Raw genomic sequence first — 116,488 nt, 5'->3', positions numbered from 1 at the left:
TTGAAATTATTGCACACACGATAGTGAAATAAGCAGTAATGTAAAATATTTATTTAAATCACAAGATTGAACCAGGACAATATAGATATACATATATATATAATCTGGAAAACATAAATAAAGACTAGATCGAAATATTATATTCGTAGGTAGGCAGGAAAAATGAACTGGTAGTTGAGGCCTGTTTCACAGTTTCTTTAAGATAGATTCGGTCGCTCCGTTTCTGTTGGAGAAATGTTGGTCGACTATCTCCCAAGATGCAACAAGGAGATGAGCACGATAGTAGCACGGCTGCAGTGATCAACGAACTGTAACCTTGCCTTCATCTATCACCAAAAATGGTTTGAAAAATATGCAGGGAAAATATCTCTCGAAATTTTGGAAAATTCTATGTATATCTTTTCCTACAAATTATTTGGTTTTAAATAAAATTCAAATAAAGAACTTTTGGAAATTTTGACTAAATGAGCTAATAACGTCCGTGAATTAAAGAGCCATTAAACCCAAATTAACGTTTGAATTAAAGGAGCCATTAACTCCTTTTAATACTCCTTTAATTCCAAACAGATAAGCTAGAAAAATAAAATTACGTATTGGGCCAAAATATCTATAAGCCTAGGTGTGGGTGCGCCCTTAACCCAACAGGTTTGGATTTGCACCCCAAGGCGCGAGGGAGAGTATTAGTTTAGTCATTCAATAATCACCAAGTTGGTTCATATATATAAGCATATTCCACACTTGATATCTAACCAATGTGGGACTAGGCTTTCCATTTTCCTCAACATAATTCACAAGTGGCTTATTTTAAGCATCAATTTCTCATTCATCACTCAACTATTTTGAGCATAGGATATATCGTTGTAAAGGTCTCATAGGGTAGAAAATAAAATCATAATTTTATGATTCAAATCTCCATCTTTACTAATCTTGAATATGCCTCAAAGTTTCCTCAAAGTTTCTAAAAAATCTATTTTTTTCCAACAATCCCCCACATAAATGAAAATTGATAGCTTTAATGAAAAACACTGACTAGTTGTGGTGATATAATCTACGATCGATAGTTGCATAGGATAGGTAGGCATTAACCCTTGAACTTTCCCTTGTGAAAGTATATTTACTTTACTAGCCAACCAGTAGACTCGATGTCCTTGAACTATTCTGTCGTTTGTATAAACAATGTTATACCTTACACAACTACCTCCCTGCCAAGATGCAACCAATTGACGAAAGGACCAACTATATACATTATTGAAAGCTATGAGACCCGTCATCTACAGAATTAGTTGCTAAGAACATGCCACACCAAGTAACTGTGACCTAAATCTTATTAAGTTTAGAATTTACCTGTACTCTAGCAGAAAATCCTCCCCTAAGGTTCTTCGGTGTTAACTCAACAAGATATATTGGCAATTGTTCTGGGTTGAATTATTTATACCATTAGCCATCTTCATATGATTATATGTATCAAATGGGAAATGGAATAATTATAACATATACCAAATAAGCAGCAATTCCATTTCTGAATCCCATCAATAATCTTCCTACATCAAGCAACCAAGGAATCTTTCCAGCACATAAAAATACAACATTAAAGACGTAAGATCATGTCCATAAAGGAGAAGTCAGTATAGTGAGTGAAAAAACAGAAGAGCCCTTTGCAAATGCTATTGCAAGTCATCTCACGATGTAGAATATGTTCAAAACCCATATAGTCTAGTTCAAGACATTGATGAATTAGACATGATTTTCTGACCACTGTTCAATAAATGGCTAGAAACAGTTTGGTCATTTAGTAGTCATATAAAAGCTTACATCTTTGTTGGGGATTAACATGATTAAGCAACAAACAAGTAAAAAATAGCGGAAGAAATTGAAAAATTAAACACACAAATTTAATGTGTAAAAACCTCTCCAAAGTTGATAAAAAATCACGGGTAAAGATAATTTTACTATAATGGAAAAAGAACGAAGAGTACAAAAGATGGAGATAAAAACTAAACCTCAAAACCCAAAAATAAAGAACCCTCAAAACGTATACACAAAATTCTCCAAAAGTATTATGAGTTCTAATCTTTTAATGGGTATATTTTCTAAGGTTGTAAAAGAGCTTAAATAGGCTAAATTCGTAGGTCAAATAAATTATGCTAATAAATGCTAAATATATTATACTAATAAATACTAAATCTTTTAAAAATAAAATATATTTTGTTTAACTTGACTTTCAAGCAATCTCTTATTTTATTTAACCGGAATTTGGGTCATACAACTTTAACAATCTCCATATTGACACTAATTCTCACAATGCCATCCTTTCCAAAGCCCGCCACGAGTCTATCTTAAACTTTGCAAGGAATTAACTAAGTTGAATCTGTGCTCAAAAGTTGGAAGACTTCTAGCCTTTGACTTGTGCATTGCTAAATCAAAACTAACTTGGGTTTGATTTTCACGAACGCAGTGCCCTAACATTTCAAAACATACATTCAAAAGAGAATCTCTCTTCAACGAAACAGTCATATATTTTTCCCTCCTATGACCAAATTGTCTCTACTCCAAACAAGTTGACTTTTTAACGGACAAAGGATGTCCGACTTCACCGGTCAATATAAAACCTTCTAGAATATAAAAACCGTCGGTTCTTTTACCTTTTAACAAAACGAGAGCCCCATAAGACACCTTAATATCGCTCGGCTTGATGTTAATTATGTAACCTTTCGAGTTTAAAATACTCAAGGAGATGAGATTTTTTTTGTAAATCAAGTATATTCTTGACATCTGATAGTGTCCTAATCATCTCATCGTGTATCCTAATTTTAATAGTACTAATACTGATTACCTTACTGGATGAATCATTTCCTATGCACACAACTCCACTTTCAACCGAACTGTATGTGGAGAACCATTCTTTGTTAGGACACATGTGAAAAGAACATTCTGAATCTACGATCCACTCGAACATAAGCTCGGAGTTATTGCTCGTTGACACTAACAAGAAATCATCACCATTTTTGTCGACCAAATTAACACCAACTACATCTTCCTCGTTACTCTCATAGCCCTTTTATTTCGCAGTTTATAACAATCTGCTTTGACGTGACCTGACTTCTTACAATAGTGACACCTTTTGTCTCGCTTCTTTGATGCTACCAAATGGAAACTTGCCTATCTGCCTTGCTATCTGAACCAAATTCATTGTCGAGCTTGTCTTTACTCAATAAATGACCCTCCACATCCTCGAATGAAAGTTTGTCTCTGTCATAATTAGAGTCTCCCTAAAAGACTTGTATAAAGAGGGTAAAGAGCACAATAATAACATAACCTGATCTTTATTGTCAATCTTAACCTCAATATTCTTTAAATCATTTAAAAGAGTAATAAATTGACTAATGTGATCTCTAAGAAGCTCACCTTCATTCATGCGAAATGTAAATAGACGTTGTTTCAACACTAAATGGTTAGCTAGATACTTAATCGCACAAAGAATTTCTAACCTTTTCTACAAGGCGGATGATGTTTTCTCCATCAACACCTTCTGCAGTATCCTATTCGCAAGGCACAACTGGATTGTAGACATGGCCTTTTCATCAAGTTTTTCCCTATTCAGTCTGATCTATATTCTCACACTTTTCTTCGACAACGACAATTTTCAGGCCAGTCTGAGCTAGAATTGCCATCATTCGAACTTGCCACAGATTGAAATTTGTGACACCATCGAACTTCTCAATGTCAAGCTTTTTTGCCGCCATCTTTGAATGGGTTAATCTACGACAAATTGAACCTGACTTTGATATCATTTGTTGGGGATTGACCCGATTAAGCAACAAACAAGTAAACAATAGCGAAAGAAATTGAGAAATTGAACACACAAATTTAACGTGGAAAAACCTCTTCAAAGAGGATAAAAATCACGGGTAATGATAATTTTACTAGAATAGCAAAAAAAAAAAAAAGAGTACAAAATATGGAGATAAAAATTAAACCTCAAAACTCAAAAACAAAGAACCCTAAAACGTAAATATAAAATTCTCTAAAAGTGTTATGAATTCTAATATTTTAATGGAAGTGTTTTCTAATATTGTAAAAGAGCCTATTTATAGACTAAATTCTTAGGTCAAATAAATTATGTTAATAAATGCTAAATATATTATACTAATAAATACTAAATTTTTAGAAAAATATATATTTTGTTTAACTTAACTTGCAAGAAATATCTTGTCTTATTTAACAGGAATAGCTTTTACGACGAAGGAATGGAAGATTTAATAGTGAACCAAAAAGTGAAAACTGCACAGCACATAGAGTTGTTTGAATTTTCAAGTTGGCTTCTCTTTATACCCACACAAGTAAGAAAAATGATCGTCCCGGAGTCTTTTAGTAAGCATTGTGCGTTACCTCTGCAAGAGAAAGACCCAGGTCCTCCATGATTACAGATTGAGTAGGTGATGAATATCCCATTTTTGAAAAAAAGCCGTGAACATGGAAAAGGAATAAAAGCCTCAACCAGTAATTTCCATTTCCACGGTACTAGCAGATAATCAAAGTAAGCTATGGTTTGACATATGCAAAATGCGGTGGTGAGTCTACTTACAATATATACATCCAAAACCAAAGGAAATGCAAGCTGCCACAAAGGTGCTAAGAACAAGTGTAGTTGTTATTTTTGAACTATTCTGCTGCTCACCACCATGTCCTTCTCTAACAAGCAAAAACTAGGACTGTAACTCTGTAGCTCTTTCTTCCCCCATTCTATTTTGGTCCTGGAAACGCAAAAACACTAATAATGAATCAACGATGAGAATGTTAGTGGCACATAAAAAGTGCTTGGGAATCTTACACTAAATTTCGCTTTCCTTTTACATCTTTGATATTTCTGCTACCAACCCTTGAGAGAAATGACATCCACGTGTAAAAATATCACATAACAAAAAGTTAAAGGCTTAATGTACTTTTTAGTCCCTTAAGTATACCGCTTCCACTTTATTCTCTAAAGTTTTTTTTTTCTAACTTCGTCCCTAACTCTCAATTTAATCCCTAATATTATGAGACATTTTTTATTCAATCTTTTGGCTTTAAAAAAGGCTAGTCAATTATATGCTACTAAATGTCATACAATTACATCACTATGACATCATCATCATCTGAATTTTTTTTAAAATTAAAAATATTTAAATAATTAGAAATTTTATTAAATTTATTAAAAATAGAAAAATGATAAAATTGTAAAAAAATATTTAAAAATTATTAAAATTACTAAAATAGAAATTTTTTAATATTACTAAAAATAGAAAAAAATTTATAAATTTACAAAAAAATTTAAAATATAAAAAGTACTAAATATTAGTAAATATTTTTCAAAAATATATTAGAAATTTTAATATTATTAAAATATTATAAATCACATTCACTAGAGCTTGAACATGAGATATTTGTCTCTTGGAAGGATACCACCTACAGTAATTATTGACAGTGCAGGAGGACGTGAGTTCAAATGCGTTGATGTTCATTATCCACTTATTTAAGAGTTGGAGAAGGACTATGGATAGTTATAGGCATTGTATAGAAAAACCATCAATTATAAATTTCGATTGATTGAATTATAAAACAGTTATCATAAGTGATATCCTTTCAAGGAGTGAAGATATCATGTTTAAGTTTTAGTAAATGTGATTTATAAAATTTTAAAAATATTAAAATTTCTATTTTTTAATTTTTTTGTAAATCTAAGTATTTTTATATATATTTATATTTTTTGTAATTATATATATTTTTCTATTTTTAATAAATTTCTATTTTATTTTTTACATCAATTTGTAATTTTTACAATTTTTTGATAATTTTAAATATTTTCTAAGATTTTTTATGATGATGTCATAATGATGTCATTGTATGACACAATGTAACATATGATTGGCTGGCTGATTATTTAACGTCCAAATGATTGAATTGAGAACTTTTAATAATATTAAGGACTAAATTGAGAATGTCTTATAATATTAGGGACTGGAATGAACAAAAATCTTTAAAAATTAAAGCGAGAAAAGTGATATATTTTAGGGAGTAAAGAGTGCATTATGAGCAAAATAAAATAGAAATATACGTTTCGGTCATGAGAGCTGACATCCACATTGTATTATACCCAAATTGCACTTTAGTTCCTTAGCAAATGACCTAGTCCTTGTACATTATAGAAAGTAACAACTTAGTCATCTGTTATATTTTCTGTCCGCTTTTGCCATTCATTAACTACTAATGATATAGAATTTTAAAGGGTAAATTGCATCCTAGGTACTAAACTATTAATAAGCTTAAATTTTATTATTTAACTTCAAAAAATTATAAAATAATTCCTACAGGAAAATAACTCATTACACTTTGTTCTCACTACGGAGAAGTAGTAAGTGATGCTTGTATTTCTTCGAGTGTACGACCCTTCGCCTCCGGTACCATCTTTGCAATAAATATGACACAAACACCACAAATTGCTGAATATATGAAGAATGTCCCTATAATAGTTCCACAACACAAGTCATTCTTCTTTGATCCAAAGCTAAAACAATGTTAAAACGCCTCAGACACTACTTACCTGCTGAGCTCCATTGGAATAAGAAGTTAAAGCTGTATGAAACAGTCCAAGAACAAATATTCCCAGTCAAACCGGCTAAGCTCCCAGCTGCACCTTTTACGTTTATGGGAAAAATCTGAAACATATTCCCTTCACTGTTAAATATGTGCAGTAAAACATATTTATGATTGACTTGCTGAATGGTGTGTGTTTTGGTTACGTGTATGAATAAGTTTTTAACAAGTATTTGGAAGATCTTTGGATGAGCATATCAACGTACCCTTGTCCAGAGCCAGGAATATTCCTAGAAAATTAAGTCGGAACAACATAGGATTGGTATGTAAATGGAGAGGATGTTAGAAAACAAAGTAAATTAACCTCTGCCACTATAAGCCATGGAATTCCTTCCATCCCTGCTTGGTATGAGCCCATATACACCTGACATACAAGCCAAATAATGAACTCTCTCTCTTAATCTCTTACATCTGTAGCTTACATATAAATATACACTCAAATAAGTAAAAAGAATAAAGAAATTACATTCTCGTATGCTATGCCAGAAGAGAATGCAACTTACCCAAATGCTAATCAGTGCCAAAATTCGAGTTTCTCCCCTCCACAAGTGATGACCCTGCTTGTGGTCATTTAAGTTTTAAGTCACTACACCAAAACAGACTTTTAGCGGCGTTTTAAACGAAAACGCCAGAAAAAATCGAATAGATCGAGCTTTAGCGGCGTTTTTGAAAAAGCGCCGTTATAGGTCGACCTTTAGCGGCGTTTTACCAAAACGCCGCTAAAAGGTTAAGCAAAACAACGCCGTTTTACATGGGCTTCATTGGTAAAACGCCGCTAAAATGTTAAGCAAAACGACGTCGTTTTTTATGAGCTTCAATGACATTAGCGGCGCTGTCCTAAAAACGCCGCAATAGCTCACACTTTAGCGGCATTTTTGTAAAAAAAGTCGCTATAGGTCTCTCCATTAGCGGCGTTTTTGGAAAACGCCGCTAATAGGTTAATCAAAATGAAATTAGCTTCAATGGCATTAGCGGCGCTTTACTAAAAACGCCGCAATACATCAATATTTAACGGCGTTTTTTTAAAAACGCCGCTAAAACATTAAGCAAATCCACACCTTCAATGGCATTAGCGGCGTTTCTCGCAAAACATTTTCTTTCTTTAAACAAAGTAAAAGACAACAAAATCATTACATTTTTGAGTTCTTTATTACTTAATATTAGGTGTTTATGGGTGCTAAATATAATATCATATATTTTATATTTGTTTGAATTTATTTTAGTAGGGTTTAAAATATAGGTTTAACATTTTGTTAAAGCCCACTAATACTTGCAAATGATTAACCTAAGTCTATTTTAAGTCCAATCATATTATATTTTTAATTTTGTAATAATTATGTCATTTTAATTTAATATTTTTATTTATTTAATTTTTTATATAGTTATCTTAATATTATTTTAATGTTTATATTAGACTTCTATTATACATTTAGTATAAATTTATTTTTTATAAATTATAAAATTACATAGTATATATATAAAATATTATGAAGTTGAAAACGGATTAGACCAAACTCGGTATTAATTGTTTTAGTCTAACTTTTTTTAATGAATTTAAAATTTTCTTTTTAAACTGATTTTAAATTTAATATTTTTATAGGTTTAGGGGTTATGGGTTTAAGGGTTATGATTTAGGGTTGATAATTTATGTTTTATGATTTAGGGTTTGAGGTTTATAATTTAGGAGGTTAGGGGTTAGGGTTTAAGGGTTAGTGGTTAGTGGTTAGGATTAAGGGATATATATGGGTTTAAGGTTTATGGGTTAGGTGTTAGGAGTTTATATGGGGTAAGAGGATAGAGGATATGGGTTTAGTGTTTTAAAGTTTATTATTTGGGGTTTAGTGTTTAGGGTCTAAGATCTTAGTGTTTAGCGATATTAAGGTTTAAGGGTTATTTGGATAGGGGTTAGAAGTTTAAGGGTTAAGGGTCAATGGTTTATGAATTATGTTTTGTGGTTTAGGGTTTAAGGGATAGAGGTTGGGGTTAGGGGTTATGGTTTATGATTTATACTTTAGGGGTTAATTAGGGTTTAGGGTCTAGTGTTTGGGGTTTATGGTTTAGGGTTTATGGTATAGGGTCAGGGTCTTAGCATTGTTCAAGGATTTAGGGATTATGCTATCATGGTTTAAGGTTAGGGTTTAAGCTGGTAAGCAATAAGATTTTATTTTTAGTGTTTTAGGGTGTTAGGGTTAGGGTTTAGAGTTTAGGATTATTTTTAGTGTTTAAGGGTTTAGGGTTTAAGAGTATACATGTTTAATATTTAAGGGTTATACTGGGTTAGGGAGATTTAGGGTTTTAAGGTTTAGAGTTTGTGGATTGAGTTTTGTGGTTTATGGTTTATGGTTTATGGCTTAGGGTTTGGTGTTTGGAATTTGAGGTTTGGGGTTTAGAGTTTGTAATTTAGGGTTTAGGGTTTAATTTTGGAATTAAAAACTTAAAAACTTAAAATTTAATATTTTAGTTACAAAGTTAAATAAAAAAATTTAAAAAAATGATAATCTCAGCAGGAAAATTTGAAATAAAAAAGCATAGAAAATATATGTTAAAAATGAAAAAAATATTAAAATTGTGCATTAGTGGTGTTTTTGAAAAAAAGCCACAAAAATGAGCTATAGTGGCGTTTGTAATAAAAAACGCCACTAAAAGTTGACCTATACCGGCGTTTTAAATAAAAACGCCGCAAATATTTGAGTTTTAATAGGTTAAACGGCGTCGTTTTTTTTTCATACTCTTTATCCCCAAGGTAAGCCCCGATACTTAGTATTTTTTCCCAAAACAAAGTTTCCCCTATACCCTCAGTTTCCCCAAATCAAACCCTAAGTTGCTTTCCTCCATATTTCACCGATTCAAGGCCTGAGCTTGGTGTTTCTTCTCAATCAATCTTCCTTTCTTTTTTTAACTCTCTTTCTCTCTCAAATCCTCGATTCCACTTCACTCTCCAGATCTCCCCAAGTATTATTCAAACCTTTCTTACGTTTTTTTTTTCTATTATTCTTTAAATTTATCATCTTTTCAGTTTGCACTTCTTTCTCGTTTGTATTTCATCTTAAAATTTGAAATTGTTGTAGAAATTCATTATCAATAATATGTCAAAATTTATGACTATTTTAACACAGACTAATCTGATGAGCCTTCATTGTTTATTCCCAAAAAGGGAATAATGAACTTTTAAAATTGTTTCTCCTTATAATGAACTTTTAAAATTGGAAATAGTATTTGACTTAATCTGCTAAAATAATGAACTTTTAAAATTGTTTCTCCTTATAAGTACATTACAACCACTTCCTCCTCAACCTTTGCATGATCATTTTGCAAGTTGTCATTCTAATGTCATGCTTGGCTTCTCTTTAAGTGGAAAAGACAACATTGTGAAACTTTGGGATGCTAAGACAGGAGAGAGCTTTGCTCGCTGTGAGTAAATATCTTGGTGAAACTAATAGAAATGCTAACGATTTTAATTATTTTGAGAAGTAATGCAAGTCTTTTGCAGTCATGACCATAAAAATACAGTACTTTGTGTCAGTTGGAACTAGAATGGGAATTGGGTGTTGACTGCTGCAAAGGATCAAACCATTAAGGTCACTATCCTTTTTCTCCCTGCATTATTTAATTGATGGGAGTCTATATATATATATGGATTATTAAGTTGGTGTGTGACAATGCTAATTATCAGAGGCATTCAAATGTTTGAAACATTCAGTCTATAGACCTTGATAGGGTTAAACTCGAAGTTATAATCATTACGGTGATAATATTATAAATGAACAAGACTTTTACCCAAGAAAAATTATTATTTTATTGTATATTAATTTTTTTCATATTGAAATTCTTTTATGATGTTCATCTATGAACATGGTCATCCGCTTTTAATATATATAATACATGTGCAAGGTTCATTACGCCTTCCATATCCAAAGCTAATTTATTTCTCTTTTATTTCAAATATTAGTTTTATATTTATTGTTGTTCTTTGGAAGACTAAAGTAACAAAAAGAGTCTTGAACTTTATCACTTTTTTTACTTTAGCCCTTACACATTTATTTGGGTACTATAAAGCATAGAGTCTTGCTTAGAAAAAGTGATGGATTCCATATAAGGTTTGTGTTTCATTTAATTTCTTCTCTCTTTCCCTTTTTAATTTCTTTTTTCTCTGAATTACTTTTTGGGTATTTTAACACACATTTATTTGGGTACTATAAGGTTTTTGGAATTATGGAATGTTTATTCCTTTGTAGTAGTTATGCTGAATTTATGCCTAATTTAATCTGGATTTCATGTTTTTGCCCAATTATTTTCTCTTTGAGTTGTTATATGCGAGGAGATATTTTTTGCTAGTTTGAATTTGGGAAAAGCAGCAGAAGCTACCATACCTGAATTATTAGTATTTTAAATGATCGCCAGCAATTGTTTTATTTGATAAATGTAATTTTGATCCGAATAGGCATTGCTGGTACCTTGCATTTATACATGCAAAGAACGACTCCTGTCATGTTTGATCTCAAATGCGTATAATCGCGTGTCAGATACTAGTTTGTGTTCGATATTTTCGAAGCTTTTCCGTATGTTTGAAGGATTTTATCTCAATCCTCTGAATATGTGCAGGGCATATGTGCCAGTTTTCAGAAAACGAGAACAGTCCATGTAACATAGCATTAAGTAGGATTGAAGTACATATTTGGTTGAACTTACAAACATGTAGGAAGTTAGTTTTAAACAAGTAGCATTAAACGTTAATCTTACAAGAATAATTCAAATGAATAATTCATGTGTCTGCAACTATTGGTTCAACTGAAGTTGCCATTTAATCTTCGAAGTAATATTTGGTATTGATATTATCAAGTTTTTATATTTGCTTAAACTGAAATATATTTGGTGCTACTCTTATTATCTTACATCTTTTGTAGGTACTATCGAGCACCTAAATTAATATCTGGTGCAACTAAATACACCACAGCCATTAACATCTGTTCTAGGTACATGTTTTGTTGCTAAAGTACTTAACTTATTTCTATGCATTTTTGCTTTAACTTACTTAAGAAATACAACTTTTTTTACTCCAGCCTCTGTTTGCTGGTGAGAGTGGAGTAGACCAGGTTGTTGAAAAACTACTTTGTCAGGTGAAAGGGGAACCAAACATATCTTACATTAGTTCTAGGTACTATCGAGCACGTCTTTCATTGCATACTTTTTTTGCTTATTTATATGCATTTTCACTTTCAATTACTTAACAAATACTATTTTTCTGACTCCAGCCTCTGTTTCCTGGTGAGAGTGGAGTAGACCAGCTTGTTGAAATTATTAAAGTACGTTTTAGTTCAAAATTCGCATAAAAAATAGTTTCATCATGATGATTTTGAAAAAAATCATTTTACTTAGATATATGATTTGGTATGAAGTAATGATAAGTATGGTTTATAATTAGCTCATCTTGGTAAGATTGTTAATTGGTATGATATGCATTTGTGGTTGTTATAATTCGGCTCAAGTGAATTAAGTATGGTTGTTGGATGTGTTTTGGGTATGGTTTATTATTGAATTACATTTTGACTGTAATTTGTTTATTTATTAGTTTGGGAAATGGCAGTGATGAGATGTTATATTTGGTTGATGATAGATAAATGAATACATATGTACTTATGTCACGAATTTTGGTGATTTGGGATGTAAAGGTCAAATTGTTATATATATATATATGTTATTGTATGTTCGGCTATGATATTTGACTATTTAAGTTTGGTTTACGATGGCAAGAATGAATATGTTTTAACTGTTATATTGAAGTCATATTAAATGACCGAATATATATAAATTCATTTACTTGTGTATATGAAATTTCAGCATGATTTATAGCATATGAAATTGACATGTTTTGATTTGGCTAAATGACATGAAAAATGATTAATGTTAATCAAGTGAGCAATGTATGAATTGGTTATGTTGCAAGTGAAATTTGGTTATTTAGATATGCTTGTATGTGTTTGTACAATTTTGCTTACTTAACCATGAGGTATAGTACAACTTACAGTAATATGCGCATGTGGGATATCCTTTATGGGATAGAAAAACAAGCACACCCTTTATTTCATAACATTAATCAAATGTATGAATTGCAGCCCTTTAAATGTATGAATTGCAGCCCTTTAAATAAACTTGAACCAGACCTGATTCTTGTAGCTTAATTATTATTTAAAGTATGAATAAGTATGAATAAGTTTTTATATTTGGTTCAACTTAATTATTATTTGATTCAACTTAAGTACGAATAAGTATGAATTAATTTTATTATCATGTAGCTTGCTTGTCCATTAAAATTACAACAATAGCTGACCTTCTCTCCAACCTTATTTTAAATATTTTAAAGATTCAAAGTATATAGGCTGGAAACCTAACGGGTTGCCTTATATCGAGCTGTAAGATATAATGGATCCTCCATAGGTGTAACAACGTCACGTATGATGAATCTTAAAAAATTCAAAAAGACTTGAAAAAAGTTCTATCGAGCTCATTTACTATTGAATATTTATTACCATGTAGCTTGCTTGTCCATTAAAATTACAACAATAGCTGACCTTCTCTCCAACCTTATTTTAAATATTTTAAAGATTCAAAGTATATAGGCTGGAAACCTGACGGGTTGCCTTATATCGAGCTGTAAGATATAATGGATCCTTCCTAGGTGTAACAATGCCACGTATGATGAATTTTAAAAAATTCAAAAAGACTTGAAAAATGTTCTATCGAGCTCATTTACTATTGAATATTTATATAACCTTAATTTATTTCCAATTTACTTATAAAAATTAAACTACGATTCTTTTTGATATTATTATATTCAAATTACTATTTTCTTATATTAATAATGTTTGATTTTAATATTTAATATTTTTAAAGGTATTTTTATAAAAAAGATTTCAAAAAAGTTCTATGGAGCTTATAAATAATTCTATCGACCTTAAAAAGATTTAAAAATTCAACGATGAAGGGCCACTTATAAATAATTTTATTAATATAATAATATTGATCATTGTTTAAATATATTATAATATAAAAATTAAAATACGATTCTTTTTATATTATTATATTCAAATTACAATTGTTTTATATAAATAATGTTTGATTTTAATATTTAATAATTTTAAATGTCTTTAAAAGTTATAACTAATTTTTATCAAAATAGTATTAATATTGATCATTACTTAAATAAATTACACAACTTACATAACTTATATAACTTACATAATTTACATAACAACTTACATAACTCACATAACTTACATAATTTACATAACTCACATAACGTACATAACAACTTACATAACTTAACTAATACATGTAGTTTAATCTAATAATTTCCTTAAAAGCATATAGTTTAAAGTTCAAATTTCATAACTTACATAATCTACATAACTTACATAAAACATAAATATATATCATATCAAGACTTACATAATAAACAACTTACCCGTGTAACTTATTGCCAACTTTAGACTTCAACAACTACGAAATGGATAGGACTTGGATGAATTTCTCAAGGGCAAGCAACGAGTATCAAAATGGAGTTCAATCTTTTTTAGATTTTGCATTTCACAATTCAAGCCAAGAGAATATGATTCTTTGCCTGTGTAAGAAGTGTGGCAATATCTATTGGCATTATCGTGAAGTTGTCTACGAACATCTAATTGTTGATGGCTTCATTCGAGGGTATAAAAAATAGATTTTCCATGGAGAGTGTACACCTAGTGGAGCCTCTTCGACGATTAATCCGGGTTATCCTTATAGTGGTTACCGTCAGTATGTTAGAGAAGATGACATGGAAGGTATGATGCGGGATACATTTAATATGCGGAGTGAAGGTTTCCAATCATTTCCACCAAACTATGTTGCATACGATGATTATAATATCGGTGGGAATACTTTTATAGAAACGAGAAGAAATGTACCGGATGAACAACCGAATGAAGAAGCGGCGAAATTCTACACGTTACTTGGTGAAATGAATGAAGAACTTTATGAGGGACCAAAATTTTCGAAAATGTCATTCTCTATTCGCCTTTTCCACTTAAAATGTTTGGGAGGGTGGACTGGAAACTCTTTGACAATGCTGTTAGAGCTTTTGAGAGAAATGTTCCCGTTTGCAAAAATCCCTCAATCATGTAAAGACATGAAGAAAGTGATAAAAGATTTGGGCCTTGAGTACAACAAAATTCATAGTTGCCCAAATGATTTCATGTTGTATTGGGGTGATCAGAGAAATCAACAGTCTTGTCATGTTTGCGGTAAATCTCGTTGGATGAATAGAGATGCAGAAGATGTTAATGAGGATGAATATGGGCCACAGTCAATAAGGAAGCCGAACAAGATTTTGTGATATTTCCCGCTAATCCCAAGGCTTCAAAGGCTATTCATGTCGTCAAAGCCAGCCGAGTTTATGACGTGGCATCATGATCAACGAATGGATGATGGATTATTAAGGCATCCTGCAGATTCTTTAGCATGGAAATCATTTGACAATAAATTTCCAAGCTTTGCAAGTGATCCTCGGAGTGTAAGGCTCGGGTTAGCATCTGACAGATTTAATCCTTTTAAAATCATGAGCACTTCGTACAGTACTTGGCCTGTGGTCCTTGTTCCTTATAATTTGCTTCCATGGCTCTGCATGAAGCAATCTTCTTTGATATTATCTATGATTATCCCCGGAGAGAAAGACCCCGAAAATGATATTGACATATATCTGCAGCCACTTATTGAAGAGTTAAAACAATTATGGGCGGGTGTTGAGACGTATGATGTATTGAGAAAGGAGAACTTTTACCTACGTCTTTGCTTTTTGTGGACAATTAATGATTTCCCGGCATATGCGAATTTATCTGGTCGGAGTACCAGAGGACGTTATGCTTGTCCTTGTTGTGCTGCTCAAACGTGTTCACAATGGTTATATAATGGGAAGAAGTTCTGCTATATGGGGCATCGTCGGTGGTTAGTTGAAAATCATAGCTATAGATTTCAGAGGGCTTTATTTGACAGTACTGAAGAGTTGAAAAAGCTCCTGAGCAGACCATTAGATCTGAAATCTTATTCATGTTAAAAGATATGGATTTCAGTTACGGGAAGCTGAATCAACCATCTAACAGACAAATAAATAGACGATCGAGGGATGAATCTGATGATGAATCTGACGAGGACGATGACCCTAATGAGGCGGACTTGTGGAAGAAAAGAAATATTTTTTTTGAGTTGACTTATTGGGAGCATCACATATTATGCCACAATCTTGATGTGATGCATATTGAGAAGAATGTCTGCGAGAACATCATCCAGACAATTTTGAACGTCGATGGTAAATCAAAAGATAATTTTCAGAGTCAATTTGATTTAGTTCACATGGGAATTAGGCGTGATCTTCATCCCTAAGTACTTCCTAATGGAAAATATTGGTTGCCGCCTACAATTTTTGCAATGTCAAAGGAAGAGAAAGAAATGTTCTGCACGGTGTTGAAGGATATAAAGAAGAAATGTTCTGCACGGTGTTGAAGGATATAAAGGTTCCGGATGCGTATGCATCAAATATATCTTGATGTGTAAGTCTTAAAGATCGAAGACTATATTCATTAAAATCACATGACTATCACATCTTGATGCAAGATCTACTTCCAGTTGCTTTACGGTGCTGTATGTAAAAGAATGTAATGTCCTGTATAATTGAACTGTCCAATATAATGAAAGCAATTTGTGGCAAAGTTCTGAATGTTGAAGAACTTGAAAAAGTACAAGATCGAGCCGCTTTGACATTATGCAATTTGGAGAAGATCTTTCCACCTTTCTTCTTCATTATTATGGTGCACCTTGTCATTCATCTCCCTCGTGAAGCAATAATTGGTGGCCAATTTTCTATCGTTGGATGTATCCAATTGAAAGGTGCTAATTTATTTCAAAGGCATTCACCTTTATACCTATAGTTACCTGTTTTGATAATGTTGTATATGGTGTTTAGGTTCCTAAGCAAATTGAAGTCTTATTGCCGTAATAAGCGTTATTCGGAAGGATCAATTGCTGAAGGCTACTTGGCAGTGGAGTGTATGACATTCTGTTCTAGATATTTAGAAGATGTTGAAACAAGATTGAATAGACCAAGTAGAAATGCCGGACTCAATGATCCTACTTGGCCGAAACTTATTTATTTCAAAGTTATGGAGAACCAATCGGCAAAGTTGAAATTGCAGAATTAGATGACCGATCTTGGATACAAGCACATAGATATGTTCTTTTCCACCACGATGCACTTGAACAATTACGCAAGTAAGTTCTAGAATATGATAAATATTCATCTTTTTTTATTTGTTTATTTTTTAACGAATTAAACATGTTTTTAACATAGTGAGTACAAACAAATCTTAAGATCTCGTTCACGCTCACGAAGATTACAACATCGCGAGATTAATAAGTTATTCACAGAATCTTTTCATGAAGGGTTAAGCCAAACGGTATGCAACTCAACATTTTATTAACAAATAATAATGTTTTCTCATAACATTTACAATTACTCAATTTACTTTTGATTCAATAGGTTTGGAGTGGGAATGTCGTTAATGACGAAGTTAAATGGCTTTTCCAAGGTCCGAATCGAGTAGTAAAAAGATATGGTGGCTTCATCATGAATGGATTCAGATTTCATACCAAATATCGCGAGAGATTGAGGAGAACTCAAAATTGTGGAGTAGTTGTTAATTCTTTAATTACAAGTTACGCTAGTGCTAGGGATGATAATCTGCCGAGGAAATGTAGAGTATTACTGATTTCTAACCGACATTATTGAGTTGGATTACTATGGAAAATGGAAAGTTTTCTTATTTCGATGTGATTGGTGATGCTAATATGCTCATGAATTAAAATGATCAGTTTGGTTTTACAATGGTGAATTTCTCTCGATTAATTCACACTAGAGAACATTTGATAAACGAGCCGTATGTATTTTCTTCTCAAGTTAAACAAGTTTTTTACTCGAAAGATCCAATTGATGAGGGTTGGTACGTTGTACTCCGAAACACCCCTAGACTTGTTTGACATGGGGAATGGAAGTAGAGATGACATCGTTGAAAGATCAAAAACTTTGCCTTTTCCAGAACAAAACTTAAATGAAAATATCCCTAGTACTAGTACACAATTTCAATGGGTTCGTCAGGATGTGAACGAAGATATTTACGATTTATGATGTAGTAAGATTTTATTATTTTTATTTATATGTAATGTTATAATTTTAACATTGGTCATGTTATATAATTTAACTATTTTACATTTACTATTGTTGTTATTTCTTACTAAAATTTTAACTATTTTATGTGTTGCGGGAAAAATGCCTAGAAGAAGATTAAGAGATCTTAGTATTGTATGAATACTACAAATTCGAAGAAGTAAGTCTTGAGCAATGACAGGTTGTTGGATCTTCAAGCGTCGTTTAGGAGACACTTGACGAGTCTGTGGAATTTCAAAGTAATGTTAAGTTTATTTTACAAATTGTATTAAATTTTATTACCGATTTATTTTTAAATTTCAATATAGTAATAATATATTATTTTTCAGCTGAAAATGGTGGGACGCGCAGAGGTCGAGGACGTACGCTCCTAACAGATTTATATAACTTAAATTCTGTCGAGCGTGTCAAAGTAACTAGAAACAGTCATGGTCAGCCTGTTGGACAAGAAGCTCGACTTTTAGCAGACTATTTGGGCATTATAACACGAAATGAAAATATGTTGCCCATCAACTACGAATCATGGCATAACATGCATGATAGCAATAAAAATCAAGCTCTCTCTAATATTAAGGTAACAAAACGTTAATGTAATTTATAATACTTTGGTTTAAGTTTCATTTATATTTACTTCCTAAACTTGTGTTTTTTAGGAGAGGTTTGCTTTAGAGGTCTCTGATGCCTATATCAAGAAGGCATTGGGTAAAAAATGGAGAGACCATAAAAGCATTTTGAAAAAAGAATATTTTAAAAACCCATAAGCCTCAAGAAAAATTGCAAAATGTCCCACCGGAATGCCGAGGTACCAATGGGAAGATGCGGTTTGATTTTGGAATTCGAAGAAAGGAGAGGTATTATGTACTTGCAAACTCTTATAAATTTTTTGGTTTATAGTATTTACTATATACATAATAATAATTTCATTATGTAGGACCGTGAGCGAGTTGGAACAAGCAGCAGGTAAAAACAAAATTTACGCTTACCAGCAGGTCGAGAAGTTTTGCTTGTGTAGCTCAGGCCGCAGTACTATGGATTTATTAATTCTATCAAGTATTAATGACTTTTTACTATTAAATAATATTTTTACTACTATATTGTAGGAAGCCTCATCTGGTCAAAAAGTTGGACGCCTTCAGCTTTTTGACATTACGCACAGGAAAAAAGATGAAACTCCGATGACATCTAAGGCTGCAGAAATTATGGTATATTTACTTAATAAAATTTGATTCATTATAAATATTTATAATATTTAATTATAATGTTTTAATTAAATGCGTTTTTATGTTGTATTCCTTTTATTGTATATTTCGTTTCTAACTCTTTGGTGATTTATTAGGAGAAACTAAAAGATAAGAAGGCGAGTATGAAGCGATCGCTTGATCGATAGTTCTGTTAATTTTGAGGATATTGATAATGAATTATTAATGAAGTTTTGGGTCTTGAAAGGTATGGTCGGGTTAGATTTCAAGGATCCGTGTTAACTTGACCAATATTTTGGATCACCTCGCACCAATACATGCCTTCCGGAGTCAAAGTCAAGTGAAGTTCGAGGCTAAAAGATCGATAGTTCAGATACAAGCTAGCACAGATGAGCAAATTTCTCAACTTAGAGCGGAGGCGGCATGCAGGAGGCGGAGGCAAGAATGAGGAGGCGGAGCGAGCAGAAAATACAATGAACTCCAACTCTGACTTGATCTATGATGACTATGTTCCAACAATTTCAAAATCACCATCTTAGACATTTGTTTTCTTGTAACTTTTAACATTATTGTAAGAATATTTTGAATATTCATTTACAATTTATATAATATATTTTTCAGTATAATTTTGTATTATTTAAATTTGCGGGTTTTGGTTGGATTTCATGGTATATTTGCTGTTTTTGATTGAATTTCTTGTAGGAGGGTTGGATATAGGTGCAAAAATACATATTGCAAAACTGGGCAAATTAGCGGCGTTTTTAAAAAAGCGCCGCTAAAAGTCTTGGTCTTTAGCATCGTTTTTTAAAATAATGCCGCTAAAAATCCTGATCTTTAGCGGCGTTTTTTTCAAACAAACACCGCTAATTTTAGTGGTGTTACATATAGCGACGTAAAAAAAAAGCCGCCGAAAGTCTGTTTTCCTGTACATTGTTATGCACAAAGAACAGTCAAAATATAAAAGAATGTAGTTTTGTTTTTTCAAAAGAAACCTGTAAAAGGAATGATATCCCAGTAAGGAAGCTGCCAAAGCATAATCCAGCTGAAGATACCTGAAAAATATTGCAATATCAGCCAACTATTTAGCCAGAAAACACCTTTCAATTCAGAAAATTTCTCAGTTTTCTGACCAGAAGAAGTGCTCGTCTTCCGAACTTATCGATTAAACTTGCACCAACAATGGTCGTTATCATCTATAAACATGAATATAGGAATATTCAGTTTCTCATATATGCAGTTCATAATTTTAAAACAGCATAGGAGCATAGGACCTGGATAACAGCCAACGTACTAAGCCCGACGTATTTCGATAAGCCTACAGAAAATAAAAAGAATCTCATCTTGTAAAATGGTTGAGATTTTTTTTGTTCATTTTAATAATGTGATGTAGATATTATTAGGGTTTAGGACACATCATTTACCTGCAGAGGTAAAAATAACTCCCGAGTAATATGTATATGCATTGCTCCCTCCTCAGTGTTGAAGTACCTTCAGCCCAATTCCAATCTGTGAGCAATTTGAGAAGTTTATAGATAAAAGACACTTACAAAGAGAAACTAGAAGTTGTGAAATCATGATTCCGTTCTTACAATTAGGGAATGAAAATATTTTGGCTTAAACAAATCCAACATTCCTCCCCCTGACAATCGTTTGAGTGAATCCGTATAGTCCTGAAAAGGATCTGATCTTATTTCTTTTCTTCAAGCAACATTGTACCTGTTTTCTTACAGAAGTTATGCATATGAAGTTGAAATGTTACTTTTATAGAAGCTGCTTCCTCAAAAACATTGGCTTTCTTTCCCCTGAGGGACCGCAGCACGGTTTCAAACTCCTCTTCTCGACCAACATTTACCTACAGAGAAATCAAAAGTTAAAGCAAAACTACATTATTTCAGGCATTGTTTTGCAACACAAAGCAATCAAATCTTAAAATCTGTCTCACCAGCCATCTAGGAGACTCTGGAATGTAGAATAGAAGAGGGAGTTGTACAAGACTTGGAATTATACCTATGCATAAAATAACCCCCCAAAAAAAAAAAAAAAAAGTTAAGTTTAGATTGCAGTTCTAATACAGTTCACATGGCAAGAAAGTTTGGTACCGATTAGAGCCAAGATGCGCCAATTGATGAAAGGACCAACTATATACATCGTTGAAAGGCCTAAGATAGCCATCGTCTGCAGAATCAGCTGTTAAGAACATGATGCACCTACTAACAGTAACCCGAATCTGATTAAGTTCAGAATTTGCCTGTACTCCAGCAGTAAATCTTCCCCTAAGGTTTTTCGGTGTTAGCAAGATATACTGGCAACTGTTTGGGGTTGAAATGTTTATACCATTAGCCATCGTTATATGATTAAATGTATCAAATGGGAAATGGAATGTTTACAACATATACCAAATAACCAGCAATTCCATTGCTGAATCCTAGCAATAATCTTCCTACATCAAGCAACCAAGGAACCTTTCCAACACACGAAAATACAACATTAAAGACGTAAGAGCATATCCATAAAAGAAAAGTCAGTAGAGTGAATGAAAAAATAGAAGAAACCTTTGCAAATGCTATTGCAAGCCATCCCACCATGTAGAATAAGTACAAAACCCACATGGTCTGGTTCAAGACATTAAGGAATTAAACAATAAATGGCTAGAGATAGTATGGTCAGTTCAGTAGTCATATCGAAACTTACGCCTTTACGACCAAGGAGATCTATAGTCTTCCCACTTACTAATGCCCCTAGAATTGATCCAAGGTTTAACAGTGAACCAAAAAGTGAAAACTGCAGAGAACAGAGAGTACTTATTTAAAAGTTCAAACTGGCTTCTCTTTACACCCACATAACAAAAATGAGGAATATCCAGCATTTTGTGTTACCTCTGCAATAGAAAGACCCAGGTCCTCCATGATTACAGACTGATTAGGTGATGTATATCCAGCCTGTCGAAAACAAAAATCATGAAAAAGGCTCTAGCAGTCAATCAAACTTCAACGACAAGTAAACAACAATTCAAAAAATACAAGCTAACAAAAATTGGGTCAGAAGTAGAAGAGGTTGTCAAGTAGATGGAACATGGTGAATGAGAAGTAACTTATGCTTTGGCATATGCAAAATGTGGTTATTGATCTACTTACAATATATCCAACTCCAAAGGAAATGCTAGCTGCCACAAAGGTGCTAAGAACGAGTGTAGTGGTGACACTTGAACTATTCTCACCAGCTCCTTCTCTAACAAGCAAAGATTCCTACTGTAGCACCGTAGCCCTTTCTTCCCCCATCTTTTTTATTTTTTATTTTGTCCTGAAAACTCGAAATTTTTTTTGAAAATGGTGAATAACTAGGAATTATGAGAATGTTAAAAAGGAAAATAAAAATGCTTGGCGATCTTGCATTCAATCTGGGTTTCCTTTTTAACGTGTTTTTGGCTTCCTACGTAGTACTTGCGCCATGCGATTCTGAAAAAAGAAAAGGACAGATGCATTACAACCACTCAATTAGTCAATTTTTGCTCGTGGGGTTAAGTCACACAGTATCTTTCAGCTTTGATCTAATAAGTGATGTGTCAGTGGGGATCCTTTTGCAATAATTTAGCCCCGACAAAAATTCTAATTATTATGTAATTATTATTTATTTGAAGTTTGAACGAGTACCACTAAAAATAGTATTGGAAAAAAAAAGGTTAATTTCCCTTAAAATGGAGGTAAAGCTCAAGGCTAATTTTTCATTAAATGCCTAAAAAGTAAAATATCAAGCCGATTCGAAGAAAAATGACGGGAGTGGGCTAATTTTTGAAAAATGCTTTTAGTTAAATGGTTTTTCAGTTTTTGAAAAATGCTTCTAATTAAAAGATTTATCAGTTGACACGTAAAAATATGTTTTTAGCTGGAAACTCTTTTTGTCATTTTTAGCAAAAGCGCTTCTAACAGGAAGCTCTTTTCCTTGATTTTTAGTACCATTTTAATAGGGTTAGGGTTTTATTTATTAAAATTAGGATTTAAGGTTAGGGTTTTGTTTATTTAAAATAGGGTTTAAGGTTTTTATATTTTTAATTAATTATTTTGTAATAATTTTTGAGATGTTAAATAATAATTTAATTCAAAATTAAAAAATCCTATTTTTACACCAATCATTTATCGAATCCCATAAAATTGAATTGGATTCATAATCGATTGAAAAAGAATATAAAAATTAGACAACATTAAAATATAATAAGAAATATTCTTACTATTTGCAAATTGCAATATATTGATGGAAATATGGTTCTTATCATGACGGATTGAGAACTTGCCATTGATAATTTCAAAAAAAAATGAATACTTTATATTAGACAAAATATTTTAAGGAAATGTTTAAAATATTTTAAGAAAATGTTAAGCATTTAAAATATTAAATTACCTATATAAAACATTTTAATAAATGGAAAATTCATATAAAACTAATAAATATTAAATTAGAAGTAACATAAATACCTTTTAAAAATCTAAAAAGATAATTTGAGTAGGCTTAAAATAAGATTAAGTTAACACATTACAAATATGGATGAATTTAAGCAAAATTTTAAATCAATAATTTTGGTTGGACTAAGCCGAATTTGGGTAAACCTAAAATATGTTAGTATAATACTTATGTCCAACCCAGTCCTCGAAGACTTCTACTTTAAATTTCAATTTTTTTAAAAAAATTCGTACAGGGTTGGGTGAACCAATTTTGTTTTTTTCAACCATAACGTGGGAATCAAAATGTTATGAATCTGCGAATCAAAATCCGAACAGCTTTCTTCTCCAATCTCTAATACTAGCTTCAGATCAACTTAGATATATGATATGCTCTACTCGTCGATGGATACTAATTTACAATACCGATCGCTGAATCGTTGCTTGAGACTCGTTACCAAAATTTTTAAATAAAAAAAAACTTAACAGCCTAATGACTTGCATAAAAACTTTTGAATAGTTTAATAAATTAAATAAAAAACTTCTGAATATTTAACAATAATTTTATAACTTTTTGAAGTTGAATGATTAAAATATAAATGTACTAACACTTCATGAGATTGAGTTGAATTTACCTAATTTTAGAATATTAAGATTATTTTATATATATTTACCTACTAAACCTAGTTAACATATTTACCTATCTATCTTCCTATCTCTTTTAACATTTCCACTAATTTCCTAAAATTTTCTCAAGCTGAATAACACCCAACACTTGATTTTTTCTTATTGTTATTTTGATTCCAAAATATTTATTTCTTCCAGCCTAAAAAATCACATTAATTCTCGAATATTACCCATTTTGCTCAGGGATAAGACTTTTTTTTTTTTTGGGGGGGTTTAAAGATTACTAGTAGTTGATGATCGAATGAAGAAAGAGTTACTGTTATTATTTTCAGTATAGATATTCATGTTTGCTAATTAATGATTTTCGTTTTGTTTTGACAGATAGAATAGGAAGGAATTTCAACTTGCTTTCTCACACAATCTTGTTCTTATCTTAATTATTAATTTTGTCATTCAATGCGTCTTTATACTCAATTTCTCTTTATCTATTTAAAATTTCCGAAATCTTCTTGTCGAAAATGTAAATGTAAGAAATTTCCGGGGTTTTTTTTTTCTCGAAGTTGGGATTCAGATTAAGGGGGTAAGAAGTGGGATTTTCAAAGTTTTGATTCAAAACTTTATATTATCAAAGGTGGGTTTGGGCGAAGGTGGACGAAGGCAAACGCTGGTAATAGTTTCAGGTGGATGTTGCATGAAGGCCGATAGTGGGGTTTGCTTCGACTGCAGCAATTTGGTTTGAAGTGTCAAGTATAGGTTCTTCCTTCAGAGGACTTCATCCACAACAAGTTTATGATTTGCATTTGGTGAAATTTGAATTGATTTATAGAACCTTAGGAGTCGATAGGCAACTTTGTTATGGATAGAGTTTATGCGACAATGAAGCTTAACCTATATACAAATATCTAATGGTTAAATTTTTTTATCAGTCCTTGTACTTTTCCAAAGTTATGGATTTAGTCTTGATATTTTAATTTAATTAGTTTTAGGCTTTGTACATTTTAGTTTGGATAAATTTCAAAATTATACACGAACGGATCTGGTGTCTTAAGTGTTGTATGTTTGTTTATATACACTTGTCTTTTTGAACAAATTAGTTTAATAATAATATTCATTAATTACATTAATATCATTGTATATTACCCTTAATTATTTTTGTACGAAAAATAAAATGAAAGTAAATATTGGCTCAGTGTCTATCTAACATTTGACTAAAACTAAGTAATATTACGTGGTTGATTTGTAATATGGAAAGACAACTTATATCAATAGGTGAACTTAAACATTTCATTAGTTTAATTGGAAATGAACAAACCGATTAAAAGACTAATATGACATCTATCAAGTCCAATTAGGAAAATGTTTTGTCTTAAGCATTAGAGTGAATGACTCCTAAAACATAAAGACATATATAGATGTTACTGACTAGACTAATAGTATATTGGATAGGATCTAAGTAGAATAAATTCTAGATTCGCTTATGGTTTTATTCACTCGTGACGTTCACTGTGGCATACCTTAATCCTAAGTGGATGATGGACTATGTATGTGTGACTCGTTTACTTTGATGTAAGTAAAAGGTTGAGTTCAAATAGATAAGGAATTGAAAGTTGGTGCGTCAGGTGACTTCTGCAATATGTAGTATCATTCACACAAGTGGAATTCATAGCCCAATTAATAAGTAAATGATATCCTCTCATCGACATTACATAATAGATGAAAAGTAAACAAGGTCACAGATCCTTTGTCTTTGTAATCAATACTATTTGATATTAATTCATTTTTCATGAAAGATGTAATGGTTAACATAATAAAAAATAGGATCACATAAGGAGAATTAATTTATCCCAAAGAGATTAAATATAGCTTATGAGGGTAACACACTTATGACAAAGTCATTGGACAAGCACTGGTTAAGTATTTTTTGTAATGGTATGTAATTAGGTAGAGCTAAATCACGATATTATAGTGAAATGACTTCTTAACTAAATAAGTTTATAATTAATAGGTGAAAAGTTAGAATTTAATTATAAATTATTTGAGCCCTAATTACATATGTTCAATCGGTCCCTTCACTAGATTGTTTAAACTAGAAATGAATTGCATGTAAAATCAAATGAACAAAAATGGATAGAAATGATAAAGTTGGAGAAATAGGTCACATTCGCAAATAAATATGTTTTCTCATTGAGTATAGAAATGACTTGAGAACTAATTTAAGTTTTTGAATTATTATTTTATTAAATAATTGAAGTTCAATAATAGAATTAAATTAATTAATAATTGTAAATCCGTTGAATATGGAAATTAAATATATTTTCTCATAGATTCTTTTACGATAAAGTTGTCATAACTTTAACAAAATTGAATTAAGTTGAAAAAATTATTTAAATTGGAAAAATTAAATTATCTAATTACATTAATAAATAAATAATATTTATTTTAAGAAATAGAAAAACATGTATTAAGTTTATTTAAATTATAAGGTGTTGGGTTAAAAGTTTAGATAACACAATTAATTAGACCCAATACAAGAGAAACTCAAATTCCCATCATATTACATATGAGGGTAACAACCCTAGTGCATTTAACTAGAGAGTGTCACCCCACCTTCTAGTTTAACTAGAATGCTAGTTTTTCTATTGACTAAATATTATTTGTTTTACTGATTCAACTAGAATTTTCCTCTCTCCTTATAAATATATGACATTGGTAGAGTTATTTATAACACAAATTCAATACAAATTTAAGATATTGTTATTCTCCCAAAAGGTAGAGAGAATTTATTTTCTAAGTATAAATTCTATTTTCTGAGAATAATAATTCTAACGGTTTCTATTGAGAGAGAGAATTAATATCTTATTAAAAGTAATAAATCATTTTTGGTTCTATGTTTGGTTCACGATTGTTTGAGCTTACACTTGAAACAATTTATGGTATGAGAATAGCGGAGAAGGTCACTCGGTTGAAAGCCGAGAATGTCTATGATCAGTCTTGCTCAAAGCACATGTACTTTTCGAGAAAAGTTTATTATTGTAAATATCACAAACCGACTTGATTTTCAAAATTTTAATTTTCCGCTATGACAAAAAAATATTTTTTAAACCAGATTTGTCCAACACTTAGATTCGATGGGCAATTCTATACATGAACTTTGATTTTGTGCAATTTTATACATGAATTTTTTATTTGATCCATTTCTCACAAATTATTAACACAATTATAGATATAGCCTCATTTTATATTATATATTACATAAAAATAATTATATTTATCTAATATAAAAATAATTGGATGTATTTATTTCTTTAAATGTGTATAACTGAATCAAAATGAAAGTTTCATGAATATATTTGAACCACAATCAAAGTTTCATGTGTATAATTATACCAAATAAAAGTTCATGTATCAAATTACATATTAAATCAAAGTTCATGTATAATTTTAAGGTTTGTCCCATTTTAGTTCCTATACTTTTTAAATTTTAAAATTTTAGTCCTGATTCAAAAAGTAGCAATTAATTTTATTTGATTAAATTCAATTACTAATATTATACTATGCGTATAATCGTAGATTTTGTCCATATTTTTTAATTGTTTATTTTAAGTTTTATACTTTTCAAATTTTGAAATTTTGATCTTAACGTAAATAACCCTCATTAATCCATTAATTAGAACAATAAATTGACATGACATTACACATACAATAATAAGTTTACTACACCAAATTTAGAAAGTAGCAAAATAAATTTAATAGTTATCATTGGTAAGGGTTGAAATTTTAAATTTTGAAAAATATAAAAACTAAAAATGATCAAATTAAATTAAATGAATTAAATCCATAATATTTATATGTTTTAATTATATATTTATTTATATAGTTACTTATATAAAATTATTTTTTATTGTCAATTAAAAAAAGAAGCTAATCCAGTTGTATAAAAAAGGAAAGAGCATTGATTAAAAGAAAAGGAAAGGACGAGAATGAAAATTGAATTGTTAAAAGCCTTAAAGCGGCAGTGGGAAAAATGAATTGTGGTGTGGTGAGATTTTCCGGCCTTTGCTATTTATTTATGGGTTGGGTTAAATAAAAAATTTGGGTTAAAGTTAAATAGAAATTGAAGTCTGTTTTTAGATTTGAGTTTGACTTAACTTAAAAAATAGACTTAAAATTTTATTTAAAGTTGATCTGAATAAAAATATTAAAATTTGAATTCAATTTAATCGGCATTCAATATTTTCATATAAAAATAAATTTTAAAAATATAATATATCATATATAGTAAAATTATTAAAATAAAAATTTCTTAATAAATAGAAAAAAATTAAAAATATATATACTTAAATAACATTAAGTCAATAGTAACTTAGCAAGTAAATATATCTAAAATAATAACAAAATCAATAATAAAATAAGAATTATATAATATTAAAATAATAATAATAAAATAGTAGTAATATATAATAGAAAATGATAGAAAATAATAAAAAAGTAAAAAAAAACAACTACTTTGTTTTTTTTTAATTCGAACTGAACTAAAAAAGTTTATCCTAGAAACTGTTTTACTTTTCGAATAGACCTTTAGTATGAGTGGGGGTGTACAAATCTATTGTTATCCAAACGATGGATAGAGCTGCGATTGCACCATTAACCATGCAAATCTCACCGAAACGCAGGTTAAAAGGCTGAATTATAAGTTGATTTGTAAAAGTGGGTAAAATTTTGAATTATTTTGAATCATTATCTTTTTTTTAAGATTATTATTTCTCTCTTTATATAATATATCTAATATATATTATTTATAACTAAATTTTGAATAAGCAGAAATTTCTATATATTTTCACTAAATATTTATAAATACTTTATTGCTTAAAATTTTATTTTATAAACCCCATTTAAATTCCAATAAATTATACTTTATACAAAATAACAATTAATTAATCTAAACAACTTCTAATGTAAAATTGAAAAAAAATTATTTCTAAAATTTTAATACATTCTAGCAATTTTAGATAATATCTAAAATGGATGCTACAATGACCCCAAATACACGAGATGTGTATACAAGGGAATATTGCAGGAAAGTATATCAAATAGTTACTCAATACACTTGGTTCTCACTATGGAGTAGTAGTAAGGGGTGCTTGTATTTCTTCAAGTGTACGCCCCTTGGTCTCCGGTATCATCTTTGCAATAAATATGACACAAACACCACAAATTGCTGAAAATATGAAGAATGTCCCTACAAAAATTCCACAAAACAAGTCATTTTTTTCTTAGATCAAAAGCTAAAACAAGGTTAAAACACCAACCGACACTACTCACCTGTTGAGCTCCACTGGAATAAGAAGTTAAAGTTGTATGAAACAGTCCAAGAACAAATATTCCCAGTCAAACCAGCTAAGCTCCCAGCTGCACCTTTTATGTTTATGGGGAAAGTCTGAAACATAATCCTTTCACTGTTAAACATGTGCAGTAAAACATATACTTGGAAGATCTTTGGATGAACATATCAACGTACCCTTGTCCGGAGACAGGGATGTTCCTAGAAAAATTAAGAGTTGGAGCAACATAGGATGGATTTGTAAATGGAGAGAAAGTTAGCAAACTAAGTAAATTAATCTCTGCCACTATAATCCAAGGAATTCCTTCCATCCCTACTGACCCCATATGCACCTGAAATACATGCAACGTAATTATCTTTTAATCTCTAACATGTGTAGCTTCTAGCTTGCATATAATTTAAAAAAAAAACAAAACAAAACAAAGAAACTACATTCCCTAATTCAATGCTATAAGAGAAAGTAACTTACCCAAATGCTAATCAGTGCCAAAATTGGAGTTCCTTCACTCCACAAGGGATGATCCTGCTTGTGGTAACCTAAGTTTTAATGCATTGTTATATGCACAAAGAAGAGCCAAAAGTAAAAGAATGTAGGTTTTTTCAAAAGAAACCTGTAAAAGGAATGACATCCCAGTAAGGAAGCTGCCAACACATAATCCAGCTGAAGATACCTGCAAAATGTTGGAATATCAGCCAACTGTTTAGCCAGAAAATTCCTTTCAATTCTGAGAGTTTTTCATTTTTCGGACCAGGAGAAGCAACACCGAAGCGAAAAGTCCTTTCCGACCATGAAAGTTTTTCATTTTTCGGACCAGAAAATTCCTTTCAATGCTGAAAATCCAGTTTTTCATTTTCCAACACACGATAATACAACACCTAAGCGAATGAAAGCAACGGAGCATATCCATAAAGGAAAAGTTGGTACAGAGAATGGAAAACAGAAGAGACCTTTGCAAATGCTATTGCAAGCCATCCCACAATGTAGAATATGTTCAAAACCCACATGGTCTAGTTCAAGACATTGAGGAATTAGACACGATTTTCAGACCACCGTTGGCATTCAATAAATGGCTAGAAATAGTATGGTCATCAGTTCAGTAGTCATATAGAAACTTACGCCTTTACGACCAAGCAGATCTGCAGTCTTCCCACTTACAAATGCCCCTAGAATTGATCCAAGATTTTAACAGTGAACCAAAAAGTGAAAACTGAACAGCTAGAAAGTTGTTTGAAATCTCAAATTGGCTTCTCATTATACCCACTAACCCACATAAGAAAAATGATATGCATATCCAGCATTTTGTATTGCCTCTGCAATAGAAAGACTCAGGTCCTCCATGATTTCAGACTGAGTAGGTGATGTATAACCAATCTGTTGAAACAAAAATCATGAAAAGGTTCAAGCAATCATTTACATTTCCTCAAGACTAGTAGACAAGTAAACTTCAACAACGATACAAAAAATACAAGCTAACTAAAATTGGGTCAGAAGTAGAAGAGGTTGTCAAGTAGAAGGAACATGGTGAATGAGAAGTAACTTATGCTTCGGTATATGCAAAATGTGGTTATTGATCTACTTACAACACATCCAACGCCAAAGGAAATGCAAGCTGCCACAATAGTGCTAAGAACAAGCGTAGCGGTGACAGTGGAACTATACTCACAAGCTCCTTCTCTAACAAGCAAAGGCTCCGACTGTAACATTGTAGCTCTTTCTTCCCCCATCTATTTTTTTGTCTTGAAACTCTAAAAAAACTGAAAATAGTGAATAACTAGGAATTATTTAGAATGTTAAAGTGGAACATAAAAGTGCTTGGGAATCTAACATTCAATCTAGGTTTCCTTTAACATGTTTTCCGCTACCTACCTACCCTCATGGGCCATGAGATTCCAAAAGAAATGAGCGTGTTTGAATCCTGTCTGACAAGTATCCCAAAATTATTTGGATATTGAAAGATTCAGGTAAATTCAACATGTTTAGCTCCTGGGGTAAGTGTTTCACAGGATCTTTCAGCTAATAATAAATGATGTGCCAGTGCGGCCTCCTTCTGCATTAATTTAGCCCCGACAAAAGGTGTCATCATTGTTTATTACTTTTAGGAAAAGGATGGAAATGCCTTTTAATTTGACATATGAAGATTTGTTCGAGGGGCAAATAGATTTTGACGGAAAAAAAATTAAAATGTGGTCAAATTCAAGCCTCAATCCGATTTGATCCGAATATTATAGATTAAATCACATTAATAGTTACTCAATTTAGGTAGTTGACAAAATATTCATTTAGGTTTTAATTTAGTTACTCAATTTTTAAAAAATAACAAAACAGTCACTAACGTTATTGAAAAGTGATAAATTAGTTACTCATTAACATTTTCCGTTACAGGCTTAACGGGATAGCTGACATGACTAGTTAACTAACTGATGTGACCAGTTAACTTATCATATTGGACAAGTAGTCAAAAGTTCAAAAAGAAAAGAAAAGATTATTGGTTTAGGTAAAAAGAAGAATAGGAGAAGAAGAATAAAAGAAGAAGAGGAGAAGAAGAAGAGAAAATGTAGGAGCTTCGTACCAGCGATTCCCAAGGGTCAAAATTCGGGAACTCAAAGACGACTACGCTTCCACAACACTGACACCTTCATGGCCAATGCCCTCTGCCGCATCATGATTGTTGAGGTTCCCACCATAGCCATTGGCCTTGTTGAAATCGAAGTAAACTCTTCCATCCTCAACGACAAGTTCATTGCCCATCAACTGACTAGAGGAGTAATCACCGGAGACAAATAAACTTGACTTTGTATCATAGTTGCACCAATCTTAAACCTTGGAACCACTGTGAAATTGACCCTAGCGTCAACATTGCCATCATTGATTTCGCCTGATAAAAGGGAGTCTTCAGTCACATTTTCCATATAAATCTCCAAGAAGCTACAGTCTTGCTTTACCTGAAAGATTTGAAATTTGTTCATGCATTGAAAATCCCAAGCAATGAAAGAGCTAAAACCACCTAGACATCTTTGCAAAAGCTGTGAAAAAAGCTATATCCGGGAACCCATCGGAGGTAACTAGCTTCCTTTGGTTCAAATTCCCAAAAGAGGAACACTCCATTTTAGCCTAGACAAGGTTGAGGTACTTGGTTCTAGTGAATCTAGCTAAAAAAAAGCTTGGCCTTTGAGCTAAAAATGATTTAGGGTGTGCAGATTTCAGGGTCTTGAATGTGTTGCAATGTTGCTCAATGTCAAGTCTTTTTGAGTCAAAATCTTTTGCGACCCCAAAGTTAGGGAAGTCGAAGCCTTCCAACATTGTTTTAAACACAAAGGATTCAAATGTAAAGCACTTATGGCTTTCTCTTGCAAAAATAGCTCTAGGTTCAATGGTTTTAGTAGTTGCATCAAGATATGGCTATGGTGGGAACCTTGGCGATCATGATGTAGCAGAGGGCATTTGCCATAGAGGGATTGGTGTCGTGGAAGCGTAGTTGTCTTTGAGTTCCCAGATTTTGACCTTTGGGAATTGCTGGTAGAAAGCTCCTTCCATTTTCTCTTCTTCTCCATTTCTTCTCTTATTCTTCTTTTTCCTTGGTTCTTCTGCTACCCGAACTTCTTAAATGGGGCTGTTTAAATGATAGCTAGCCCACCCTTAAATGACATGTACCGAAAAATGGTTAGAAGGACTATTTTATTATTTTTTAAAAGTTGAGTAACTGAATTGAAACTTGAGTTACTGTTTTCTCAGCTACCCCAAAGTTGAGTGATTGTTGGTATAATTTACCCTATATTATATTATGTAATTTATAACATATAAAAAATAAATTTATAATAATATATAATATTGTAAGGTAAATATTAAAAAATATTAAATTGTTTAAGTATAATATTTTAATAAATAAAAAATATAAATTTATTAAATATTAAATAAAAAATAAAATAATTTTAAAAAATAAACAAACTTAATATATGTTAATATGATACTTAAGTCGACCTAGCTCAAGATCTTTAAAATTCAAATTTTTTTTAAAATTTGGTTAGATCAACTATTTGTTTCTTTATCAAATTAAATAAAAATTAAAATAAGATTTTGTTCATCTTTTACCTTAAAAAATCAAATATTTATAAGACATGTTCTATGTATTTATCATATTTATTACTATATTAAAGTGTTTTACTGTCATAGTAATGAATTTACTAAAAGTTCCTCATTTTAAGAAATTAAAAATTTTATTATTTCAACCAAAATTATTTCTTTATTGTTATATCATTTTTTTTAATTGCTGCATATATTTTTTACTCATAAATGTGACAAAATTTAGTTTTATATTACACTTTTAATTAAGTTGGTATCATGAGTCAACTACATATCAATTCAGTTGGAAAATTATTAAAATACTTTTACCCTTTTTTTTACTAAATAACAAATATTAATAGAAATGTATTTTTATCTTTTTCAAGTTTTTAGTAAATTAATATTATGATAGGATAGGAACTTGAGACTTATGAATTTTAAACTTTTAATTTAACCATTTCAACCAAAACTTCATTTAGTTTTAATATAATTTTTTATAAATATATTTTTACATAGATTTGTCATAGATAATGTATTGGGTAAATTGTAGAATTAATTACCCAATTATTAGTGCGTTTCTGTTTTGGTCATCCAACTGAGAAAATTTTTAATTCCACTTTGGCTACTCATATTTTAGATTGTTTCTATTTTGGTCGCTCTTTGTTAAATGGTTAATGGAAGTGATGATGTGGCTTTTTTTCTAATTATTATAATAACATATTTAGTCCTCAATACTTACACATTCTATCAGTTTGATCTTAATTCTAAATAATTCAATAAATTTAACCATCCCCATTTACAAATTTTATCAATTTGATCCTTAAACACATATAATTAAATATAAATATAATTATATTGAAACACATTTAATTAAATCTTGATAAACTTATATGTAAACTTGTGATTTTGATAAACCCAAAAACTAAAAATCACCCAAAACTCATAAATTTGTGATTTTATAAACTTCTTTTATTATCGTGTTAATAGTGTCCTCAATAGAATAACTTGATTTTTCCTATGAAACCTAACAAATAATTAACAAATAAAAGAAAAACTTCCTATAATCCTTTTTCAAATCATTATCTTTTGCATTCTTGTCAACTTAAAGAACCATGAAATAATATCCACCCATCTCTAAACATAAAATTTATTGTAAAATTTATGGTCATCTAATTTGTTTTCAATTTATTTAGAAAAAGATGTAAATTTTTGGGTTTTGATTTTTCTAACTTGAACTTTTTTTGGTAATTTAATTTTTAGATACATATATTTTTATAATTTATATTTATATTTTAAAAGATGTACATAATTTTTAAATATTTTCATTTAAAAAATAGCTTATGGCATCATTAGTGTCACGTGTCCTAACCTAAGAGTGTCATACGTCCTATATTTAACACCATTATAAAAAAAAGTACCAAAATCCTTGACGGAATAAAAATTTAGGTACCAACTTAGGATAAAAAAAATTGTAAGTACCAAGTTGAGAGGTGTCAAGTTCCGGAGGCTAAATACATATTTGAGCACTATATAATTAAATATAAACTTGTATAATATTATTTATATAACAATAATTTGTTCTTTTTATAATATAGAATTTATATTTAATTATGTGTTTGAGCTTCAAATTGATAAAACTTGTAAATCTGGAGGGTTAAATTTATTGAATTATTTAGAATTAGAATCAAATTGATAGAATGCGTGAGTATTGATGACTAAATGTAGGGACAAAGCCAAAAAAAAATTTGGGGGGGGGCGAAATTAAATTGTAATTTTTTACGATAGTTAAAATACAATTTCACCATTTTAATAGCCTCTATCTTTATAATTTTTAAAGGACTAAATCAAATTTTTATTATTTTTAGGGGGCCAAAGTGCAATTTTACCTTTACTAATTTAAAATTTTAAAAATTTCAAAGGGCCTAAATGGAAAATTTTCTATTTTAGGGGGGCTGGCAGGGTTTCGCCCCTGACTAAATGTGTTATAAAATCAGTTAGAAAAATGTCACATTATCACTTTCGTCAATCATTTAATGGAGAGTGACCAAAATAGAAATGATCTAAAACTTTAGTGGCTAAATTGAAAATTTTCATAGTTGGTGACCAAAATAGAAACACACTAATAATTAGGTGACTAATTCTGTAATTTATCTTAATGTATTTAATTGGAAAATCCAACAAAGGAAGGGTTAGTTAGATCAACTTCAAGGCGAATACTGTTGGAAAAAGTCCAATTTAAAAACAAGTTTTTATTATAGCGGAAAATTAAAAATTTGAAAATTGAGTCGATTTTTTTATATTTATAGCAATAAATTTTTCCTAAAAAGTACTTGTGCATTATGCGAGACGGATCCTTGACGTTCCTAACTTTCAACTGAACAATCTTCTTCGATATTCTTGTACCATGAATCGTTTCGAATGTGGGCTCAAACAATTATGAATCAAACACAAATCCAGAAATAATTTTCTTACTTTCGGTAGGAAAGTAAATATCTTTCTTTATAAAAACCAATAGAATTGTTATACCTAGAAAATGAAATTTATACTTCGAAAATAAATTCTCACTATCTTTGGACAAAATAAAAAATATCTCAAAATTGTGTATAATTTATTATTATGTTTTTAGCCTTACCAGTATCATCTATTTATAGAGAGAGATAGGAAAGTCCTGGTTAAATTAGTAGATCATAAATAATACTTATTTGATAAAATAAAAAAAACTAGTTGTCACATCCCGAATTTCTTATTTAGAAAATTGTAAGTTTCTAGTAAGAATGTAAATAATATCTTCTCATTGGCATTACATGATTGATAAAAAGAAATATGACAACAGGTCATTTGTCATAAGAAAATGATTTAATTACTATGCATTAGTAATTTCATTTTGGAAGATATAATGAAACTATGAGATAAATAGGATCATATTAGGAGAACGAATCTTATCTCAAAGAGATTAAAGATATCCTATTAGGGTAATACACTTATATAAAGTCATTAGACAAGCATTGAATAAAGTAACTTTCGTAATTGATATATAATAAGGGAGAGTGTATCATGATACTATAGTGAAATGACTCCATGTTTAAATAAGTTGTAATTAATAGGAAAAGAGTCGAAACCTTGATTATATATGTCCAATTGGTTCATCCGCTAGCTTAAGAAAACCTAAAATGAATTTCATATAGAATCGATAATATGTGGAATGAATGAAAATGATAAGTAAGAGAAAAGGATCGCATGTGTCACTATCTGTAATATGTTTTCTTGCTAAGTACAAAAGATAACTTAAAATTTTATTTAATTTCTTGAATTATTATTTAACTAATTGTAATTAAATAGTTGAAGTTAGAAATGAGAACTAAATTAATTAGTCATCATAAAATTATTGGATAAGACAATTAAATTAATTTCATCATGGATTATTTCATTTTAACATGGTAAAATTGTTATGATTTTAACGAAATTAGAATTGGGTTGAGAAAATAAATTAATTAAGAAATTAAATTAGTTAAATTAATTAATTAATATTTTGGGAAATAGAAAATAATTATTGGGTTTGATAAACTATATTTATAAGTGTTGGATAAAAGTTTGAATAACACATATAATTATATCCAAAACATGAAAGACCCAAATAGGCCTAGTTTTAATTGTGAAGGGTGGCAAACCCTAGATACCCTGGGGATGTCGTTGCCTCCCTCCCCCCGCCGGATTCTACTTAGAGTAGAATTTGTATTTTCTATTAAAATATTATTTTTTAATTAGACTTTATTCGATCAGAACTCTTGTACTATTTTTCTATACATAATAACTATGAGTTAACCTATTTATAGAACTTTAAGAACACTAATATTCTGCTGAAAAATAATGATGATTTATTTTGAAGAATAAATTCTATTTTTCGGGAAAGTACTTATAGTTTCCAATTTATAAACTAAATTAACTTTTTCACTGAAAGTTAAAGAAAAAATTTCATTATGTGCACTTGGTTTGATTTATTTGAACCCACACTCAAAGAAATTTAAGGTTCGAGAATAGCAGAGAAGATCGATCGGTTGAAAGCCAAGAAACGACCTAGACCACCTTTGTATAAAGTATAAATATAATTTTAGTTAAAAATTTATTACTATAAATATCAAAAGGCTTGATTTAAAAATATATATATTTTAAACATCCGCTATGCCTAAAAGTATTGTTTTGTAAATCAATTTTTTCAACCATTAGTATCAAACTCAAGTTGTGCTATGTTTATAGTATAAATTGATACCAAATTTTCTCTCTTGCTCTCATTGTTTGATTAAATAAGATAAGAAGTGACATTTTTAAATTGTATGCATGTTTTGGATTATTATGTATGTGGGTGAATGTATGGATTATTTTATAATTGTTATGAAGTAATTTTGTCAAATGTTTGTGGTTCCTAAAAATTAGATCGAGCTTAATTTATGTTTTTTAATTTATTGGGTTTGTAATTAGATCGTGAACTAATATCTCTAAGTAGAAATTTTAAATTTTTATTTTTGTAAAATTATAAAAATTCATGTGAGCGGGAAATGGATTAAGTAATCTTTGTAACATAAAAAGTTTTGACAGAACCCAAAGAAGTGAGGCAACCAATGATACAATCAAAACCGACCGAGGCAATGCAAACCTGATAGGAACATATTGTGGTGGCCAATCGATGGTGAGCTGATCGATAGTGGTCGATGGTTGACAGTGGAGCGGTCGAGAAAATCGATAGTGGGCAGCAACGACGATGGTAGATGGTGGTGGCTGGCGACAATGGTCGACGGTGGAGGCCTGGTTGAAAATGGGAATGACTTTCGGTTAATTATTCCAATTTTTGAGTTTTGGGATTAACATTGGCAAACAAGTTAATTTTGGGTTTTGGGATATTTTGATGGGACTCACATTATACTTTACTTTTACCTAGAAGATCCAAAGAATGTTTTGAAAAAAAGATATTGTAATTTTTATTATTTTCCCATAAGATGGAACTATGAAAATCTTTGACTGGTTAAAGTCGATTTAATTTTTACAACTTTATAGCATGATATATGAGATTATAAAATAGAATTGATGAGCATGTTCATGCATATATAATAAGCATGCCATATAGTTTAGGAAAAAAATGTTACTTGTCATTGCATATTTAATCATTTATGATTGAAACCGAAATAAAAATCTTGCATAGTTTTTAAAATATTGAGTGAGAAAGTCCTTAAACAAAACCTATGACCTCCATCCATGGTCTTTATGTGATGACATGATAATACTTCGAGTCGGTTTTACCTGGGTGGCAGCTCCACTATGACCCATTGAGATTATATGATAGTACTTGTTATATTTATTATATAATTTGTATATACAAAAATAAACACAAAACTTAATCATTAAAAATTAGTTGTTTAGTTTAATATTTCAATTTCAATTTTTATGTTGAATAAATTTAAAATATTACACTGAAAAATAACAAATTATTTTAAGTTATTATCAGAATTTTTATTTTAATTTTTAATTTTAAAATTAATATAATATCTAAAAATGAGTTAGAAATAATTTCTTTTATTACTATTAGAAAAACAAGTGATGTTATTAAATTAAAGAGGCACCAAAGGGTACATTAAGACAGGCAGGTGATATTGATTCAATTTATAGTATCTGCAATGTGATAACTAAATCTAATAAATACAATTTTGAAATTCTTAATTAACACAGACAAAATACAATTAAGTTTAAAAATAAATAAATCAACATAAGCAAAAATTCATCAATCTTGATTCATTTACGCCCTCTGTTTACTGCCTAAATGCACCAACAAGAAAGAAAGAGAAGGCAGAGCTTTTGTAGTTAAGAGAGAAATCCTGTGACTATAAGTTTTCTTTCCTAAAAGGACTGTTATTATCTCATTGAATTTGTTATGTTTAATTATAAATTGAAATGAAAATGCTGTGCCACGAAGAAGCTGTTCAAGGTTCTTGGTATTTTACTTCAGAAAGGGGAATAACATACCAGATATTATCACCGAAACAATTCATTTTACAATTTCCCAAGTACCAGTTGGCCTGGCAACACTCAACAATAAGTTCCACAAAACTTATTGGAGCACCTTTTACTGCAGCCTTGGAAGAACAGACATCTTATGAAAGTGCAACTCATTCAACAAATAAAACCCACAGGCTTTTGCAAATTACATTGTCAAACACCCAAACTTCTCCTTAACTGTACAGCACCATTGTCAAATCATATCCCAACAAAGTCAGTTAGGTTCTGGAATCTGGACCATTTGCTGCAGCAAGTTCAACTGTCACGATGAAAGTTGACCTGCCTGCTTCCCTCAAGTACTGGATATCTCCATTCATGAGTTTTACCAACTTCTGGCTGATGAGCAAGCTGATAGCCTCCTCTGAAGCGTCTTCCTCATTTCCAAACATTTGGTTCAGCATTGCTTCAGGTACTCCGCCACCTGCATGTGTTATCCTGAACCAAAATATACGTACAAAATGCCTTTTACTTTCAGTGAATTCATATACAGGTGGAGCTCATTTGTGCATAAAACTAGAGTGCATACTATACCAGTTCCATATATACATACTACCGATGAATCAATCTAAATAAAAAAGGAAACAAGATGCTTAAATTGGTGTGCAGGGAACATTCTCGTCTTTGAGGTATATTTAGGACATAAGTCAACTATTAGTATGAAACCATGAATGCAAATGAAAGAACAAAGCAGTACCTGAGCTCCAAATGTGCAAGGTGAACAGACTGTCCTAATTGATCTTTGGTCAAGTTAGCTACAACTAGTAGTTGGCCTCCATTTGGTGTAAAATTAACTGATATCAACAAGAAATCAGCTAAGACCTGTTGAAGTCTAACACTATCTCCATATAAGGTCTCGCTCAGGACATCTTCTGCTGTATCATTGACTATTCGGATACGTTTTCCATTGCTCGTCACCATCACTTGACTAATAGAAGCAGTCAATACCTCATGCAGGGTGAATTCAATCATTTCAAGATCCACATAGCTGTTAAGAATTTAGAGAAACGAAAAAGAGAAAAGAAGTTAAGCACTGAAATAAAAGATATCACAAACCAAAAGTGCTGGGAGGTACTGAGGTATGCAGCCATATTCCGTCATAGTTAAATTCCAATTCTGGCTGGGTGCAAGGTAAGGGAAACCATAGCTCAGGGATTAAAGAAAAGTGATGGCATTATGCTAGAAGGAATCATTGGTTCTCTGGGGGCACAAGGGAAAGGATATACGCAAATTCTGATTAACAAGGACCAAATCTAGGATATAAGAAAAGTTGTCTGGCTGGTGAATGAAGCTCGGGTTATGAAACTCCTACTGGTTGGACACCCGGTAAGTATGAGATAACTATAAGCATGGGCATAGAACCCTCAAAGAAGACAAAGCTGTAGAAAATCCAGAAGTAACAAAATCCAGGCCAATAAAATCATGGTTTATGTTAATATTTTCTTATGAATCTTTTTTTATGCAGGATCTTATGTCTGGCATGGCATCTATGTTTCAAAAGTGTATGCTGCAAAAGTTTATTGCTGATCAAAAAACAAAATGAAAAGTAAGTTCATCGTTTTGCAGGACGTTTTCATACCCATCAATGATGGTGTGCAGGTCTGAATCATCAAGTATCTTCCTAAGCTGGTGTTGGCACAGGGTACTAGTCTGCAGAAGGCGTTTTTGTTCAGGTCCCAACTCTGTGCCTTCCATCATTTGAGTAGAAAAAATAATACCAGAGAGAGGATTATGGATCTGCCTTTTCAAATAAGCTAATGCTTTCAATCTCTTCATGGCAGTTTGCTCTGTTAATCGCTGGACATGAAGTGCTTGCTGCAGCTCATGGCTTGCAAGCTGCAAGAAACAAAAGACACCAGTGACAGCACCCTCTCTGTCCAATTTCTTATTCACACATAACAAGCATTCCACATACTTTCCACTACGACCAAAGAAACCAAAAGGAACCTTTTCAGGCTCATTACCAGCCACAGCATTATTAAGTACAACACCAAGATTGACATAAGATTCTTGATTCTTGAGACTACAGCATGCGTTGTGGGTCCCAAAAATCTCCCCCAACAACATTTTATCTACCACTTCATCTCGGTTCCACCCAGTTATCTTTGTCATTGCTGGATTCCACTCAGAGCACCAGCCAAATTCATCTGTTCCAAATATTGGTGGAATCAGCGGGTTTGGATTTTGTACAATTGCTTTGTAATCACCTTCGATCCGGGTAAATTTGTCCATGACAATTTTCTGACCAGTTATATCTTGAGCCACAAAACAAACCCCCACAACATTTTCATGGAGATCCCGGTTCGCACAAGCATTGACAACTAAACTGACGGGGCCAACCTCAGACCTCAACCCATGAGTTTTGATCTCAAAGTGGATGTTCTTTTCTTCCTTGCCTGATCAGGAAGAATTTAAGTGACAAAATTGTTGATGACTTAAAAGAAGACTAAACGGTAACAGGAAAAGGGGAAAGAGAAAAGAAATAGGAAGAAAAGATACCAAGAAAGGGAAAATTACATACCCTGCAATGCCAAGGACAACATTTTCTTGACTGTTTCAACTGAAGAATCTTCAAGAAGTGTGAGTAAATGCCTTCCAATTGCCTTATCGACTGGAAGACCAGTCAACTCAGCAATTTTCATATTCCACCCATTAACCAGGCCATCAACATCCACCGCCAAAATTGGCACAGTAGCTGTTTCAATCAAACGAACCATCTCACTTGTCACTGCCTCCAGCTCTTGCATCCCCTCTATTTTGAGGTCAGTGAGCTTCGAGTATATGACATTGGTGTTTGTATCTGCGGTCACAACATCTTTGAAAGCATTCCGTAGAATAAGCTGCAAAGAATGGATTGCATCCATTTCATAGTCCTTCCACGGCAAACTCCTTGTCTTGACAACTTCAAGGAAAGCCTTGAATGATGACCTTGGGTGCATTTTCCTATCATCATCTTTCTTGCCAAGTTCCTGCTTTGCACCACCCCATCTAATTTCAGAAGCAGTATGTGACCGGAACCAGAAAAGCATGTCCTTGGGGGTTATCCTCACAGCTGCCATCCCACAAACTACATCACCAAGTCCCAAAGCCCCCGGGAACCCAGCATCATGCAAGCTATCAGTACTCAGACCGGTGGAATCCATATGATACTCAGAAAGCCACGCTGCTATCTCATGTAGTTGGAAATCGCTTGGAGTTACTCCTAGTTTCCATAATTTGTCCTTGTATAATAAGGCAGCCCCATCACATTTCACCAAATCCATTATATTTGGGCTCTGTGATACAATACCGACGGGTGCATCACGCATAAGCATATCACATAAAAGGGTCTGGGTACGAAGGATGTTCTTCTCAATCATTTGGCTTTCCAACTCTAACTCCTTATTGACATGGATGGCAAATACTTGAGCAAGGAACTCACAAGCATACCGGAGTGGGAATGGAACAAACCTAGGAGTGGTGTTATGGCATACTACCAAACCCCACAATCTCTTTCTCTTTTGTTGTGGCTGAGAAGAATTAGTATTATCATCTTCCTCATCTCCATCATTGACAATAACAGCCATAACCAGAGAAGCGATGGAATTCATGTTCTCCATATACTGTAAATGGCAGCTGTGTGGAGCCCTTAGGGTTGAACCACAAAATGTTAGGTCAAAAGGAAGCTTATCATCTTGATATACTTTTACATGTTTTGCTCGACAATCAACAATCATACGGACTTTATTCTTCATAAACAAAAATCGAGCAGCTTGAGGGATATCAGTTGCTGGATAGTGCAAACCTAAATAAGGCTCTAGGCCTGGCTTTGTTATCTCAGAAACCACTTCCCCATGGTCATCATCATGGAACTTATAGGCCATCACCCTGTCATAACCAGTGAGCTCAAAAACCTCCTGCACCATTGTATCACAGAGCCTTTCCATGCTCCCACTAGGTAGAGACTGCAAGCGAGTAATTGCCTTTGCTGCCAGCTTGTACGACTGCAAGGCTCCAGCAGCAGTCATGGGAACTTCATAGGGCTTCACAGGTTCAAAATCAATGATCAAGCTCCCTGTTACCCGATGGATTATTGCATAAAAGGGCTTCCCAGAAGTCTTGCAATGGACCAAGATTGGATTCAAAAGAGAAACCTCCCCAATTCCTAGGGCCTTTAGCAATGCAGAGGAACTGGGGGCAGTAAAAATAGTTTTTATGTCAGTACCAATGCCAAGAACTGGGTAGTCCCCAACACTCGGGACTGCATGACTAACCATGGTCAACATTTCAGGGGCATTCTCACTGTATGCTACGACCTTGTAAGTTTTCTCATCTAAGGCCAGCAAGCACCCAAAGGGTTGGATAAACTTGCCTTTCTGTATGTTATGGAGATATGCTGTGGTAACCTTGTTTGACCTAGGTTGCTGATCTCCACTTACACGCACCGAACTTGAATAGTCAAAGGAGCTACTGGACTCCTCAAATTCTGCATGGAGTTTAGCATCTACAGTGGTTTGAGCAATAACTCGTGCACTGTGCCTTGATCTACCAGAGTTGTTAGACGAGTGGCTTTGCCTTGATGAAGACATTTTCTCCTGATAATAAAAAGAAAAAAAGGACATCTCTATGAATAACAACCACCAGGAAAGAATTCCATACATTGGAAATCGAAACAAGTATTGACAAAGTTGCAATTATTAGTGATTGTGATCATGAACATTACAATAACAATTTTATCATATAGAAATTGTGGCAGAGAAAAATTCTAACTTCTTCTATAACCAGTTTGAGATAAGAAAACTCACTCTGTATTTGGTTGATGCTTTTGCTAGTTTCTCTTTATTTTCTGTTCATTTTTACTTTTTGTATTTTGCAAAAGCAGCATCAAGCAAGCTGAACCATAAAAGCCAAGAATACTGAAGTCTAAACCTAAATATTCCTGATTTTCCCATAGCATTGAAGAAGAAATTTGGAGGGTCAATGATTCCTTTTTCCATTTTTGTGAGACAAAGGTAGGAGGATTAAATTTCAGAGAGACACAAAAGCACGCAATGAAGGATTTGGCTTTCTAATCATAGAAAGTATGACTTTTCCATCAATTAACTACAGTTTATGGGAAGACCAATTACTCAAGTTCCAAACTTGCAGTTCCATGATCCATAGCTCAAAACTCAATCATACAAGATTCATGAACCTTAATCATGATCACCTTCCCCACCCAACAACCCAAATTGGCTCAGTTAAAACAAACCCATCCTTTCCAAACTCATAAGACATGGTAGAAAAAACAGCAAAAAGAACAAACTAGCTATTACAAAACAACAATCCCCATAGTTATTAAGCTGAAAGCTAAAAAAAAAAAAAGTAGCATTTGATTTTAGCTAAAGGGGACTAACCTTGGGTTGATAAAGAATAGAGGAAATGGAAAAGGGCAGCTGTTATCTGTGACTGTGATGATGAGTTGCAGAGGCAGTTCGAAGTAGAACTTGGAAACATGAATCCCAAGCTCGGCCAGCAAACCCAGAATCCATCTCCAATCAAATTATAGAAGAAACCCAACAAAACCCAAAAGAAATAAATTATAATAAAAAAGATTAAAAAAATACCTCGACAACCGCCTTGAAAGACTAGCAACACTTTACCATTACCAATCTCTCAGGGGACCACCATGATAACATAAAATAATACTATAATAATAACAAAAAAGTATTTCATGGTGGCATGGGACCAATCCGACATGAAGAATTGCCTATAATTAAAAAAAAAAAAGAAAGAATGGGTTTCCTAAACAAGGATAACAGTGGCAGTTTAGTTATCATTGGCTTTCTATTTTTGTTTCTATATTTTGTTTGTTAAAGTAAAAAAAATTCCTCTGCATTATGGGCTGTGTCTTTTGTTCCATAAAAGAAATTCTACTTTTATATTGGATTTGGATCATTTGGTTCTTCCCAATTAAATACTTCAATAAACTCATGTTAATTAATTACATGATTCTGAATTACAATATCAGTGTAGTACAAACCTTAACTGATTGTAACACCTCAATATCATATTCAATGAAACAAAATGGTGAGACACATAAATTATAAAACCAACAGGAACAGCTGAGCAGCAAATAGTGGGAAATGCAGAGGCAGCCCATTGCCAATTGCACGTTTTGGTTTTGGGTAAAACCCATTTCTGTTTGCCTTGTGCAAATTCAAGACAAATACCAACAAAAACATGCGTTATGGTGAGAGTCAGCAGTCACATGTAAATAGACAGATTTTGGGCCATACCAGAATCCAAAGAACAAATACAAATGGTAGACTTGGTTGGCTAAATCAGTAGGATCTATGCTAAGTTCCACCTTTTCCCTCCCAACCCTATCTCTTTATCCATTTCTAAAAGGATATATAGAGTACAGATGTGTATGATAGATACCCTTTGCGGTTGTCATCTTCAAACCATCATTTATGGGGGCCTCTATGTGGGCTCCCTTTACCCTTTCTTTCCTCCGAAGAAAGCTCCAGCCTCATGATCATCCATGTATATCATCATCTAGTACCTATTTTTCAAAGAACAATTGGGTTCATCTTCAATCTTTACAACATTTGATTTTTTACCTCTAATTTTAGACATTTTTTCTTAATTGCCCAAATAGAAAATTAAGGTTGTGTTTAATGGAAATTTTCAATATTTAATATTTTAAATGTATATGATAATTATTTATTTATTTTACTTAATTTAAAATTTTCAATAAAAATGTTGAATAAGATAAGTAGGTGGTACAACTTATACTAAAATATTAAGTTGACTTTATTTTATTAAAAAGTGAATATTATCCTTTTTTTAATGAAATATTCAAATTATTCTATATACTGTCAATGGAATAAAAAACTCTACAAGTGGGTCTAGTTTGAAGCCATTTATTTTTAAAGTATAATAAAATAATAATTAAATAATAAAAAAGATACTTGACGTCATCTTAGACCGGCTTGTGGAGTTTTTTTTACTCGACTTATAATGGAGATAATAATTACCCTTTTACCTTTCATCCAAAACTATCTAAAATAATATAAAATATTATATTAATAAGATTAAAATTAAAAAATTAAATAATCTTTTAAAAATTACTTTTATTAAAAACATAATTATATTTATTACTTATATTTAGTAATCTACATAAACCTTAACACACATAAATGTCACAATGTGTATTTTATAGGTGGTGCGTATTCATCAATTAAGTCACATTATTAGCATTTTTATGTAAAAGACGTTAGACTTTTTAATTTGTATATTGTTGTTTTCTTCAAAACTGTGTTTTTTTTTTTTAACATTAAACGATTTTAACATTTGTGTGTGTTAAGGTTTACGTGGATTGAAACTCAACACCTATTTATATCAAAGTCAAGCTTATTTTTTTTTGTAGAAATTTCTAATGGAAAGTTACTCTCTATTACAACTTAATTCAGAATCAATTATTATAAACATCAAACATTAAATTAAATAATTAACGTAACAATTAATTAAATTTAAATTAATTGTGTAAGGGAAGGAATCAAACTTGAGACCTAAGGGTAACTTCACTAACTATTTACTATTAGACCAATTACTCATTTTTATCTCTAAAACTTAAGGATAAATTTAAAAATCTAGCTGTAACTCCTGACTCGGTTCGCAAACCTCGATTCTACTAATCTCATTTTCGAGATGTGATAAGGACTATGGAAGCCACTACAATGTATGCTTTTCTTTAATTAACTCTTCCCATCTTTATAATCCATCTTTATTAACTATGAGTACCAATTTCAAATGAACAGTATTATCTGGAGAAGAACCTTGAGGCAAGGGAAAAGGAGCTCGAGCGTGAGGCGGATCTCGAAGGAAAAGCTCCCAAATTGAAAGCCAAATCAAAGACGTGTAAGCAATTAGCAAAATCATTGGGATTCCAAGCTTTCTAAAACTAGAGAGGTTATTGTCAAAAGGTGTGTATAAACATCAACCTTTATGTATCCCTTGCTTTGTGTTTGAGATCGATCAAAATAGTAAAGAAGAAGAGAGGAGAGGAGAGGAGAGAAAATAGTCTAATTGTTTTATTATTTAAGTTCTAATAATCCAAAAGGATCGATCCATCTTATTAATACAAGATTGGTTAATTAATTAGCTAAAGAATTGAGTACTAACAATCAATCCTAACTGAACCTTAGCTGATTCACTAACTGAAATGAACATGGTTACCAAACTAACAAATTGACTTAAAATAACTAACTAACAACTAACTTCTAACAGGCTGAAGCAACTATACAACTTCAGCAGCTTAACCATCTCTACACCTTAATATCCGCCCAATTGGTTGCTCTTCTGCAACTTTTCATATCTACTAACAATTCGAAGTTTGGTCCAGAACTTAATGAAAAACTAGCTGACAGATGCTTGGTGAGCACATTTGCTACAGGATCCTATTTTGGGACATGACCAACAGTTAATTTGCCAACTGCCACTTTCTCTCGAACAAAAAACGAATCAAGTTCCACATGCTTAAATTTTGAATGCATAACCGGATTTGCTAAATCTGCCACAGCTCCCGAGTTATCACACCATACAACTGTTGGAAAATTTGGACATCACATATATAATAAAGATAATTACATGTTATTATTTACTATCATGATAGGTCAGGCCAAATTAAAAGTGATCTAATTTAGTTAGAATTTTACTGGGTTTTTAATTATTAAATAAAGTATGGGTCAAACATGTGTAGATACTCTTCTAATCAAATTCTAATTAATGATGGGCTAATTAGAATTTGATTAGAACTAATATGCTAAGGTTATAAATATTAAGGTTATGGTCCCCAAATTATACACAAGATATATTTTATAATATCCCATCATTAGGAAAGAGAGAGCAGATATTCTCTGAATTTCTTGTGTACTAATTTAAAAGATCAAATCCCCAAAGTTCCAAAAAGTCTCAAGGAATCCATGGATTCAGGTACGCTTCCGCATCTAGTTTTGTTCTTAATTTATTCTTGATGATTTGACATGACAGATCCTGGTTTATTAAGTTATATTGTAGATTTATTTTAATAAAATCTAACAAGTGGTATCAGAGCCTTATCATATTGAATCATTAAGAATGAATTGATTCTTTATTAATTTTGGATTGATTTGTTTTTCTTTTTTTAATTTTATAGATTTGATATTTTAATTATATATTATGTTGAATCTTTGAGATTCTTGATAAATTTTTGGGTTTTGATTCTTTAAATAAGGTTTTAAGGTTTTATAAATATAATCTAGTTTAATATTTGCATATGCTATTGAAAGATGAAGATTTATTTATTTATTTATGTATAATCAATTGATAAAAATTGATTTGTGAGATTTCTTTATCTTCTTTTCATACAATTATTTTATAAATTTTAGTTAAAGTCATTATTAAATTAAAATTCTTGACTTACAATTTTTATTGCAATTGAAGAATTCCAATTGGGTTGTATAATTGATTTTGAAAGTTAATTCACTTGATAATCGAATAAATGAATATTGGTAAGATATTTTTTTTTGCAATATTTGTTTTAAATTTTCTGTTTGTAGTTAAATATTTATGTAACCATCATTTTTATCTTTATTTATGATGAATTATATTCACAATTGAATTTATAATAAATTATATTCACAATTGAATTTAATTCATATATACGAATGATTACTTTTGGTTTCTTTTATAATTATTTTATGTAAGTTTTAGTCTTTATGGAATCGACTAAAATTAAAATATTTGGGATTATTTTTTTAATATGGTGGCTATGAATTTTCATAGTTAGTTTGCATATAAAGACTTTTATATAATTTGGGATTCTTTTTATATTTTGTGGTTATGGATTTTTTTAAGTATTTGTGCGTATAAAGAAGTTTTATGATAATGTCTTTAGTCATGAATATAAATTTGAGTTTACATGAAATATGTAAGGCAAGCCAGTATTATTTTTATATTTGTGTGCGTATATATATTATATGCATATCAATGATTTTAAGGATTAATGCATGATTATAGTTTGTGTGAAGCAGTGTTTATAATCATTATTCAATAAGATATCTTTTATAGTTTAATTAGTGAAATTAAGTTTTAATGGATATCATTGAAGTTATGGTTATATATTCAATTTTATGGGTGCTTTGGTGCAAATTCATGTCAACTATATACATATTTAAATATTTTGGTTTTAAATTTGGTTATATAATTTTAGGTTTTGGCATCTTATGGTTCCAAATATTTTGTTAAATTATGATTATATGGTTTATTGTATGAATTGTGGGATATGCCAACTATTATGATTTTGTTTTTTGAGATTTATTGGCTTGAAAATATTTTTCAAGTATTTATGTGAATATCTGTTTAATCATAAATACAACTTTGGATTTACATGGTAAGTTTTTCTATTTGATTATGAATACATGTATATGCATGAATTGTTTTGGTGTTTTTATCCATGCCAAAATTATGAATACATATGCTTGTTAATTATTTGGCTTTGAACCACTACATTATTTCTGTTTGGTTTTGATATATGATTCTGGAACAAAAGAAAAAAAGAAAAGAAAAGAAGGAAATAGTCAAAAAATTAAGGTTTTCGGTTTTTTTTATTGCATTATTAAGACAAACTTATTTTGGGTTATTTCAGAGTCTATAAAGCAAAAAAAAAAAATTAGTTTTGACATTTGACTATTGGGGAAATTTAAATTTGAATATTGGTATGTTTATATATTTTTTAAAATAACTTAATTGAAGCAAAAAGTCACCAAAGTGATATTTTTTTGTATAAATTATTTTGTTCTAAAATATAAAAGTTTGTGTGCATGTAACTTAAGTAATATTAATATTGATTGGCCCAAGTGAAGGTTAATAATATTACATGTGCAACTATGGTGATAAACATGTGACGGTTATTCGATTATATATGTGAGTAATAAATTGGCCCAAAGAAAGATTTATTATTCGACATGCTCTTATTGTCAATGTTTGATTACTACACCAAGATATCACTTACAAATTAATATTTTGTCCAAAGATGAAATATTAATGGAGTGTCCGATATCTTAAAATGAGGTTTACCTTTATTCAAATTATTTTAGTTTAAATTTGAAGTCTTATGTGAAGTCATTTATGGTTTATGATTTATTCAACTATTATTATATTTGTCAACATCATTGTATGTTGTTTTGGGATATATATATATTATCTTTTAATTTGATTGAAAGATGAAATTAAGGTAAATATTTTGAAACAAATAAATTCAGATTTTGGCTTTTAATTAAGGATGTGTAATATTTTAAATAAATTAGTTGAAACAAAATGCCGCCAAAGTGACCTTTTTTGTGTAGATTAGTATATTTGAAATATTAAGATGGTTATATGTTTTTGTGATTCATGCGTTTATTAATTTACCAAAAGGTAAGTTAATATTTGCCAGAATTACAACGATATCTGTGGTGATAAATGTGTGACAATTATAAAGTATTTTATGTGAGCAATAAGTTAGTCCAAAGATTAATTCATTGTTTGACATAGTTTATTGTCAATGTTTGATTGCTACAACAAGAGTACCGCTTATTACTGTCCAAAGACTTGATATTAATGTTGTGTTTGGTATCTTGAGATGGGATTAGCCATTATCCTGAATTTATTTTTTACTATGAATATTGATGTGAGCTTATTTTTATTTATTTTTTGTTCTATATTCAACTAATTCATATTCTACTGCCATAATATCTGCTAATATAAATTCCATACCCATACTTAATGGGGCTAATTTCAATGAATGGAAAAGGCACTTACTTATAGTGCTTGGCTATATGAACATAGACCTTGCACTAAAGGAAGAACTACTCACACCTCTCACTGCGGAAAGTACCCCCTATGTTAAAAGGGATTTTGAGAGGTGGAATCGTTCAAATTGTATGAGTCTGATGATCATGAAGCACAGCATTTTAGAAGCCTTTAACGGCATAGAATCTGAAAAGATTACTCAGGCCAAGGTTTCCTTGATGAAATTGAGCAACGTTTTGCTAAAAAAACGATAAGGTTAAAATGACATCACTTATGACTTCTTTGATGTCTGTAAAGTTAAGGGTTAAGGAAGTTCTGAGCAATCTAAGGGCTATGAATTTTATGATCACGCAATTAGGAATATTTTTTAGACAAGAATTATAACATTCTTTGAGGATGTTGAGTTTGGGGGAAGAAATAAGGTTAGAAACATTGCTTTTGAGGAGGAATTGGATTCTAACTCAGTTCCTACTATCACTTTTGATGATGTTTAGACTCTCATACCTATTATTGATTAAGAAGTGAATCTAGAACCTCAATAAGACAATGTTTAACAACTCCCTATTCAAGATGAAGTAATTGTTCCAGAAGAACAAACTCAACAACCTTAAGAATGAATGTCATTAGAAAGGTCCACTAGAGAAAAGGTTAAAATGGCTTTAGTGGAGTATTTTGACTTTAAGCTACATCAGATGAATATTAAGTTAATGGTTTCTCAATGGTAACATTGATCATACATTTATATGGTGCAATTAGAAAACTTTGTGTCTGATGATACAAAAGTAATGATTTGCAAATTAAAGAACTTTATCTATGGGCTTAAGTAGACTTCTCGTCAATAATATTACAAAATTTACCAAATAATTATCTCATTCGGTTTAAAGATGAATTTTGTTGATAATCGTTTATACCATAAGTTTAGTGGGAGTAAAGTTTTATATTTGGTTTTATATGTTAAAGTTTTATATTTGGTTTTATATGTTAATGACATACTGCTTGTTAATAATAAGTATAGCCTCAATTAATGCCCTAAGAATGATATTAAGATTACAAAAATGCATTAGATTTTTTACATTTTAGCAGTGGAAAGTTTAATGTATGTTCAGGTTTGTATACATTGGAATCTTGTATACACTATTGGGATGTTAGGCAGATATTTTAAGCAACCCTGGTTTGGACCATTAGATAGCATCCAAGAGGGTTATAAGGTATTTTCAGAGAACAAAAGATTACATGCTCACATATTGGAGGTCTAATCAGTTAGAGATCATCAGGTATATAGACTTCGATTTTGATGGAATATGGATACAAGATTTTGTCACTAAGGTACAAATTGTGAAAACAAATTGCAGTCTTTTATTCCAATAGCAACAGGAGCACATTAAAGTCAAAACACATAGACTTTAAGTTCCTGGTTGTTAAAGTAAAAGTTCAGAGTGGTTAATTGCGGATCTACTTACTAAGGAACTACACCTAAGGTTTTATAAGAGCACATTGCTCATATGGGTGTAATGTCATTTAAAGGATATTTGGTTTTAGTGGGAGTTTGTATTTTTAAATGCTTTTATGTTATAGACACATTTTCAGTTATTTCAGTTTAAAGATAATAAGTTTATTTTCTACAGAAATAAAGTTTATTTGTTTTATTCACACTCTGATTTTGGTAAGTTTTGATCTCACTAAGGAGGACCAGTTGGAAATAGACATGTTTAGATCATATTGCATGTAATTTCCATGCTACACATCCATACTTGATCTATGTCATTTGGTTGTGTTAATATACGTGATCATGGATGGATTTAGTTATGATATTTGTAACGAAAGTCGCCTTGGTTCTATGTTAACATAATTAATGGACGAGATTGTATGGAATGCCTTTTGGATATGATAGTAAAATTTTGAGCTCATAAGGTTATATAATGACATGTAATTATAAAGTAATTAGTATATATATATGGTCCAAGTGGGAGATTGTTGGAAAATTTGGACATCACATATATAATAAGGATAATTACATGTTATTATTTACTATCATGATAGGTTAGCCCAAATTAAAAGTGATCTAATTTGGTTAGAATTTTATTGGGCTTTTAATTATTAAATAAAGTATGGGTCAAACATGTGTAGATACTCTTCTAATCAAATTCTAATTAATGATGGGCTAATTAGAATTTGATTAGAACTAATATGCTAAGGTTATAAATATTAGGGTTATGGTCCCCAAATTATACACAAGATATATTTTCTAATATCCTATCATTAGGAAAGAGAGAGCAGATATTCTCTGAATTTCTTATATACTAATTTGGAAGCTCAAATCCCTAAAGTTCCAGAAAGTCTCAAGGAATCCATGGATTCAGGTACGCTTCCGCATCTAGTTTTGTTCTTAACTTATTCTTGATGATTTGACATGACAGATCCTGGTTTATTAATTTATATTGTAGATTTATTTTAATAAAATCTAACAACAACAGCTTTCTATGCAACCTTGACCTGTAATTTAGACATCAAAGACTCTAGCCAAATAACTTCTATAGTGGCATGAGCTAAGCTCTTATATTCAGCTTCTGTAGTTGAATGAGAGACCACTTCTTGTTCCCTAGAGCCCCAAGACACAGGATTTCCTCCTAGAAAAACACAAAACCCAGTGGTGGAATGCTTGTCATCTAGATCAGTTCCCCAATTTGCTTCAGAGTATCCAACTAGAGACAACCTATATACTACTTTGAAGGATATACTATAATCCACAGTGGCTTGTAGATATCTTAGTATACGCTTGGCTGCTTTAAAATGCTGATCAAGAGGTTTTTGCATGAATTGACACACCCTATTGACAGTAAAGGCAATCTCCGGCCTAGTAATGACAATGTACTGCGGTGCTCCTATATTACGAGTCATTTTCAGCTATACTGCCAATATGAGCAAAGTACATGAGCTGATTTTGAGAGTAGGAGTGCCATTTGATTGATCCCTATGAAATATTGTCAACAAGTTTAAAATGTATTGCCTTCGACTTAGGAACAATCCATCAGATGTGTAACACGCCTCAATACCTAAGAAAATATTCAGTTGCCCCAAGCTTTTTAGGAAAAAATTCAAGTCCAAAGACTTAACAAAGTCATCCACACATGCAGCCTGATTCCCTGTTACAACCCACTCTAGTTTGAGCTAAATTAGCATCATTGTTGTTGACTAAAAATTAGGGTTATCCCTAGTTTAAAGAAAAAAAAGTTTGTGTTTGAAAAACACATTAATTTGCTTTGAGTATCGACTGGTTGTGCAATATCGTGTTCAGTCCCAAAATTGTTCAAACAGTAAAACAGAAACAAAAATAGTGAAAGTAGAGAGAAATTTGCACACAATCGTTTGTTAACGCAGTTTAAAAACAATCATACTCTACGGAACCTCGCTAAGTGAATGGTCTCTTATTCTTCAATTGATCTAATCACCTATTGGTGAAAGACCAAACTATACCCTTCTACAAGATGTATTTGCAGCCCCAATAACTAGTCTCAATTAGTTACAATCACTCACTCAAACCACACTTACACAAGTTCAATTCACTCAGAAATAATGCCTAAAATTGAGTGCGAAACCAGGCAAAGAGAATACTTAGACAGTAACAATTCAGAACTTTCTACCCAACAAAAATGAGCACTTTGATTGTGCAGTATACTACCTATTTATAAGCTTTCTTGGCAACAAGGATAAGCACCAATAATTGAGATAAACCTGACTTCTATTACTTCAAAAATTTAATTAATGAAGTCCCAAGTTAATCAGAAAAGATCTCTTTGAAAATAGCCACCCATCACGTCTTCGGGAATGAAAAAAAATCCCACCTTAAACCAATTCAAATTCAACTCCTCTAAAAAAATCCAATCTCTTCACAAATACACCTCTTGATACTTTCTATTTTGAGAACAACAGATGTGGATTTTCATGAGGCCCATTTCCTTAAAAAGGAACATCAAATAAAGCTCATGTAGAAAAGACCAACAATCAAGTATGCCCGAGTTGTCTCTTATCTTAATCGATCGAGTTCATGATTAATTAAGTCATTGAACAAACATTGCAGGACAACCTCGGTTCTAATAGTGTTTCTATCGAATTTATTTTTCACGTATTTAATGTATTGTATATTTATTATTATAAATTTATGTGAATTCTTTTACACTCTAATAACTCATTTTGTATAAATTTAATATATTTGTTCGTTTGTAGTATTTTCATTTAGAAAAATATTCGGTACACTATTAGTGAAGTTTTTAGACTCAATAAGTAGATCATGGGGTTGACAAGTATCGTATAGAAGTATTATAAAATATTTAAAAAAAAAGACATATTTACAAAAAAAGATAAGTGACAATTTTTTAGGGCAGCTTGTTGAATTAAAAAAAAAACACTAGAAATTCTATCATACGTGCATGCGTGTGAGAACTACGTATTTAGAATGTAGAAGTGTGTTTGAAGATCCCATCATATGTATATTTTTATTGTTGTTTTTTAAATGAAAATGTAACACCCTAAACTCAACCTAGATATTATGGCTGAATTCAAGAGCGTTATGAAGAAGGAACTGATGATACTTCATTAAACATTGTATAGTTATTAGATAAAAACATCCAAGTTTTACTAGACATATTCATTTATATATTCATTACTAAAACCATTATATGTTGTCCTTCAAAGTTAACCAAATCTCTCGCAGTGGAAGTTTGAAAAATCGCTTAAATCAAAACCACGCTTGTGTTTTCAAAAACATTTGTTCGCGTATAATTGGAAATTTATCAATTATCATAGTTTAAAAAATCATAGACGCAACCAAACCAAAAATCCAAAATGAACAATCCCAAAAGTTTGTAAAGTCCAAAAATTACAAAACTCTCTCAAAAATCAGAAATTAAGTAAAACTTGTAAATAAGGATAAGAAAAATAACAGTTTTCCGACAAGTAGTCTCCGCTGAGCCTCCGTCGCACTAACTCGCCTATGTCTGAGGATTACCTGAACAAAATAGACAAACAGATGTGAGTTTTCGTAAACTCAGTGTTAACTCAACAGAAATAGGCATGCAACATACACAGAATCTCATATGCAGACAGATATAGATTTGGATCTAAGTCCTTAACAGATACAGATATCAGAATCAAATAAGCAAAATAGATATAAAGAATCCTACCACCATCCTCTACACACCATCTCCGACCATCCTATCATACTATGTAAGGTTAAAAACACTCACCCATTCCTACACATCTTATAGTGTCGATGCGACACATAACAGAATAATGTGCAGTCAAGATGCCAGAAATTAGGCGAAAGGTCATCGTACAGATTACTTCTTCCACATATACAAATCCCACCCCAAATACAGATATAACATACAGATAACAGATACAGAATCACATGATTAACTTGCTTGTATACAAATATTTTACTTACTTATGCAGAACAGTCAGACATGCATATCAGTTTCCTACTCAGATCAGACTATCAGATTAGCAGATCACATACAATGAGCTCAGTTTGCCCTTACTGAACTTAGGTAGGCCTACAGTAGATTGAAATGACCCGTTCAACCCTAGGGAAAATTTTAGAATTTTGAGGCCACATGCCCATGTGGGCCCATACGCCCAACCTAGCCTAGCCGTATGGCCCACACGGCCACACATTCACTATCACATGGCTGTGTCTCGCACACGGCCACAACCTCAACAGTCACACAACCGTGTGTCGTACACAGCCAGCCACACAGTCGGCCATATGCACGTGTTGCGTCGAAAAACCTAATTTTCAGCTTTTGTCGAACCTCGTTTTCTCGTGTTTTAGGTACACATTTGGTACAGTTTTTACGCGAACACTCCCACGAGACAACCATAACCTAAAATTCAATTAAGAACACTAGTCAATAACTGAAACAATTTATAGAACTAAAAATCCCCAATCCACCAAAATGCTCACCTTTGACAAACAACGCGTCTCAAATCTAATTTGCCGAAGAATCGAACGTTTCCAGCCCCTCTCCTAAACAATCAACCAAATCCAAGCATTTAAACTGAATATTCATGAAAATTGCAAACTAACTCCCCTAACAGAAAATCCCTAACATGCAACGAAAATGGTAAAAAACTACTTACGAAATACTTCAACTGTAGAACAGACAACAAGCACCCGAACGATTAAAAAAAATCGAAGAACTCACCACACCGCCGTTTGACCAAACGAAAGGGAGAGAAGGAAAAGGAAGAAAAAAAAAAACACAAGATGGAAGATGGGAAAAATGAACGTGAATTTGGGGAAGAGAAAAATTTTAGAAAAAGGAAAAAAAATAGAATTACAAAAAATAGAATTTGAACCGAAGACCTCAAATACACAATTAAAGCACTTAGCCATTGAAACAAATATATAGTTATGTCAAAATTTATAAAAATAGAAATAAATTATTCAGTGTGTTACGAAAATATTAAAATACCCTCGAATACTATAATTTATTTTATTTATGAAAAGGTATTTTATAATTTCTCTAATCTAGTTCTTTATCGATTGACTTGTGACATCAACTCAATTAAGAACTTAAATAATAGTAAGTATAAATTATTTAAAGATTTATAACTAATCCTATATTTATTTCAATTCATTTTATCTTTTTATGTAATGTGGTATTTAAATTTTCTTAAATCATATTTTTATGTGTAATATTAAATTTATTAAGGTAAAACATAAAAACACTTAAATAATAATTATATAATATTATTATTATTATTAAATCTTCATTTACTTACCATTAATTCTTTAAATTTCAGGACAAAATCTAGTTAATTAATAATAATCAACGTTATTAGATGATGTTGGAGATGTTACAAACTGGTAGAGCCTGAGAGTTATCTTGATTCATGTAAATAATAGTTGTAACCCAAATTTGTTTCCTCCAACATATACCTCTTTTTTATTTTATATCCCACACAGCTTGACCGAATTTCTAGCTGATAATAAAAATCTATTATTTTAATTATAAAATAGGTAAATATTAATATTTTTAAGTAGTAAAAGGAAGTATATGACTAGTTCAATTCGGTAAAGTATTAATGTTTTTATAATAGTAAATATATTCAGTAGTTGGAATCATGTTAATTATTGTGTACGTTTCTTCATAATAATTATGATGATGGAAAATACTAATTCAATTTTACTTTATTCATAAAAATGTTATCGTATCGATCGAAATTATAAATTCTTCCACTAAATATTAACTCTTTGAAAATTTTGTTTTAAATTGTTAAGTTCCAAATATTTAGTTATCGAGGTTTAATTGTGAGTTATTAAAGCGTAAAATGATAAATAAAAATTCGCAATTTTAATTGGGATTATTCCTAAAGGACCTAATAACTTCTTAATTAGAATTAGAGGATCCATTTAATTAGATGATGAAAAAATTATTAAAGATTGAGATTCCTTACTTTTATTTAAGAGTGGATGAATAGTTTCGTGATTTTGACTAAATGATTGTTGAATCCTTGCGTTGGAATAAATAAAATATAACGAATTTTTATTGGTATGATCTAACCTATTATAAAAAATAAATCATGAACCTGATGGGTTATTTCGTTTTCTAATATGAAAAATATGAGATTTCATTAAATTAACTATTAGGAAATTTCGAATCAGGCCATTAGACCTTACTACAACAAAGGAAGCATAGACCTCTTCGACGGAAAAACTTTTGTTGTCTTGGTCCCAACTCAACATTAAACAAGTTCAACTGTTGCTAAACAGTTTTTGGATATTAAACGGATATCCCCAGAAGGTAAATTTAATGTGAACGGTCAAGCTATTAGTTTATTGGTTTGTTCAATTCAACTGATTTAATCAAAAAATCATTAAAAAAATTTATTTTGTATCCGACTTAGCTTGACCAAATTTCTAGCTGGTAATAGAAACTAGTATTTCTTTTATTTATATTTAATTATAAAATATGTAAATACTAAAATTTTTTAAATAGTAAAATCAACTATCCGACTGGTTCAATTCCTACTGTATTTGATAAAGTATTTTTGTTTTTAATAGTAAATATATTCAGTAGTTTGATTTTATGTATATATCTTTCTTGTTACCACAAAACTGAACAATAAGGAACAGTGAAAAAGAATCCATAAAATACAAAGAAAAAAAATATAGGCCTTTATAAATATAGGCACAGTGAATATGCGGGCGTTTTAGCTCAGCCGGTAGAGTGCTTATGTTTTCTAATTTTTACTACTGTCCGTTATTTCTGCAGTTTTTGCCCTAATCATTTTTATCCCCCTTTTTTTTATATCTATAAAAATGGAAAACACAACTAAAACTCTATGATGTTCGATTAAATAAAACTCTATCATGTTTGGAGGGTAGAAATAAAATTTTAATTTTAATAATTTATATCTTTATAACTTTTAAAAGATTAAATTAAATTTTTATAATTTTAGGGAGGATAAAATATAATTTTACCTTTACTAATTTTAAATTTTAAAATTTTTAAAGGGTAAAACAATAATTTTTCAGTTTAGCGCCCTGCCACCGATTCGCCTCTGGTTTCGACAATTTTAATTAAAATAAAAGAAAAACCGAACTAAAACTTAAAGAAAAACCAACTAATCTTGGGAGAATTTTAATTAAAATAAAAGACAAACCCAACTAAAACCTTGCGATGTTAGGATAATTTTAATTAAAAGGATCAGACGTAAATTGAATGCATGCATAAATTATCAAAATACTTTCATCTTATTATTTATTGTTTTCAGATAAAGTGTTATAATACAAATAAATTTTTATTTGTTTTAATTTAATCATAGCTTTAACCCATCTGGGTTCACTTTCAAGTGTATTATTGATCTATAAATATTCATTCATTTTTTATCAAATCAATTTATTCAAGTTTTGCCCTTTTTTTTTCTTTTTTCCAATGATCAATTTATTCATTTTGTTCCATGTCTTTTCATCTAAAGGCTGAAAAAAGTTGAAGTTGTGGTTGAAGGAACAAATTCCATTGCTCAAACCAATGAAGATTTTATTTGTGTTACCTTTGATTGGTGGCCTGCAAACAAGTGTGATTATGATCAATTTTCGGAGGTCAAGTGGGACTTGTAATTATGATCAATGTCCGTGGGTTAAGTTGGACTTTTTAATTTGGTAATTTTATTTTATATTTTGAGTATATATTGATTAAAGACTATTTATTTACTTAGATGTTTATTAATATGTATTTTATATATATATTCGATTTGTAGGATTTGAAGAACAAGATTCTTGAAAAGGTAGTAAAATGTGAGTATTGGAGTTATTCTAATACATGTGCCTTGTTGTTTTGTTTACTATTTTTTTTTTATATTGATATGAGTAACTTCTAATATGCTAATTAATGTTGGTGAATAAATTATGGTTTCAGCATTTAATCCCTTGAGAATTAGAGTTGTAGGTTTGTTGTAAGATTAACTAGTGTACGATATTCGAAATAATGTTAGAGAATTGCCAATCATTCTAAAAACAAGACAAAGACTTCTTATTTGGTTTTTTTCATTGGATGTCTTGACATGAAGAGATGGGATGAGCTCAATGAACTTTTCAATTAAACATGATATAAATTTATGACATTTTTGAATTTAATTTAATTTTAAAATAATAACTGTGATCTGAGCTATCAATGTTATATTACGTTGCTGAGCCAAAGTTACATTTAGTTTAAATGCTCTTATCAAAAGAAAAGAATCTGAAACTGAAAAGACTTTGGATTGGTGATTGGTATTCACATATTGCTCGAGATTTCATGAGTTATAAAATTTCCAAAGGATATAAAATTGACTATTATGAATTAGGTATTTAATTAATATTAATTTTTTTATGTTTTCAAATTAGATTATATAGGATTGACTTTCACCAAATGTAATTTTCTTTTTCTTTTTAGTGAATGAATTGTGTGGATTTGGAGTTAGTGCTAAGATTGAAGCTAAACAAAATGCAAAAGATATGGCAACACTTACAAATCTTGTAAAAGAGATGTATCCAAATCTTAAAACTCAACCTAAGGTTTTGGGCTCGGGAGGTTTTTATGACAAGAAATGGTTTGATAATTTTTTTGATGCTTCAGGACAAGATGTTGTTGATGGAGTTACACATCATATTTATAATCTTGGTCCCGGTATCTATCTATCTATCAATTAAAATATTTTTTATTAATTTATTATTTTTCCATGATTTCTTTAATTTTATTGATGATTAATGCAGGTAATAACCTAGATGTGGTTCATTTTGCCCAAGATCCATTTTTCTAGACTCAAATTGCTCAAACATTTAAAGATGTCTCAAATGCTATTGAAAAATTTGCACCATGGTCTGGTGCATGGATTAGTGAATTGGGTGGAGCTTGTAATAGTGGTGGCCAATTAGTGCCGTATACATTTGCATTTGGCTTTTGGTAAGTGTTTTTTTAAATAATTTATTAGTTGGTTATTTTTGAGGCCCTATTAAAAATGATTAACTTATGACTCCAACAGGTACTTGGACCAATTGGGAATGACATCGGTTTATAACCAGAAAGTTTATTGCAGACAAGCTTTGATTGGGGGCAATTACGCTCTTCTTAATACTACCACATTCGTTCCTAATCCAGATTATTACGGGTAGCTTTCATATATTTTTCATCGTATTTTTTGTTAATTTCATTTGTTTTAATTTTATTTGTTAAAATATCTTTTATAGTGCGCTTTTGTGGCATAAAGTTATAGGGATTAAAGCTCTTTCCGTCACACATAAGGGTTCTCCATATTTGCGTATATACTCTTATTGTGCTAAAAAGGAGGTAATTTTTATTATTTTGATTGACTCAATTAATTTTAATTTAATTTTTTATTTATTAAATTTTTGTTTGGTTACAGCCCGAGGTTTCTTTCGTTTTCATCAACTTATCGAAAAATACCTCTTTTGAAATTGATCTTTTTCATGATCTAAATCTAAATGGTGGGAGTCTAAATTTTGAATTTAAAGGACATAAAGAGCGAGAAGAATCATTTGACTCCAAAAGATGGAAACATTTTAAGCAGTGTCATATTATTGAACGGAACACCATTGGAACTTTCAGACTCGTTGGAGATACCAAAGTTGAAGCCGAAGCTTGTGAATGGATATGGTACGGTGTTATTCATTGTTACTTAATCTCAATCCAATCTAATATATGAGCCCTAAATTTTGTGTAAGCTCGATTACTTTTTGTAAATAGTTAACCCAAATCGTTTAAAGCTTTGATAACATATTTATATGTAAAAGTTTTAGATTCTCATATATTATTATTTATTTTAAAATTTATTTTAGTTATTTATATGCTTTTTGTTAAAAATTTTAATCTTGGATAACATATTTTTAATGCTTACATTGTTATATCATATTATAATTGATATAACTTTGTGTGATATAAATTGCATAATATATAATATAAAATAATTAATACAAAATTTAAAATGGACCAACTTTGAATATTGAAGGTGAAGACATACCAATATTTTAATCTCGATAAATTTTTTACCAAAGACAATTTTTGAACATAATATTTTTAACGCAATTAGAAATTTGAGAAAGTCTTGACATATGTTTTTTATTGTTTTAATAATAAATTTAGCGCTTTAATGTTTACAAATTCTCTTAATCTAATCCTAAATATAAAAATTTAATAAATTTAGCTCTCAATATTTACAAAACTTATCATTTTAGCTCAAATTCTAAAAAGTTACAATTAGAAGATAGTGGCATTGTCTTTACTGTTTCATTCGGCAAATAGTGAATAGTGTAGTTAAAGTAAAAGGTGGCGGTTTGTAAGACTATGCAGGCGAATACAATGTATACTTTTCTTCAATTAACTCTTCTCATCTTTATAATCCATCTTTATTAACTGTGAGTACCAATTTCAAATGAACAATATTATTTCGAGAAGAACCTTAAGGCAAGGGCAAAGGAGCTCGAGCGTGAGGCGGATCTCGAAGGAAAAGTCCCAAATTGAAAACCAAATCAAAGACGTGTAAGCAATTAGAAAAAAATCATTGGGATTCCAAGCTTTCTAAAACTAGAGAGGTTATTGTCACAAGATGTATATAAACATCAGTTTGAGATAGATCAAAATAGTAAAGAAGAAGAGAGGAGAGGAGAGGAGAGAAAACTAACTACTTGTTTTATTATTTAAGTTCTAATAATCCAAAAGGATCAATCCATTTTATTTATACAAGATTAGTTAATGAATTAGTTAAAGAATTTAGAACTAACAATCAATCCTAACTGAACCTTAGCTAATTCACTAACTAAAATGAACACGATTACAAAACTAACAATGTAACATCCTGAAATAGGGCTTAGACAAAATAGTGATTTCGAGACCACAAATCTGATGTTAAAATATTTTTTTATGATTATTATAAGTTCTAGGATATGAAAATAAGCATCTATTAGTGTTTCATTAAGAAATTCTAAGTATAAGGTGTCCAATTGGAAATTAGGGACCAAATTGAATAAATTACAAAATTGGGGTTCTAGAAGTAATTTGCATGAAATTGCTTTAAATTATAAATTAGAAGGTCTTAAATAGAAATTTTCCCAATTTCTAAGTTTTTGGATGTAACACCCCATACCCGTACTCGAGACCGGTATAGGATACAAGGCATTACCGAAATTTTCAAAATAATTTCAATTAATTTATATCATTTAACATTCATTTTCATGTTTCATGTAACATCCTTTTTATATTATAATTCTCGTATCATATCAAGTATTCTATATGTTAAATCATTGGAGTTTCGATGGATTTTTCAACAGTACACTCAAAGCGTACATTTTCATATTCCATCAATTCATATTCAAAAATAACCCTTAGGACGTTTAATCATCAAGCACTCTCTCGAGTCACATCTCATGTAACTGTAGTGAATCAAGATTACCTTTTCAGGTCAAATCCTACCCACCTTATGTTATCATAAGGAATCATATATCATGTAACCGTAGCGAATCAGGATTACCCTTTTAAGGTCAAATCCTATCCACCTTTGGTTACCATAATGAATCATATATCATATAATTGTAGCAAATCAGGATTACCTTTTTAGGTCAAATCCTATCCGCCTTGAGTTACCATAATGAATCAAGAATAAATCCTATTCACTTTAAATTACCATAGTGAATCAAGAACAAATCCTATCCACTTTGAGGTATTATAGTGAATCAGGAACGAATCCTATCCACTTTATATTCTTGAGAAGGCTTTTGTCAGATTAACTGTCCGGGTTATCTATTTTTGTAACACATTCAGGAACTCTTTCATTTGGGAAATCACCTATATCCATCCAGAACCCAATATTCAAACAGATTTTATCCCTTTCAAGTAGTTTCAAAACATGTATTATTTCTTTCATTTCAACATCCATACATTTCATATATTCAATTCAAACATCATATAAAATACAATATAATATTTAAATTGACATATTTATATGCTCATTCAAGTTATACGAACCTACCTGACTAAATTGTAGAAATACCAAGATTTAGGGGCATTTTGGTAATTTATCATTTTCCCAATTTTCACCCAATCTTAAATTAATAATTTCATTCAATTTATTAATTTAGATAATAAAACAATTCATTCCCTTTCATTTTTGACATTTTTACAAAATTGCCCCCTAAAGTTTTACTTTTATTCAATTTAGTCCTTGAGCCTAAAACATGCAAATTAACCATACTAGCTGAATATTCATATATATTTTCCTTCCCCTCCTCTCCATTCCACATCCTTAATGTATAAAACATGCTTATAAGTAACATTATCTATAATTTCACTATTTACTTATATGTATATTCAAAGCTTGTCAAAGTCACTAAATTATTTTTATCTTAAGATACAGAACTCCAAATTAAGATCCATTAATTTTCCCTGAAACTAGACTCACATATATTCTTACCATAAAATTTTTATAATTTTTGGTTTAGCTAATAAGTACAGTTTATTCTTTAAAGTTACCTCTGTTCTGCTGTCTGACAGTTCCGGCCCTTCTTCACTAAAAATTAATTATATCCTTGTACGAGATTTTAATAATGTTATCATTTGTTTCTATTGAAAATATACTCATTCAGGATTCTAAAAATATAAATTTAAGCCCCTAATTATTTTTCTCCAATTTTTTATGATTTTCCAAAGTCAGAACAGGGGAACCCAAAATCATTCTGACCTTGTCTCATAAAATTTATTATATCTCATAATTTAAAATTTCATTTCTTACATGACTTATTTTATAAGAAAATATACTGAATAAGATTTAATTTCATATTTTTTTCATCCTCTAATTCAATTTTCACAATTTATGGTGATTTTTCAAAGTTAGCCTACTGCTACTGTCCAAAACTGTTTTAGTGCAAGATGTTTATTTACCATGTTTATAACACCCTTATTTTCTTTCTCTACACTATTTCTCATTACTTTCTCTTATTCTCCCTTCACTAACATGTCAAGAACATAGGTCTATATATAAGAAAACTCTACATTAACATCAATTCCATACTTTTACAATAATATCAAACTTAAAAATATATTGAAATCATGATGTTCTTATCTTGTTCTATTGATTTCAATCTTCATCTTGATTTTCTCTCTCCTTCAGCTTCAATTTCTTGAATCTAACTTGATATTCTAACTTCCCATAGTCTCCTTAACATTTTTCTCTCTTGGTAGCTATGGAAATTCTTTTAATTTTTGGGTGAAAATGGTGAATTTTTTATAGAAGGACCAAATTATAAAGAAAGCAAAACTTTCTTTCTTTCTCTCACGTTAGTGCATGGGAAAAATGTCCATCCTCCTCTTTCTTTCATTACATATATATATTAAATAAAATAATAATAAAATAATAAAATATCATTTAAAAATTAATTTAAAGTATTAATAAACTAATATTTATTTAATTTATCTAAAATATCTCCAACATCATCATTGTCTCTAGATTTCTCTCTCCTTCTAATTGACCATATTACCCTTGATTATCTTTTAAAATTCCATCCTTGATTCATAATTTAATTTGGTAAAATTGCAATTTAGTCCCTCATAATTCTTCACTTATTCAATTTGGTCCTAATTCATCCATTTTCCTTAGTTTCTAGATCATTCCACCCTTAAAATATTTGCACTATTGGTCCTTAAAATTTTTATATTTACACTTTAACCCCTCAAGTCTTGAGTATTTACTCTTGTACAAGAAAACTTTTCACACTTTTACAATTTAGTCCTTTTCTGAGTCAAGATATCATAATTTACTTCCCAATGTTGTCATAACTCAAAACTTCCCTTTTTATCACTTATTTCCTTATTTTTCTATATCAAGGATAATAACTTACAATAGAAATTTTCGGGGTATTACATTGGACAAAAATGAGCATGCATAGAAAAAAAAATTAGAAGTTTTGTAAGGAGGGGCATTTTGGTCATTTGGTAATAAACTTAATAAAAAGGGAAAAAGAAAGCCAAAACCAGCCATCTTTTTCTTCCCCATAGCTGCCGAAATTCCTAGAGCTCCATAAGCTAGGGTTTTCAACATTTCAAGCTCAACAGTAAGTGCTCTCTAGCCCCGTTTTTAATATTCTTTATAATTTTGAGATCCTCGTAACATGTTCTATCCATTTCTACCCATATCTCAAGCTAGGGTTCATGTTTGGAAATTTACCCATGCATGAGATGCTTGTGTTTTGATGATTTATGGAGGAATATGAGGGTTTAAAGTATGGTAAACAACTTTTACTAGGTCAGTTTTCATGGAAATGACTTAAATGACCATTTTGTAAAAAGTATAAAATATGTGGTAGAAATGTGAAATAGAAGAAAATATGGGTTGGCATAAGCATGAAAAATATTCGGCTAGGCTTGGGTATTCTAAAAGTTTCATGCATTTCATTATACGAGCCTAGGGACTAATTTGTAAAAATGTGAAATGATGAGGGCAAAATGGGCATCTTGCCCGGGGGTAAAATTTAGGTCCAAAATGAATAGTATGAGGTATTAATAATTTATTTTTACTAATATGACCCCGAGGAACCAATTTCGGAGGTTGACCGTGAAAAACGAAAGGCTTTGGAATAACCGAAATACGAAACCGAAGCAATTACCAGGTAAGTTCGTGTGACTCGAAGTAAACTTTAAATATACTTGAAAATGCATATTCTTAAATGTATGTTAATTTATATATTGATTGCATGACAATCCATGAAATGTGGTAGTGTGAAATGAAAAAGATGACAATTGTCCCGGTTGAATGAAAAAGGGAGATTCGATGGGTAAATTCTTGTTTACATGACATGAGATCCTGCATGTGTTACAGAAGCGGATTTAGCCCGGACGGGTAATCTGATGATCTCAGTATAATAAGGATCCAGCCCAGACGGGTGTTCCTTAAGTGATCGAACCTCCTGATGAATATATGAGCATTGTGGATTAGCCCGGATGGGTAATACGATTAAGGACTGAAATCAGCCTGGATTGGCATTTTAGATCCGAGCATATTAGAGTAATTTTCGTTGTAAGGGATTTAGCCTAGAATGGTAATACTCCTTGAATTTATGTTATGAGGGATTTAACCTAGATTGGTAATCCCGCAGTAAGAGTGAGGTTCACGAGAGTGTATATTTAAAATGGTCACTAGCATGACTTGACGGTAAATGGGATACCCATCGAGATTTCTGAGAAATTCAACGGGACTATAGTAAGACAAGATAATGAAAATGTTTGAATTAATGAGCTTACCAAGATTAATGCTATATTGCTTGAGAGGAAACTAACTTGATGATTGAGTGTACGTGATAGGGAATTTATACTATGCATGTTTGGCATGAATATCTTTTATGGTTGTATGCTAAATAACCGGTAAATTACTTTTTGTTATTCGAACTTACTAAGCATGTTAATGCTTACCCCCTTTCCTTTCCCTGTTTTACAGAGCTCGTGAATTCGTGAAGATTGGAAGACGATTGGAGTATTATCAGCACTATCAGCTTATCTTGCTTTGGTATATAGATACCTTTACTTTGTTACAATGGCATGTATAAGCTTTTGGTTATTTTTTTATATGTGTCATTGGTTAGCCAATGTAAGGGCTTGAATGATATACCTATTCATTTTGTATATGACCATAAGACATGGCTCCTTTTGATGTAGGTTGTAACTTACTAATTGTGCATGTTGGTGTTTAAATTTTCATGAGATGGTTAAATGTGGTATATCATGAATGGACATGTGGAATGTGGCCAAATCACTCGAAGATGGTTCGGTCATAATTGCAAATGAGTTATAAAATGAGCCAAGTCTAAATGTGTTTGATGATATGGTAATCCTTAATACAAAGAGGATGATCTAGCATGTATAAAACCAATGAGATGAGGTTAACATGTAATAGACCATTGAAGGTAGTCATTGGGCATATTTAGGCCCTGTTGAATACCATAGAAGTTCACAGATGTGTGTGGAAGTTGAGGGTGACCATTGACTTGGATTGTAGCCTCCAAAAAGGTCCACACGGGTAGACACACGGGCGTGTGTCTAGGCCGTGTGTGACACACGGTCAGTTTCCATGGGCGTGTGGTACGGCCGTGTGTCCCCTGCACCTAAAGTTTTTAGGTCAGCATGTATGGTAGTAAACACACGGGCAGAGATACGGTCATGTATCTCAATCGTGTGGAGGACACGACCTAGCACACGGGCGTATGTCTTGGCCGTGTGCCCCTAAATGCATGATGATGTCATAAACAGAATGCTTAGTTTTTTAGACACGGGTGACGACACGGACGTGTCTAGGTCGTGTGAAGGACACGGGCGTGTGTTCGGCCATGTGAAAACCCCTGTAGGTTCGAAATGGAAAATAAATTCAATTAATTCTACACGGGTAAAGGACATGGGCGTGTCCCAAGCACACGGGCGTACGCATTGCCTCTACATGGGCGTGTAAAGCTTAAACCTAGAAATTTTCCTAAGATTTTCTTAAGCTCTCGGTATAGTCTTGAACCATTCTTAATGAATGTTTTAGGTCTCGTAGTCCCATAATAGGGACACTACTAATATGTTTGATTGGTTTTAATTTGGAACGAAATTTTATAGCCTGTGATTTTCCAGAAATGTCATGTTTGTGTACGGTAATGCCCCGTACGTTGTCACGGTCTCAGGTACGGGTAAGGGGTGTTACAAAAAAACTAACTTAACAAAACTAACTAACAGCTAACTTTTAACCGGCTGAAGCAACTATACAACTTCAATAGCTTAACCACTTCTATACCTTAATATTCACCCAACTGGTTGCTTTTTTGCAACTTTTCATATCTACTAACATCTGCTATATGATCTTGTACTAGGACATGACCAACAGTTAATGTGGAGCCCCAAACTTGGTCAGGACGACCTAACTCAAATTTTAAATGTCACATTATCCACCGACGTGACTCTCCATAAAAAGCATTACATAACACATCAACCAACCACGCACACCACGCATTTGCAACTTTTATGATAATAAAAATAAACTTAATAACATGCCTTTCTAGTCATATCATAAAAAACAAGCACAATAGTTTAGGTTTAAGTCACCTGCGAACCACCTACTGAAAATCCAACAGGTCGTGACTTATCCGCCGCTCCTAGCTCGCAAACAGGTCTTGGGAACCCCTAGTTTGGCAAACCCCTAACACTGGCGAGCATGGATGCACATCTCTTTTTGTACTGCTAGACTAACTAATCGAAGAGACATACACGCACTCCCCACTTTGAGGTACTCATTTTCTTTGGCAAACCCAACTTCCTTGTTGAACTGACCTACATTGGCGAACTCATTAACTCAGTGTAACCACCATCACGGACGAACTTAACGATTAATGAACTTCCTATTGATTGGCGTACTCATCATAGTTTGACGATCCCTATTGGTGAGCTCCTAAGTGGTGAACTCTCATGGTTTTGACGAACCCTCACCTTAGTGAACACACATTTGTTTAGCGAATCCACTAATGGCGAACACTAGCCTTGGTGAACTCAAGGTTTTTAGCGAATCCACCCTTAATGGTATACACTATAGTATGCCAATGACCTACTCTCTTGTGACTCATGGCTCGCACTATGCTTCATTGGTCCGCAGGTTCTGATTAACAAGTTATTACCCTTATTTCATGCATAATAAGTAATCAATTTATTTCAACATACAAAAGGCCTAATGGCGTATCTTAGCTCTTGACAATCTCCCTCGGCTGCATAAACTCGTTAGTTTATCGAATTAATAGCAACCAACATGTATAAAAATTTCAGTCATTCAATCACTCAACAAGCATTTATAAGAGTCCAAAATTTGAAGTTAAACCGTCTGTAATATCTGTTTACAACCCGTAAAAAATTGTTTGAAAGTCTAAGTCTAATTCTAAACCCATAAGATAGTCTCACATTGGCTTTCACTTTATGGTTTGAAAATAGGTCACATACTCGGAAGTATTTTCCTTGAAATGGATCACTGGGTTGCCACACTTCACCACAGTTCTACTAGCTACTTATCTGCAAGGTATATAAGGAGTATGAGCTTATTAAAGCTCATTGAGCGCTCATGCATATAAGACATATAAACACTCCAACATGTTAATAATTAATCATTTTACAATAGTTCACGTTATATACAATAGTCATGCACATTGTGGTGATATAGTGGCAACTTGTGATTGTGAAACATATAAGTGGACTCTATTATCATACATTGGATAAACGAATCTCCTTATAGCGCATCGCTTTTTACTCAAAGAGCCTTACGCATCTCCGATATAAGTGTAGCACAAATGCTCACACTCCCTAAAACACTTTATGACTCATAGAGCTTTACGTTTCTTCGGTTAATGGAGCTATGCTCTACATTCCTTTATCTCTCCAATATATCTCTGGGCCACAATGCCCATCATAATTATAAGGGTGAGTAATCACAAACTATGGCATGCCAAATATATCCAATGGTTCCTAGAGATCACAATGGCAACATATAATTTTTAACACATTCACAATGTGCAAATAAGATAAGGATCACAATACTACTGAGCTCGCACATAACAATTTGTTTTAATAGCACAATTTGCATTTAGTGGTGCTCGTATATCTACAGGGCTCACAACACACATATAGGTTCACAATAACATCTTGTTCACATTATGATATAGTGCTTGCATACATTTAAAGCTTGCATAAAAATTAGGGCTTGTATACAGTATATGGGTTCACACAAATCATATAGTTCATGCATAACATGGGGTTTGCATATGTATGTAGGCTCGCATAAAACATTAGGCTCGTACATACATGCCCGCACACATTAAGGTAGTAAGGTTTGCAAAGTTCAGGTGATAGGGCTCGCATAGAATTTAAATAGGCTTCGCATTTCATTAACAGGGTTCACTTGTTGAATAGAAAGGTTCACATGTTTCACATAATTTTATGCTGCACTTATGGGATATGTAAATACTTTGTGAGTCATTCTAAGGTATTATTAGGAGATCTGCTTATCCAATAGAAAATATTTTGTTTATGAAATCATGTTTTCTGAAGGACAATGTTTTATAGTATAAGCTATCTGACAGTAAGTATTAGCGAACTAGGTTTCATATAAGTATGGCGAACCCAGTTCGCAATTTAATAATTTGCCAAAGTCCTTATTTAACTTATGTTTTATGCTACAATGTGATATTCTTTCTTGTATATTCACTGAGTTTGCAAGAGCTCACCCATTCCTTTCTAAACACTGCGAAAAATTAGATCGCAAGGTAAACAATGGCGAGGCAAATGATCATATAATAAGTTAAACTTGACCCTATAATAAGATTCGAGTATAGTGTGTCACTACTTAAAATCAAACTAACTTTAAAATATTTTGGTGGAAGCTTTATATAATAATTAGAACTTATAGATATAAAACATATGTTAGTTGTTTCTTTACTAAAGTTTGAATGAAATCATCAACAGTTTAAAAATAACGTACAAGCCATATGTTGTTTAAGCTTAGATATAATAACTTCATTAAACAAAACATGATACTTCAAGTCCTAACTTTGATATTAAATAAAGATGTTTTAAAAACATGGTCTTATCCAAACAGATGTTATTTATACAAGTAATTTCCAAAATACATTTATACCCCACTCCCACGAGTTATGCGTGATATCGAACAAAACATTCAACTCACAATAGTAGCAGCACTCTGGCGTCGTTCTTCTAATAAAATCTTCCTTTAATCAGCAAGCTTGAGAAGGAAAAGATAACAAAGTAAGTGATTCGTGGTGGAAAATTTTTTCGGAGTTTAAGGTAGAAAACCCAAATCTGTTTTATTTACTTAAGTGATTTTTTAGTTTCACGTTAGAAATGATTAACTACTGACGAATTTAGCAAAAATTAAGACGAACTCAGAACCAAATTACAAACTCAAAAGATCAAAAACATTTCTACACTATCACAAAACAATCCAAGCTTTTATACACCGTTTGGTCCTAAGTTAGAGCCTTACTTGAAAAAACTAAGATAAAACCAAGAGGTGAGTTATAAAGCCCAGTGTATAACCAATATCAATTACGATTAACATAACATTATATATAAGTCAGAGTAACACAGAAAACTTAATAGTGAGTATAAGACCAGAACGAAATAGATCAGAGTATCACGGAGGTTTCAACCATGCTAATACAATAGAACAAAAAAACCTAAATAGAACATGACAGAGCAGAACATAACATAATAAAACAGAGCAGAGTAGAACTGAACAGAGCTATGCGAAGGATGTATGTTTATACAAATGCAGTATTTTTGAAAACAAATCAGAATGCAGATTTATCATAAAATATCCTACCCAACTCCGCTACAAACAAAAATAGAGTTCCCCCAAGACTCGTCCAACCAAATCACACCAATAGATAATTGTAGACAATGCCACTAGAATTTTGCAATTAAAACTATCAGATCAAATATATGTGAACAAGCCCCTACATTGCACGAAGTTGCCAGAATAGAATCATGGATAAACTACCAGATAATACAGATCATCAAACTGCCATAAACTTCCCACTTTCATATCATCCCAAGTCCCATGAAATGTGTCATGGCATGCATATATAAAAGCAGAGTGATAAGCATGTAAGTCATGCTATCGTACAGTAATAGAGTCAGTAAGTTATAAAACAAATTATCAAAACTTAACAAATAATATCATATTTTCCATGAAGTCATATTCATGATTATAAATCAGAATCAGTACTAATCAATTAAACATATTCAGATATCACATATTCTTAAGCAACAAAGTAACGTAGAGGCATACCATCAAACTTAATAGAATACAAATCGTACCTAGATAGTTCGTATATATTAAACAAGAGCACATTACATTCTGACAGACCCTACTTACTTAGGTTCAAACATAGCAAATATACGTACAGATCACAAGTTGTTCATCATTAGATGATCAGATATCAAGTTATATAACCTAATTCAGATCGTACAAACCTTACAGTAGGCCTATATTCATTTCAAACAATGTTTCTGGCCTGAGGGAAAAATCTCAAATACTGGCCCACACACTTATGTGGTTTCACACAGCCTGAAAAGCTGACCCGTGTGACTCCACATGGTATGGAACAAGCCTGTGTCACTTTCTCGTGTGGTCCTAATTCGCAAACAGTGAGTTACATAGCTTGAACACATGCCCGTGTCATTGGCCCGTGTGAACCCTGCACAACAATAACAACACATAGTATGGGCACATACCCATGTGCCTCCAATTTTTGTGAACAGTGAGTTACACAGTCAGACACACACATTCGTATGGCTTCGACAGTCTCATTTTTCGACAATTAAAATTTGAAGAAAAAGAGGTTTTCAATTCCCACCTAATACGGCTTTGATCTAGAAGCAATAGAGATGATTCTCGAACATAAAAATAATGTTACAATGACTAAATCAGACGAATAAACTAAACAAAACACTTGAATTAACATCTAAACAGAAGTACATCGAAGAACTTCGACACCAAATCTCAAACAGAGTTAGACGCTTACCTTTACTTGTAAACTGAAACACGAAACTTAAATCATTAGAGAAACGTCACTCTCAAGATCTTTGCCTAACAAAACTTATACGAATAAGAAACTTACTCCTTAAAAAAGGAAACATAACTTCGTTTATCACAACTCAAACAAACTAACTTGAGAGAGGACACTTACAATTCGGTTGAAGATTAATAGCACAAGGGAATTTGGCATAACAGTTCAAAAAGATTCAAATAACATATCAATGGAATGAGGGAAAAGAAAAATATAATTGGAGTGAAGAGAAACAAAAACAAAAGAAGGGAAGAATGAACATTTTGAAGAAAAAGAATGGGGAAGGAAGTTAATCAACCTTTTAAAGAAAATAACAAAACTAGTTTACAGAATATCATAAAAATATTTTCCCCATTGCGTACGCAAAAATTTGAACACAAGACCAATGGTATATATAAACTTAACCATTGAGCCAGCAGGCTTATTCTTAACATCAATTGATCTAAAATAACTTATAACCCATATGTCCAAAGCCAAGAGTTTAATAAAAAACAGAAAAATTTCAAGAAATATGATTCGAACCCATAACCTCACATGTATTGCTAGAACACTTAACCACTGAACCAAATCTATTTACTTGTTCAAAACTTCCAAAATCTCAACTCAAAATCGAGACATGACTACTCTTGATTTCATAACTCAATTTCTTCCAACCCGATTTTTGGGATTTTACAAATTGGTATTTATATGATAAGCTAATTGGTGAACTTCAATTGATGATTTTGGCATTTAGTAATTGGTGTTGATTTGGTGAATGTACAAGTATGAGAAGTTAGTTTTTTTTAAGTTTGGATGGTTGATGTTTATGTTTGAATGGTAGTGCCAATAAGGGTATATTGGTTAGACACTTAGGTTGAATGTGATTTGGTATGTTGACAAGTTTTGGTACATTTTATGTAGGTTGTTGGCTGAAAATTTCATGATTTGTGGTATAAGTAATTTAGGTTGAAATTGCTTGTTTTAGAAGGTACTTTCACACATATACAGCTTGCGACACAATCTGCCACAAGGGCGTGTGTCTCACACGGTTGCATGACATGACCATGTGGCCTGTTTAATTTTGGTACAGGTTTGTCCACACGGCAACATTTAGTTGCACGGCCTAAGCACATGATTGTGTGTATCGAGAGTTCACGGTTTAATTTTATTACATGGTTAGACACACGACCATGTTATGGGATCACATGGTCTTAACCTTGTTACACGACCATGTGACCTTAAGACCGTGTAACCCCTATTTTCACTTTTCACTTGAATTTTTGTAAAAGTTTCAAATTAGTCTAGATTTGTTTCCATGCTGTTTTAATAGCTTCTTGTGCTTCATTAAGGCTTGAATATGATGGATTATCATTGAAATATTGTAATTACATTACGTTAAGAGGTGTTTAATCATTTATGTTGAGATAGTGAATAACGTTGATGTTTTACAGTTGTAATACCTTATAGCTTGAGTCAGGTGATCAAACCAGGTATAGAGTGTTACATGCGGACCCTTATGTTTGAAAATGAAATATTATGCCCCGAGATGTGATTGGATTTGTAAAAACTATTAGTACAAATCTCCGGTGAGGAAAATCTCGAACACACGAACGAAACTCGAATAGAAGAAGAAATAGGACAAGGCTCCAAGGCATGTATCAAGCCACTATCTTTAATGTTATATTCACCCCCACCTATCTTCGGTGTGCAAGCGAGTTCCAAGCAAATTAACCTCGAGGAAACAATGAAGCCAATGACTATTTGCGTTTTGCACTGATGAGAATAGCCCACTACACACTGAGCAATGTATGACAAGAAACTCAATTTCTATAAAGGATTTCTGCAGTAATACTTTATAGAATAATCTAATAATATTAGAAAATGAAGGAAGGAAAGAAAGAATATTAGAATTTGTTGGTATGATTTCCAAATGAAATCTCATTCCTATTTATAGGAATTTTCATGTCTCTTCATAGAGACATCTTTCATCAATAGGTGTCTTTCTAAATAATAATGTCTTTAAAATAAACACATAATTATTCATTTGATTATAACTATTCAAATAATATTATTTAAATAGTTATAATTCTTTTTAAAAATAAAATAATATAATCTTTTGATTAATTATACCCATTTATTTATAGTTATTGGAACACTATAAATATTTAAAATGTTCCAACAAAAACTTAGTGTTTTCATATTGTTAATTCATTTTTTTTTCTATTTCCTTATGTGCTGCCATGTAAAGTTGTTAATTTAGTGAAGTATGTTCGCATGATTTCGCTGTTTTGAACCCAAAAGCCTGCAAAGTGAGTTTGCGAGCTTGAGTTGTCTTATTTTTGTGCATATTTTACCTTTTTTTTAAACATATTTATGAATCCTCAATTATGAATGAGAAAAAGTAACTTTTTTTTTTTTATTCGAAACCCCCCACAAGTATGTGAACCCTTATTTGTATGTGACCTGGTTAAAAGAGTTTTGCTGTAAGTACTTTTTTGTCATTCCGCTGCACATTAATAACTTAAGCACATTCTATGTTGTTATCTGCTGGTGTGTTAGAAGTTAGATTGGGAGTTAATATAGAGTTACTTAGGAGGTTAATATGGTGTTCCATAACTTTGGTTCGACAATCAAACCAAGTATAAGGTATTACAATTAATTCATAAATTTATTCTATATAACATAAAAAAATGTATGCAACAAAATGAAACAACTAATTTACTTGTATTATAATCAAATAACGAACAACACTTGTAATTTATAACCATAGAATATTTATTGTTTTAACATTAATCTTAAAGCATATATCAACGCGATATACCACTATTCTTTCTTTATATATTAAATTCTTATAAGAAAGGCATGATATAAAAGTCTTAAAATTATTAGAAAAATAAATAATAAAATTGAAACCAGAAGAAGAATAAAAATAAAAATTTAAGATATAATGGCTTTGAGGCATGAACACTTCTAAGATGAAAAAGAAAAAGAAAAAGAAAAGAAAAAGAAAAAAGAACCTTGAACATTCCAAACAGAATAGTAAAAATTGACTCATTTATCTAGAGATCTAATGAGTATATTTTTCATGATATACTCTCTCATAAAAATATATCTTTTGATGAGAGACTTTTGAATTGTGTAATTTTACAATACAACTTTAAATCAAATTATACCTACAAAAGTTGTCTTTATAATCCAATTATTTGATCAATAATTATAAATTATTAGTTAGTAATAAAATATTATTATTACCAACATCAGTGTCTAGTAACACCAGCAGCTAGAGTGATCAATATTTAAATCAAATTGCTATTTCAATCTGAAGAATGAGTAATTGATGCTCGTATTTCCTCCAGTGTTCGTCCTTTAGTCTCGGGTACCATTGTCGCTGTTAGGATGAAATTTGCAAAGCTAAAGGCTGAAAATATAAAGAATATTCCTGAAACAATGGCAAAAAAAAAAAAAAAATGCAGTGGTTGTTAAGGTCAAAAAGCTTGAGAAATATTATGAAAAAAATGAATAAGGCATCAATCACCTGTTGAGCTCCATTCAATTAGGAAGTTGAAGTAGTATGCGACAACCCAACCAGTGAAATTTCCCATAAAATTACAGATGCTTCCTGCTGAACCTTTTACATTTATTGGAAATAACTGTGGCAGAAGTAAATATATTTCAATATTATGCAAAAATGGATGACCGAATAAGTAAACAAAGGCCAACACCTATGTTACTTAGAGTGAAGTGTGAGTGTCGGATGTTGATATGTATCCGACGTAGGTATACTCAAATTTTAGTAGTTTTTTTCATTTATTTGAAAGGCTTTTGGTATCCTCATACCCATGTCTGTATATGGTTGGACACAGGTGTCGAATATGGTTACTTTAAGAAAAATGAAGAGTTGGAGCAACACAGAACACAATTTACAGACCTCTGATAGTAATAGCAATGGTAGTACTCCGCCAAGTGCATATGAGCCCATGTACATCTGAAAGCATTATTCAATATTTAGAATTGCTAAAGGAGAAGGGGAGAAAAACAGAATGGAAGGTGAAAATGGATGACTTGCCAATAAGCCAATGAATGCCAAAATAGGACTACCTTGATCCCACCAATTAAAATCCTGCTCAATATTGATCATTGTATCTGATATGTTAGGACATAGTGAAATGCAGTAATAATACCATCTGGGGGCAAATAAAGGCACATTTTTAGTTATAATGACCGGGCTTCGAATGTTTCTCCTGCATCATTGCACGATATCCCCTTGCTTACGCTTACATTGATTCAAACTGAGGGAGAGGTCATAGGTACTTGTGAGGGAAATAGAACTATCTTAAGGGATAATACCTTTGATGTAAGCATACGCGAGGGTGATGAAACAAATCTTGCCACGTGCAGTGACGAGGAGGAGATATCCGAATCCTGGTCATCACATTAATACCTTTAAGAAGAATGATACTCCTGTGAGGAAGCTACTAAAGCATAATCCAGCTGATGAAACCTGATGGACACAGTTAAATCATCGTTCAGTAACAATGCATTTTACTTGGCAGATCATTACAAAAAGTTTATCCTTGGCTAACCAGTAGGAGTGGCCGTCTTCCTAATTTATCAATTAAGGTTGCACCCAAAATACCAATTACAGTCTGCAAAACAGAACATTTCTTTAGTTACTGAGACATCATCCCATCAATGGAGAATTTTGCTATCCAAAATGACAGTGAAGCAAACCTGAGTAGCAGCTAGTGTGATGAGCCCAACCATGCTAGATACACTTTTCAGTTGTCACAAAATAGAACTTAATATAGTTGAACTATTCATAAATTTTCTTGAAGTTCTATGGAGATTGTTAAGACCAGTAATATTACCAGCTGAGACAAAAATAGCACCAGAATAATATGTAAGTGCATTGATTCCTCCCAAATTCATCAGGACCAACACTCCAGCAACAGTCTATAAGGAAAACAAGAGATATATCAATGGATTATATAGCAAATATTTAGAAATTGATCAATTTCAACAAAGTTACGTGTCTTACAAGTAATTGCCGAACATACTTCTTTTGAAATATGTCTAAAATTCCTTCACTCGAGAAACTTTTAAGAGATTCCACATAATCCTGTGAAAAGATAAGCTCAGACAAGCAGGAATTGAACCATTATAAAAGTTTATACTTTTTTCCTAAGAAAAAAAGAAAGGTTACTTTTATTTCAGTTGCTTCATGAGAAATATCAGCTTTATCTCCCCTGAGGCACAACAAAGCGGCTTCAAGCTCTTTCTCACGACCAAATTTTGCCTGCACAGAAATATTCTCAGTGGCTAAATATCAGAGAGGAGAATTCAACCGAAATAGAAAACTTATGATGATCTGCTATGATATATTTGTAGAACTCAAAGCCATTTGGTAGCTGTAGGACAAAACTAGAGATTTCCATATCAAAACGGACAATATCTTGCAGGTTAGTAGTGAGATTTTCTGTTTTCTTTTTGCTTGAGCCTTTAAGATAGGCACCGAACCGTAGCTGTAAAATTTAAGAGAAACTCGAATTGTACTCACCAGCCATTGAGGAGATTCTGGTATGAAGAAGAGAAGTAGGAGTTGAAGCAGACCGGGAATCGTGGCTGTTTGTAAAATCATTCAATAACTATTACAAAACTATCTGATTGCCTAACCAATTTCCAATGCATTTCAGGAAGTTCTAGTTACCTAACAGAGCCAATGTGCGCCAATGGACAAAGGAACCAACAACAAACATGAACGACACGCCCCAACCAGTTAATAACTGCAGAACAAGTAGTATAAGAACCATGAGCCAATAAGTGCATTACAGGCAATGTTTGATTAATGACCTGCACTATGATTGTAAACCTTCCCCTGACATTCTTTGTTGTTATTCTGCAACGTAGATGGACGCCTGTTTGAGATCGAAACGGTAATCCATTGTAATTCAACATTTAACAACTAATGGATAAAAGAAAATGTATCAAAGCAGACTTCAAATGAGTTACCAAGTAGTTGGAAATTCCATTTGTGAATCCTAGTGATAATCTTCCAAGGTTAAGCAACCAAGGGGCCTTTTGAAAACAAATGAAAGCAAGCAATGACAAATTGATCATGACAGCTTAAATAATCCTGAAAATCCTCTAATGGATCCATCATTGCCTTACAGCCAGGATCCTAGTTAGCATTGTGATGGAAAAAAACAATGCAACTTTATATCCTACTCTGTACATAACTCAAGCATGTCGTCAACAAAAGCTTATGAAAGAATAAGCAGAAAAGCTGAAACCTTCGTAAATGCTATGGCAAGCCATCCACCGATGTAGAACAAATTCAAGATCCACATGGTCTGGTTCAAGACATGGGAGTTAGTTTGTAAGATTTTAGCAAATTAATATTCAATAATTCTTGAGAAAGCTTACCGGTTTCCGACCAAACAAATCTGTTATCTTCCCACTTATTGCAGCACCTATTAGTGATCCAATACTCAGAATTGAACCAAAAAGTGAGAACTGCAGAAACAGAGAACTGACTGTCAAATTGAAACCTCTTAAAAATCGGAACATAAATAGTGGATGGGTTGTTGAACCTCAGCCACAGAAAGTCCCAAGTCTTCCATGATTGAAGATTGAGTAGGCGATGAATATCCTATCTGCCATGCAATCCAAGAAATTAGTAAGTTCCATCAATTTTACAACTGTTAAAAGAACAGTTCAACGAAAAGGCACGTACGGCACAACCAAAACCAAAGGTAATGCAAGCAGCCGTAAGGGTGCTAAGACCAAGAATGCTGGTAAAATTGGAAACAGCCACCAACCCTTCATCCTCGACACCAACACCACCATTTTCCTCATTGTAAACAAGGTTGTGGTGTCCTTGTCTGGAAAGCAAACGCTCAGTTGCTTCTTTTCTTTGCTGCTCCATAGATTGTTCCTCTTCGAAGATGCTAACAGAATCAATAGTAAAATTCAAATAATAATTTGTAAAAGAACAAAAAAAAATTCGTTTTCAAAATTAGTGCCGTAGATATAAGTTTATCACTCAAGAAGTTTGTACTTTGTCATGTAGTAAAATTTTTAATTGATATGTCACAATCATTCTGATTTAAAATATTATTTATATGAATATATATGGCTAATTTACCTAAAAAGCCCATTTCTAAGCATAGTTATAGAAATGGGCCGATTACACAATTATTTATTAGAAATGGTTGTTTTTTGTAAAATGCGCCTACGTGGCGGCAAAAAACGCTCCACAGGGGGTGTGCTTTGCTGACATTTTTTCAAATCTAATGGCTAAATTTTTTTGACCGTTGGGAAGACCTGCTCATGGGTCGGGTTACCCTGTCCGGCCCAAAGGTCCGCCCGAAATGTGGGAGGGTTTGGACAAAAATATAGACTCGAAAAATGGGCTTGGACTAAAAAATAAAGCCTGTTTAAAAAACAGGCCGGGTCTCGAGTAAGATATTTTTGGCCCGAGCTTGGCTCGGCCCAGCCCGAATTCACTAAATGACAAAAAAAAAATTACTATTTTTTTGTTCTTTAATGTTATTTTCTTGTTGTTTTCTCTATTTTGCTATCATATTACTATTATATTGCTACTATTTTGTTGTTATTATTTGAATATTGTATAAAACTTATTTTATTATTAATTTTGTTATTATTTTAAAGGCATTTGTTAATTTTGTTATTATTTTAGAGTTATTTATTTGTTAAGTTCCATCTATCTTAGTGCTATTTAAGTCTCGCATATTTTTAAAATTTATTTTCAATTTGTTGGAAAATATTTATTTTGATTTTTTAGTATTTTTATGTATTATATATATTTAAAATTATATAAAATAATATAAAAAATTAATATGGGTGGGTAGGGTAGACTCGGTTTTAGCATTTTTATTTGGGTCGGGCTTGGGCAAAATTTTAGGCCCATTTTTAGTCCCGGCCCGGCTCGAGCCTAAGGAATGGGCCTAAATTTTTAGTTGAGCCTGACCCAAACCCGGCTCGGCCCCGGCCCGGCCCTTGAGCACCTCTACTGTTGGGGGGTCCAATAGTAAAAAAAATATAAAAATCCCCCTCCTATTATTTCACACATAATTTCTTCACAATTTAGTAAAAAATCTTTATAATTTCTCCTAAAACTCTCAAATTTCTCATTAAATTTCTCAAAACTCTTTATAATTAGTTATTTACTTTAATTTTTCTAAATTAGTATTTTTTATAATTTCAAAAATATTTGATAGTGTTAGCAATGGCCAGGAAATTAATTCGTCTCGATTATAAACATATCTCCGTCGAACAAATGAAAATGGTACAGTTTTATTTTAAATTTTGAATATTATTTAATATTTTTTTAATTATGTAATTTTAATTAATTTGTATTTTATAATTTTTTATAACAGTCTGTAGATCAGGTGTTACAATGTTATATTCGTAATATGTCTGGTCCATCATCACTGTTGATAGAAAATTATTTTAGGGAAGCGGGTTTTTGGCACGCGGCCACTATAGGCCGGGGGTGCAAGTTGGACTCGAAACTCATCAACGCGTTAATAGAGAGGTGGAGACTGGATATGCATAAATTCCATCTTCTATGCGGAGAGTGTACTATCACTTTGGAGGACGTCCAGTTAAAATTAGGATTACTAGTGGATGGGGCCGCACTCATCGGGTCTATTCAATTTGCTAATTGGGGAGCCATATGCTACGATCTTTTGGATGCGATTCCGGATAATATTTACGGAGGTCGAATCGAGATGGGTTGGTTGCGAGACCCATTTTTGGAGCCGGGGAATGATTCGACTGAAGTAGAAAGAATACGATATGCTCGGGCAGACATTCTTGAGATGATTGGAGGTTATTTGATGCTGAACTTGTCACGAAACCTCATATATTAGTTAGATGTGAAGGGCGATGCCACCAAATAAAGCCAAAATTGGAGGTTGCCTATCACTACTACAATCATGGGTTCAGTTTCGCTTTCCATTTTTACGTCCTCAAGTAAACCACCAATATACATTCCCACTCATAATGAGGCAAAATTTTTATTTTATTTTACAATTATTCAATAGATTTAAAATAAAATTGTATGCTGAAAATTTATTTAATTAGCTGGAACCATCCAGTGAGTTATGTTGGAATACATATCGCTTTTGAAGATATACGGTTTCTATTAGACCAACGGTCGGAAGCACAAGTAAGTATTAAATAAAATATGTATACATAAAATAGTCGTTTCATATATATATAACTAATATTTTTATCTTGTTCATATAGTTTCAATGGACACCATATAAGGATCCGGCAATACGGGCTGTAATTGCGGAAGAATTCTTTCAAAATTTGAACATTTAGCATGTTAAGATCCCATTGTTCAACTATGGTATTGTCGAGATGCACTAGACGGATAGAGTGTTGCGACAATTTGGATTCCGACAACCGATTCCTAAAGAACCTAAGGTGCTCGATGACCAGTACAGAATCAACTTATGGCAAACGAATACGAATTGGCCGGTATTTTGGTCGGAATATATCGAAATTTGGGAAAATCAGTATGATCATATACCTGATCGCGAACCGATCATTGTCCCAGAGTTAGCGTGCACCCCGAATTATATGCCATGGTTTAGGATCCATGGAAAACCATATTTGCTATCGAAAGAGCAGAGGCATCGGCAAATCCGTGTGGAAAGGGAACGACGGGGCCTTTTAAATCCAAGGAAAAGGGATGACGGCATGGGCCCATCAACAACACCCACACAATCACCGGGCCCATCAACAGCGCCCACACAATCACAACCCCTTCAGATTATGCCAGGTGCATATCCTAACCCTAATATGTATTCTTTTCCCAGTCCTATGCCAAGTTGGAATGCATGGATCGGTGCATCTCCTTTTTTGATGACTCCGACTCAACCGATAATATATAGGCCATTGTCTCCGCAGGGATCGCACGAGACACGGTCGGTGAGCTCATCTCATTACCATTCTCATAACCTTATGGGATTCAAACACCTCCGCCATGGGTGATGCAAACACCTCTACATTATTTATTCTACCAAGATGGGTCATCCTCCCAACATCCATAACCGGAGCAATGACAACCCCCGCCGGAGCAACCAAGGAGAAATCCAACGCGCAATCGTCGTCCACCCCATGTGGCATTGATTTCGATCGGCATATACATTGATTTTTTTAATATATTTGCAGAAGTTGTTTCTATATTATTTTATTTAATAAAAAATAAGTTGTTTTTAATATTTTAATAGTAAATTAATTTTATATTTTTAATAAAATATAAGTTTTTTTTAATAAGGCAGAATAGAAATAATGCAATGTCGTTTCATAACAGCAATTATCAACTATTTCAGTTTGGATATGATTGAATTGTATGACTTAGGTTCTTACACCATCCACACAACTTCTGTTGATTCGTACTTTCCCGGATATCCATATTATTACGTATTCTACTCTAGTAAGGTCGACTTTTTAGTTTGCGACGTAATTCTCTATCTGGTAAAAACTTAAACGGAGCAAGTGATATAGACGGCCACTTACGTTCATCTGGGATCATTGGGAATATGTGTCTCCACATATTCTACATGTATTCTATTTTGTACACTTCGTTGACATATCTCATGAGATCCAAACGGAGATTCTAGCAAGTTGCAATTGCATGAGCGCATGGATAACGAAGTGCGTCAAACGTCCCATAGTCACAAGTCTTATTTATCAGGTGTACACGATATTGCCCGCCGGTAAGACATTAGCTCGGTCTATCAAACTCTGTTACATAAAACCATAGGTTGTCGCAATTGTGACATACAGTGTGCATCGTGTTGGCCCGCGCCTTCGCTTTGTTAATTTCTTGCAATACTTTCCGTAACCATACATGGCCTCCCTGCATTTGGCTTTTATAACTCGTTACTCGCTTTGAAAATAGTGCGGCCAAATAAAAATATATCTCTCACACAACCAAGATTATTGGCAAATGAAGCGTTCCTTTTAGAACAAAATTTATGCATTCAGCCAGGTTTGTGGTTATATGGCTATATTGTAGACCGCTGTCGTATGCTTGCGACCATTGTTTGAAAGGTATGTTATAGAGGCAGTTTGTGCCTTGATTGTTAACTGAACGCAAATTCCCCAACATCTCATGAAAACGATCCTTATTGATCTCGTATCCTGCCAATATAAGTTGATAGCGAAAATTACATACCAATATTCCATTTAGAATAAATTGAATATTACAACTGAAAGTATATTAATAGAGATTAAATACCCATGTTGGTCACTTGCTTTTGTTCAGTCGTAGAAAGATATTACTTGTAGTAGTTGGACGTAACATGCCTTAGACAATACCGATGGTGTCTGCGATCCTATAGGCTTCCATATCACTTAATTGCGGCTAGTATTCCAGTCCCCGATTCGATATAACGCATATATCAGGTTAGGGGCACACATTCCTCCTTAACCTAGAATGAAAGAAATCTCAATCATCAGCTGACTCCTTTGATGTTATTGCAAACGCAATTAGAAGGATTCTCTCACTGCCATCCTGTGCCACATCTAGCAATAGTCGATGGGTATATCTACTATACATGAAGGTATCGTCATTTTGAACCAATGGCTTGCAGTACACAAATACGTCCCGACATTGCTTAAAGCTCTAGAATAGACGTTTGAACACTTGGCATCCATGGAGCAATCAGTTATTGTAGTACGTAGGGATTGTTTCAAGGTTTGTTATACAACTTGGGACGTAACTCTCCAGCACACCACTGCCAAACCTCATTATATGAAGCGTCCCACCCACTATGTAGTTTTTTCAATACCTTTTGCTTAGCTATCCAAGCCTTACGGGAAGAGGGTGTGTACCTCAATTGGCTACAAATACTGGCAATTATGCATGACACAGAAGTCTTGAGATTCACCTTCAACATCAGTAGTATTGAGGTAGCTATCATGCCTTAATCCATTTAGGATGATCTTGTGAAACACTTATCAATGAAGTACGTTAAATAATGAAACATTAAGTAATAACATTATTATTCAAAACCCTAAACACCCAGTGATACTGTATTAAAAACATAGGTATGTGGACCTTTGTACCTTTTTATCCCCCACAAGCCTGTCTTTTTCCTAAAAGAAGTCATGATTTTCCATGAACATGTACCATCTTGCACTAAAAACTTAGTTTCGAACTTCTCAGATTTGGATTTAACCATATTGTAGTTAACCCGGTGATTCATGCTACGTTGTTTCAAAACACCAAGAAAACTATCCTTATTAGAAAACTCCTTACCAACTTCCAAATCACCCTAATCCAACACAAGTTCTGTGTGGTTGATTTGGAAACTCTAACATATCATCTGTCAATTTATCGACATTATGCATGTGGGCTGGAGGCGAGTACGCTCTGAATCGCGGATCTTCTTCTTCTTCTTCATCTGAACCCCCTTCAACGTATTCAGGTTTGGATGGAACAGGCTTTGATTCAGAAAATAATGCAACTTTTGCATCATTGGGGCTGGGCTCTCGAGGTGGATCCACATCGGTCTCACTATCATTTGCAACGTACGAGGTCTCCTTGCCAGTGGACGTCATAGGGAGTACATCATCCCTTCTTGTGGACATTTCGTAACATCCCCAATGAGATGTGTATTGCCAACCACTAGAAGTTGATGTCATTCCCCAATAAATATTTCCAGCATTGAACATCAACCCACCGATGTACATGTCCCATCTACTAATCGAGTGTCGTGCAAGAGTTGTGTTTTCCATATTGCCACCAAACAAGGGCACTTCCATGTTCTGCCTTCCACTAACGGAGTGTCGGCTAGGCATCGTGTATTTCTCTCGAGCAACAGATGATTTTAAAGTCATAAATGTTTCATTTGGCAATGAAAATACATATAACTTAAGATAGGCTGATCCACTAGCGAGATGAGTCTGCACCATCGCCTCAAAGCTACGAACACCTTTGATATCAAATGAGTCATATGTCACGGGATCAATCGAAGCACAAAATTGATACTTAATAGAAGAAACCCTACTTGGTGTTGGTCTGAAGATTTTATGCCTAATTCTTTTACGAAATTCTGTAAAATCTATACTTTGGTTAAAAACCATTAGCGCTGTATTCTCTGATAAAAAAACAATGTCGATCTCGATGTCACGGACCTCACCATCAGAGTAAATAACAGCATTAATACGTTCACTCATTTTCAATTTCTATTCTGCTTAGCCTCTCTAATTTTTTTTGTTGTAACTTATGCATCCTGAGAATGAAATTTTTCTCGTTTATAGCCTAAGGCTAATCATGAACTACTGTAGAAAAAGAGCGTCCACATGGGAACTTTTTTTAGAAATTTTGCTGACATTGCATCCTACTTGAAGTTTTTTTGGCACTATTTGTTCAGAAACATCTTCTCTAAATTATTTTTTAGGAACTACTGTAGAAAAAGAGCGTCCACGTGGGAGCTTTTTTCTATAATTTTACTGACAGTGCATCCTGCTTGAAGTATTTTTGACACTATTTGTTCAGAAACGTCTTCTCAAAATTATTTTTTCATGAACTACTGTAGAAAAAGAGGGACCACGTGGTAGCTTTTTTCCGTAATTTTACTGATAGTGCATCCTACTTGAAGCGTTTTTGACACTATTTGTTCAGAAACGTCTTCTTAAAATTATTTTTTCAGTAACTACTGTAGAAAAAGAGCTTCCACGTGGGAGCATTTTTTCTGTATTTTTGTTGACAGTGCATCCTGCTTGAAGCGTTTTTGACATTATTTGTTCAGAAAAGTCTTCTTAAAATTATTTTTTCAAGATAAAAATAGTCAATTATGTTAAAAAAATAATAAACACAATGTTATTTTTTTAAAAAAAATAAACCCTAATTTAATTAAATTTAACCTTAAACCTTAAACCCTAATTTAATTTATTTAAAACCCTAGAACTCTAAATTACTTAATTTATTTAAAAACCATAAACCTTAATTTAATTTTTAAAACCCTAATTTAGTTTATTTAAAACCCTAGAACCCTAATTTACTTAATTTATTTAAAACCCTAAATCCTAAACCTTAATTTATTTAAAACCTTAAAACCCTAATTTACTTAATTTATTTAAAACCATAAACCTTAATTTAAATAATTTTTATAAAATAACACTAAATCTCGATTTATTTTTAAAATCTACTAAAATTCTAACCCTAACTTGTTTTAACAAAAACCTAAACACTAAACCCTAACTTATTTTAGCAAAACCCTAACCCTAAAAACCCTAAAAAATAATAGAGACTAAACATGCAAATATCCTTAACATATAAAAACACGGAGCAAAATGTGCCACTGGGGGAGCTTTTTTGCCACGTCAGCAAAACACTTCCACGTAAGCGCATTTTTGGCTGACATGGCAAAAAGCGCTCCCCTAGGGGTGTGCTTTGCTGGCATTTTCTCCCCTAAACGCGGCCACGTAGGCGCGTTTTGAAAAAAGCGACCCTTTTCGCTAAATAATTGTGTAATTGGCCCATTTTCATAAATATGCTTGGAAATAGGCCTTTTAGGTAAATTAGTCACTATATATATATTTAATCATTAAATTTTTTATATAAAATAAATAATTAGAAAATTTTAATTTATGCCAAATTTATATATGGAAGATGAAATATAGTAGATTGGATTGTTAATATATATATAATGGGAGGTGTCCACTTACACCATTCTAAATTTTAAGCGGTTTTACATCCTTTCATAACTTATTATTATAAGTTTAATATTTTAACAATTCCAACCAATGAATTTATCAAAATGTTTATACATGTTATGCATGTAAATTTTTGAATCAATTCGATATCCATATCACATCAATCTAAAATGTTATCTATATTAGTATATTTTAATAGTTGAAAGTTTTTTTACATAAAATGAATAGTTAAAATATTTTAATTTATGTCAAAATTAAAATGCATGATCTATATTATTGAAGCATAAAATGTAACGATTGAGTTGTTAAAATATTAAACATATAAAAAATTCGAAAGACTGTAAAATCACTTAAATTTTACATTGGAAGTGAATTCCTCCCTTTAATGACTTTTTTTTAATAAAATTGACCAAATTTTTTTTATTAATTATGAAAATGATTCACTTTCAAAACCATGTACATAAATAACTTGTTAGCTACAGTGAACCTCAGTTGCATTATTGCCATTGGTGGCACCACCCCTAATAACTCCCTAATCATTGGTCAGTTTCTTAAAAAAATAATTTACTAGGGTGCCTCCGTTGATATTGGAAGCACCATTATATAATGCAGGTACGTATTAGCAACTAAGACAACTGTATTCTGAGGGAAAAAGAAAGAATATATATTTTAATAAGTGTCGCCGTTGTCATTGGCCGCACCAGTTTATATCTTTGAAAAAAAAAAGCCTATCAAAAAGTAATTTTGGGGTTGCCCTTGGCATTGGTGACACCAGTCTCTTTTTTGGTGGTGTAATTTCCATTGGCGGCACCAATTTAAAAAAATTAATTTTTTTTGGTCCCTCTATTTCCATTAGCAGCATTGGTGGCAAAAAGATGATTTTTTTATGCCTGCATTACCAATGGCGGCACCAGTGGCATCGGTGGCAGAAAGTGATTTTTTTGTGCCTACATTACCATTTGTGGCATCAGTGGCAGAAATTCAATTTTAAATTGAATTTTATTTGGTGGCACCAACCTTTATATGTACTGGTTTTTGTTGAGCCTTGTTGTAAGTCTTCAACCGAAAAAAAGAAAAGAAAGAGAAAGTTTTGGGTTTAGTAGAAGATGAGACAAAATTTGTTTTAAAGATGAATAACCCATTACTTTTTGTGTACTTTTTTTCGACGGAGCAATTACAGAATGTGACGTTGGTTGTGTATTTCAAGGTTGGTAGAAAGTAGGGATGAGATTTAATAAGAGTGTGAAGCTGGAACAAATGAGGTAAAAGATCAGTGCAAAAATAGCTTTCCATTGTGGAAAGGCGATGTCAAGATTATTGTACAAGTTTCCAATTTCCTCAAATACCTGAAAATGTACAGAGATGGAACTGGTAGATGATGATGATTGATAAGCTATTAAAGTAACATATTTTAATCTAATTCTTAATGCGTTTTTGGATGATTAATTATGCAAATTAGTGAATTTGACGCTCCTAATCCTTTAAATTCATGTTTCTATACTTAGAAGAGCATTTGGGACCGAAAAGAAAAAAAACGAGCCAAAATCACACAAATAGAGCTATTTTCAGGAGCCATACGGCCTGTGCATTTCCACACGGGCTGGACACACACCCGTGTGAGTCACATAGGTTGGACAAACGCCTATTTGCCAACCCGTGTTGATTTCGTACCATGCTTCCCAAATACGCAGAAAAACCCAATTTTTAGGCTTTCTGAGCACTCTAAAGTTTATAAATACCCATTAGAAGAAGACATAAGGGGGTAATCAAAGAAGATCGAAGAAAACACTCGAAGACCGCCATCAGAACCAACTCGAAAGCGGATTTCCATCAAGATTGAAGATCTCCCTTTAATTTCTTTCAAATTTTTACTGAGTTTCTTTATGTCTTGTGGTTATTTTGACTTTGAGATGTTTCTATTCAGGATTATGAACTAATTCCCTAGATATCTAGGGAGGATGAAACCTATGATGAATCTTTTTATTTAATGTCTATTTTACGCAATAAATATTTGATTCTTGTTCTTAATTATGTATGCCTATTTCTTGTTTTAATATTTCTGAGATATTAATTCATGTTTAATATGCTTAATTCAGTAGAGCAAAAGTCCCTGTTTAAGAGTAGATCTAGCATAATTGAGTGGAGTTGCATGCAATCCTAGAAATAGGACGAAATAAATCTACCAGATTAGAGTCAAATCTAATAAGGGAAGCCATAAGTCGAGTTAATGCGATGATAGGGGTTTTAATTAGAAAGAGATTTCAATTAATCAACCTAGAGTCAGTTGTTCTTACTTTCGAAAGAGATATTAACATAATTTAGTGATTTCTACGGATCAAGACACTAGTGAATAAATTGTTTAATTCAGATTCATAATAAAAGGTGAAGTCTAGGTGGATTCTTTATTGGGTATTGTCTATCTCATTGGTTAATTTTTTATTATTTCTTTGATTCATTCTCTGTTGCGTTCTTAGTTAAATTAGTTTATTAAATTTAGATTAAAACACATAACCCTAAATTGTCAGCTAAATAATAGAAAAATAGTACTAATACTTTTAGTCATCGTAGATACGATATTCTTTACTCACCATAGCTATACTATTGTTCGATAGGTGCGCTTGCCTTTGTCATATTTATAGTTAGTTTAGTGACCATCAAGTTTTTGGCGCCGTTGCCGGGGACTAAAATATTAGGAACACTTTATTTTTATTAATTTAGCCATTTTTTATTAATTTAATTTATTTTGTTTTTAGTTCAATTTTTACATTCTAATTTTTCTTTTATTTGTTTTATGGCAGGTTCCTTTAATTTATGACTAGAAGAAACTCGTCAGGGCCATTGTTATTTGATAGTGAAATTAAAAGTACAACTCGTAGAAACCGTAGAGAAGCAAGGCAGAGTTGAGAGAATATAGTAGATGAACAAGAGGAAATTATTATTATTGAGGAGATGGGTGATAACCAGAATAATCAGCTACCTCCTACAGTTGTTGTAATTCCAGATCCTATTCCTCGTACTATGTACGACTATGCCAAACTCACTCTAACTAGGGCTGAATCGAGTATTGTGAAACCCACCATTGCTGCAAATAATTTCGAACTGAAGCCAAACACTATTCAGATGGTACAACAGTTTATTTAGTCCAGTGGTTTGCAAGACGAAGATCCAAATACTCAATTGGCTAATTTGCTGGAAATCTGTGATACTTTCAAGATTAATAGCGTCACTGACAATGCCATTCACTTTTGGTTATTTCATTTCTCATTGAGGAACAAAGGTAAACATTGGTTAAATTCTTTACCACGAGGTTCCATTACTACATGGGCTCAAATGACCGAGAAGTTCCTTCTGAAGTACTTTCCACCGGCTAAAACAGCCAAGTTGAGGAATGATATCTCCTCCTTTGTGCAGATCAATTTAGAGACTCTATATGATGCATGGGAGAAGTATAAGGATTTATTGAGACGGTGCCCTCACCATGGGCTACCTCTATGGCTACAAGTTCAAACGTTCTACAACGGTTTGGATCCCTCAATAAGGCAGTTAATTGATACAATAGTCGATGGTACTCTGAATAATAAAACACCCGAAGTGGCTTATGAATTTATAGAAGAGATGACACTGTATAATTATCAGTGGCAAGTCATGAGGACAAAGCCGATGAAAGCAGCCAGTGTTTTCAACTTAGATGCAGTCACCATGTTATCAAATTAGGTAGAACAATTAAATAAAAAAAATGATAGTTTATATGTTTCTATACAAGTACATCCGGTGATGCAATGCGATACAAATGGAGGAGGAATAAATAATCCAGAATATGTACCCTTCGCTCCTAGCACAGAGAACGAACAAATTAATTATATGGGTGACAATTCTTGGCCTCAAAATAACCCTTATAGTAATTACTATAATGCAGGTTGGAGGAACCATCCCAATTTCTCTTGGGGTGGTCAAGGAAATCAAAGAACACAACTCCCTCCAAGCTTCCAACAATAACCTTACCAGTAAAAGAAAAAGCCGAACCTTGAGGAGATGTTAACAAAGTTTATCTCGATGTCAGAAACCCATTTTCAAAACATTGAAGAAGCATTGAAGAATCAACAATCATCAATTCAAGGGCTCGAGAACTAAATAGGTCATCTTGCTAAGTTAATCTCAAAAAGACCACAAGGTAATTTGCCTAGCAATATCGAAACTAACCCAAGAGAGCAATTTCATGCAATTACAGTGCGAGATGAAGAAGGGTTAGTTGAATCTGAACCAAAACCAAGGCAAGAAATTGTAGTAAATAACGATAAGATTGAGGTAAACCAGAAAGAGCAAAAACTGGTTTTTAAATAATATAAACCATATCCTAATGCGACGAAGAGAGACCACACAAACGAATAAATTGGTAAATTTCTCAAACTATTAAAGAATTACATATTAACTTACCATTTGTTGAAGCTCTTTTGTAGATGCCCAATTATGTCAAATTTTGAAAAGAGCTTTTGGCAAACAAAATAAAGTTAGATGATTAGTCGACTATGGAGCTAAATGCAGTTTACTTGGTTATATTGCAAAATAAATTACCCAAAAAATTGAAAGATCCAAAGAGTTTTACTATTCCCTGTTTAATTGGTAGTTTGAATATTGATAATGCTTTGGCTGATTTAGGGGCTAGAATTAATGTCATGCCCTATAAAATGTTTAAGCAATTAGGTCTTGGGAAACCCAAACAAACTAGGATGAGTATTCAATTAGCGGATAGAACCAGTATATATCCTAGGGGTGTTATTGAAGATGTGTTTGTTAAAATAGATAAATTTATATTCCTTGTTGACTTTGTTGTTTTAGACAAGGATGAAGTCAATGAGGTACCTTTAATTTTAGGATGACCTTTTTTAGCATCTACTAGAACCATAATTGATGTTGGTGCGAGTGAGTTAATACTTTGTGTAGGTGACGAATTGATTACTCTTTAAGCTCGTGATTCTGTTAGAACATCTAGTGATCAAGATGATTTTAAATCTTCTATTAATGTTAGTGACCATGTGGCTTAACCTTCTTTGTAGGAAACCCCTAAAAAAATCGTAATGGAGCCATGTTCCAGTCAATGCGACAGAAATAGAATGATTTATGATGAACAAATGTTACAAATCGATGAACTAGATGAATGGCGAACACATGTTAAGGAGAAACTGAAAAAGCAGGATGAAGAACCAAAGTGATGCCATGATGAGCATGTGGATGGAACACACTAATTTAAGCTTGGAAACAAACTACTAGACAAAACAGATCCACAAATTACCCCTTCGGAGCTTGATGCAAATGGATCAAACCTATTTACAGTACCGAATGTCTTCCTCTGTGGTACAGTAGAGGTAACTCATTTTGAAATTGGCACATTTAAGGTAAATAGTATTCGACCTAAACCTTATTTTGGTAATAACATTGATAGTGAGAAAGAGGTGCCTCGGCTCCACAAACCACCGTGACTGTGCGAATACAAGGTAAGTCAAGCTTAGACTCTAAATAAGCGCTTCTCGGGAGGCAACTCGAGTGTTAACACTCTGCTAATTCTTTTAATGCATGTTATTTTTTTAACTAATTAATTTTCAAAATTAAAAAAATATATTTTTGATCCACACGGCCTGGACACACGGGCTTGTCCTAGGCCGTGTACACAATAAGGGGTTCTACAGTGAGTTACACAGCCTGGCAACATGGCCATATGCCCACATGGCCTAGACACATGGGCATGTCTTTGGCCGTGTGGATCCTGGGACTTAATTTTCAAAAATTCGAAGGTTACATTGCCTGGAGACACGATCGTGTGGCACACACGGCCTAGACACACGGGCGTGTCCTAGGCCGTGTGAAACTTGGAGCTATTTTTTTTCAATTTTAAATCAAGTTAGAGAGTTACACGGGTAAGGCACACGGCAGGGCCACACGGGTGTGTTGGTGGCCGTGTGACCCACACGGCCTCTCACACTGGCATGGGAGAAGCGAAGGAGATCACACGGCTTGGACACATGGCCGTGTGTGCCACACAACTTGGACACATGGCCGTGTGAAGATTGGGTTTACTTTTTAATTGCACACGAGCTGAAAACACCCTACACAGCCGTGTGGCCCAAACCCTAAAATTTCTTCTGTAATTTGTCTCTTTCTTCTTTCCCAAACAAGCCAACTCCATTTCCCTTATCGCCCACCTCCTCTTCCTTCTCCCTATAGTTGACTTACCCCGCCCCTACCCATGCATGCGCCGCCTCCTATACGCGACGCCCTATCGTTACTCCGGCCACCCTTTTCTTTATTTTATTTTATTATTTATTTATTATTTGTTATATTATTTTTATCTATTTTCTTATTTTTAATTATTTGTTTTATTTTTCTTATGCTTAAATTTTAATTTTATTTATTCTATTTCTATTATTTTAGTATTTTTTACTATTACCTTTAATTTTATTGGTATCGTTGAGTTTATTTCTTTTCTTTTTGTTTTATTTTTATTGTTCTTTTTATTTTAGCTTAGTTTTTAATTTTGTTTTAGTTGCTTTAGTTTTATTTTTTAGACTTATTTAATAAATTATCTTTTAAATTATGTTTTTATTTTTATTTTTAAGGTTGTTTCTAATTGAGTTGTGCCCTCTTAATCTTCTTCACTATTTGTGTTTATTTTCTTATTAGTTTGCTCAGAATCCTGCACTACCTACAATTCTGCTTTTCACCATTCTGGCAATTTCATCTAATATTCTAGGTAGTTTCAGTTTTCTCCCTCTCTTATGATATTCTGCTTATGCTATGATTATATATGTTTGTACATTGAGAACAATGTACATCATAAGTGTGGGGAGGTTATTTATATAGTTTTTAGAAAACCCTAAATTATGTTTTGTATTTAAGTAATTTTCTCATACTTCCATTAGAATATATTTTTGTCAATTTGAGATTGTTTGTTGATGTGTTTTGGATTAATTTGTAGATATTTATGTATTTGTTGATTTAAACTTTAAGACATGACAGAATCAAGCATGATAAATTATTTTTCAGAAATTAAAATTTTTTAGATTGTTTCCCTAAATTGAAGTATTATCTTAAAGTTTGAGATTTGCAAGTTTGACATCAAAAACCATGAATTTTTTTGTGAGATTTTGAGCCTTTAGAGCATGCATTTTTCTTGCTCATTTTATTATTGGTTATGAGTGTGTCAACTTGATTTGTTATTTTAGAACTTGCTTCGATTATGCATGTCGAGACCACACCTTTGATTTGATTCACTGAGATGATAAAGGCACCTAGGTTTTAACCCACTTATCCCATAAAAGCCTACCTTCTTAATTAACCCTTAGTGAACCCCGTTGAACCTAACACACCATTTCTTGATTCAACCATTAATGTTAACCCATAACTTATGTTTCCGTTGAGACTTTTTCTCGTTTTATTGACTCCCTTTTTGTCGAGATTTGATTTGGTTAGTTGCCTAACTATGCTCTTCTATTTGATTTGCTGAATTATTTATGATTTTTTTTGAAGAAAAGAAAGAAAGGAAAAAATAAAAAATAAAAAACTGATTATTATTTAGTTCTACGTTGATTGAGCTTGGATAGTTAAATTTATATTTTGAGAAGAAGCTTATTTTTATTCTTGAATAATTCTTGATTTATGCTTGTTTTTAATTTAGCATTTGTCTAATTTTTCTAGTTTGGTAATTTATCAATTCGATCTCGATTATAACCAAATTTTCTGGCCTTTCTCCACACCCTTAACCTAAGCCCCGTTACCTCTTCAAAACCTTTTGATTTGTGTATCGTCTCATTTTATAGTGGTGGAGATTTGATTTTCATGCAAGCCTTTGGTAATGACATTTCTTGTTCGACTTTTGAGCGCATATTATTGAGCCTTAAATACTTTGAGTGCTTGAGTGAATCTTTAGTGAAGATGTCAATTATTTTTTATTTTGAACTAAATGTAACTACTTAAATAAGGGGAGACACCTATATTTTCATGTTTAAAAATGTTAGCTTGGATTGTTTGAGACTTTAATGCCCTTTTAGTTGAATTGTCAATGCATGATCATTTGTGAATTATTTTGAGACATTATTGATGAGAATTATAAGTTGAGAAAAATTAATTTTAATATGAGTTGAGAATTTTGCTTGAGGACAAGCAAACGCTTAAGTGTGGGGATATTTGATAAACTATAAAAGTAACATATTTTAATCTCATTTTTAATGTGTTTTTGGATGATTAATTATGCAAATTAGTAAATTTGATGCTTCTAATCCTTTAAATTCATGTTCCTATATTAGAAGAGCATTTGGGAGTGAAATGAGCGAAAAATGAGCCAAATCGGACAAATTGAGCTATTTTCAGGAGCCATACGGCCTGGGCATTTCCACATAGGCTGGACACACGCCCATGTGCCAGCCCGTGTCGATTTCGGACCATGCTTCCCAAATACGTAGAAAAACCCAATTTTTAGCCTTTCTAAGCACTCTAAAGTCTATAAATAACCATTAGAAGAAGACATAAGGGGGCAATCAAAGAAGATCAAAGAAAACACTCGAAGAACACCATCGGAACCAACTCAGAAGCCGATCTCCATCAAGATTGAAGATCTCCCTTTAATTTCTTTCAAATTTCTACTGAGTTTCTTTATGTCTTGTGGTTATTCTGACTTTGAGATGTTTCTATTCAGGATTATGAACTAATTCCCTAGATACCTAGGGAGGATGAAACCTATGATGAATCCTTTTATTTAATGTTTGTTTTACGAGATAAATATTTGATTCTTATTCTCAATTATGTATGCTTATTTCTTGTTTTAATATTTCTGGGATATTAATTCATGTTTAATGTGCTTAACTCAATGGAGCAAAAGTTCCTGTTTAAGAGTAGATCTTGCATAATTGAGTGGAGTTGCATGCAATCTAGAAATAGGACGACATAAATCTACTAGATTAAATTCAAATCTAATAGGGGAATCCATAAATCGAGTTAATGAAATGATAGGGGTTTTAATTAGAAAGAGATTTCAAATAATCAACCTAGAGTCAGATGTTCTTACTCTCAAAAGAGATATTAACATAATTTAGGGATATGTAACAGCCCAATTTCAATGAAATCGGAACAGTGGTTTTGGGACAACAAATTCGATCTGAAAATAAAGTTTATTTTATTTTATTATATGACCTGTATTATGATAGACATGTCATGTGAAAAGTTTTGTAACACTCCAAACCCGGCCTAGACGTTATGGCCGAATCTGGCGGCGTCACATGAGAGTGTTTTTAGAAAACCTTTTTCAAACCTGAATTCAATGAAAGGCGTACAGTCTATTATCTTTACTTAAGCCGTGAAATCTCTATTCTATTTATTATGTGAAAACTTTTCATTAACATGGAAGCTAAAACATCATTCAAATATAAATCAATAAACTTAGAATTGAAAATCCCAGAATAAACCCAAAACAGTTCGAATCCGAACACGTGAGTAATCCCAAAAACAAGTATGAAACTAAAACATATGAAATGAATGTTACTTATAAAACCAATAAGTGTCTATCAGTGGTCACCACCGAGCCCTCCACCACACTGATTCATGTACTGCTGAAGATTACCTGACAAATAAAATAAACAAAGGGGGTGAGTTTTCACAAACTTAGTGTGTACATCCCCACAAACAGCATGCATACAAACAGATAACAGAATACAGATAGTTCGGCCTTAGCCGTTCAGATATCGCATACATAACAGATCAGGTAACAGAAAACATGCCCACCAACCCTGCACACCATCTTCGACCAACCTAACATGCCATGTGGGGATAAAATCGACTCACCCAACCTTACACACCAAGTTTGGGGACATTGTCAACCCATCCAGCCCTACACACCAAAAGGTACAGTAAAATAGTACTCATCAGATAAGGCAGCGTAGCTACCAGATATCAGGCTAATCGCCTCTCAGACTTCCTTCTCTTCACAACAAACCCAACCCAATGCAATGCAACATACATTTCATGGCATGCTTATATGCAGATATCAGATCATATCAATATCATGGCAGAACAGACATACAGAATCAAACAGTTGCACATGCTTATGATAACATGCTTTTGCATACAATTTAGTAATCAATCAGAGTATGGGATCTGAGTAATGCTTACTGCCCCTATAATCAGGTCACAGTCGACTTAGGCGACCCGAGCAACCTTATAGAACATTTTAGGAAAATTGGGCTCACATGCCCGTGTGCCTTGCCCGTGTAGATCACACGGCCTGGCCCAGATTCCCACACGCCCGTGTGGTTCACTTGTGTGGGCCCATACGCTCGTGTGGCCCACACGGCCCATTTGCTTGAGCCCGTGCCTCGCACACGCCTCACCAGCCTCACACGCCCGTGTCTGTCGTGCTTGTGTAGCTCACGCATGGCCTGGCTCATCTGTCACACACCTGTGTCACCGAAACTCATTTTCTGTGCAATCGGAGTATACACCTGGTTCGTTTTCGCTGCTAATCCAACCACGAGCACTCCAAAACCTTCGATAAAGAACGGTGATTCCTCGCTGTTAAAAACTCAATCATCGATTCACCACACCTTGAATATCCCCTAAATAGTGAAGAAATCAACCTTAATAATCTCCAACGAAAATCGCTTAACTTACATAAAACGATACTTACCGAATCGACGAAATCTACTAGCAAAGCACCAAACCAAACGAAAGGGAAAGAAAAACGAATGGAAAGGAGCAGGAGAAAAGGAAATTTCGGCAGCAAAGGGAATTTTTGGGGAAAAGAGAAGACGACAAATAAAAACTATTTTGTCGAAAAGGAGGAACAAAAAGATAACCCTAGGTTTTTCCCTTAAAGCCCACAACTCAGAATTTTAATAAAGCCCAACGCTTACTGAAACTTGCAGCAAAAGATAATTCTAAAGGCACTGTAGGGAATCGAACCCCTGATCCTGAGCGTAATCCCTTGTCACTTAACCACTAAACTAGCAGGCTCATTCTGTTAAATTTTTACCAGCAATTCCTTATAAGCCCACTGACCTCAAGTCAGGCTTAATTCAATTAAAAAACAAATTTAGGCCAAGTTACAGCCTGAACTTAAGACCTCCCAAACACACCTTAGAGCTCATAATTACTTAACCCAGCATACATTTAAGCCAAAATAACACGAACCACAAATTTAGACACTTCCAAGCCCGAAAATCGCAAAAAGTCAAAAATAAAAAATTTGGGGTGTTACAAGTTTGATACAAAAATTATATCGATTAAGTGTTTAATTACAATAAAGACTAAATCGCATAAAATGCGAAAGTTGAATTCTAGTAGCTATAAGAATTAAATAGCTATGGAATTCAAAACTAGAGGTCCTTATATGGTAATTACACAATTAAAGAAAAGTATGAAGATTTTTGGTGACTTATCATGGAAATTTAGAAAAAGGGCAAAGACTAAATTGAAATTTGAAAAATATTTAATTAATTAAAAGATGAAAAGAAAATATCGTCTTATTTTCTCATCTTCTTCAACCTAAAATACATAGAAACCCTAGAAGAGAGAGAAGATGGCTTAATTGGGTAAGTTTCGTTGTCCTGTTTTTAGTAATTTTGATATTTTTGAAAGCGAAATAGCTTAATCTATCTATTTGGAGGATTAATTTGAAAAGTTATCAAGGTATGAAATTTGTGTCATGGATGATTATGCTATGAAATTTGTGTCATGGATGAATATACTAAAAATTAGAAATTTATGGTAGAAAATGAAAGGTTGTTGATAGATAAACAACTTTTACAAAGTGATTTTTGATGAAAACATGATTTAGGGACTAAAATGTACAATTTGTGAAATTGAAGAAAAATGTTGAATTTTTATGAATACATGTGCAGTAGATTTTGTAATAGGATTTTGGTTAGCTTGGAATAGGGAGTAAATTGCACAAGTTTCATTTTCTGAGCCTAGGGACGAAGTTATAATTTATGGAAAAGTTAGGGGCAAAATGATAATTTTGCTTAGGACGTAAATTGAGCCCAAATGAGTATGAAATATGAGAAATTGATGATTAAATCTATTTATATAGATCTGGACAACTCACATTCGAGGTTAGATCGAGAAAAAGAAAAGGTTTCGGATTAGTAGATTACTTACGCGAACAAGTGTCGAGGTAAGTTTGTGTAACTTAATCGAGCATGTAATTATGTTAAATTAAATGTTGTGATTGTATGAAATGTGATTATCATTTATGTGATTTACTTGGATGTTACAAAATGTGAAATTAATACATGCTTGAGAATGGTGAAAAAGGGTTATGTCCCGATTCAATATTGTAACATCCCGAAATAGGGCCTAAACGGAATAGTAGTTGCGAAACCACGAATCTGGGGTCAAAAAATTTATTCCAATTAAGTTTTAAGTTTTATTCATTGATTGAATAATTGTGTGAAAATTTCGTGAAGTAATTTTATGTATAAGTGCCTAATTTGATAATTAGGACTAAATTGTAAAATTAGCAAAATGTGTGTTCTAGATAATAAAGGGGATTTAATTGAAATGGGTTTTAAAGTGGAGGTTCATATTTATAAATTAGACCATTATATTTAAGTTTGGACAAAAATGGGCAAGAATAGGACAAATTTGAAAGAAAAGCCTTTAAGGGCATTTTGGTCATTTAGTAATTAAAAGAATTAAAAAGGGAAAATAAAGCCAAAATTGGTCCATCTTCTTCATGGAGGCAAACTATAGCATGGTGGAAGCCATGGTTAGGGTTTTCAAGCTTTCCAAGCTTAATAGTAAGTCCGTTCTAGCCTCGTTTTTAATATTCTTTACGTTTTTGGAGTCCTAGTAACTTAATTTAGCTTATTCTAGCAATAATTAATGCTGGGGTTCATATTTGGAAAAATACCCATAGGTTAAATGTGTTTATTTTGATGTTTTATGGTAGAATATGAAGCTTGAAATTATGTTAAACAACTTTTGCTAAGCGATTTTAAGTGAAAACGAGTAAAACGACATAATCGATAAAAATACCTAATGTTCATAAGTACATGACAAAGTGGGAATTTGATGTTGCCATAGAAGGGAAAAATGTTCAGCATGTTATAAAACATAAGAAAAATGGATAAATTTTAAATTCCGAGCCTAGGGGCAAAATTGTAATTCTGCAAAGGTTTAGGGGTAAAATTTTAATTTTGCCAAAGTTTGAGTTAGGGAATGTTTTGAATAGTACATTAATTAAATAAGTGAAATATGATGTTTTAGATCTCAAAAAGTGAGATTTGGACCTAGAACCGGAGAAAAACTGAAAATCGTGAAAGTTGGTAAAATGGTCGTTTTGGTATCGAGTTAAGTTCATATGTTTAATAAGCATTTAATTATGCATATTTGAATTATAAATTGATATTTTGGCCATAAATACTTTAGTATTAAGTTTCAAATATAATGATTAATGTTCGATAATAATTCGATATTGGAAAGAGAACTTGTATAATTTATATGTAAGACCATATTTTGTATTATGGCTTTGTATGATAACAAGAAAGTATTGACTAGCATAGTTTAATGAGAATAAGTTAAGTTGATGATATGATGAGATTGAGAATGTAAGTATGTAAGTTAAGTAGCATTTTATTATTATGCAATTATTGTTATTAATATTGTTATTATTGAGTTATGCGACTAACCTTGAGAATCTGAGCAAGTATGTTTCAGCTATGACTTGACAAGGCATTGATATCTCAAAGCCCATGGTTGTAGCATGGCAATTAAGAAAGAATTGATGGAAAAGTCCATGTTCATAACATGGCATTTAAGGAGGAATTGACGGTTAAGGATACCATGTAAGACCATGTCAAGTCATGGCATTGGTAAGGCAAGGATCCCGTGTAAGGCCATGTCAAGACATCGCATCAACATTGATTAAGGACTCCATGTAAGACCATATTAATATGTGGTATTGACACTAAGACAAGGATACCATGTAAGACTATGTTTGGAACTTGGCATTTGGTAAGACAAGGATACCATGTAAAACCATGTTTGGAACATGGCATTTGGTAAGATAAGGATATCATGTAAGACCATGCCAACGCATGGCATTGATAAGTTCTATAAGGCAAGGAAATCATGTAAGACCATGTCAAGATATGGCATTGATAAGTTACTATAAGGCAAAGGTCCCATGTAAGACCATGCCAAGGCATGGTATTGGTGAGTTCATAAGGCAAGGATACCACTTAAGACCATGTCAAGACATGGCAATGGTAAGTTCAAAAAGGAAAAGGTTCCTGAGTAATCCAAAGAGTAAGTCAAAGACACGATAAGGTGAAAACATGAAGAAAGAGTACAAGTTTGCATTTAAGGCTTATTTAATATTGAGATTGTAAGTAATTGAGATTATCAAGTATTAAGTAAGTGATGAGTTTTCAGTTATGCTTGTTACACTTTATGACATGATTGGTAATATGCCTATATTATGAAAGAGTACTCATGTGTTAAGTGAGATGTTGCAGGTATGTAAGCAAGCTATTAAGTAAGGTGCCTTTTGTATTCTGAGCCTTTGGTAAGGTTACCGATGAGTAAGATAGGAAAGTAAGAACTAAACATTATTTAAGCAAATTATGATAGCATAGTAGTAAGCTAAATTGATTCCTAATGCTTATTATTTTACATGTGAACTTACTAAGCTTTAGAAGCTTACTTCTTTCACTTTCCCATGTTTCAGAGTACTTAAAAGCAATCTCGGGTTGGAGGTCGTCGGAGATCACTTCACACTATCGACTATTAAGTTACCAAATGGGTATCTTCGTTTACAAATGTTCTAGTTTATGGCATGTATAGGGACATAGCCATTTTGTATGTATGTCCTTATGATATGGCTAAAGAATGGTATGTAAATATTTGATAATGATTAGCTATTGAAATGGCTAATGAAGAACATGTTTCAGTGCTTTGTATGCCTAAATGGTAGTTAATACAAAGAAATCATGAAAAAGTGAAATTAGCATTAAAACAGTATTGAACAACAGCAGTGACATGATCTTGAAAAATCACCAAGAATAGTAGAAATGGAATTCAGTGATGAATGAGATATAAAATTAATTTTTTTCATATGAAAGAAACAGAGTAAGCAAAAGAAGTGTATATTAAGAGATATTTGAATTTTAGTGAGACAGAGTCAGAGCAATTTCTAAATCCCCTATTCTCACTTTATAAATTCACTAAAAATTGTAAAAAAAATAATTATGAGTTATAGTTTATATTTCTAGATTCCTTAATGAATCTACTTTCAATAGAAACAAACGGCATGGTTATTTGAATTCTGTACAGGGAGAAAATTGATTTGTAGTGAGGAGAGATCAGAGTAGTCGAATAATGCAACAGGGGAAACTTTAACTAATAAATTGTACTAATTGTCTAGACCAAAAATTCTGGAAAAAAATTAGTAAGAATATATATAAGTCTAGTTTTAGGGAAAATTCACGAATTTAAATTTTGAGTTTTGTGACTCTAGTTATGATTTATTTAGTGACTATGACGCATGTGGCCAGTTTTATAAGGAATAATGAAATAAATTGTTCTGATTTGTCTAAGTATTCGGAAAATTTTTAATGTTCCCGGTTTGGTCTCGAATTGTTTCAATTGCATGTTTTAGGATCTCGAGGGCCCTTTTTAGGGACATATTGAATGAATGTAAATAAATTAATTTTAAAAGAAAATTTTATGCCCCAAATTAGTAAGTTAAGTCAAGTAATGCCTCGTGCTCGACTCCAGCGACGGTCTCGGGTAAGGGGTTTTACAAATATTGAATTCCGATGAACATATGTGCTTTCCCAAAATGAATGAGGTCCTGCATTTGTTGCTGACGAGTAATCCTATTGACCTCATTATAGGAAGGATTTGGGTAATCCTGATACGATATCTCTCGAGTATAAGTTATATTTAGGATTTAGCCTGAACTGGTAATCCTAATTGAGCTCTTCTGAGCATACGTTATATAAAGGATTTAGCCTGGACTGGTAATCCTGTTATATGTCATGTGGCTCGAGAGTGTGTTCCTTGATTAAGTGCCCTAATGTGTACTCTTGAAAAAGAATTGACGGGTTATTGAATCGTACACCTCGAGTGTACCACTTGAACATCCATCGGGATTTCAATGATTCAACGGACACAACTCTTGACATGCTATGAGTATTATAAGATGAAATGATAATGTCTTGAAAGAATATTGCATGATGAGCTCATCTATCCTTACTTGATGTATATGAAGATTTTGCGACTAACATGTTTGATTGAATGCATGTGTTTAGGCAATTATAAAATGGATGGAAAACATGATATTGTATGCTTAGATCTAATAAACAGGATTGGTAAGTTTAGTTTCCATTATACAAACTTGCTAAGCATGTAATGCTTACTCCGTTTTATTTTCCCCCTATTTTATAGTGCTCGAAAGCTCGTGAAGGTTGGAGATCATTGGAGCATTGTCACACTATCTACTAGCTATTTTGGGTATTTATAGTAAAATCATTTTGGTATAATGGCATGTGTAGGCTAACTTGGCCATAGATGACTTAAATATGTGGTTTGTAATCTAGCCATTGGAATGGCTAGCAATGATTGTTTTTGATATACTTGTAATGTCATACTATGGTAGCTATATACATGTTAATGGTTATTCAAATTATGCCTAACATATGGAATATACCAAGGTAAGATTACAAACATGTATGCATGCAATGATATGCTCCTTGTTGAATGATGGAATTTGTTAAATTTGAATGCTTGAATTGGTTGGTATATGGATGTGAGTTTAAGTGCAAGTCATTGGTGTAAATTTTTGGTGAGAAATGAAGCTAGAAATGGCTTTATTTTGTCCACACGAGCAGACACACGGGCGTGTGTCTAGACCATATGTGACACACGGCCGAGTACATGGGTGTGTAGTTAGGCCGTGTGTCCCCTGCACCTTAATTTTGAGAAACAAAATACTCAGAATTGAGCACACGGGCAGAGACACGGGCATGTGTCTTAACCATGTGAAACCTGCACCTAATTTCGAATTGAATTAAATAACCACACGGCCTAGCACACGGGCATGTAGCATGGTCGTGTGCACAAGTCAGAGAGTTACATGGGGTCGAACATGGCCTGTAGCACGGGCGTGTCCCAGGGTCACACGAGCGTATCCCTCGGACCACATGGGCGTGTGAGCCCTGTAACTTAGAAAATTTTTGTAATTTCACGAAAAATTCTTGGAGTTCTCGATTAAGTCCCGACGATTCTAATGCTCATATTGGGCCTTGAGGTCCAATTAAGCGACGTTTTAAATTATCTTGTTAATGAATAGTAATTTACATAAATTATTTGTAAAATGTTCTGAAAGTTTCGGTAATGCTCTGAAACCCTGTTTCGACGATGAATACGGGTTAGGGGTGTTACAGGATTTCTACGGATCATGACACAAGTGAATAAATTGTTTCAGATTCATAATAAAAGGTAAAGTCTAGGTGGATTCTTTCCTGGGTATTGTCTATCTCATTGGTTAATTTTTTATTATTTCTTTGATTCATTCTCTGTTGCATTCATAGTTAAATTAGTTTAGTAAATTTAGATTAAAACACATCACCCCAAATTTTCGGCTAAATAATAGAAAAACAGTAATTACTAATACTTTTAGTCCTTGTGGATATGATATTCTCTACTCACCATAACCATAATATTGTTCGATAGGTGCGCTTGCCTTTGTCTTATTTATAAATAATTTAGTGACCATTAATGACCTAGGCACTATGTGTAACAGCCCATTTCTCAGTAGTTCTTAAATAGTAGCTTTGGGGCCACAGATACGAAAAGTGAGTCCGGAAATATTATTATTTAATATTTACGAGTCAAATATTTTATTATATTTTATTTTGATATAGTAATTTATGTTATTTATTTGGGACCTCATTTCTATAAATCGATCCTATAAATATTTTTAGTAAATATTTATGGAGCGATTATATGGGTATATTAAATTTTGGTTAAGAAATTTTAACGTTTAAATCATTGATTAAACGAAAAGGACTAAATTGTAAAATGTGCAAAAGATTGAATTCCATTAGTCAAATGGATTGAAAAGCTTTAAAAAGATAAAGTAATGGGCTTGCGTGGTAATTATACCATATTTAAAGTTAGTGAATATTCATGGATAGGTTTCTTGGTACATTTCATGAATTTTAAAGGTTATATTAGTAATTAAATAATTAAAACTAAAATAAACCTAACCAAAAGTGGTCATCTTCTTCATTCTTTAACTGAATAGCCATGGATAGATGGGGAAAACCTTCAGCCAAGGTTGATTTCTCTTGCATGGTAAGATTTTGAACCCCGTTTTTAGTAATTTTATGTTTTTGAGATCATATTAGCTTAATCTAGCTAGCCTGGGGGTCAATTTGTTAAACTGTTAAAAGTTTAGGGGCTTTCCATGAATGATTTTTTGGTGATTGTGAATTTATTCGATACAATATTAAGCTTGGTTGATAGATAAACTTATTTTGTTAAGTGATTTCTAATGATTTTAATATTTAGGGATTAATTTGTTAAAATATTAAAACTTCATGTAAATATTGGGAATTGATAATGGATATGGGTTTACTATAAATCATATGAAATTGGGCTAGCTAGTATTTTGATTAAATGTGGATAATTCATGAATTTCAGGATTTAGGACTAAATTGCATAAAAGGTAAAATGTTAGGGTAATTTTGTAAAATGATGATAGAAGGACTTAATTGAATAAAATGGATTATTTAAGTTTTGGAATTGTATTAATTGAATGAAAATTATTATTTAGATAAAGAAACGCTACAATTGGATTTAAATCGAGGAATAAAACTAAGGTTCGAAACTAGTTGTCGACTCCGTTTTAGCAACCATTCTAATCGAGGTAAGTTCGTAGAAGGATTAAATTTTTATTTCTATTTTGGATGGAATTTTAATTAATATTTGTGATATGCATAATTAGATGGAAAATTGTGTATTAATTTGGTATAATGGATTAAGTTGTGAAGCTAATTAAATTAAAGTCTATATATGAAAAATATGAACTTCATTAATGTGTAATGGAATGGTACAATGGAATGAAAGGAAAGAGTTTGGATGTGTAAAATTAAAAAAATTGTATTTCATGAAGCATGTGTGAAATGATATAATGTAATGAAATTTATAGAATCAGATTTATGAAAATGTCCTGTTTGAACCTTGTGAATACTTAGGATACAAATGACATTTCATTAGAGATTATATGGTTTCGGGTGCTAGTTCTGGATGTCCTACTAATGGCTGAGGTCCTACATTTGTTGTGGATTCTCCATAGCTTATCTAAGAAGTATTGTGTAACTAATATCCCGACTCATAGCTCGTGTGAGCAGGCCCATTTCACAACTCGTGTGAGCACTAGTGGAAAGGTTATGGTTATACGAAAAGGCACACTTTGTGTGAGTATTCACGAGTATCCGATGTAATTCTATATGGTTCAACGGGTAAGTAAACGTTAATGGAAATGCATATATAAAAACTTAAATTAATGTTCATGCGAAATGGAAAGATAGATATGCATATATGAAATGAAAAAGATGAGAATTTATCATATGATGGATGAAATATGCATGGAATTATTTTCTTAATATATGCTATGTTTCATATATGTTATGTTTACTTATTATCTACTAACTATGTGGATTCAAATGAGAAGAATTTGTAATGGATATATATATATATATATATGGGATGGATGATATATAAAGCCTAAATGCTTATTATGTATATGTCATGAATTATTTAAAACTTATATGTAATGTTATACCGCTAGGTGGTGTGTATAGGAAAGGAAGTTTGGCATATGACATGATGAAAGTATGTTTGGTTGTTTAATTTAATATGTTTGGTAAGTTTAAGTTTCCTTTATACAAGCTTAGTAAGCACTAGTTGCTTATATACTTATTCTCATTGTTTTGTAGATCATCGAAAAGCTTGAACGGTTGGAATCAACGTCAGATCACGATCACACTATCCTTTGATCTATTTTGGTAACTTTTGAAGATATTGAAATGGTTATAAATGGCATGTATAGGATTGTATGTTAAATTGGTATGCTTTGGTTTGTTCCAAGCTTTGGTATACCTTAATATCTTTTGTTAATGGTTGTGTATGGTGTTTTGAAATTAGGAAAGATTTTTTTAATTGATATATATGCTTTGGCATGTATAGGGATTGTTGCTACTTTGGTAATTTGGTAATGTTATGAGTTATGCCAAATTTGAACATGTTTAATGCCTTTTGTATTTTGGTTTGTAAATGTATATGGTATAACTGCATAGGGCTTAATGTCAATGAGGTCATTTCGTATGTTTGGTGGTTTGGTAGGTGCAGAATTCGGAGAAAGAAATAAAGGAGTTAAGGTTTGACGGGGAAAATGTTGGACAATTTGCCACCTTATATGCCGTGGCAATTCAGGGAGATGACCGAGTCAACACTCATTGCTGACCAGTTGCAGCCCAACTTTACTTATACTAGAAAAATCTTTCTAAAAAACTGAAGATATCGTGGGCTGTTGGAGCTATTCTAGGAAGGAAAAGCCTATAAAAAGCCAAAAGTACAAGCCCTGAGTGTGGAGATCTGGAGGCAACAATAGAGGGTAGCAGCATAGTAGAGACGAAAAGAGGAGACTAAAGGCAGTCTCGTTCAACTATCATAGGACACTATGTTGTTGGATTGGGGATTGATTTGGCGGCAACCATCTTTCTAAGTTCATCCATTATTTCTTATTTTGTTCTTCGTAAATTTAATTGATCAAAATAATGTTGGGTGTTATTTCAAATTTGAATTTTAATCACCGATTTATGAGCTAAATCTCATAGGGTTGGGATTACGCGATGAAACTTTTATTTTCTTTAATAGTTGACGCATGTGTTTAAGTAAGTATATTGTTTCATTAAATTGTTCTTATTTTTTAAGTGTATGCGTACATTCCCTAGACATAGATGAATGTGTAGTACGCCATAAAACTGAATCTAATTCTGAAAAGGTTGGATTAGTTGGACCATAATTGAATGATATGAGCAAGTACTCGACAGATACTTGCAGTAGACTCTAGACATAGAGCAACGTTCATGGGGAAAGAAGACAAAACAATGCAGGGTACTGTACTAAGGCCTTTAGACACAAGCCCGGTAGCTTGAGATTTTTCTCTCGAAAAAAGTAGGTCACTTTAGGTCTCTTCTGAGCAGTAAACTAAGTACGATTATGCTGAGGCATTACTAAAAGTAAGGGCAGATTCCTAGTAATCACAACCTTCTAAATCAACATCGTAGACCTTCTATCCATTGTCGTAGTATCTTTGCGGTAGCATCCTTAGTTATTTATTTATTTGTTCGCATATTATTCACATAATTATTCTCATCATTGCCATCACATAATTTTTACTCTTACTTTGCCTTAGCATTTTCCCATATCAGTCCGTATACAATTCGCACTCATCCTTATTATTTTAATCTATCACTAGATACTTAACTCGGTTTTGCCATAACATTAATCATTATCATAACTTGACCATTTCTATACCTAATTTGATCCATGTGGAGACGATCTCACTTATCACTTTATTACTTGATTCGACGTGTATACTTACACCATTCACATATCATATTCACATGTGATAAGTTTTTGGCACTATTGTCGGAGATCGACAATTTGGTGAAAATTGGCTTTGTTATTTTACTTTGTTCCATTAGTTTTATTTAACTTAATTATATTTAATTTCTACATGTTTTCCATCAGTGCATGAGAAGAGGCATTCCTACAAACAAGGAATATCCTTTTGACCTAGAGATAGAAAAAACTTTACGAAGAAGACGGAAAGAACTGTGAAAAATAGCTAGGAACAGAAATGATCCTGGTCTTAATGATAATCTGAATGGTCAAGATGGTAATCCTCCTATTCGTAAGGTGATAGATGGCCGAGATAGACCAATCCGAGAGCATGTTGTGCTAATTTTAGATGACCTAAATCCAGGGATAGTCATACCACAAATACAGGCTCAGCAGTTTGAACTAAAACTGGTAATGTTTCAAATATTGCAAACAGTAGGATAGTTTGGTGGACTACCCACTGAAGATCCAAGATTGCATTTAAGACTTCTTCTAGAATTCTGTGACTCGTTTAGACAACAGGGTGTGCCTGAAGACGCCCTAAGACTTAAACTGTTCCCATATTCTTTAAGAGATTGTGCGAGAGCATTGTTGAATGATCTTTCATCAGGAACAGTAACATCATGGAATAATCTTTACTAGAGGTTTTTGTTATTGTATAATCCTCAAAATATGCATGTTAAGCTTAGAAATGACATTACATCTTTTTGGCAATTAGAGGATGAAACGTTATATGAAGCTTGGGAGTGATTTACAGACTTAAGACAAAAGGATCCGATGCATGGATTTCAACACTGAACTTAGATGGAAATATTTTAAAAATAGGCTGAATACACATATGAGGATGGTAGTTGATGCTTTCACCAATGGTACTTTGTTGGATAAATCCTACAACGAAGCATCTGAGATTTTGGAAAAGATTGTCAAGAATGATTATCAAAATCCTACCACAAGAGTTAGGACAGGTAAGAGAGCTACTAGTACTATAGAGTGGGATACAATCACCTCGTTGACAGCCCATGTATCTTTTTTGGCTAATATGATTAAAACAATAAAAAGGCCTACTACAGTTCATGAGATGAAATCAGTCAAGCTACCATGTGTTTATTGTGGTGAAGATCATGTGTTCGATAATTGCCCATCAAACCCAGCATCCTTGTGCTACATGGGTAATTTTAATCGGAATAATAATCCCTATTCCCATTCCTACAATCTAGAGTGGAAGTAACATCAAAACTTAGTTGGAATAATCAAGATGCGGGGAATTTTAACAATAAGGCAAGACAGAATGCCAACAGTACGTCACTTGGTTATAATTAACCTATGCCAAGATAAAATGTCTAGCAAAGTTAGGCATCGGGATCATCATCTATTGAAGCCTTAATGAAAGAATATATGGCCAAGAATGATGTTATAATTCAGAGTTAAGCTGCGTCTCTCCGAGCTCTTGAGAATCAAATGGGGAAAATAGTGAATGCTCTAAATTCGAGGCCACAAGGAGCATTGCCAAGTGATACTAAGATTTCAAGATCACAAGGGAAGGAACAGTGCAAGACCATCACTCTTACAAGTAGAACTCAACTTGATGACGTTGCTTAAGATGCCATGGCAAGATAGGATAATTCGAATAACCACCATGTAAAGATCCCAGAGTCATCTGACAAATGAACTGAACCTAAAAAGGGTAAGCAACAAAATGTTGTGGCAGAATCAGATTAGGTTGTCAACATAAATGTCATAGAAAAACAATATCAGCAACATGAAGGACAACCTCTTTTACCTTTTCCTCAGCGATTTCACAATTCCAAGCAGGATATTCAGTTCAAAATATTTTTGAAGGTTTTGAAGCAAATTCATATCAATATACCGCTAGTAAAAGCTTTGGAGAAAATATCCAGCTACGTGAAATTTAGGAAAGATATATTGTTAAAGAAGTGATGATTGGGAGAATTTGAGACTATTGCTCTCACTGAAGGGGGCACAACAATGTTGACGAATAAATTACCTCTGAAGTTGAAGGACCCAAGGATTTTTAGTATCTCATGTTCAATTTGAAATCATTATGTTGGTAAGGCGTTGTGTGATCTAGGAGAAAGTATAAATCTAATACATATGTCTATTTTCAGGAAGCTAAGAATTTGAAAAGCAAGACCTACTACGGTTAAGTTGCTACTAGTTGATCGATCCTATGCACATCCAAAAAGTAAAATTTAAGATGTGCTGATAAAAGTAGATAAATTTATCTTTCCTACGGATTTCCTTATTTTAGAATGTAAACCTTACCAAGATGTGCTAGTTATTCTTGGAAGACCTTTTCTTGCTACTGGCAAGACTTTAATTGATGTATAGAAATGGGAGCTGACCATGAAGATAAATGATCAGCATTTTACCTTCAATGTATTTAATATTTTGAAATGTGCTGATGTTAATGGTGAATGCTATGTCGTTAGGTTAATAGAAACAGTGGTGGAGGAATTCACCAGATATTGCCATAGCAATTCTAATAGTGACGAAGACTCGTTGAATAGAGTGATACAATAAGTTCTATGCAATTCAGAGAATTTTTGGAGCCAAGCAGATAGTGGATAGACCAAAGAAGAAATTTGAACCCTTGGATTTGTCAAATCGACCTTTCCATCCTTCTAAACCTTCTATAGAGGAACCTCCTACACTGAAGTTAAAACCTTTGCCACAGCATTTGAAGTATGCATATCTGGGCGACAACAATAGTATGCTGGTGGTTATTTCTGCAGAACTGACACCTGAGCAAAAGGCAAGGTTGTTAGAAGTTCTTTGATGATTTAAGAGGGCATTGGGATGGGCCTTGGCTGATATAAAGGGAATTAGCCTTGCATTTGACATGCATAAGATTTTGTTGGAGGATTGCCCTAGCAATTCCATTGGACAGCAGAAAGAGATCACTAAGTGGCTTGATGCTGGTATCATTTACACGATTTCAGACAGCTCATCGATGAGTCCTGTGCAATGTGTACCCAAGAATGAAGGTATCAAAGTGGTAAGTAATTACAACAATGAGCTCATATCAACTCGCACTGTCATGGGATGTAGAGTATGTATGGATTACCACAAGTTTAATAAAGAAATGAGGAAAGACCATTTTCCCCTACCAGTCATTGATCAGATGTTGGATAGGTTAGTTGGGAAAGCTTTCTACTAATTTTTGGATGGTTATTCAGGATATAATCAGATTGTCATAGCCCACAATGACTAAGAGAAGACAACTTTCATATGTCTATATGGAACTTTTACGTTCAAACGGATGTCATTCAAGTTATGTAATGCCCTGGTAACTTTTTAACGTTGTATGATGGCCATATTATCTGACATGGTGGAAAATTTTCTTAAAGTCTTTATGGATGATTTTTCTATGTTCATGAATGATTTTGAGGATTATTTGAAAATTTTGGAATTGGTTCTATGCCGTTGTGAAGAAACGAATCTTGTTTTAAATTGGGAGAAATGTCACTTCAAAGTTCGTGAAGGAATTGTATTAGGGCATATGATATCGCAAAGAGGAATTAAAGTGTATAAAGCAAAAAATTGAAGTGATAGAAAATTTTCCACCTCCCACTAGTGCAAAGGGTATTAGAAGTTTTTTAGGTCATGCAGCTTTTTTTATAAAAGATTTATTAAGGATTTTTCGAAGATATCTAAACGTTTGTGCACTTTTTTGGAGCAGAATAGACCTTTTAATTTTGATGAATAGTTTTGGTAGCCTTTGAAGAGTTAAAGAAAAACTCATAGCAGCACCGATTGTAGTAGCTCCAGATTGGACACTACCTTTTGAACTCATGTGTGACACTAGCGATTATGCTGTAGGAGCCATGTTGGGGCAAAGGAATGACAAAATACTAAGGGCAATATACTATGCTAATAGAACTTTATCGGAAGCAGAACTTAACTACACCACCACAGAAAAGGAGCTATTGGTTGTGGTGTTCGTATTTGATAAGTTTTGTTCATATCTAGTTGGTATAAAGGTCATAGTTTACATAAACCACTCTGTTACTAAGTATCTAATGAGCAAAAAAGATGCTAAGCCAAGGTTGATTAGGTGGATACTGTTGCTATAAGAGTTTGACTTAGAAATTAGAGATCGGAAAGAGACTAAGAATCAAGTGGTTGTTCATTTGTCGAACATAGAATCTGGAAGTAAAGGTAGTCATTATACACTTATTAAAGAAGAATTTCCAGACGAACATTTGTTAGTTGCCACATCATTACCTTGGTATACCGACATAGTGAACTATTTAGTAAGTGGTGTGTTGCCATCCGATCTCAATAGTCAGAGAAAATGGAAATTTCTTCATGATGCCAAGCACTATTATTGGGATGAATCTTTCTCGTTTAAACATTGTAATAATCAAATAATTAGGAAATGTGTCCCCGACGATAAAATATATAGCATTCTACAACATTGTCATTCAGCTTTATACAAAGGACATTTTGGAGGAATGAGGATTGCTGCCAAAGTAGTGCAGTTAGGATTATATTGGCCAAGTTTGTTTAAGGATGCTCATGAATTCTACAAGTCATGCAACCATTGTCAGAGAACAAGGAATCTATCTAGGAGACACGAAATGTCATTGTAAAGTATATTGGAGATTGAATTGTTTGACATATGGGGAATAGACTTTATGGGTCCATTTCCATCGTCAGTGGGCAAGGTGTACATATTGTTAGCAGTGGACTATGTCTCTAAGTGGGCCGAGGCTATTGCTCTTTCTACTAATGATGCAAGGTCAATAATGAAGTTTTTACATAAGAACCTTTTTACAATATTTGGTACACCTAGAGCTATTATTAGTGATGAGGGATCTCATTTTGACTGTAAGTTGGTAGACAATGCTTGCCATTGGTATGGGGTGAAACATAAGATTGCCACGGCATAGCACCCCCAAACAAATGGACAAGCTAAAATTTCAAACAGAGAAATTAAAAAAAAATTAGAAAAAGTGGTGAAACCTAATTGTAAGGACTGATCTACCATGCTGAATGAAGCTTTGTGAATGAATCGTACAGCATACAAAACTCTATTGGGGATGTCACCTTTTCAGCTTGTCTATGGCAAGCTATGTCACATTCCTGTTGAACTTGAGCACAAAGCATTTTGGGGTATTAAGAAGCTAAACATGGATTAGGTCGTTACTGGCAATAAAAGGTTGTTACAATTGAATGAAATGGGGGAGTTCCGAGCACAAGCATATGAGAATGCTAAGCTGTACAAGGAAAAGACTAGGTGTTGGCACGATAAAAGAATCATGCTACGACAATTTGAACTCGGACAACAAGTGTTTTTATTTAACTCTAGGCTCAAATTGTTTCTAGGTAAATTAAAGTCTCGCTGGTTAGGTTCTTTTGAAGCAGCCCAAGTGTATTATCATGGAGCTGTTAGTATCAAAGACTTGAAAAAGGGGGTCACATTTAAGGTTAATAGGCAACGCTTAAAACACTACTAGGTGCCCATGTGGACCGAGACAAGTATTTCATTGATCTTTGAGATGTTTGAGATAACAATTTATTTCATCTTTCTTTTCTTTAACTGTTTTACCTTAATTTTATTTTTAGTACTTATTTAATAT

General features: G+C 32.5%; 2 protein-coding genes, 1 long non-coding RNA gene and 2 other non-coding genes across 5 annotated transcripts; all 5 read right to left on the bottom strand.

Annotated features, from left to right (window-relative positions):
* Positions 1–21,737: 21,737 nt before the first annotated feature.
* Positions 21,738–22,505, bottom strand: LOC108471708 (uncharacterized). Its single transcript, XR_008274459.1, has 3 exons — positions 22,215–22,505; positions 21,957–22,019; positions 21,738–21,861 (listed from the first exon to the last, which is right to left on the bottom strand). It is a non-coding gene; the product is annotated as an uncharacterized LOC108471708 (long non-coding RNA).
* Positions 22,506–29,257: 6,752 nt separating this feature from the next.
* On the bottom strand, positions 29,258–81,586 carry LOC108473385 (sugar transporter ERD6-like 15). The gene is made up of 18 exons (XM_053021364.1): positions 81,235–81,586; positions 81,092–81,154; positions 80,925–81,014; positions 80,792–80,851; positions 80,511–80,576; positions 80,402–80,416; positions 80,209–80,284; positions 80,059–80,123; positions 79,705–79,797; positions 79,540–79,620; positions 79,370–79,454; positions 79,233–79,243; positions 79,085–79,147; positions 30,093–30,152; positions 29,951–30,004; positions 29,758–29,813; positions 29,463–29,575; positions 29,258–29,379 (listed from the first exon to the last, which is right to left on the bottom strand). The coding sequence occupies exons 1-18, from the start codon at positions 81,424–81,426 to the stop codon at positions 29,258–29,260; spliced, it is 1,365 nt and encodes a 454-aa protein (XP_052877324.1). The 5' UTR covers positions 81,427–81,586.
* On the bottom strand, positions 39,508–44,157 carry LOC108473384 (phytochrome A-like). The gene is made up of 4 exons (XM_017774909.2): positions 42,105–44,157; positions 41,163–41,979; positions 40,281–40,571; positions 39,508–40,021 (listed from the first exon to the last, which is right to left on the bottom strand). Exons 1-4 carry the CDS (start codon positions 44,149–44,151, stop codon positions 39,805–39,807), a joined length of 3,372 nt encoding a protein of 1,123 aa, XP_017630398.1. The 5' UTR covers positions 44,152–44,157; the 3' UTR covers positions 39,508–39,804.
* A 10,996-nt stretch (positions 81,587–92,582) lies between the features above and the next one.
* On the bottom strand, positions 92,583–92,689 carry LOC128284761 (small nucleolar RNA R71). The gene has a single exon (XR_008275183.1). It is a non-coding gene; the product is annotated as a small nucleolar RNA R71 (small nucleolar RNA).
* An 18,877-nt stretch (positions 92,690–111,566) lies between these two features.
* LOC128285092 (small nucleolar RNA R71) lies at positions 111,567–111,673 on the bottom strand. The gene has a single exon (XR_008275506.1). It is a non-coding gene; the product is annotated as a small nucleolar RNA R71 (small nucleolar RNA).
* Between the last annotated feature and the right edge of the window lie 4,815 nt (positions 111,674–116,488).

This window comes from Gossypium arboreum, chromosome 11 (genome assembly GCF_025698485.1).
Source record: "Gossypium arboreum isolate Shixiya-1 chromosome 11, ASM2569848v2, whole genome shotgun sequence".
NCBI lineage: Eukaryota > Viridiplantae > Streptophyta > Magnoliopsida > Malvales > Malvaceae > Gossypium > Gossypium arboreum.
Note: the sequence above shows the minus strand (reverse complement) of the source record. Positions and strands in the feature narration are given on the sequence as shown.

Excerpts from the sequence above, each read along its gene's own strand:
- LOC108473384 (XM_017774909.2), bottom strand. The coding sequence starts at position 44,151 with ATGTCTTCATCAAGGCAAAGCCACTCGTCTAACAACTCTGGTAGATCA. Across the intron at positions 40,572-41,162 it reads CTGCACACCATCATTGATGG|CTATGTGGATCTTGAAATGA; the intron begins GTATGAAAACGT and ends AATTCTTAACAG. Across the intron at positions 40,022-40,280 it reads CTTGCACATTTGGAGCTCAG|GATAACACATGCAGGTGGCG; the intron begins GTACTGCTTTGT and ends ATTTTGGTTCAG.
- LOC108473385 (XM_053021364.1), bottom strand. The coding sequence starts at position 81,426 with ATGGAGCAGCAAAGAAAAGAAGCAACTGAGCGTTTGCTTTCCAGACAA. Across the intron at positions 79,455-79,539 it reads AGTATGTTCGGCAATTACTT|ACTGTTGCTGGAGTGTTGGT; the intron begins GTAAGACACGTA and ends TTTTCCTTATAG. Across the intron at positions 29,814-29,950 it reads TGGCACTGATTAGCATTTGG|GTGCATATGGGGTCAGTAGG; the intron begins GTAAGTTACTTT and ends CATGTATTTCAG.